Genomic DNA, 144,179 nt, shown 5'->3' on the forward strand with positions numbered 1-144,179 from the left:
GTTCATTCCCCACCATCCAGAGCTGAAGCAGCATCATGGATGAAAAGTAAAATGTCTTGAAACAAAAAGCAGAAAGTCCAGTTGCCTCTTGAAAAAGCATCTTTGAGATAACAATTACAGTGATTCATTTAACAGCTTAAGTGAAAGGCAAAACTCCGTTAACGAATGTATTGCTTAGCAAGACAAATTGTGGGTTCAATTTTGCTGGTAAGTCAAGGACTACATGTATGTATATCTGAAGCATAAATTTAGGAATATGTTTTCTTCTAAATGCATTTTACAAAATGTTAGATACTAGTTTCTCTCAAAAAAGCACGGGATTCAACTGCCTTGAATCACCTACGTGACTTGGACGGCCATATAAGTTTGTTTAATAAATATCTCATTATTTCTATATGCCTAGTTTTATTTTAAGATCACTCTCACAATACGAGCAGAGCAAGGTGAATTCTATACCGTAAAGTGCTTGGGTTTGGTCGCTTTAAAAGCCAAGGTGTGTTAAGCCGATTTGTTTTGCGCAGGATACGAACAAACAGCTGCTGCGTACATCTTACGAAAATCTGTAATTGCAACCTATGCACCGCCCCGGGAAGCTTACAACACTTACCCATAATGCCTCACTCCCCCCCCCCCTCCTCCACAGAAATTTTCAGCCTTGGCCCTCCCGCTCGGCCCAGCTACCATAGAGATTACTGAGCACAAGTTCGAGAGTAGGCGCTCTAGCTTCTTGACTCGGAAAAGCTCTACGTTTGTGTTTTGCCGGAAGAGTCCTGAAGGAAATTGGGAGCGGCGACTGTAATCGGTATGGAAAGGAGAAGCGGGTCGGTGGGGAGAAGGGAAACGGGAGGAATGAGGTGCTGGGTGACCTTTGTTATGTTGAGGGAAAACTTTAACCGCCCTTCTTTTTCCATCGAACTTTCAAGGCCAGAAAGCTCCAGAAAGAAAGAGGATTTGGTACTTGATTTAAAGCTCGGCATCTCCGCTTCTAAAGGGAGAGTGAAAAGCTTCCTCTTCTCCCTTTAAGAGTATTTTATCATATCTGATGTTAGCAGCAGAGAAGCAAAGGTGGAAACAATCCCCACCCCCGCCACTTCCCATGACCCTGAGTTTTTCTCTCCTAGAGGATCCTTTCTTAAATGCGACTGTGGCATATATCTGCCCGCATGTACATCCTGGGGATGCACGATGTATGCAGCCAGAGAATGTATTCCTTTATTATTCTAACGCTTCCAAAGGATTTTTTTGTGGTTGTAAAAATAATTTTATGAAGTGGTGCAAACTGTTTTCCCATGACCTGTTGGCAACTACTTGCCATCTTGTTGCTAGTTTGCGTCTTAAACATCTTGGTGACCCACAGCATGATATGCTGCAAATGACATAGGGATCTAGTACCGTTTGAGTTTGATATAGCTTTTTAACAGGCTTTATTATGCTAAGCACCTATTTCCCTAGACCAATGATGGTGAAGCTATGGCACGGGTGCCACAGGTGGCACGGGGAGTCATATCTGATGGCACATGAGCCATCGCCCTAGCTCAGCTCCAACATGCATGGGTATGCCGGCCAGCTGATTTTTGGCTTGCACAGAGGCTCTGGGAGGGCGTTTTTGGCTTCCAGAGAGTCTCCAGGGGGAATGGGGGAGGATGTTTTTACCCTGCCCCTGCTCCAGGGGAGGCCTTTGGAGCCTGGAGAGGGTGAAACACGAGTCTAATGGACCCACCAGAAGTTGAGAAACAGACCATTTCTGGCTTCTAGATGGCCTTCAGGGGGAGGGGGAAGCTGTTTTCGCTCTCCCCAGGCATTGAATTATGGGTGTGGGCACTCCTGCATATGCAATAGCGTGCCGCACGCTCTTTTGGCACCCGAGGATAAAAAGGTTCACCCTCACTGCCCTAGACATTTCCCAAAAGTAGAGATTGACTGCTGTGTGGAAGATGAATTATTTAAAAAGAATGATTTGTGCAAGAATAGGATGGAAAATCTCAGTATTGCAAGAAGAATTGACAAATTATTGGAAAGTTTTAGGGTGTTGTTAATATTTCTGAAATGACTCAGGCTAACTTGTTGAGTAATTTATGTTTATTTACTTTGAATTATTCTCAAATTCCTGCAGGCACGCGCCATGCATTATGAATTTATAATAATGTTTGCTAAATTTCTAAATTTATTGATGCATAGCCTCTGTATGAAAAGCTAAATCTGAGAATCTTTAGCACTTTCCTAGATAACTGATCCTGTGTTTCTGCTTATCTTTTTTCTTTATCCCTATATTTTTCAGAAGAACTTTATATCATGACACCCCGGGTATGAGCCGGGGTGGCGCAGCAGGTAGAATGCTGTACTGCAGGTCACTGAAGCTGACTGCTAGATCTGCAGGTCAGCAGTTCAAATCTCGTCACCGGCTCAAGGTTGACTCAGCCTTCCATCCTTCCAAGGTGGGTAAAATGAGGACACGGATTGTGGGGGCAATATGCTGGCTCTGTTAAAAAGTGCTGTCGCTAATATGTTGTAGGCCGCCCTGAGTCTAAGGAGAAGGGTGGCATAAAAATCGAATAAATAAAATAAATAAATAAATAAATAAATAAAATGACACAATTATTAATTTGATGAGCTTCATTACCAGATTTTTAATAGTGGTAGCATTTAGATTTATATACTATTTCACAGTGCTTTATAGTCCTCTTTAAGTGGTTTACTGAGTCAGCATGTTGTCCCCAACCATCTGGGTCTTCATTTTACCAAAAACTGAAGGATGGAAGGCTGAGTCAAACCTGAGCCAGTGAGCCTCGAGCTGCCCAACTTCTGGCAGACCACAGTCAGTAGAATTAGCTTGCAATACTGCATTCTAATTATTGCACCATCTCTTTTAGCTGGTATTCTCCATGTAGTGGAAATACAACTTGGCATTTGGTTGGAAAGATTTGGAATTTTGACAGTTGTGTCTCCATCATATTCTGTATGGTTGGAGAAGGCTTTTCTAGGAGAGGAACAAGTATATTTCTCTTTAAAATCTTTGTTTACATATGGAACCTAATGTACATAATAAAGTGATGCTCCTTCCTTCTTCTCTTCCAGGTAATATTATGAACTGTAATGTTTGTTTCTAAAATAAGATTTTTTGAGGGAAAGAATTTATGGACAATTTCTGTTTTTATAAGTAATGTCAATTCAGTTTCTTTTAGATAAATATGTGTACTTAGCATTTAGTACAAAAAGTCTTTGGAGTGGACAGAGAACTGGAAAACTACACTATCTTTATAGACCTGACCTTTTTTGGAGGATAAGCTATGCTTCTCCCTTTAGAGTGTTACACACAAACAACCAATACTATAAATGGACAAGAGTCAAGACAGAGTGGCAGAGGTACCTCTACTGCCATTACTATTTAGGTTACAGAATTTCTGAATTTAGTACTTCTAAGGAATTGGCCAAAAACAATCGCATGTCACGATTGAAGAACACTTTAGTATCTGTCTCTAAGGCTGTGTCTGGAACTCATAGTGAACTAGTTTCACGGCTAGCTCGTTTAAAACCTCAAACTGCTATACTGAAAAAATTGGTTGAAGCTGATGGGAAGGAGAATAGCTTTTTTTTCAGTTCAGAAAAATACAGAGAAGTCCCAAGTGAAATCTATCAGGAAGATTATGATGATAACCTACATGAGAAAAAGACTGTGTCTGCAGATGGAATTTTAGCATCGGTCAACACCAGTCAAAGTTCTTTGAAAGATCCCTCAGATATCAAAAATAGTCTTTTTCATGTTAGCAAATTTGCAACAAATTTTGGGGAAACATACAACTTTGTAGCCCATCACATCAACTGGTATTTTAGCACTATTGGAATGGATCAAGAGAAGAAAGGGAGTGTTCTTCCCCCTAACCCACCCAAACAAGGTAAAGAAACATTTAATTCCTCAGAAGATGACATTTTAAGTGATGAAAACAGGATGAGTGCAGTATCTGCCTTAGTACCTGCCTCACAGTCACCAAATGCTGAAAAAATCCCTTCTTCAACTTTCAGTAAAAAAGGTATTTCAAGTTTTCTTTCTTATCCTAGTAACAGTGTACAGGCCTTTGTGGATAGTTACATTGGAGGCCTGGTACCTAAGTTACGATCTGATACAAAATCTGCTGTGCAGGAAAAAACTAAAGAACAGGAACAAGAGGGCATGTTGAAAGATGACAAGGAGGCTAAACGTGCAGAAGACAAGGAAAAGAGGCTAAATCTTCAAAGAGAAAAGGTACATGTCTTTCTTGTAGATAAGAATTTATAAGGCACAAAAAAGTTTTATCAACAGCAGTAAATTGAAATCTCCCTCATTATTGTTATTTCAGAGGAAACTCTCAGTGCATAACTGGGGTAAGCAGCGAAGGTTGTTCCCTGTTCTATCAATTTCAGCCAGCATGGTAGATAGCAAGATAACATTTAGAGGACAGGAGGCTACTTATTCTTGGTATGCTGAGAACCATGCACCCTCGCTCAGAATTATATGAAAATATTCATGGTGAAATATATTTTGGCATGAATGTTTACAGTGGTATCTTAAATGAGGTAATTTTGTATTAAATAAAATATATGGGCAATCATCTTACTTTACAAAAGGTGCTACCCATGTGTATATAAACAGTTCATTGTTGCACATTACTGTATTGGGAACAGAAGAGGATCCATTGTAAATAAATTTATAAAACCAGTTTTACCTGCTTATTTCAAGGCAGCCATTAGTAATCATAAATAATTCACTGTTTTGGACTTGGGTAATTCTGTGTTACAGAACTGTTGTAGACTTACTAGAATTATTATGCAATATGAATATACATTCACATCCAAGAGGTCAGATGCACGTATAAAAATACATGTATTGAACACTTTAAGGTTTTATTGAACAATGTGCTACTGAAGACCTAATTTGTAAAAAAAAAAAAAAGAGCTAAACTTATGTTTCCTTTATGATTTGATTTGATTTGATTTTGATTTTATTGGATTTGTATGCCGCCTCTCTCCTTAGACTATGGGCGGCTAACAACAGTAGTAAAACAGCATATGACAATCCAATATTAAAACAGTTTAAAAACCTTATTGTAAAACCAAACATACATACAGACATACCATGCATAAAATTGTAAAGGCCTAGGGGGAAAGAGTATCTCAGTTCCCCCATGCCTGACGGTAGAGGTCGGTTTTAAGAAGCTTACGAAAGGCAAGGAGGGTGGGAGCAATTCTAATCTCTGGGGGGAGTTGGTTCCAGAGGGCTGGGGCCGCCACAGAGAAGGCTCTTCCCCTGGGTCCCGCCAAGCGACATTGTTTAGTTGACGGGACCCGGAGAAGACCCACTCTGTGGGACCTAACTGGTCGCTGGGACTCATGCAGCAGAAGGCGGTCCCTGAGATAGTCTGGTCCAGTGCCATGAAGGGCTTTATAGGTCATAACTAACACTTTGAATTGTGACCGGAAACCGAGCGGCAACCAATGTAGACTGTGGAGTGTTGGTGTAACATGGGCATATTTGGGAAAGCCCATGATTGCTCTCGCAGCTGCATTCTGCACGACCTGAAGTTTCCGAACACTTTTCAAAGGTAGCCCCATGTAGAGAGCATTACAGTAGTTGAACCTCGAGGTGATGAGGGCATCAGTGACTGTGAGCAGTGACTCTCTGTCCAAATAGGGCCGCAACTGGTGCACCAGGCCAATCTGGGCAAACGCCCCCCTCGCCACAGCCGAAAGATGTTTCTCTAATGTGTGGCTGTGGATTGAGGAGGACGCCCAGGTTGCGGACCCTCTCTGAGGTCAGTAATTCCCCCCCCCCAGGGTGATGGACGGATGGATGGAATTGTCCTTGGGAGGCAAAACCCACAGCCACTCCGTCTTATCAGGGTTGAGTTTGAGTCTGTTGACACCCATCCAGGCCCCAACAGCCTCCAGACACCGGCACATCACTTCCACTGCTTCGTTGACTGGAAATGGGGTGGAGATGTAAAGCTGGGTATCATCAGCGTACTGATGATACCTCACCCCATGCCCTTGGATGATCTCACCCAGCAGTTTCATGTAGATATTAAATAGCAGGGGGAGAGACCTCGGGGTCGACCTCTGACCCCCCACTAACACTGACTGCGACCGACTGGAGAGGTAGGAGGAGAACCACTGAAAAACAGTGCCTCCCACTCCCAACCCCTTCAGCCAGCGCAGAAGGATACCATGGTCGATGGTATCGAAAGCCGCTGAGAGGTCAAGGAGCACCAGGACAGAGGAAAAAACCCTGTCCCGGGCCCGCCAGAGATCATCCATCAACGCGACCAAAGCAGTTTCCGTGCTGTAACCAGGCCTGAAACCCGACTGTTGAGGACCTAGATAATTGGCTTCTTCCAAGGACCGCTGGAGCTGGAGCGCCACCACCTTTTCAACATCCTTCCCCATAAAGGGAAGGTTGGAGACTGGACAATAGTTATTAAGTACGGCTGTTGCTAAAAATGATGCCTATATTTTTGTCAATTCTCCCAAAGTTATAGCAAAACTGTAAAGGTTATTAGTGGCCAGAAATATGATTATTAAATCATCTTTCCTAAACATTTTTTTTGTGGACCTAAGAAGAAAAAAAATTGGTAAAAAATTGTCTGACAAAACTAACGATTGTGTTACCAGTCAGTTTCCAGTTGCCAGAAAAGAAATTAGGAGTACAAAATCTTCTCTCTGTTGTGAACTACAGTTCATATCACTTAGTGTGATTAGTAATGGGAATGCCAAAAGTTGTATTCAATGGTATCAGCACTGTTGTAAATGATTGGCTGTTTAAATATTTCATTTTATATAACTGCCAATCTTGTGAAAATGATTCTGGTAGGTAATAACAATTAAAACTAGCAATAACATAACATAAATATGTAACTAGCAGCTGAAATAAATCAACAGACAATAAACACATTCGCTTCACAGGCAAACAACTTTTCTTGAAAGATAAAGTTACAAAAATAATTTGGTTTAAATTGATGTATTTCATTAACAATCTTAATATATTTATAACCCTGGGAGATGAAGTGCCAGAAGAGATGTCTAGGGTGACGCTGGAGAATAAGTGAATCTGAATCTGACCGAACACTGTTAAGAGCCTTTATTAGGGCTTATCTAGTGGCGATATGGGCGGCAAAATGTTTGCATTTTTCCGCACTTATTATGTCTGTGGATTCGCACAAAGCCACCCTTTTTAGGGTGACTTGTTCCCTTCTCAATGTGGAGTGAATGGAGGAACCCTTGCAAGGTGGAGCTGAGGAATTTGTTCAGTTTCTGGCGGAAAAAGTTGGATGGACTCTGATTGGGCAATTCTGACCAAGATGACAGGGGACTGTCTTAGTCCTATTGTGTGGGATGAGTTTGATCCTGCAACTCCTGAGGAAGTGGACAAGGCTATGGAAGCGATGAGTTCCCCCACTTGTTTATTGGATCTGTATCTTGGTCAGCAGGGAGGTGACACGAGGCTAGTTCCAGGCTCTGGTCAATGCCTCCTTGAGTGAGGGTTTTTCCCCACAACTGTTAAAGAAAGCGGTGGTGAGACCCCTCCTAAAAACGCTTTCCCTGGATCCAGCTGAGTTAAATAACTTTTATCCAGTCTCCAACTTACCCTTTGTGGGAAAGGTTGTTGAGAAAGTGGTGGCACTCCAGCTCCTACGGTCATTGGATGAAACATTATCTAGATGCATTTCAATCAGGTTTCAGGCCCAGCTACAGCACAGAAACTGCTTTGATCACACTGATGGATGACCTCTGGCAAGCCCAGGATGGAGATTAGTCCTCTATCTTGGTGCTTCTTGACCTCATAGCGGCTTTCGATACCATTGAACAGAGGCGTTGGGAGTGGGAGGCACTCTATTGTGGTGGTTCTCCTATCGCAGTCGGTGTTGATAGGACAGAGGTCGACCCCTAGTCCCTGCTTTTGTGGGGTGCCGCAGGGTTCAATCCTCTCCCCTCTCCTATTTAACATCTACATGAAACCACTGGGTGAGATCATCTGATGGCATGAGGTGAGGTACCAGCAATATGCTGATGCTGTACATCTCCACACCTTGTAAGTTCAGTGAAGCAGTAGATGTGATGTGCTGGCTGAATAAACTTAACCCCGACAAGACTGAGTGGCTGTGGGTACTGCCTCCAAAGGACTTTACCAACTGTCCGTCCTTGGTTCTGGTAGAGGAAAAAATACTTCCCTCAGAACAGTGTCCTAGATTCTCAGCTGAGATTACATCAACATCTTTCAGCTCTAGCTAGGGGGACCTTTGCCCAGGTTCACCTGATCCACCAGTTGCAATCCTACTTGCATCAGGAGGCTCTTCGCACTGTCACTCATGCCATTATCACCTCACAGTTAGATTATTGCAACACACACTACACACCCCTGAAAAGCATTCATAGACTGCAACTGGTCCAGAATGCAGCCACACGAGCTGTGGGTGCACCTAGGTACACCCATATCACACCAATTGTCCCCAAGCTGCACCAGCTCCCAAACATTCTCCGGACGCAATTCAAGGTGTTGGTTATCACCTATAAAGCCCTACATGGCTTAGGGCCAAACTATCTTCAGGACCACCTTCTACCGCACAGCTCAGAGCGACCAATAAGGGTCCACAGAGTTGGCCTTCTCCAGGTCCCATCAGTTAAATAATGTCGGCTGGTGGGGCTGTGGGGAAGGGCCTTCTCTGTGGCAGCTCTGGCACTCTGGAATCAGCGATCTCCTGAAATCTGTACTGCGCCCAACCTACTGGCCTTCCAGAAAGCTGTAAAGACCTGGCTTTTCCGGTAGGCATTGGGCCGTTGATCAAATGAGGTATCATTTAGATCCGGCCATAAGAGATATGCATGGTTTTAATAGGGTTTTTAAATTATCTTTTTAAAATTGTTCTTTTAAATGTTGTTCCTTTTGTTGTAAGCTGCCCAGAGTCATTAGGGAATTGGACGGCGTATAAATTAAACAAAGAAATCAACAAACAAATAAAATATTTATTTTTAAGCAATGAAACCAGTCTAAGAGGTGAAAGCAGTAAATATTATATATTCACATATTTAATAAGGAGCAAACCATTATTAAACTCAATAGAACCTACATTTCTGAATCCATAATCCATTTATTATTATGAAAGGTTTATGAATTAGAATTTATATCAAGATGCACACAGTTACTGTTTTACTGATAACATATTTAAATATATGCTACATATTTGGAGAAGAGAATAAATTATGTGCCCATACCTTTTTCAAATAGATCAATGCCCTTAGTTATTTTGCAAACATTTCCTTGATATTTATACAGGTTTTCTTTATTATTTTCAGATTATTGCAAAGGTTAGTGTAGATAATAGAACTCGGGCTTTAACTCAAGCATTGCGAAGATCATCTACTAGAAGAGTCTGCATCAACAGAGTTGAAGAACTGACATACCATCTGTTGGAATTTCCAGATAGTAGAGGCATCGCCATTAAGGTAATATTTGACTTTAAGAGGGCGTGATGGCCCAGCGGTTAAAGATGCTGGGCTTGACAGCTGGAAAGTTGACAGCCCAGAATACAGCACAGTGTTACTTGCCCAGCTCCTAGCAGTTCAAAAGCAGGCAAATGTGAGTAGATAAATAGGTGCCACTTTGGTAGGAGGGTAGCAGCATTCTGTGTGCCTTGGCATACAGTAATGCTGACTACATGATCATGTAATTGTCTTCTGACAATGCTAAGAAACAGATGTCAGACACATCTGGATAGGGAAACTATCTTTACTTTATCTGATTTTAGGGACTGGTTCCTAATTGTGACAAAGAGGAAAAAGACTATTTGTTCTAGAAGTCAAAGTGAATGGAATATTTTATCCAGTAGCTTTTAGTTATAATGCTAAATTTGCGTACTACTTATACCTGAATAGGAATCAAGGATTTGAATATTTTGTATAATGGTGGGCAACCTATGAACTTTCAGTTGATTTATCTGGCCTGCTAGCAGTTAGTCTGTTCATTATTTAGTAATCTAAAAGGTGAGGAAAAAGAGAAAAGAATCAGAGTTAATAGTGTGGCTTTAATAACTTTTCATTTTAATGGCCTACCCTTTGCCAACCTGCAATTGTCTCCACTCCAGGTAAATTGATTTTAAAAAATAAAGTTCTTGACAAATTTTTGACCTCATATCTAGGTTTTTAAATTTTTTTTAAAAGATATAGGATTGTAGTATAAAGTGTTCTGAAGATAACTGGATTCATTTCTTTGTGATTATATCATGTTTCCCCCAAAATAAGACCTTGTGTTGTATTTTTTTTGAACCCTGAAATAAGCACTTGGCCTTATTGCCAGGCACTCAAAAGCCTAATTGGACTTATTATCTGGGAATGTTTCATTTAGGGGGAAACAGGGTCGAAACTGACTAACTTTATTTATTTATGATTTGATTTGATTTGATTTGTATGCCGCCCCAAAGATTTCAGCAATTGTCAATAGTGTATTTGTTCAGAAGCAATCTTGGCTATTTCACCAGTATTTATTTTCTCACAAATTATTCAACAGTTGAGTCAAGTGTTAAATTTCCAAAGTTTTCCTTACTTTCATTTTAATCTTAAGGAACTTGTATATATAATAGTTTCAGGTGTGTCAGCAAAAGTTTCAGGATTATCAGCAAAAAATTTTTTTTAACAGGAAAATATCATTCCATGCTTGCTGAAACTTAGACAGACAAAAGATGAAGCGCTACAGGCTGCTGTGAGAGAGGCCTTGGCTGTGATTGGCTATACAGACCCAGTAAAAGGGTGGGGCATTCGAATTCTTTCCATTGATGGTGGAGGAACAAGGTATTTATTTAATTCAGATGCTGTCATATAAACATTTTTCTCTTAACTCGATAGCAAAACAAATTCCCACAAACAATTTATGGCTTGAAAGGGATTATGACTAGAAAGAAGTTGAGGTTTTGGTGATTTATTCTTAAGGCTCCAATCCTCCCCCACAGGGAGGCGGAACTTATTAGGAGGTTCTGCCCCAGATGCCTGATGGATCCAGAGGGTTTTCAGAGGGGGCTTGGGGTTCTGCTTGTGCATAGTTCGGCAGAATCTCTTGCTGCAGTCTGGAATATGGCTGCGATGGAGGCTCTAGACTGAATTGCGCCTTTGCGGCCTCTCTGTGGCAGTAGACCCTGGATATCTCCTTGGTTCACTGAGGAATTCCGGGGGATTAAACGCCAGAAGAGATGTGTAGAGAAGCCAGGAACACTTGTAAAAGTTCATATGGAGATTTACAAAGAGGCGTTCAGGGCGACAAGATGCGCATATAATGTCACCCTAATTGCATCTGCGGAATCCCGCCCAGCCACCCTGTTTAGGGTGACTCACTCCCTCCTTAATCTGGGGGGGGGGGTTGATGAACCCTTGCAGGGTAGTGCTCAGGACTTTAACAAGTTTTTGCAGATAAAATCACTCAGATCCGGACAGACCTTGACTCCAATTGGAAGGCAGTGTTGGGTGACAACGAGTCAGTTGAGATGACAGAGGCCTGTACTAGTCCATCTGTTTGGGAGGAGTTTGATCTGGTGACACCTGATGAAGTGGACAAGGCCATTGGAGCTGTGAGTTCCGCCACCTGCTTATTGAACCTGTGTCCGTCCTGGCTCATCTCGGCCAGCAGAGAAGTGACACAGAGCTAGGTCCAGGAGATTACCAACACTTTGTTGAGGGAGTGGTCCTTTCCGGCTCCCTTCAATGAGGCGCTTCTGTGCCCCCTCCTCAAGAAACCTTCCCTGGATCCAGCTGTATTCAACAACTATTGTCCTGTCTCCAATCTTCCCTTTATGGGGAAGGTTGTTGAGAAAGTGGTGTCACTCCACTCCAGCGGTCCTTGGAAGAAGCCGATTATCTAGGCTCTCAGCAGTCAGGATTCAGACCCGGCTACAGCATGCAAACTGCTTTGGTCATGCTAATGGATGATCTCTGGCGGGCCCTGCATGATATCCAGGTAACATTATCAATGTTAGCAGACCACGGTTTTTCCATCAACGAGGACAAGTCACCTTGTTTCTACTTCTTCCATTGTTCATCTGGGGGCCATTATCGACTCCCTAGAGTGTAGGTGTTTCTTTCCCAGGAGTACCAGGCCAGTATTACGGATCTAAATTCCTCCATTCTGCGTCAGCGCAGGGTTCCACTACGCCTGCTTTCTACGCTTCTGGGAAAATTCATTTCGGCCATCAATATTGTTCCTTGGGCACGCCTACACTCTAGGGACTTGCAATGGTTTATTTATTTATTTATTATTTAGATTTGTATGCCGCCCCTCTCCGCAGACTCTTCTTCCCTTCCAAAAGCAGGGTCGGGATTCTTCTCCCTTAAGGGTTTCTCTACCCCAAAAGGTCCACAACTCTCTTCTATGGTGGTCTCCAGAGAACTTGAGCCTGGGCTCCTGCTTCTTCGAGCCATCCCGTCTGGTTCTCGTCACCAATGCCAGCCTTTCGGAATGGGGGTTGCACATTCACTCTTCAGTGGCCCAGGGACTTTGGTCGGAACAGGTGTCATCTCTGCCATCAACATCCTGGAGTTACGTGCAGTTTACCTGGCCCTCCAAGAGCTGAGCTGGCTGACAGTGGCTGCTCGAGGAGGTAGCCGGGTTGGCGGTGGAGTTCCCCGGACTTATTGTCTTGGGGGACTTCAACCTGCCGTCACTCAGCAAAGCCTCTGGACTGGCACAGGAGTTCATGGCCACCATGACGGCCATGGACCTGACTCAAGTAGTACAGGGTCCAACTCACGAGGGAGGGGACGCACCTGACATGGTATTCCTCTCTGAGCAATTGAGTAATGGTCTGAGACTAAGGGGCTTAGAAGCATTGCCTTTGTCATGGTTAGACCATTTCCTATTATGGCTTGACTTCCTGGCTCCAATTCTTCCCCGCAGAGAGGCGGAACCGATTAAGTCGTTCCGCCCCAGACGCCTGATGGACCCAGAGGGCTTTCAGACGGCGGTTGGGGTTATTCCAGATGCACTCATCCACAGTTCGGCGGAGTCTCTTGCGGAGGCCTGGAACAAGGCTGCAGCAGAGGCTCTTGATCGGATTGTGCCTTTGCGACCTCTCCGTGGCGCTAGACCCCGTAGAGCTCCATGGTTCAACGAGGAGCTCCGGGAGTTGAAACCCGCGATGGAGGAAGAGTAAGTCTGAATCCGATCGAACACTTGTAAGAGCTTTTATTAAGATTTACAAAGTGGCGCTCAAGGCGGCAAGATGCGCGTATCATGCTGCCTTGATTACATCAGCAGAATCCTGCCCGGCCGCTCTGTTTAGGGTGACCCGCTCCCTTCTTAATCATGGGGGAGTTGGGGAGCCCTTACAGAGTAGTGCCGAGGATTTTAACACGTTTTTCACTGATAAAATCGCTCGGATCCGGGCGGATCTCGACTCTAATTGTAAAACAGAGTCGACTGACTACAGGTCAGTTGAGGTGACTGGGGCCCGTACTTGTCCACCTGTCTGGGAAGAGTTTGATCTGGTGACACCTGATGAAGTGGACAAGGCCATTGGAGCTGTGAGTTCCGCCACCTGCTTACTGGATCCGTGTCCCTCCTGGCTGGTTTCGGCCAGCAGGGAGGTGACACGGAGCTGGGTCCAGGAGATTGTCAATGCTTCCATGGGGAGGGGGACTTTTCCAACAACCTATAAAGAGGTGCTTGTGCGCCCCCACCTCAAGAAGCTTTCCCTGGACCCAGCCGTACTTAATAACTATCGTCCAGTCTCCAACCTTCCCTTTATGGGGAAGGTTGTTGAGAAGGTGGTGGCGCTCCAGCTCCAGCGGTCCTTGGAAGAAGCCGATTATCTAGGTCCCCAGCAGTTAGGCCCGGTTACAGCACGGAAACTGCTTTGGTCGCGTTGATGGATGATCTCTGGCGGGCCCGGGACAGGGGTTTATCCTCTGTCCTGGTGCTTCTTGACCTCTCAGCAGCTTTCGATACCATCGACCATGGTATTCTTCTGCACCGGCTGGAGGGGTTGGGAGTGGGAGACACTGTTCTTCAGTGTTTCTCCTCCTACCTCTCCGGTCGGTCGCAGTCGGTGTTAGTGGGGGGTCAGAGGTCGATCCCGAGGTCTCTCCCTTGTGGGTCACTGCTTTTTTACTATTTTGGATATTGTTTTTTATAATTTTTCACTTAGATTAAATTTGTAGGGCAAAAGTTGAAAGTTATCTCACCCAGTTTCACTGCTCTGTCCATTCACCACTCCAGCACAAAATCTTAGTGTCCCAGTTGTCCCAGCATGTGACAGACCAAAATAGTCATTGTCCTTGCTGCTGTTTGGGAGAGCTTTCTTTGGCTCAGTGAGGAAATTGTGGTTTCCTCATGACCGATAAAGTGCTTCTCCTTTATTCATCACCCCTCTAAGGCGGCTTGACCCCATAAGGTCTTCTGACAAGCAGTGGCCAGTTGCATTTCACAGAGCCCAGCAGAACTCCACTATTTTCCAGCTGTTCCTGCTGCAAGCAGAACCGGGAGTCTTAATTATTTTAATTCTTGATTTAGACTTTAATTGCATTGGTTTTGCTATTATATTTTATATATTTAATTGTAATGATGATGTTTGTTTATTGTGTTTGGGAAATATTTTTTTTATTTTTTTCTCTCCAATCACATTACAGTAAAAATTATAACAACAACATCCACTTGCTTTACAATAAATCAATTTCAGGAAGTTATGTTATACAAGCCAAATACTACCACCTTCACTTTTGACATCTGGATAAAAAATAGCTGCCCTGTTTTTTTAATGCTATACAAATATACTATTAGCTGAAATCACATTTAAGCTGTTCCAAATTTTAATTTCTCCCATTAAGTTGGCTAAAATGTTTCAACTTTCTCCTAACCACTTCTATATCAATTTTCATGTACAGTAATCCCTCACCTATCGCGGGAGTTACGTTCCAGACCTTGCCGCGACAGGTGAAATCCACGATGGGGAATTTATCCTCCTTCCCACCAGCTCCGGATGCCTGGAGGCGAGCAACGGCCGGCTAACCTTCCCCCCCCCACTACTACTTACTCTGTTCTTTGCAGCAGTTCGGCCAAATGTTGTGTTTTTTGCCTTGTCCCGGCTGTAAAGTCCCTGGTGAGCTGCCCTGGCTGTTTCTTTTTTTCTCTCTCTCTCTTCCGCCCTCGAGCACTTCCTCTTCCGCCCTCGAGCCCAGTCTGGAAATCCCCGCCGCGTCGCGTTCCTTTCTTTTTTTTCCTTTCGGCACTGGCGAGGGGGATTGAACGAGGGGACGGGCCTCCGCCGGAGCTCAGTCCCCGCCCCGCTCATCATTTGGGTGTCCCGCTGGGGGATTCTAGCGCGTTTGTGTGGTAAAATCATTCAAATGAAGCTGACTTCAAAACCCGCGATGAAGTGAAGCCGCGGCAGGTGAAGCGCGATAGAGCGAGGGACTACTGTATAATCAATACCCTTTACAGATAATTAGCGCTTATTAAAAAAAATACCCCTAAAAAACCCATTTGAAAACATCTTGCGGTAGTATAATCAAAGGGGGAAAAACAAAACAAATAGTATCTCCATCATTATTCATTAAAAAAATCCCCCAATCATGGAAGGATAGCCTAATTACTTTAATACCTAAAGACCTAAATCAAAGACACTTGATAAAACAATATAAACCAATAGCATTATTGAACTCTGATTATAAAATTTTTGCAACGATTCTACCAGAAAGATTCAAAACAATTATAAATGAAATAATACATCCAGACCAAAATGGTTTTCTACCAAATAGAAATATTAAAGATATTTTAAGAAATATAATAAACATACTAGAGTATTATGAGATAAATCCTGGGAAAAACATGGCTTTGATATTTTTGGATGCAGAAAAAGCATTTGATAATTTAAATTGGATTTTTTAAATAAATCAATTAATAAAGATGAAATTTAAAGAAAAAATTATAAGGGCTATCCAGACAATATATACTCAACAACCAGCTAAAGTGATTATTAATTGTGAATTAACAGAAAAAAGGAAGTACACTCTGCTAGAGACAAATTCCCTGAAGATGGGCTCCAGCACGAGTCCGAATACTCAGAAGACTAAACCTCTGTTCCTGCTGACCAACCCAGATTGGATCAAAATTAAATGTTCATAGACAAATTGCACAGAATAAGGGAAAATGCATAAAATCCAAAGTAATACATGTTTGTCTTCAATATTGATCAAAACGTGTTTAATATTCTCCTTTTATCTATTCCCTGTTTATTAAATGTAGCCTGGTGCATAGCTCTAGAAAATTTTGCTTAATAAAAATGTAACCTTGTGGAATTTTTGCTTCATAATAAAGGTTTTAATTAATAAATTGTAAATCTGTGAAGCCTACATTTGTTAAACTAAGCTTTAGTAGGACTTACTTTTAAGAAAAAATATACAGTTTTGCAATGTTAGTTTCTTAGTCACTGATCTTGGACATAAACCACACTAACCTATTTGAATTTGCTTAGTTTTTGAAAGCCACAGTTGTGGATTATAAATCATATTAGTATCAAAGCTCTCCCAATCTGCACACACTCTATAGGAGTGAACTTCAACACCCAGAATTTCCTAATTAGGAGAGCCACTACTGAATTCAGCTGGTAGGTGAAATTTCCTGCCCTTGGAAGATGCCTGCGTTAGAGAAAGGCTGGGTTAACACATTATATAACCCAATTATTCAATCAACCATTCTTAACCAGGGCAAAGTACTTTGTGCAAATTGACACCATGTTATGCCAATAGACAGATGTCCAAGTTTATTTATTTATTTATTTATTTATTGGATTTGTATGCCGCCCCTCTCCGGAGACTCGGGGCGGCTAACAGTGACAATAAAACAGTATACAATAGTAATTTGGTATTAGAAATGATTAAAAATCCATTAATATAAAAACCAAACATACAAATTTGTAGATACATTAGTTGCTTCATCAATAGATTATTCATCATTGTCCTCCTATCCCATCCCATCATACATCCCCAAGCCTGTTCCAGTGAATTCCTAAACTGTCTTTTGGGATGGAGTCCATAGGACATATTGTGCAACAATACAGCAGAATATTACTGGTATAACCCTACATAATAGATTGTAAAGTTCCCCCTAATAGCTACTGTGTTTAATGCTTTTTGCTTATCAAATAATAACTTGCATAACAGCCCATTTCTCATGTTCTTTAGGGGCTTAGTGGCACTTCAGGCTCTTCATAAATTAGAAGAACTCACTGGAAAGCCCATTCATCAACTTTTTGACTACATTTGTGGAGTGAGTACAGGTAATTTTTCGCGAAATACTGTAATTATGGAAAAAGTCAATTATTTCTTTTGGAAATATTTATGTATTGAAAATTAAAGATGGTTTAATTTTATTTTTAGATTTGCATTTCTAATTTATAGGAAACCAAACAGAAAAACAGAAAAGTGGTAGTTTAATATGAGAAGAAAGGGTATCAAAGCAATCCCTTAGGAAAATATACATCAAATCGGTTGATGACCTGGAAACAGCAGAATATATTCATCTGGAACTCCACTGTGTCTTACCATATTTTTCAGACTATAAGATGCACTGGACTATACGATGCACCTAAATTTACAGGAGGAAAACAAGAAAAAAATAGTTTTTGGCCACGTTCTCACCCTCTCCAGCCTCTAGAAATACTCTGAATGTCCTGTGTTTGCGAAAAATGAGCCCGTTTTTGGACTTCGATTTTGGGCTCTCTGTGTCACATTTTTGCCCTCCTAGGTCCCCAGAAACACCCTTAAGTGCTCCTTGTGACCCGTTTTCTGCAAAAATGAACCCATTTTTGGCCTGCAGAGTGCTTCTGGGGGCCTGGGATAATGAAAACACAGTGCATGGAGGCTTGGGAGCCCCAAAATGGGCTCTTTTGGCAAAAACAAAACATGCAGAGCACTGGGGGGTGGGGAGGTTGAAAACAGACACATGGAGGGTTTGAGAGACCAAAAATGCCTGCATTCAATCTATAAGATGCGCCTAAATTTTCCCTACTTTTGGGGGAAGGGTACATCTTATACTCCAAAAATATGGTAACATTGTAGGTGATCCTTGTATAAAACACGAGCAGCTAATTTCTCACACCTGACAAAGTTCTGCTCCAAATTATATGCAAGAAGGCAGGATTAAGTGTTTGTCTACAGATATTATATTTCTGTCCTATTTTGTTGTTCAAGACAGCAAAATAGATTAGCTGATTGATTTAATATACTTTGTAGTAATAATGTATCACAGATAGTGCAGAATAGAGCTGGTATGTGCTGTTTCAGGTTTCACACTATGGCCTTAAAACACTAGGTGGAACTATACATGAACTTCAATTATCATTTGTTGGTTTTTCACAAAGATGCCTTCAGTGAGATCTGCAAATCTTCACAACAGATAATATTTATTCAGTTTCTATAGCCACCCCTCTCAATCAATGACTAGTTGACTTACAATTTAAAAAATATTGAAACAGTAGAAACATTTTAAGGATTAAAAATGCATGTCAACACCATTGACAAAGTCTAATGTTATTATAAGGACCCAGATTGTTTGGGGGCAATATGCTTACTCTCTGCAAACTGCTTAGAGAGGGCTGTAAACAGTGATGGGCTCCTACGAACGGTCAGGAACACAGTCCTGTAACAGCAAAATTTGGTGTTCCACCCCAGAGCACCCAATTTGCACTGAAAGATGTTGAAACAAAATGCATAAGCCACGCCCACAGTATGGTAGTAAAAATTTTGGTAACCCATCACTGGCTGTAAATCACTGTGAAGCGGTATATAAGTCTAAATGCTATTGCTATTCACAAATTGCTATACAGTGATCCCCCGCTCGTTGCGAGGGTTCCGTTCCAGGAACCCCCGCAACGAGCGGGTTTTCGCGAAGTAGCGCTGCGGAAGTACAAACACCATCTGCGCATGTGCAGATGGTGTTTTTACTTCCGCAGCGCTAGCGAGGAGCCAAAGATTGAGGACTCAGCTCGGAAGCTGCACGGGTGTTTTAAAAGGTCTCCGCCGGCATGGGGGGCTTCTTAGCACCCCCCCAAACCCGAGTTGGGGGTTCGGGAGGTGGTAGGAAGCCCCCCATGCCGGCGGAGACCTTTTAAAACACCCGTGCAGCTTCCGAGCTGAGTCCTCAAGCCAAGCGCAGAAGTTAGCCTTGAATCCCTTTGAATCCCGCCGCTTCTGCTGGATACGGGCGATGGGGGGGCGAGCTGCCACAGCCCCTGGCTTCCGCGCCGCTCGTCCCACCCACCGCCCGTATCCAGCAGAAGCTGCTGGATTCAAAGTGCTGCTGGGAGCCGCAGGCGAAAGGAGCTCGGGCATCGGAGCGTGGCGCCAGGCATTGTTCTCCGGACCCCGCCCGCTCAGCCCCGCGGCGGCCCTTTCCCTCTCCAGGCTGCGGGCGGGGTCCGGAGAACAATGCCCGAGCTCCTTTCGCCTGCGGCTCCCAGCCCACCGCCTGTCTCCTGCTGCCCGGTTTAGCCAGGACACGAGCGCCGAAATGACTTGGAGGAATGTGAAGCTGAAACCGGCCGGTTTCAGCTTCACATTCCTCCAAGTCATTTCGCCGCTCGTGTCCTGGCTAAACCGGGCAGCAGGAGACAGGCTTTGAGTTTTGGCTGCGGGGGGAGAAGTAGGACTTTCCTAACTCCCTCGCCCCGCAGCCAAAACTCAAAGTCTGTCTCCTGCTGCCCGGTTTAGCCAGGACATGAGCGGCGAAATGACTTGGAGGAATGTGAAGGCTCAGCGGATCAAGGCCGGCTCCTCTCGGCCCAAGCGGCTGCCTTGATCCGCTGAGCCTGGCTGGCCCAGAAGATCGTAGCACGCGTTGGCTGCACCGGCGGCGACATTGCTGCCGGCTTGGCTTCGCTCGCCGCTGCAGCCAACGCGCGCTACGATCTTCCGGGCGAGCCAGGCTCAGTGACGGAAGGCAGCCGCTTGGGCCGAGAGGAGCCGGCCTTGATCCGCTGAGCCTGGCTGGCCCGGAAGATCGTAGCGCGCATTGGCAGATCAAGGCCGGCTCCTCTCGGCCCAAGCGGCTGCCTTCCGTCACTGAGCCTGGCTCGCCCGGAAGATCGTAGCGCGCGTTGGCTGCACCGGCGGCGACATCGCTCGCCGCTGCAGCCAACGCGCGCTACGATCTTCCGGGCGAGCCAGGCTCAGTGACGGAAGGCAGCCGCTTGGGCCGAGAGGAGCCGGCCTTGATCCGCTGAGCCTGGCTGGCCCGGAAGATCGTAGCGCGCGTTGGCGGATCAAGGCCGGCTCCTCTCGGCCCAAGCGGCTGCCTTCCGTCACTGAGCCTGGCTCGCCCGGAAGATCGTAGCGTGCGTTGGCTGCACCGGCGGCGACATTGCTGCCGGCTTGGCTTCGCTCGCCGCTGCAGCCAACGCGCGCTACGATCTTCCGGGCCAGCCAGGCTCAGTCACGGAAGGCAGCTGCTTGGCCCGGGATGCTGGGCCGAAAGGAGCCGGGCTTGAAGATCGCAGCGCGCGTTGGCTGCGGTGGCGAGGGCTTGCAATGGAGGGTGGAGGAAGCGGCCATGGGAGGGCGAGCTGCCTCAGGGAGGAGGATCGGGCGGGACCAGGTGGGGGCTGGAATTTCTCCGCCAGGGCGAAGGGCGGGCGAGCGGCGAAGGGCGGGCGAGCGGGTGCTGGGGAGGGCTTCTCGCCCTCCCGCCAGCAAGAGGGGGGAGCGAACGGCGTGGGCAGGCGAAGGGCGGGCGAGCGGCAGCGAGGAGTTTGCGTGGGCGGTGGGGAAACTCCTCGCTGACGCCAGCAAGAGGGGGAAGACCCAGGGAAGCCGCTGCCATCTACGCATGCGTGCCTGGCACGCATGCGTAGATGGTATTTTGACTTCCGGGTTGAAAAATCGCGAATTACCCTGTTCGCAATGGTCGGGGACGCAATAACCGGGGGATCACTGTACTGTATAATGTTATCAAGCGTCATAAACTCTGATCTTTCATATGTCTTGGATTACAACTCTCAAGTACCAGAATATTGCTATAAAGAATAATTAGGATAACTTTGCTGGCTGAGAGTTATATCTAATATTTTTATTCAGAATAGCTACTGCAGTAGAAGCAACAATTATTGCATATTAGTTGGAGCCATGTCAAGCTTGTAGGCAGAATCAGGATTTTTCTGAGCTCTTCCTTTTGAAACTACATTATAGCATAATCCTCATTAATTTCCTATCTTAGACTCATGGGAATCCATGGTAGTATTTTTTTATTTTTTATTTTTTTTAGCAGTGGTAGATGGAAGAATCTGTAAAGGCCACAGAAAGGAGATTCGGGCATGCTTTATGTGGATTGGAATCTTAAGTTGCCAATCTTTGCATAAGATGATAGTCATTTCAATTGTTATTGAAATTTATAAATATTTATTTGCAGGTGCTATATTAGCATTTATGTTGGGATTATTCCATATACCTCTGGATGAATGTGAAGAACTTTACCGGAAATTAGGAACAGATGTCTTTAAGCAAAATGTCATTGTTGGAACAGTTAAAATGGGATGGAACCATGCATTTTATGACAGTGAAATATGGGAGAAAATGCTTAAGTAAGTTAATATGAAATTATTTGCCAATCATATTTCCTTCAGTATAATCCAAAACATAAAACATAACTCTTTCTCTGTTATATTAGAGCTAAAAGAACTAAAAGAAGATAGTTTTTTTTAATCAGATGTGGGCCTCTTTGTTATAACCCAAGCAACTGTATCATATACCTTTGGTGTGGAGGGCTTTTTCTTATGGTTTTCTTCTGTTATCACAAAATCCATTTTATGGTTTAGATTTTTTTTAGTATAAGTTGGCACAATGTAGAAATAATTATGACAGGCAGACACTTAATTAACATAGGAACAAAAGAATGCATTAGTCCTGTTTTTAAGCAGATTTGCTAACTTTACAAGTCTGCGGAGAGGGGCGGCATACAAATCTAAATAATAAATAAATAAAATAAATAAATAAATAAATTGAATTACATCAATACACTAATATGCTGTTACTAAACCTGTGTTCCGCACAGGCTAGAGAGAAAGTGGTCATGAGATCCAATGTTCCCTCTAATTTTTTTTCGGTGTGGGCGGAAAACTATAGTGTCTGAGCGGCAGTCCCTTTGGGACTGGGCAGCATAGAAGTCAAAATGAATGAATGAATGAATGAATGAATGAATGAATGAATGAATGAAGTGTGAGCGCGCCCTATCACGCATGTACGAGTTCTGACATCCATAATTCTATATTTTCAGTAGTATGTTTTCAAATACACAGTAATCATTCAACTTCCCAAACTTCCTAAGATTAGCCTCTTACAACATCCATTGCAAATTATAAATCTTTCCCTCTAGAAATACCAAGATGTATTTGAGAATTTTAAATTTAGTCTGTCAGTCTCAGATCAAAAACATTAATTATCAACATCCAAAATATTCATAAATGTATTTAATTATAAGTCAAAAAAGTCTGGCTTGCCTTTCTCACGTCTGTCTATCACATTGATGATGACCATTCCATCTTTGTCTTTGTCCACTCCATCTTTGCCAAGGTCAATCTATCTCTCCCCCTCTCTTTTCTTTCTCTTTCTCTTTCTCTACCTCCCTCTTGATCTCTTTCCTTTCTTACTCTCCCCCTCTCTTTCTCTCTCCCTCTCTTTCTCTCCCTCTCCCTCTTTCTTTCTTATCTTTCTCTCCCTTTTTCTCTCTCTTTCCTTTCTATCTCTTCCCCTATCTTTCTCTCTCTTCCTCTTTCTTTCTCTCCTCTCTCTTTTTCTCCCTCCCTCTTTCTCTTTCGTTTCTATCTCTTCCCCTCTCTTTTTCTCTCCCTCTCTTTCTCTCTCTCTCTCTTTCTCCCCCTCTCTCTTTCTCTTTCTTTCCTTTCTTTCTCTCCCCATCTCTCCCTATGGCAGAGGCAGAGGGAGAGATGGCAAGGGGCTGGGCCTGGGCGATGGGAGGGCCACAGCAGGCCAGCGGCTGGGCCTAGGTGGTCAAATTCGGTTTCCATGGCGCCCCCCCCCCCCCCCCACGATTATGGACCCGGCAGCAGCATGCAGTAAGGGGGTAGCGGGTGGGACAGCAGCTGGGCCTGGGTGGTGGGAGAGCCGCAGCAGGTTGGTGGCTGGGCCTGGGCGGCAGGCAGGCCGCAGCTAGGCAGCGGCTGGGCCTGGGCAGCAGCCTGGCAAAATAAGGGCTGTGGTGGCCCTGTGGCTGGGCCAGGGAGGTGATAGGGCCGCGGCAGGCCAGTAGCTGGGCCTAGGTGGTGGGCCGGCGACGGGAGAGCCACGGGTGAGTGGTGGCAGTGTGACAGGAGGCTGGCGGCTGGGCCTGGGTGGCGGCCCGGCAAGAGGAGGGCCACAGCGGCCTGGGAGCTGGGCCTGGGCGGCGATAGGGCCACGGCAGGTTGGTGGCTGGTCCTAGGCGATGGGAGGGCCATGGCAGGCCGGCAGCTGGGCCTGGGCAGCAGCCTGGCAGAATGAGGGTTGCGGCGGGCCCAGCGGCTGGGCCAGGGTGGCGGTAGGGCTGTGGCAGGCTGGCGGCTGGGCCTAGGTGGTGAGCTGGCGATGGGAGAGCCGCGGATGGCTGGTGGCTGGGCCTGGGCAGTGGCAGGGCCATGGCAGGCCAACAGCTGGACCTGGGTGGCGGGCAGGCCGCAGCAGACCGGCGGCTGGGCCTGAGCCATGGCAGGGCCACACCAGGCTAGCGGCTGGGCCTGGGCGGCGGTAGGACCACAGCAGGCCGGCGGCAGGGCCTAGGTGGCGGGCCAATGATGGGAGACCTGTGGCAGGCCGACGGCCGGACCTGGGTGGCGGGCAGACTGACAGTTGGGCCTGGGTGGCGGGCAAGCTGGTGGTTGGGCCTGGGCGGCAGAACGGCAGCAGGAGGGCCGTGATGGCCCGCGGCTAGGCCTGGGCGGCAGTAGGGCTATGGCAGGCCAGCAACTGGGCCTGGGTGGCGGGTCAATGGCGGGAGGGTCACGGCGGGGTGGCGGTGGGAGGGCTACGGTGGAGGCAGAGGGTAAGGGGCTTACTTACCTCCGCTGCCGCAGTTAAAGGGGCAGGAAGGAAAGCGGGCCTGCAATTGGCTCTCTTTTTTCCCGTTCCAATTGCCAATTGGTCAGAGCTCTGCACGGGAGTTGCAAACACCTGCCCGGAGCTTTGAAATCTCCTGCGCTATAGCGCATAGCGCAGGTTAGAGGGAACAATGGATTAGACCTCGTGAGCTTCATAGCTTTCTGCCTACAATTCCCAATTATCTTCTGCTAGAATATAATCTAAGAGGCAATGCTTTATACATCATCCTTTGTCCTTTCATCATTTAGTCCACATATAATATCTCCTTGATTTAAACACAGAAAACCTCTATCCAAGGTTAATATTATAGAGATTTAAATCAAATAGTTTTGTTGATTCAACTCTAGCAAACTATATGATTATTCATTTATTAAATTTATTTACTGCCCATGTTGCTATCCAGAGCAGTTTATGCAAATGAATTTGACAGCTCTGCTTTCTGAAGGTGAATTCTTCGTGCTTGTGGGTTGGTTTCCAAATGTTTCATTACTAAGCTAAGTAACATCTTCAACAGAAGATGCCAGTGTTGGTGTTCTTCTGTTTATAAGGGCTTTGTGTGGTTAGTAAGTCTTGTGATGGGTCAAGTGAATGTCCTGCGATTGGTCTTGTGATGAGAGAGGTATGAGTGTGTCATGTGAGAATCTTGTAATGGGTCTTGTGATGGCTCAGGTATGTGTCATCAGTTGGGAGACTTGTGATGGGGAGATTACATCAAGTGAGATCATTGGGAGGTGAAATGCTGGTTGAGGGCCTTTGCAGGGGTTGGTCTTTGGTTAGTTGTGGGGTTGATTTGGATTCTGAAGGACTCGTAGGCTGGTTATAGGTCAATATGTCTGTTGATGAAATTATTTATAGCATGTCAGGCTTCAGTGAACTCACAAGCATGGTGGGTGGTAGTGGGGCTGATGATTTTTGTGTTGCTCCAATTGAACTGGTGCTGTTTGTGCCAGCCAGTGTTTGTGGATTCTGTTTTCCCCCCTTAAATATATGTCTTAACTTCTATTTTTGAAAAGTTAAGATTGTCATTACTTTTAAATTTACTGTTTTTAAATAATCTGTCAAGAAAAGCTGGTAATATGGAAAATACTCTAATGGGTTATTATTTCTATTTAAAAAAGCAAGAATGGTAATATATAGTAATAAGAATACTTTTATTGAACTGATTCTAAATTCCAAAGGCACAAGTTCTTTTTAAAAAAAATCAAAATTCTGGTATTAAAATTAATAGAACTAGAGCAATAGAAATTATCCAATTATCAGTTAGAAAATTTATTTGAAAAGGGAATAAAAGCCAGAATTAAGTGTATACTTATGCAAGACGCAAAATGTCAGGGAGGTAGGGGCGTATCCAATTGGAAATTATATCACCAAGCTGCAACCTCTTCATGGTTAAAAGAATGGGTGTTATTATCAAACAAGAGACTAATTATTGAAGGTTATGATTTACAGTACAGGTGGCATAAATATCTAAGGAGCGATGAAGATAAAATACATAAATATTTTAGTAACCATTACATTATAGGAATTTTAATTAAAAACTGATTGGAAGTTAGGAAAAAAATTCTATGTTCAGATCCCTAAATGGCTTTCACCCTTGGAAGCAGTAATGCATCCCAATTTATTTTGTTTAAATAACACAATTACCTATTAAAAATTACTCAATGAACAAAATGAACTAAAATCAAGGGCAGGATTAGTGGAAGAGGGACTAAGTATTGATTGGTGGCCATATTTTCAACTGCAAAATAAGTATAAAACTGACTTGGCAAAATTTGATTTCCAATTGAAGGATCAAGAAATAGATAAAATCTTAACAGGCCCGGAGGAAAACTCAATTTTGTGATTGTATAACTATATGCTTAAAAATAAATTGGAGGAAGAGAGACAGGGGTGGGCTACTGCCCAGATGAGGGGGAGGAGGCAGTGGGGTAGCGAAAATGAAGCTCTATCCCAGAGCACCCAATTTGCACTGAAAGATGTTGAAAGAAAATGCAGGGTGTCCTGCATAAGCCACGCCCAAGTGTGGTAGTAAAACCTTTGGTAGCCCTTCACTGAAGAGAGGGTAAAGGAAGTTATGGTCGCTTGGGCTCAAAACATAGGTCACTCAATCAACTTGGATGATTGGGAAAACTTATGGAACCACAATCTAAAACTAACAATTTCCTCAGCCTACAAAGAAAGTCTACAAAATTTTCTACCGTTGGCACCTTACCCAAGTAAGATTAGCCAAAATCTACCCAGGGATTTCTCCTAAATGCTGGAAGTGTAAAAGTGAGCTAGGAACTTACTTCCACGTGTGGTGGACATGTGCAGAGGCCAGAATCTATTGGGGAAAAAATTGGACTTGGACAAAAGATATTACACAAATTGATATTGAGCCGAGGTGGCGCAGCAGGTAGAGTGCAGTACTGCAGGCCACTAAAGCTGTCTGTAGATCTGCAGGTCAGCGGTTCAAATCTCATCACCGGCTCAAGGTTGACTCAGCCTTCCATCCTTCCGAGGTGGGTAAAATGAGGACCCGGATTGTGGGGGCAATAGGCTGGCTCTGCTAAAAAGTGCTATTGCTAACAGGTTGTAAGCCGCCCTGAGTCTAAGGAGAAGGGCGGCATAAAAAATGTGAATAAATAAATAAAATAAATATAAAACTAGAACCAGAAATATTTTTATGGTCGACTCAAAAATTTAAAAAGATGATAGATATTTAATTATACATTTGATTACAGCTGCAAGAATTTGTTACGCCCAAAATTGGAAAAAAGATTCCATGCCCACTAATGTACAGCTTAAAAAACAATAATGGAATTGGCAGAAATGAATAGACTACTTATGCGTATAAAAGAAAGAATACTCGGTCTTCTACAAAATTTGAGATAAATGGTACAATTGGTTGTAAAAAAGAACAAGAAGGAAAATAACTACCTTAAACACATCACATTGAGGAGATCTTATGAGAATGAAGACAAAAAGCTTTTTTAGATATGCTAGAATATAGATAGGTAAGGCTAAGTCACTTATTAGATATTCCAAGGTTAGGTAAGATATATTTATCTGATTTAGAATGATTTTTATCTGCTACTAATAATTAAATCTTTATTATAAATTTAACCTATTATTACCACCACTATAAGAAATAGAATTAAATTGTATAAGCATGTATGATGCCGAAATGAAAATCTGCAAACAATTTAGAAATGTATAATTGAAAATATTTAAGGAAAGAGAGAGTAAGGTCACCTCTCTTGTTTTTAAAGATGTGTGTATATCTTTTGTGCTACTTATATTTGTATATAAAACTACTCTTTTCTAATATTTTTTTTAAAAGAGAAATTATCCATGAAAATTATTACAATCAGTGATGGAGATATTACAGATATACTGTATAAACAGATATACTGTATATCCAAGCTAATTTTCACTTTTAGCACATACTTTGATACATTGATTTTAATCAAACTAGAGAAATGAATGCAAAAACATGCTCCATATCTAATTGAGAGCTGTAGTTCCTAAGAGGAAGGACAGACAGCGCAAACTCTAAAATTGTAACCGTAGCAATTTATTTGTTTTTTGTAGGGAACGAATGGGATCCGATGTTATGTTTGAAACAGCAAGAAATCCTAAATGTCCTAAGGTAGCGTAAGTTTATTTTCCTAAGGTGTTAACTATTTTCCTTGAATTTGTTGTTACCCATGTTTCCCTGAAAATAAGACCAGCCCTTAATTTTTGCTCCAAAAGATGCATCAGGGCTTATTTTCTGGTTAGGTCTTATGGTTAGGGAAATACAATACTAAATATTTCCATCTGGCTGACAATCTTAACCGGGGCTTATTTTTGGGTAGGGCTTATACTACAAGCATCCTGAAAAATCATGCTAGAGCTTATTTTCAAGTTGGGTCTTATCTTCAGGGAAACAGGGTATTTATTTTTAATCATATCCTACAAAGTATTGATATCAATGCTGATTGAATTCTGTGAACATATATAACATAAAAATTTCATTTTTTTCCCAAATCTTTTTCCATTAAACCCAAAAGAAATGTTTCTGGTTTTATCTTTATATTCACTTTAAGAATTTTCTGTATTAGAATATGAATCCTACTCCAATATTTCTTTGTTTTATCACATGTCCACTATAGATATAAAGTCCCTGCTTCACATTTGAATTTTCATCATTCATTTGAAATACCATTATACAGGTACATTCTTGATAACTTGCATGGTATAAAATACCATATCTTATACAAATTTTCTTTTAAATTATAATTTATTGTAAATTTTAAACCTTTCGTACACATATTTTCCCATTGTTCAAGCATTACATTATATCCAAAATTCCTTGCCCTCTGAATCATGCAATGCTTTACATATTTATTATTCAAATTCAATAACAATTTACTCTAGCAATAATATATTCATCACTACCACCCAGTAGGATTTCCAATTCATTTTTAACAAAGTCAAACCCATAACTTTTAAAATCTCATTTAAATTTTTCTTTCAATTGTAAATATATAAACCAGAGGTCCCCAACCTTTTTTGCACCAGGGACCGGCTTTCAGCTAGACCAGTTTTCCATGGCCCGGTGGGGGGGGGGAGCTAGCTGTCAGCGGCGCGGTAAAAGGGGCGATCAAGAGAGGAATGGGTGAATGAATGGACGGAGGGTGGGAAGGAAGGAAGGAAAGAGGGAAGGTACAGGAACAGAAGAAGGGTGCAAAGAAGCAAAGAAAGGTGTGAAAGGGGAGAGTAAGAGAGGAAGGAGTGAAAGAAGGGAATGAGGGAGGAAAGAAGGGAGGAAGGAAAAGGAAAGCAAGAAATGGAGGGAGGAAAGGAAGGGAGGAAAGGAAGGAAGGAAGGAAGAAGGAAAGAGGGAAGGTACAGGAACAGAGGAAGGAAGCAAGGAAACTTATGAAAGGGGAGAGTAAGAGAGGAAGGACTGGAGGGAGGGAGGGAAGAAGGTAGGAAGGAGAAAGAAAAGAAATAGAGGAAGGAAAGGTAAAAGAGAGAAAGAAAAAGAGCAAGAAAGAAAGAAAGAGAAAGAAAGAAAGAAAGAAAGGCAACTTCAAAGAAAGGCTCACTGAGCATCTCTCACTCTCTCTCTCTTTCTATCCCTCTTTCTTTCTTTCTCTTCCTTTCTCTCTCTCCTCTTCCTTTATCTCCTCTTTCTCTCCCCCCTCTCTCCCCCTTTCCCTCTCTCTTTCTCTCTCCCTCTCTTGCTATCTCTCCCCCCTTTCCCTCTCTTTCTCCCTCTCTTTCTCTCTCTCCCCCCCTCTCTTTCTCTCTCTCTCCCCCTCTTTCTCTCTCTTCTTCTCACTTTCTCTCTCTTGTTTTCTTTCTGTCTCTTTTGCTTTCTCTCTCTCTCACTCTTTCTATCTTGTTTTGTTTCTCACGCTCTTTCTCTCTCTTGTTCTCTCTCTCTTGCTATCTCTTTCTCTCCCCCCCCCTTTCTCTCACTCTCTCTTTCTCACTTTCTCTCTATCTTGCTGTCTGTTGCTTTCACTCACTCTCGTTCTCTCTCCGTTCTTCTCAGCGGTGACGCGCGCACGCCCTGCCCGCCTCACATTTGCCGAGAGGACTTTCGCCCCGGGCTCTCAGCAAGGGGGTTTGCATGAGAGGCGGGGCCGGCGGAAGGTGATATTCAATGTCGGGGGCGCACGGGCGGTTTTGCGCGCGCTCCCTATCTCCCTGCTAGCCCACTCGGAATACGTATTCAAAATAAGAAAAGCCTTTGTCCGCGGAAAGGCCGAGGGGGCCCTGGCGCCGCGGACCGGCTGAAAACCCCCAACGGCCCGGTCCCGGTCCGCGGACCGGCAGTTGGAGACCCCTGATATAAACCAATGGCAGACATGTCCTTCTGATTCTAACTCTTCCTTAGACTTGAGGATAGGATCACCAATATTAAAATATATTATTTGACCATAAGTCCACCAGTCCACCAGGCTTCACCACTGTTTCTTTTCTGAAAAAAACTTCCTGGGGAATGTCCAAAGAGGAATCTTCATAAAAATACATTGTTTCATATTTATTCCAAACTTTTAGAATGGTGTCTAACAAAGTGATTACTAAAATCAATATTTACTTTAATCTTGTCATCCCATAAATGACTGTGCTTTCCAAATAATCATTTGACAACTTCCAGGGTGTGGAAGCAGCAGGAGGAGAGGAGAGCTCCGCTACCGAGAACTATGGTTTTTTCCATCAAACAGCAGAATTGACAACTTAATTAACGTAATTTAAGCCTGCTTTGTGTCCTTGGCATTACACCATTTTCTAATCTATTTCAAGACCTGAAAACAGGCGATGAGAGCTAAACGGGAGGACGGTGTTGGAGATCTGAGATCTGAGGGGGAGGAAAGATGGCGACCGGCATTTACGAGAGCTGAGGAGAGTGAGACCGGAGTTTCCAGAAACACCAGTTGTGAGAGAAGCTGTGAGAGAGTGAGAGCGAACGGGAGGTGGCAAATGTATAAAACTAACAGTAATTAACAGCACATTCGAATTAAGATCTGAACAGAGAGGGCGACCGGAGTTTAAATCCCATGGCCATGTGAAGTGTTTTTTGCTACAGAGAACAATCAGACTAGCAGCAACTGGCAGAAATTACTCTGGGAGCCTGGAGATGCCGGGGAATTTTTCTGGGCGTCGGGAACAGCGTGATTCTCATCAGAGAAGCGGCCGGAATGGTTGGAGATCTTGTTGGGACCGCTATAACACCAAGAAGCAGATCTGTCTGCACCTTGGCTCCTTGGACTTAAAACAATTTGTCATTTCTGGCAAGATCATACCAAGGAGAGAGACCAAGTGAGTGAGCCCTTCCACTATTCTCTAACTATTGCTCTCTTTTGGTTTGCGGAATCCCAATTGCTGTAGAGACCTTTCTATGTGGACTACCTTGCCTGGATGATGTTGTTTACATTTATTGCAGCCGGCACTTTAACTGGTGAGGGAGGACTTCTAGAAGTTTCCATAGACTCTATCATAAGAAGATCTGGGATAGAGACCCTTACTCATGCTTCATTAGAACTTATTCATATCATCCATGACCCCCCCCTCTATGGACTCCTATAAGGGTGGACTCTCTCTTCCTTACACCCCCAGAAGAATCTATTGCCCCCTTGTATGTGAACTGGCGATCCAGTTGTTCTTATGGACATTGTACTTTATTGTACTTACATTTAGTATTTTACATTTTATATTTACTCTATTTTAAGGAACTAAGGGTTTTTTTGATATTGTTAGTATTAATTATTAAGGGTTGCTATTAATTTTTCTAGAATTTAATTTTTTACTAATTTATGGGGTTTTTTAATGATGGATGATTGGAGTGGGTGGTGTAATTTTTATGATATGAATGAGTGGGCTGAGTGGGATGGTATGTATGGGAATAATGAAGATAGTATGAATGTAGAATTCAGCCTACCTGGCGGTAGAGAGAAAGAAGGGATGGGGATATCTATCTCCAGGGTGACAGAGGGCCAGAATATTCTGGTCGTGCTGGGGAGAGGTAGATATGACGGGAGTCACGGGGCGAGCCGTTCTGGAGGAAAAAGAGATCGCTGCCTAAAAGCGATCCCTTGTTCCGGCCCCATGAGCTCAACCCAGGGTCCTGGTGATGAGTGCAATCCGGGCCCTGGGCTCAAGCTGCTGCTGCTCAATGCCAGATCGGTGGTAAACAAAGCTCTCGTCATCCGGGATCTGATCCTGGATGAGGAGGCAGATTTGACATTCGTGATTGAAACCTGGCTGGGCCCAGAGGGAGGAGTTTCTCTCTCGGAAATATGCTCAGCCAGGTTTCAGATATGGCATCAGCCTCGACCCCAGGGAAGGGGGGGAGGAGTGGCTATTGTAGCCAAGGAGAACCTTCGCCTGCGTAGACTCGTTGCCCCTGAGATTGCGGGTTGTGAGTCACTCCTTGTGAAGTTGGACTTAGGGGTTCAGGTGAGCTTGTTACTCACGTACCTGCCTCCCAGCTGCGTGTCAACAGCCCTGCCTGTGCTGCTCGAAGAGGTGGCCGGGTTGGCGGTGGAGTTCCCCGGACTCATTGTCCGGGGGATTTCAATCTGCCATCACTCGGCGGTTCCTCTGGATTAGCACAGGAGTTATGGCCACCATGAAAGCCATGGACCTGACTCAAGTAGTTCAGGCTCTGACTCACGAGGGTGGACACCCCCCCAACATGGTATTCCTCTCGGAGCAATTGAGTAATGGTCTGAGACTAAGGGGCTTAGAAGCATTGCCTTTGTCATGGTCAGACCATTTTCTACTGCGGCTTGATTTCCTGGCTCCAATCCTCCCCCGCAGGCACCTGATGGACCCTGAGGGCTTTCAGAGGGCGGTTGGGGTTTTACCAGATTGACTCGTCCACAGCTCAGCAAGAGTCTCTTGCTGAGGGCTGGAACAAGACTGCAGCGGAGGCTCTTGACCGAATTGTGCCATTGTGACCTCTCTGTGGCACTAGACCCCGTAGAGCTCCATCGTTCAACGAGGAGCTCCAGGAGTTGAAATGCCAGAAGAGACGTCTAGAGAAGCGATGGAGGAAGAGTAAGTCCGAATCCGATCGAACACTTGTAAGAGCTTTTATTAAGACCTACAAAGTGGTGCTCAAGGCGGAATCCCGCCTGGCCGCTCTGTTTAGGGTGACCCGCTCCCTTCTAAATCGGGGGGAGTTGGGGAGCCCTTGCAGGGTAGTGCTGAGGAATTTAACTTGTTTTTCGCTGATAAAGTCGCTCGGATGCGAGCGGACCTCGACTCCAATTGCATAGCAGTATTGGCTGACAATGAGTCAGTCGAGGTGACTGGGGCTAAACGTCTTTGTCCATCTGTCTGGGAGGAGTTTGACTTGGTGACACCTGATGAAGTGGACAAGGCCAATGGAGCTCTGAGTTCCGCCACCTGTCTACTGGATCCATGTCCCTCTTAGTTGGTTCCGGCCAGCCGAGAGGTGACACGGAGCTGGGTCCAGGAGATTGTCAATGCCTCCTTGAGGAAGGGGTCCTTTCCGGTCCCTTATAAGGAGGCACTTGTGCGCCCCCTCCTCAAGAAGCCTTCCCTGGACCCAGCCGTGCTTAATAACTACCGTCCAATATCCAACCTTCACTTTATGGGAAAGGTTGTTGAGAAGGTGGTGGCGCTCCAACTCCAGCGGTCCTTGGAGCATGGAAACTGCTTTGGTCACGTTGATGGATGATCTCTAGCGGGCCCGGGACAGGGGCTTGTCCTCTGTCCTGGTGCTTCTTGACCTCTCAGCGGCTTTCGATACCATCGACCGTGGTATCCTTATGCAACGGCTGGAGGGCCTGGGAGTGGGAGGCATTGTTATCCAGTGGTTCTACTCCTACCTCTCCGGTCGGTCGCAGTCGATGTTAGTGGGGGGTCAGAGGTCGACCTCTAGGTCTCTCCCTTGTGGGGTGTCTCGGGTTGGTCCTCTCCCCCCTGCTATTCAATATCTACATGAAACCGCTGGGTGAGATCATCCAAGGGCATGGGGTGAGGTATCATCAATATGCCGATGATAGCCAGTTGTACATCTCCACCCCATGTCCAGTCAATGAAACAGTGGAAGTGATGTGCCGGTGCCTGGAGGCTGTTGGGGCCTGGATGGGAGTCAACAAACTCAAACTCAACCCAGACAAGATGGAGTGGCTGTGGGTCTTGCCTCCCAAGGACAATTCCATCTGTCCATCCATCACCCTGGGGGGGGAACTACTGACCCCCTCAGAGAGGGTTCGCAACTTGGGCGTCCTCCTCGACCCACAGCTGACATTGGAACATCATGTTTCGGCTGTGGCAAGGAGGGTGTTTGCCCAGGTTCGCCTGGTGCACCAGTTGCGGCCCTATTTGGACAGGGAGTCATTGCTCACAGTCGCTCATGCCCTCATCACCCTGAGGTTCGATTACTGCAATGTTCTCTACATGGGGCTTCCTTTGAAAAGTGTTTGGAAACTTCAGATCGTGCAGAACGCGGCCGCGAGAGCCATCGTAGGGCTTCCCAGATTCGCCCACGTTTCTACAGCACTCTGTGGCCTGCATTGGCTGCCGATCAGTTTCTGGTCACAATTCAAGGTGTTGGTTATGACCTTTAAAGCCCTACATGGAATTGGACCAAATACCTCCGGAACTGCCTGCTACCGCGCGAATCCCAGCGACCGATAAGGTCCCACAGAGTTGGCCTTCTCCAGGTCCCGTCGACTAAACAATGTCGTTTGGCGGGCCCCAGGGGAAGAGCCTTCTCTGTGGCGGCCCTGGCCCTCTGGAATCAACTCCCCCCGGAGATTAGAACTGCCCCCACCCTCCTTGTCTTTCGTAAATTTATTTATTTATTTATTTATTTATTTATTAGATTTGTTAAATTACTTAATTTATTAAATTACTCAAGACCTACCTATACCACCAGACATGGGGGAGTTGAGACACCTTTCCCCCAGGCTCTTTATATTTTATGTTTGGTATGTATGTGTTGTTTGCTTTTTAAATATGATAGGGTTTTATATGTTTCTTTTTTAATATGAGATTTGTTTCGCTATAATATTGTTTTTTATTATTGTTGTGTGCCGCCCCGAGTCTTCGGAGTGGGGTGGCATACAAATCTAATAAATAATAATAATAATAATAATAATTATTATTATTATTATTATTAGCGATCTTCTAGATCAAGTAGCTTCTTTTGGAAGTTAACTCACTCCTTTAGCCAGACCAAACAACAAGCATAAAAATGCAATCTCATAGAAACATAGAAGACTGACCGCAGAAAAAGACCTCATGATCCATCTAGTCTGCCCTTATACTATTTTTGTATTTTATCTTAGGATGTGTTCTGCTGGGCACTCTGGTAGAAGCCTCCTGAAAATTCACAGGTACAAATTTCAGACAAACACACGTTTGAAAATTCAAAACAATGTTCTTTATCACAAAATTCAAAAGAAACAAAGCACCCTTTTTGTATTGCAAAGAAAACTCTTCCCCAAAACAACGTTGTCGGCTGTACATGTCCCTTAATCAGTCCTTAAGTACTTAGCTAATAGCTGTGAAGAAACGTCACAGCCCTCCTTCTTCCCACAAAGTGAAACACACACACACTTTACTCTGCTTTGGTGTCAAAGGCGTGAAAAATCCACAAACAAAGTTCAGACACAGCGAGGCACGATCCTGAAGAATTGCGATCAGATAATCTTCCACAACAGCCAAACTAGCACGCTGCTATTTATAGTCCCACCCAAACACAGGTGGCCTCTCTTATCTCCTGTAATATTTCCTCAATTGGTCTCTTTGATACATAAGTCTGCGCCTGCGTGAGTCTAACACTTCGTCATCCGAATTGACCGAAGATAATGGTGATTGGCTTCCTGGGCTGAGTGCCAAGCCCCTCTCTTCCAAGTCAACCCGACCTTCTTCTTTGTCCGAGGAAACTGCACTCCCTGACTGTGTCGGCAACAAAACAGGCGTAGGACATGTTGACGTTTCCCCTGCCTCCACCTCCACATTCCCTGGGGCAGGAGCTGGGCCAGAGCCAACCACAACAGGATGGATATATGTTTATCCTAGGCATATTTAAATTCAGTTACTGTGGATTTACCAACCACGTCTGCTGCAAGTTTGTTCCAAGGATCTACTTCTCTTTCAGTAAAATAATATTTTCTCATGTTGCTTTTGATGTTTCCCCCAACTAACTTCAGATTGTGTCCCCTTGTTCTTGTGTTCACTTTCCTATTAAAAATACTTCCCTCCTGAACCTTATTTAACCCTTTGACATATTTAAATGTTTCAATCATGTCCCCCCTTTTCCTTCTGTCCTCCAGACTATACAGATTGAGTTTATTAAGTCTTTCCTGATATGTTTTATGCTTAAGACTTTCCACCATTTTTTTAGCCCATCTTTGGACCGGTTCAATTTTATCAATATCTTTTTGTAGGTGAGGTCTCCAGAACTGAACACAGTATTCCAAATGTGATCTCACCAGCGCTCTATACAGCGGGATCACAATCTCACTCTTCCTGCTTGTTATACCAAGCATTCTACTTGCTTTCCCTACCGCCTGACTGTACTGTTCACCCATTTTGAGACTGCCAGAAATCACTACCCCTAAATCCTTCTCTTCTGAAGTTTTTGCTAACACAGAACTGCCAATGCAATACTCCGATTGAGGATTCCTTTTCCCCAAGTGCATTATTTTACATTTGGAAATATTAAACTGCAGTTTCCATTGCTTTGATCATTTATCTAGTACTGTAAAGCTAAATCATTTACCATATTACAGACGCCTCCAGGAATATCAACCCTATTGCACACTTTAGAGTCATCGGCAAATAGGCAAACCTTCCCTACCAAACCTTCCCCTATGTCACTCACAAACATATTAAAAAGAATAGGACCCAGAACAGACCCTTGTGGCACACCACTTGTAATCAGCCTCTGCTCAGAATACTCGCCATTCACAATAACTCTCTGATGTCTAAGCTTCAGCCAGATGCAAATCCACTGAACTATCCAGGGATTAAGTCCAATCTTCACTAATTTATCCATCAGCTCTTTATGTGGAACCGTATCAAAGGCTTTGCTGAAGTCCAGATAGTCAATATCCACAGCACCACCTTCATCCAACATCTTTGTGACATTGTCAAAGAAATCAATGAGATTAGTCTGACATGATTTGCCTTCAGTAAAACCATACTGATTTGGGTCCAATAAGTTATTGTTTTTTAGGTGCTGATTTATCCTCTTTTTGAGTAGAGTCTCTGTCATTTTAACTATAACTGGTCAAGCTAACTGGCCTGTAGTTACCAGCTTCTTCTCTACTGCCTTTCTTGTGGATAGGCACAACACTGACCATTTCAAATCTGGAAAACTCCAGACCCCCTCTTTCCTTAGTATCTTACAGTAATTTATATCTAATTTTTGTTTTTTCCCCCTTGCCATATAAATTTAGAAATATCTATCTGCCATTGTTTAAATGGAGTATCAATTGCAAGTGTTTAATTAATTTGACTTCTATGCCATCTAATCCCCATGGGACTCAGGGCAGCTTACAAGTATTGATAATGTGTGAAACAAAAAAAAAGCATCTTTGGTAAGACATGGATCTTAATTACAGAAATTCTACCCAATAGTGTTATATGTAGTTCATTCCATCTTAATAAGTCCTTTTTGATATAATTCCAAGGAGGCACATAGTTTTACATTTGTGTTTCTCAATATCACTCCCAAATATTTCACCTTTTTCTCAATCCTAAAACCAGACTTTAGTGAATATATCATAATACTGTGAAGTTATATTCTTAATAAGCGTTGTTTTAGTTTAAAACCCACTAAAACCCCAAACTCATGTAATTTCATCAAATATTCTATATTGTTTTTTGGATCTTGCATGAATATAACCAAATCATCAGCAAATGCCCTCAACTACCTTCTTGATGCTTGTTATTTTCTAATCTTATCTAGTACAGTGGTACCTCTACCTAAGAATGCCTCTGCTTATGAACTTTTCTAGATAAGAACCGGGTGTTCAAGATTTTTTTGCCTCTTCTTAAGAACCATTTTCTATTTAAGAACCCAAGCCTGGAAAACTTTCCCAGGAAATTTGAGAGCAGCACGAAGGCCCAGTCAATTTCCTGCCATTCCCCACTTAATCCCAGCCATCTCGGGCTTTTTTGGGCTGCCAGAGGAACCTTTCGGTGGCACTTAAGGAGGCTTTGACAGCCCAGAGTGACCGGAGCGTTTTCCTTTCTCTGGGTGTTTGGAGAGGGAATAAGCCACTTCGCTGTGGTGACTCTCTCGTTCTGCCTCCCATATACCCGGTGTGAGATTGCCTCTCAAAGCGTCTGGGCGTGGAAAGGCAAAAGGGGACACTTCGCCCCAGCCAGATCATCTTGGCTTCAGCCAAACTGAGGAGTCACCAGAGTGAAGGAAAGGCACCGGCTACAAAGCAAATGAGTGAGAGGGGAGGGGAGCCCTTCAGCATGGGAAGGAAGAGGAAGCAGGTAGCAGCAGCAGTAGCCTTTCAGTCAAAGGAGCAGGAGTTTCTCTCTCTGGCACAATGTATGGGAGGCAGCCTTGTGCTGGATGTATGGGAGGCACGTGCTTCTCCTTACCGCCTCAGAGTCCCTCTTTTTTTTTAAGCCTTAAAGTTTTGGATTTCTTTGATTCCCCTCATCTCACCTTCTTCCTTCAGCAGGGACTGTCCTCCTCCTCTTCCTCCTCCCATCCAAATTCTAAGCGTTTATTTCTTTCCTAATGGGTTTGCACTCATTATTTGCTTTTACATTGATTCCTATAGGAAAAAAATGCTTCTACTTACAAATAGTGTTTGGCAAACCGAACCCGCACAATTCGGGTCCGTACCGAATTTTGTGGTGTTTCGGCCGAACCCGAACCCGAATTTTTTTAAAAAATTGTGCTTCGGTTCGGCGTTCATTCTGAACACCGCGAAACCCACCACCCAGCTGTCATCTGCTGAGAAGAGGAGCAGGAGCCGGGCGCCGGTGGTGGTGCAGGAAGGCGAACACCAGGGAGCTGTCATCCAGTCGGGAAGCTGGGAGGGAGGCACAAGAGGAGCTGGGGAATCCCATGAAGAGATTCCGGGGGCGGAGCTTTGACGTCACGTATACCAGCAGGTTGCTAAGGACGCCAAGGTAATCACTTCCTGGATTCCATGGAATCCAGGAAGTGATCAACTTGGTATCCTTAGCAACCTGCCGGTATACGTGGCGTCAAAGCTCCGCCCCCGGAATCTCTTCGTGGGATTCCCCAGCTCCTTCAAAGGGAGGTCTTTTCATGTAATTTTTTTTTTATTTTTACAAAAAAGGAGGCCACAGCAGCGCCGCAAGCAAAGGAAGGTCCTTTCACGTAAAAATAAAAAAATATATTTTTACGTGAAAGAATCTCCTTTTGCTTGCGGTGCTGCTGCGGCCTCCTTTTTTGTAAAAATAAAAAAAATAAAAATAAAAAATCCGTTAAAATAAAAAACGATTGGATTCTGGGAGCAGAGCTTTGGGGCCACGGACCGTTCGGGTTCGGGTTCGTCCGAACTTTGCTTGAAGTTCATCCGAACTTGCCGAACCCGAACACCATTGAGTTCGCCCATCACTACTTACAAACTTTTCTACATAAGAACCTGGTCACGGAACGAATTAAGTTCTTAAGTAGAGGTACCACTGTACCTCTGTTCAAAACTTCCAACAAAACATAAACAACAAGGGAGACAAGGAACAAAGTTGTTTCATACCCTTTTGAATTTCATATGAATTGGTTAGATCAGGGGTCCTCAATCTTTTGCACCTCAGGAACCACCAAGATCATAATTTTAAATCCCACAGACCACCAAATTCATAATTTTAAATCCTATGGACCCTAATAAAACTAATATTCTTTTTTTAAAAAAAGGATAGATATATAAATATACAGTGATCCCCCGATCATTGCGAGGGTTCCGTTCCAGGACCCCCCGCAACGAGCGGGTTTTCGCGAAGTAGCGCTGCGGAAGTAAAAACACCATCTGCGCATGCGCAGATGGTGTTTTTACTTCCCAGCAGCGAGGAGCCGAAGATTGGGGTTTCCCCGCCGCCCACGCCCACATTCGCCTTTGACTTCGGGACTCAGTTGGTAAACCGCGCGGCTGTTTTAAAACGTCGCTGCCGGCATGTCCCGAAGCCAAACGAACCCGGGTGGCCGGGCGAGCAGCGAGCAAACGGCGGGTGGCCGGGCGAAGGGCGGGCTCGCTGCTCGCCCGGCCACCCGGGTTCGTTTGGCTTCGGGACATGCCGGCGGCGACGTTTTAAAACAGCCGCGCGGCTTCCCAACTGAGTCCCGAAGTTCGCCTTTGACTTCGGGACTCAGTTGGTAAACCGCGCGGCTGTTTTAAAACGTCGCCGCCGGCATGTCCCGAAGCCAAACGAACCCGGGTGGCCGGGCGAGCAGCGAGCGAACAGCGGGTGGCCGGGCGAAGGGCGGGCTCGCTGCTCGCCCGGCCACCCGGGTTCGTTTGGCTTCGGGACATGCCGGCGGCGACGTTTTAAAACAGCCGCGCGGCTTCCCAACTGAGTCCCGAAGTTCGCCTTTGACTTCGGGACTCAGTTGGTCAACCGCGCGGCTGTTTTAAAACGTCGCCGCCGGCATGTCCCGAAGCCAAACAAACCCGGGTGGCCGGGCGAGCGGCGAACGGCGGGCGAGCCGGGCGAACGGCGGGCGAACGGCGGGTGGCCGGGCGAACGGGCGAAGGGCGGGTGGGCGGGCGAAGGGCGGGCGAGCGGCAAACGGGGGAAGACCCAGGGAAGCCGCCCAGCAGCTGATCTGCCCGGCGCCATCTACGCATGCGTGCCCATAGAAAAAAAGGGCGCGCATGCGCAGATGGTATTTTTACTTCCGGGTTCAAAAATCGCCATATAGCCGTTTCGCAATCATCAGGAGCGCAATACCCGGGGGATCACTGTATATATATTTAAGGACTTCAATGAATGGGAAATATCCCTACCAGGATATACATTGTATTTTTTTATTAATATTTGTATTGATTTTTATAAAATAAAACACACACACAACATATAACGTATAACATGTGCTCAGTGATCCCACCACCAGACAATCAATCATACTCCACCACCAGTTGGGGGTATTTCTTGTATAAATCATTTAAACCCAAGAGTGAAATATTTCTTTACATATTATAGAGTGATTCCAACTTGTTTCTTATAGCTTGGTCTCTGATCCTACTCGCCATATATCATCTTACCTTGTCCCATCGCCCAATCAGCTGTTGCAAATCAGTTTCATTCATCAAATTCATCCTTTTATCCATAATCTCCTATACCAATTTTGCATTGTCCATTTTGTCCCATCTTTCCACCCCAAGACTATTACGGCCTGAGCGCTTTCTATTGCTGCTTGTTTGATTTCTCTATATTCTCCCATCTCACTACTTTTTACTAATACTGCCATTTCCTTAGTAATCGTCCATCTTATATTTAATATTCTATTAATATCCTCTTGCAATTTTTGCCAAAAGTTCTGCATCACTGGGCATTTCCAGAGCATATGCATAAACACACCTTTATCTTGGCACCCATGCCAACAGATGCCTTTAACGTTCTGCTGAAAGTGTGCAAGTTGAACGGGTGTATAATACCACTTATGTAATATTTTCCTTCTCATTTCCCTAACTCTTGTATTCTTGATTTTCCTTATATTCTCTACTGTATTTTCCATCTCTTACACCTCTACTTGTATCTCATTTTGCCACCATTTAGTCAATCCTTGGATCACATCCCCGTCTGACTTCACTAACATCTTATATACAGTGATCCCCCGGTTATTGCGTCCCCGACCATTGCGAACAGGGTAATTTGCGATTTTTGAACCTGGAAGTCAGAACACCATCTGCGCATGCGTGCCCTTTTTTTCTATGGGCACGCATGCGTAGATGGCGCCGGGCAGATCAGCTGCTGGGCGGCTTCCCTAGGTCTTCCCCCTCTTGGCGGGCATCAGCGAGGAGTTTCCCCACCGCCCACGCAAACTCCTCGCTGCTGCCGCTTCGCTTGGGCCGCTTCCCAGCTGAGCCCTCAAGCCAAGCGCAGAAGTTCGCCTTTGGCGCTTGGCTTGAGGGCTCAGTTGGGAAGGCGCACGGGTGTTTTAAAACGTCCCTGCCGACATGGGGGGATCGCTAGTACCCCCCTAACCCGGGTTGGGGGTTAGGGGGGGTGCTAGCGAGCCCCCCATGTCGGCGGGGACGTTTTAAAACACCCGCGCGGCTTTCAAATGAGTCCCGAAGACAAACGTCAAACTTCCGCGTTTGTCTTCGGGACTCATTGGAAAGCCGCGCGGGTGTTTTAAAACGTCCCCGCCGACATGGGGGGCTCGCTAGCACCCCCCCTAACCCGGGTTGGGGGTTCGGGGGGGTGCTAGCGAGCCCCCCATGTCGGCGGGGACGTTTTAAAACACCCGCGCGCCTTCCCAACTGAGCCCTCAAGCCAAGCGCAGAAGTTCGCCTTTGGCGCTTGGCTTGAGGGCTCAGTTGGGAAGGCGCGCGGGTGTTTTAAAACGTCCCCGCCGACATGGGGGGCTTGCTAGCACCCCCCCTAACCCAGGTTGGGGGTTCGGGGGGGTGCTAGCGAGCTCCCCATGTCGGCGGGGACGTTTTAAAACACCCGCGGGGCTTTCAAATGAGTCCCGAAGACAAACGTCAAACTTCCGCGTTTGTCTTCGGGACTCATTGGAAAGCCGCGCGGGTGTTTTAAAACGTCCCCGCCGACATGGGGGGCTCGCTAGCACCCCCCCTAACCCGGGTTGGGGGTTCGGGGGGGTGCTAGCGAGCCCCCCATGTCGGCGGGGACGTTTTAAAACACCCACGCGCCTTCCCAACTGAGCCCTCAAGCCAAGCGCAGAAGTTCGCCTTTGGCGCTTGGCTTGAGGGCTCAGTTGGGAAGGCGCGCGGGTGTTTTAAAACGTCCCCGCCGACATGGGGGGCTTGCTAGCACCCCCCCTAACCCAGGTTGGGGGTTCGGGGGGGTGCTAGCGAGCTCCCCATGTCGGCGGGGACGTTTTAAAACACCCGCGGGGCTTTCAAATGAGTCCCGAAGACAAACGTCAAACTTCCGCGTTTGTCTTCGGGACTCATTGGAAAGCCGCGCGGGTGTTTTAAAACGTCCCCGCCGACATGGGGGGCTCGCTAGCACCCCCCCTAACCCGGGTTGGGGGTTCGGGGGGGTGCTAGCGAGCCCCCCATGTCGGCGGGGATGTTTTAAAACACCCGCGCGCCTTCCCAACTGAGCCCTCAAGCCAAGCGCAGAAGTTCGCCTTTGGCGCTTGGCTTGAAGGCTCAGTTGGGAAGGCGCGCGGGTGTTTTAAAACATCCCCGCCGACATGGGGGGCTCGCTAGCCCCCCCCCCGAACCCCCAACCCGGGTTAGGGGGGGTGCTAGCGAGCCCCCCATGTCGGCGGTGACGTTTTAAAACAGCCGCGCCGCCCCCAATCTTCGGCTCCTCGCTAGCGCTGCGGAAGTAAAAACACCATCTGCACATGCGCAGATGGTGTTTTTACTTCCACAGCGCTACTTCGCGAAAACCCGCTCGTTGCGGGGGGTCCTGGAACGGAACCCTCGCAACGAGCGGGGGATCACTGTATATTGCTTGCTTGCGCCTTAGTACCTTCAGTTTTTTCTCTTATTATTTTCTCTAGCTCTATCTCCTCCCTAAATAGTGCTTCTTTATTCTCCCTTTCATTCAGATATTTACATATTGCATTTATTTGTAGCCATCTTCCCTTACCCAGCCACCATTCTATACGATTTCTACTTGGCCTCCCATCCTTCTCATATAACTGTTTTATCTTAGTTATCCCTCTTGCCTTCAACTCTCCTATACCCCTATTTAAATTTATTTCATTATCTTTATTTATTACATAAATCGATGACAGTTTTGATTTATATAATCCTATTTTCCCCTGCCATTTTTTCAAAATTTCCATAGTCCCTTTCATGGGACCTATTGGTTTATTTAAGTCACTCCTATTCCACTTTATAAAGATTAATTCTCTATTCTTCATCTTGTTTATCTGCTTTTCCAGTTTCACCCATTTATTCTCGAATAATTGCAACTCCATTAATCTTTCAATTTGAAATGCTCCAAACAAGGATTTCCCCATCCACCCTTTTTTCGTTCACTATTAAACACTGTTTTCTTATTCTTGGTCTCTTATCTTCTTCAACCCAGTAATTAAGTTTTTTGTCCCACTCTCTAAACTTGGATGCTGATAGCCTCCCCGGCAGGACCTGAAACAAATACATCATTTGGGGAATTATCATCATTTTCAAGGCTCTTATTTTAGAGATTCTCCTTAGCTTTTTCTCTTTCCAGCTCTTCATCTGTTTCAATATTTCCCTCCATATTAATCTATAATTCACCTCCTCAGTTTTCGCTGGATTTCTCAATAACCAAATTCCCAGATATTTAATTTTCTTTAGTCCTAACTTCAACCCTGATTCTTTCCTGATTTCTACCTGTTCTCTCGGACCTGTATTTAAACATAATCTCTGATTTTTCCATATTGACCGACAATCCTGATTCCTGTTTTAAACTTTTGTAGAATATTTCTTATACCTTTAATCATCTCCATCGGGGTCTGGGTCAATATAATTGCATTGTCTGCAAATGGGTTTAATTTCATTTCCATTTCACCTATTTTGTATTCTGCCCAAGTGTTATCTTGTCTTATCTTATTAGCTAACATCTCTATTGCTATTACAAATAACATTGGAGATAAAGGACATCACTGCTTGGTGCCATTTAGTATTTTAATTTTCTGCGTTCTTTGTCCATTCACCCTTATATACGCTTCATTCCCTTAATAAATCTCTTTTATAATCTTGATTTGCCAAGCTGATAGGACGGTAGGACCCAGGCTCTCTTAGATCTCGATCCATCTTTGGAATAGTAACAATCTCTGAAAGCTTCCATGTCTGCGGGATATCATGAGTTAACAATATATTATTAAACAGTTTCCCCAAGTGCGGCAACAGTACATTCATATATGTTTTATAAAATTCCCCTGTAAACCCATCCGGGCCCGGTGCTTTGGCTTGTTTTAACCCTTTAATTACTCTAGCAATTTCTTCTTGTTTGATTTCTGCATTCAATATTTGTTTGTCTTCTTTGCTTACTATTTTCCCAACATTGAGGACTCCTTTATTAACCTGCTCCTCTTTATACAAATCCTCATAATATTTTCTCATTATCTTCTCTAGCTGCTCTTTACCATATCTAATCTCTCCACTAGGGTCTCTCAGTGCTAATATACATGATTTTTCTTTCTTCTTCTTCAAATATCTTGCCATTTGTTGCATTGGGTTTTTCCCCCAACTCAATGTTTTTTGTCTCACCACCACTCTCATATTATTCCATTGGATCTCATCATATACCACCAATTGTTTCCTTTTCAATTTCAATAAACTATTCCAATCCCTACTCTTAGTTAATCTTAGCTGCTCTTGTATCAAGTCTATTTCCCTTATCTTCATTTCCCTTTCTCTACCCCACCTCTTTCTAATATCTGCTTCGATACATATACATTGCCCTCTCATAAAAGCCTTACATGCATCCCACACAATTGATTGCTTAATATCACCTATATCGTTAATTCTAAAATATTCACATAACTCTGTCTGCAGTTTATCTTTATCTTGTTCACTAGCAGTTACAACTGCATTATATCTCCAAATTCTTTGGTTGCATTTCTGACCTATTTCCAATTTTGCCAATAGTGGGGCATGATCTGACAACCAAATACTTTTGATATCTACTTTTTTAACTTGTATATTTTCCACCCTATTCATTAATATATAGTCAATGCAACTAAATGTATGATATCTTGCTGAATAATAAGTACCTCTATTTGGGATATCTGCATGGAGATCCACCATATTAAGTCTATTTAAATGTAACATCCTACTATTTCCGATCCCATTTGTTAATTGCATATTAAAATCTCCTGCCAAAAACATTGTGCCCTCCATAAAGTTATCTAGCTTCCTTTTTGTATTTATTATAAATTGTTTTGTTTTCACATTCGGGGCATAAATTGCTGCCACCGGCTAGACTTGCAAAAATGTATCCAAATTTATCACCACTATGTTGGAAGTGCAGGGAAAAACCAGGTACATATTACCACATCTGGTGGACATGTGAAACTACCCAAAAATATTGGCATAAAATCAAAATTATACTAGAACAAATCACCTCCCAGACCATCCATGCAAAACCCGAACTATTTTTATTAGGAATTATAAGACAAATTTTTAATAAAGAAAACAGATATATTATAATTCACATTATTACAGCCGTAAGGATTCTATACACACAATACTGGAAACAGGAAAAAAAACCCAACCGTTTTATCTCTTTTGATTAAAATAATGGAATGTGCAGAAATGTCCAAGCTAACAATGGAACTGAAAAACAAGGATGAGACAGATTTCTGCAAAGCATGGGACAAATGGTACCATTGGTTAAAAAAAAGAAATTACTTAAAAATTATACATCAAGAAAAATTTCCAACTAAAACAACGTCTAAAACCAGTAAACAACGACATGAATCATAATACCAAACTGAAACGATAAAATATAAACATCGATCGACACAAATTTTGAACTACAAAGAAACTGAATTAATAAACTCATAAATAAATGATGGCACTAGCAACTACATCAAATACATATGGATAAAACTTCAGGAAAATCTATACCACCTATATGCTTAAACCACAGGCCGCAAAACATAGAAGCCCCAGCTCTAACACTGCCCCCCCATACTCTTCTTACTACTCTTTTCTTGCTCTATTTTTCTATTCGTCCTCTTCTTGTATTTCTTTCCCTTCTTTCTAAATCCTTTTCCCTTTCTTTCCCTCTCCTTCCCCAATTACGCATGTTATATAAGTAAACTATAATTGCTAGAATGTACATTATATATATTCCCTTTACTTTTCTGTACCCTGTTTTTAATGTATATAACCAATAAACATTTTTTTTAAAAAAAATTGCTGCCAATGTCAACTTCTTATGATTAATTTTCCCTTTAACAAACAACCACCTCCCTTCTCTATCTTTCTGAACTCCAACCTCATCAAATAAAACCCTCTGATGAATAAGAATAACCGTACCTCTACTATTTTGCATTCCTCAAGATTCATATACCCATTTCCAATTTCTATCATTAATCAATTTATCCCTTTCTCCCCATCTTTTATGTGTTTCTGTCAAAATCATAATATCCACCTTATTTTGCTTAGCCATTCTCAATATCCTGTAACGTTTTAAATCAAATTTCAAACCATTTACATTTAAAACCATTATAATACACTCATTTATAATATACAATAATATCCCTTTCTCCCTCTTGTTTCACTCTTGGTTTGCTTGTTTTCTCCTTCCTTACCCCAATTACCCACCCCCCTCAAATGCTTCCCCCACCAAAAGGGGAGAGGACAAGAAAAAGTCTTGTCGAATCATGAGGCACTACTCCGGATTGCGTTCCCACCTTACTGAGCTCCACTTTCAACTGCTTTTAAACACAGTATAATTAAAAAGAAAAAAATCATCTCCCATTCTCCCTTATCCATTTAAATGATTCCTTCTTTTACTTTTTTTTAAACTTCCTTTACCTTTTTTCCCTTCTCCCCTCAACAAAACTAATTCATACATATATACATTGTATAGGAAAATAGGATATACATTGTATAGGAAGGATAGAGTAGAGAGATGGGGTTTCCCATGGAGGGGAGCCTCAGGGGAATCCCAGCAGTGCAAAAACGGACACTTCGCTGGCAACGGAAGGTCCGGAGGTGGGGTTTCCCAATGAGGGGAGCCTTTGCCTGGCAATGGAAGTCAAGAGGCGGGGCATCCCAGCAGCGGCGACAGGTTCGTAAGGTGAAAATAGTTCAGAAGAAGAGGCAAAAAAATCTTAAACCCCAGGTTCGTATTCGAAAAGTTCGTAAGACGAGGCATCACTGTATACAAAAATAAATATTAATATGAATGATGTAATCCTAATTGATTTAACATGTTAATAGCTGATTGTTATAAGGTCGTAATTGAGTTGTAATTGGGTAAGTAGATATAATTGGATAAAATTTAGTATTTTGTTTTTATTTAGGTGGCTGCCATAAGCACTATTGTAAGCAGAGGAACACCACTGAAAGCCTTTGTATTTAGAAATTACAATCACTTCCCTGGACTAAAGTCTCACTATCTTGGGGGTTGTCATTATAAATTGTGGCAAGCTATCCGAGCATCATCTGCAGCACCAGGCTATTTCCAAGAATATGCACTGGGTAATGACCTTCATCAGGTTAGTTGTAATATTTTATTTTAAATGCTCAAAGTTTGTAGAAAGCTGAATAAAACTAATTATTTATGAATATATACCTAATGAACTGAAATCATACCTTTAAACAATACAGTTAAACAATAAGTTTAAATAGTATCTGTTATGATATTACCTCATGTGATTGTTATATTTCATTCTCCGTTACATGTACATAGATCTGGGCTGATTGTCTATGACTCCTTGTCAAAAGTTCACAAAACATAATCTGTAATTCAAGCACGCTCATGAATCTGAATGGCTTTATCCTGACAATGAAAGTATTAGTTGTACTGAGATCTGTGACAGTAATATGCATGTTTCAAGATATGGCAAGGAGTGGGAGAGTTGTACACTAATACTCATAAATGTTTCACTGAATACAAGAGCCCTTTTATATGTAACATTAAAAATAAATCGCCCTTTTATTCAGATGTTTACATATTGCATTTATTTATAGCCATCTTCCCTTACCCAACCACCATTCTATAGAATTTCTATTTGGCCTCCCATCCTTCTCATATAACTGTTCTATCTTAGTTATTCCTTTTCTCTTCAACTCTCCTATAACCCTATTTAGATTTGCTTCATTATCTCTATTTATTACATATAACGATGACAGTTTTAATTTATATACAGTGTTCCCTCGATTTTTGTGGGTTCAAATTTTGCGAAACGTCTATACCCCGGTTTTTCAAAAATATTAATTAAAAAATACTTCGCGGTTTTTTTTCCTATACCACGGTTTTTCCCGCCCGATGACGTCATATGTCATCGCCAAACTTTCATCCGCCTTTAAGAATTTTTTTTAAAATAAACTTTAATAAAGCAACATGGTGAGTAATAATCTAAATGGTTGCTAAGGGAATGGGAAATTGTAATTTAGGGGTTTAAAGTGTTAAGGGAAGGCTTGGGATACTGTTCATAGCCAAAAATGGGGTATTTACTTCCGCATCTCTACTTCGCGGAAATTCGACTTTTACGGGCGGTCTCGGAACGCATCCCCCGCGAAAGTCGAGGGAACACTGTAATCCTATTTTCCCCTGCCATTTTTTCCAGATTTCCATAGTCCCTTTCATGGGACCTATTAATTTATCTAGATTGCTCCTATACCACCTTATAAAAATTAATTATCTATTCTTCATCCCATTTATGTCTTTTTCCAATTTCACCCATTTATTTTAAAATAATTGCAACTCCATTAATCTTTCAATTTGAAATGCTTCTCTATACAACTCCAAAGAGGGACTTCCGCATCTAACCTCTTTTTCATTAGCTATTAACCATTTTTCCTTACTCTTGGTCCCTTAACTTCTTCAACCCAACTAGCACAAGAATATTACAAAGGAGAAAGATTTGTAATGGATATTTTCCCTTAGAGAATTCCCTTAAATTCAAAACAATAATGTTCTTATATTACACATCAAGTGGTTCTACATATAGCTAGTTTCCCAGAAATTGGATTTTTGCCTGCTAAGGTAAAGGAACAATTAAGGTAAGATGCCATTGTGAAAGCATGAATGCATAATGTTTTCATGTTATTAGCAAATTTCATGAAATTCAAAAGAAAATGCATTTGCATGTAAGAAATATTTTTAATATAATTTACACATTTCTATAAACATGGATTGAATCCTTAACTAAAAAGTAAAGACTGTAATAATATGTGATTTGCGATCGATCGATCCATCCATCCATCCATTCATACATATATTAATAGTATTTATAGGCTACCAATCCATACACACTCTGGCGGCTGAAGAACAATTTCAATTCATTATAAAACAACAGGGGGGGAAAAAGAGCAACAACATGGTGCAAAATTCCTTTGCAACTATGAATCAGCAAAATATTTCTTGTCTATTTTGATTTCAGTGTTGAAATTCAACAGCAAGGAATAGGATATACATTGGAGAAGTGCCTTGTCATATTCCAGAATTCATATCCAGGCTAAGTTCTGTAATTTAGGTTGAGGTGTATTAGCCCTTCAGTAGAAACAAAAAGTGTTTTTTCCTGCAAAACCCAGCTAATTCGTTTTAGCAATAGTTAATAGAATAAATGTATCAGTAGTTTTGTTAAAAGTATACAAATAATGACCCTTTTTCAATTTAGAATCTTTATGTATACACTAGGACAGTGATGGTGAACCTATGGCATGCACGCCACAGGTGGCATGGGACGCCATATCTGCTGGTGCACGAACCATTGTTATAGTTCAGTTCCAGCATGCATATGAGCTCTGGTCAGCTGATTTTCGGCTTGCGCTGAGGTTCTGGGAGGGTGTTTTCGGCTTCCAATGAGCCTGCAGGTGGTGGGGGAGGGCATTTTCGCTTTCCCCAGGCTCCAAGGAAGCCTCTAGACAGTGGTTCTCAACCTTTCCAATGCCGCAAACCCTTAATATAATTCCTTATGTTATGGTGACCCCCAACCATAAGTCTAGCACCAATTCTCCCAACAGAGCTTTAAGCTGATTGGCAGGAAACTCAAAGGGACACCCCTCTGTAAACGCCTGATTGATCAGACTGTATAAATATGTTCCAAGGCACCAGAATAGAAGCTTTGGTTCCTAACACCATGGGAAATTTGTCTTTTCTCATGGTCTTAGGCGACCCCTGTGAAACAGTTGTTCGACCCCCAAAGAGGTCCCGAACCCCAGGTTGAGAGCCACTGCTCTAGAGTCTGGGGAGGGTGAAAAATGGGCCTATTGGGCCCACTGGAAGTCAAGAAATCAGCCGTTTCTGGCCTACAGAGGTCCTCTGGGGACTGGGGAAGGCCATTTTTTCCAAACCCAGGCATTGAATTATGGCTGTTGGCACTCATACACGCACACATGTGCTTTTGGCACACAAGGAAAAAAAGGTTTGCCATCCCTGCACGAGGACGAGGACTTTACGTACTTTTCCCCCATACCCTTATAATGTACCATTATAAGAGAAGCAGGCTTCTCTGATAAATGGAGAGGTTGCAGTTACGGATTGTTTATACAGAAATTGCTTAAATACATTTTACACTGAGAACCTACTACTGTATTATAAGAAAATGAACTCCAGTTCTCCGAGCTCCATTTCAGAATTAATAAAAGATGACTTTATGACTATGACTGTATTTGTTATGAATATTAATCCATAGGCATTATTGACCCTCCTTTATTCTGTTTGTTATTTATTTCTGTCATATTTGTAATAAAACTCAATAAAGATTTTTTTTTAAAAAAGATGACTTTAAAGGATTCTACCCTTTTCTTTACATTTCCTTCATTTGTTCAAAAAGCAAGCCCATATTATGATAGAAATGATTACTTTATGCTCTTTTAGCCTCTATTGATATTTTAAGACATAATTCTACATATGCATTTTAATTGAAACATGGACATAAAACACAATGTTAAATAAAAAATCTTCTGTTAAAAATATTCTAGAAATATTTAATTCCTATAAACTCAAGAGAAGGAAAACAAAAAAATTATATTATTGACTATTTATTTATTTATTAGATTTGTATGCCTTCACATCCTTCTTGTGCTACTGTATAGTTCTAGTACAATTGGTGGTAATAATTAAAATAGGCTTGATGTGTAAAGAAATTTACCTTTCTACAAAACAAAAGCCAATTGCTATTTGACAAAGAGGGCTTACCATTTGCAAAATGAATATTTTATTAGCTAATGAAATTCAAGAAATATTTTGATATCTATTAATGCAAAGCAAACATACAAAAGGAAACAGTCTACTCATATTTGTTTCATGCTAGCAATAGATTATTATGGCACACATCAAAATAGTACTGACTGGAATCTCTCCACCATTTTTAGAAGCAGCAATTTTTCCATCATACTAACCATGGTTCTTGACTAAAATCTTCTGTTTAATGTTATGATCTACACTTGTCCTCTCTTTTTAAATATAAATATTTTGTTCAGCTGTGACCTTGGGAAAAAAATAGCTGGAATATGACCTGGAGAGGTCTGTAATATGGTAAATGATTTAGCTTTACTAGATAAATGGTCAAAGCAATAGAAACTGCAGTTTAATGTTTCCAAATGTAAAATAATGGACTTGGGGAAAAGGAATCCTCAATCTGAGTATTGCATTGGCAGTTCTGTGTTAGCAAAAACTTCAGAAGAGAAAGATTTAGGGGTAGTGATTTCTGACAGTCTCAAAATGGGTGAGCAGTGTGGTCGGGCGGTAGGAAAAACAAGTAGGATGCTTGGCTGCATAGCTAGAGGTATAACAAGCAGGAAGAGGGAGATTATGATCCCCTTATATAGAGCGCTGGTGAGACCACATTTGGAATACAGTGATCTCTCGATTAGCGCGGGGGTTACGTTCCAAGACCTCCCGCGCTAATCGATTTCCGCGTTATAGTGGTGCGGAAGTAAAAAACACCATCTACGCATGCGCGCCATTTTTTTTCACGGCCGCACATGCGCAGATGGTGGAGTTTGCGTGTGGGCAGCGGGGAAGACCAAGGGAAGGTTCCTTCAGCCACCCAACAGCTGATCTGCTCCGCAGCGCGGAAGCAGCGAGGAGCCGAAGATGGGGTAAAGGCAAAGGGGAAACCCCATCTTCGGCTCCTCGCTGCTGCCGCGCTGCGGAGCGGATCAGGTGTTGGGCGGCTGAAGGAACCTTCCCTTGGTCTTCCCGCCGCCCAGGCAAAGGGGAAACCCCAAGATCGCTTGCCGCTTGCCGTATTGCAGCTTGGAGCCTTGCTTCGCCTCCTTCGCTGCAATACGGCAAGCGGCAAGCGATCTTGGGGTTTCCCCTTTGCCTGGGCGGCGCTGGGGCCATGCGGAGCCGCTCATCTAGGGGGGCGTGGACCGGCAAGGTGCCCTCCGCTCTCTCTCTTTCTCCCCCTGTTACCGGTGTGGTATAAGAGAGAGAAAGAAAGAGAAAGGAGGGCGACTTGCCAGTCCACGCCCCCCTGGATGAGCGGCCCCGCATGGCCCCAGCACCGGACTCCGCCGTTGCCTCCGCCCTTGTTCGGCTCTGCAGCTCCACCCCCTCCTCGGTGTCCCCGGCACCCAGCGTCCCCACGCCGCCTCCACCTCCCGGTAATGCGCCCGACCTCTGCCTCTCTCTTTCTCTGCCTCTCTCTTTCTCTCTCATATACCACGCCGGCAACAGGGAGAGAAAGAGAGAGAGAACTTATTTTTTAATTAATATTTTTTGAAAAACCGCGTTGCAGCGTTTCGCGCTAATCGAGACCGTGCTAATCGAGGGATCACTGTACTGTGTTCAGTTCTGGAGACCTCACCTACAATTTTGCACCATGTTGCTGCTCTTTTTTTCCCCCTGTTGTTTTATAATGAATTGAAATTGTTCTTCAGCCGCCAGAGTGTGTATGGATTGGTAGCCTATAAATACTATTAATATATGGATGAATGGATGGATCAATCGATCGATCGCAAACCACATATTATTACAGTCCTTACTTTTTAGTTAAGGATTCAATCCATGTTTATAGATATGTGTAAATTATATTAAAAATATTTCTTACATGCAAATGCATTTTCTTTTGAATTTCATGAAATTTGCTAATAACATGAAAACATTATGCATTCATGCTTTCACAATGGCATCTTGTTTCTTTACCTTATTAGGCAAAAATCCAATTTCTGGGAAACTAGCTATATGTAGAACCACTTGATGTGTAATATAAGAACATTATTGTTTTGAATTTAAGGGAATTCTCTAAGGGAAAATATCCATTACAAATCTTTCTCCTTTGTAATATTCTTGTGCTAGTTTAGAGTTTGCACAAATACAGGAAAGATAAACAACAGAGCAAATCTGTGAAAATGAACTAACAATGCAAAGCATGTCTGCACAGGAATTGGGGTGAAATGGTTGCTATGGAGCCAGCAAGCTCCAAGTATCAGAATTCATTTTGCTAAATCACATCTTTCAATGCCATGGTATTTAGTTCACATAAGTTCACTTTTTAAAAAAGTTGTGCTTGGGAAGAAAATAGGAGAAATGCCACAAAAATATGACCACTGATATTTTAGATTTTTGTTGGTAAAATATTTTATTATTCGGCATTTAGAAGATTTTAATTAATAATGAACTTTAATGAGAATATCTACTTCTTGGTACTAGTGGCCACATGTCATTTATGAACAAAAGTCTTTTTTGCAATCATTTTAAAGTATAGAATGTAGAGATTATTTTAAAAGATGGCATGCAGAAGCCAAATCTGGGGAGAGAGATGTGTGTGGGAATGAATCCCTCTATACTAGGTCATTCCAAAGGTACTTCCATATAGTATATCTATACAGTGTTCCCTCGCTTTTGGCGGGGGATGTGTTCCAAGACCGCCCGCGAAAGTTGAATTTCCGCGAAGTAGTGATGCGGCAGTAAATACACTATTTTTGGCTATGAACAGTATCACAAGCCTTCCCTTAACACTTTAAACCCCTAAATTGCAATTTTCCATTCCCTTAGCAACCATTCACCATGTTTATTTATTAAAGTTTATTAAAAAAAAATGTTAAATGCAGACGAAAGTTTGGCGATGAATATGACGTCATCGGGTGGGAAAAACTGTGGTATAGGGAAAAAACCCACAAAGTATTTTTTTAATTAATATTTTTGAAAAACCGTGGTATAGACTTTCCGCGAATTTCGAACCCGCGAAAATCGAGGGAACACTGTATATCATATATCATATCTCCAGCTGCAAAGCTCTCTTCTCCAATAATGTAGGAGATGATAAAAATACAATCCCTTGTAAAGTGAATAAGATGCAATGTGTTGCTGTAGCCTGGCAATAAATTTCTTGGCAATGGGAGCATGTCATTTTTCATAGAAATTGATGCATGATTGAAATGAGTCAATTATCTTTTATAAATATTTATTTGTCTCAATCTATCAATCTTTTTTTTTTTTTAAATAATTTATTGGTTTATTTACTAAATTAACAACAAACAAAAAATACTTAAAAGGGAACGTGCCCAACACCAATAAAAACCCCACAACCATTTAGGGGGTTAAATTATTTACAATAAGTTTCAATTTCTTCCTTAGCTCCAGTTTACATTTCTTTACATACAAAAAGTGATTGGAATTTATTTTTCACATTGTCATCATAAATTCTACTTAAGATATAATCTTTCACCTTATTCCATCGTGCTATCAGCTTCTCCAATTTATTTTCATCAAAGTTATTTAATCTTATAATTTTGAAGTGGATGTGGTCCACCATGTACCAGTACCAATTCTGGATTGTCCATTTATTGCTATCCTTCCACCCTAATACCACTACTGCTTAAGCGCTTTCCAAAGCTGCTGTTTTGATTTCTGTAAATTCTCGTAATTCCCCATATTTAACTAGTATTGCCAATTCTTTTGTAATTATCCAATTAATGTTTAGCATATTATTTATTTCATTCTGTACTTCCTTCCAAAATTTTTGAACTTCAACACATTCCCAGAGCATATGCATAAAAACTTTTATTTGGCAGCCATGCCAGCAATTTCCTTTCCCTTTCCTCTGGAAGTCTGCTAGTTTTACTGGCGTGAAATACCATTTATGGTATTCCTTCTCATCTTTCTTATTCTTGTATTCTTTATCTTATGTATATTTTCTACTACTTCTTCCATCTTGCTTTCATTAATCCGTAATTCATTTTGCCAATATCTTGTTAATCACTTCCTCTTCCACTTGTAATAACATGCTATAAATATTACTAGCCTGTCCTTTTGAATCATTAATCTTTTCTTTCAATATTTTCTCTAGACAGTTTTCTTCTCTCAAAAATGCTTCTTTATTCTCACTTTTATTCAAATATTTACATATTGCATTAATCTGCAACCATTTTTGTCGGTCCAACCACCATTCGAAACGAGTTCTATTAACTCTTCCGTCTGTCTCATATAATTGTTCTATTCTCATTATACCTTTATCATTTAATTCCTTTATAACTGTACCTAGGTTAACATCATTATTTATATTCAAAACATGCAACGTTGATAATTTTGAATTCCTATTTGCTAATTTCCCTTGCCATTTTGACCAAATATCAATCTAAGGTTTGCATTTATGTACTAGAGAACATTATACCAAATTTCAGAAACATAAGAGTATTTTTAAATGTAAAAAGAAAAGGTGATGATAAGGAACAAAGATGGCAGAGAGAATAGGCATGGCCAACACTGTGGTGCTATTGAGTTCCCCGTGCTCTGCTAGGGAACCCTGATATCCATGCTGCCAGGAGACCCGGTTCAGTCAGTACCAGGTCAGAACCACCCTGTAGGGGTAGGGGAAAAGAGAGGCACATGCTGGTAACCTGGGAGGTTGGCAGCCCCCTCCCCCAGACCTAGCTTTGTCCTCTTGGCCTGCAGCAAACAGAAGACAATTTTAGGTATTGTCCTAGCTGCAGCAGTCACAAACAACAGGATTAAATTAGAAAGATCGGAGTAAACTGGGAAGAGGATTCTAAAGCTAAGTGCTGAATAGTGTTAAAAAAAAACAGAAGCTGGTGAGTGATTTTGCCAAAAGAAAACAATAGAAAAGTATTTTAACAGTTAAAGGGGTGGGAAAGAGACCGGAAATTAAGGAGCAGCTATGTAGCAAATGGAGGCCATCAAGTAAAAAACCTTACAAAGAACTGTAACTAATGCCTAAGGACTGAGGAGCTTTGCTTTAAAAGATCTGGTGGAGATATGAAAAATAGAGAAGATAAGTTGAGGAGAATATTTTGATTTGATTGATTTGATCTGATTTGATTTGATTGATTGGATTTATATGCCGCCCCTCTCCGCAAACTCGGGGCGGCTCACAACAAGGTAAAAACAATACATAATAACAAATCCAATACCCACCAATCCAATTTAAGCTAAAAAATTCATAAAAAACAACCCCAGAATATTAAAAAACAAGCACACAATCAATCTAACACCAAAACAACATGGGCAAGGGGGAGATGTTTCAGTGCCCCCATGCCTGACGGCAGAGGTGGGTTTTAAGGAGTTTGCGAAAGGCAAGGAGGGTGGGGGCAATCCTAATCTCAGGTGGGAGCTGGTTCCAGAGGGTCGGGGCCACCACAGAGAAGGCTCTTCCCCTGGGTCCCGCCAGACGGCATTGTTTAGTCGACGGGACCCGGAGAAGGCCAACTCTGTGGGACCGAACCGGTTGCTGGGATTCGTGCAGCAGAAGGCGGTCCCGGAGATATTCTGGTCCGGTGCCATGAAGGGCTTTATAGGTCATAACCAACACTTTGAATTGTGACCGGAAACTGATCGGCAACCAATGCAGACTGCGGAGTGTTGCAGTGATATGGGCATACTTAGAGAAGCCCATAATTGCTCTCGCAGCTGCATTCTGCACAATCTGAAGTTTCCAAACACTTTTCAAAGGTAGCCCCATGTAGAGAGCATTACATTAGTCGAGCCTCGAGGTGATGAGGGCATGAGTGACTGTGAGCAATGACTCCCGGTCCAAATAGGGCCGCAACTGGTGCACCAGGCGAACCTGGGCAAACGCCCCCCTCGCCACAGCTGAAAGATGTTTCTCTAATGTGAGCTGTGGGTCGAGGAGGACGCCCAAGTTGCGGACCCTCTCTGAGGGGGTCAATAATTCCCCCCCCCAGGGTAATGGATGGACAGATAGAATTGTCCTTGGGAGGCAAGACTCACAGCCACTCCGTCTTGTCTGGATTGAGTTTGAGTTTGTTGACACCCATCCAGGCCCCAACAGCCTCCAGGCACTGGCACATCACTTCCACTGCTTCGTTGACTGGACATGGGGTGGAGATGTAAAGCTGGGTGTCATCAGCGTACTGATGATACCTCACCCCATGCCCTTGGATGATCTCACCCAGCGGTTTCATGTAGATATTAAATAGCAGGGGGAGAGGACCAACCCCTGAGGCACCCCACAAGGGAGAGACCTCGAGGTCGACCTCTGACCCCCCACTAACACCGACTGTGACAGACCGGAGAGGTAGGAGGAGAACCACTGGAGAACAGTGCCTCCCACTCCCAACCGCTCCAGCCGGTGCAGAAGGATACCATGGTCGATGGTATTGAAAGCCGCTGAGAGGTCAAGGAGCACCAGGACAAAGGACAAGCCCCTGTCCCGGGCCCGCCAGAGATCATCCATCAACGCAACCAAAGCAGTTTCCACGCTGTAGCTGGGCCTGAATCCAGACTGTTGAGGACCTAGATAATCGGCTTCTTCCAAGGACCGCTGGAGTTGAAGAGCCACCACCTTCTCAACAACCTTCCCCATAAAGGGAAGGTTGGAGACTGGACGGTAGTTATTAAGCACGGCTGGGTCCAGGGAAGGCTTCTTCAGGAGGGGGCGCACAAGTGCCTCCTTATAAAGGGTGGGAAAGGACCCCCTCCCCAAAGAGGCATTGACAATCTCCTGGACCCAGCTCCGTGTCACTTCCCGACTGGCCGAAACCAGCCAAGAGGGACACGGATCCAGTAAACAGGTGGCAGAACTCAGAGCTCCAATGGCCTTGTCCACTTCATCAGGTGACACCAAGTCAAACTCCACCTAGACAGATGGACAAAGACGTTTAGCCCCAGTCACCTCGACTGACTCGTTGTCAGTCGACTCTGTTTTATAATTGGAGTCGAGGTCCGCCCGGATCCGAGCGGTTTTATTGGCGAAAAACGTGTTAAAATCCTCAGCACTGCTCTGCAAGGGCTCCCCAACTCCCCCCTGATTAAGAAGGGAGCGGGTTACCTTAAACAGAGTGGCCGGGCGGGATTCCGCTGATGCAATCAAAGCGGCATGATACGCGCATCTTGCCGCCTTGAGCGCCACTTTGTAAGTCTTAATATGAGCTCTTACAAGTGTTCCATCAGATTCAGACTTACTCTTCCTCCATCGCTTCTCTAGATGTCTCTTCTGGCGCTTCAACTCCTGGAGCTCCTTGTTGTACCATGGAGCTCTACGGGGTCTTGTGCCGCGGAAAGGTCGCAACGGCGCAATCCGGTCAAGAGCCCCTACTGCAGCCTTGTTCCAGGCCTCAGCAAGAGACTGCCGAACTGTGAACGAGTGTATCTGGAATAACCCCAAGCACCCTCTGAAAACCTTCTGGATCCATCAGGTGTCTGGGGCGGAACAACTTAATCGGTTCCGCCTCCCTGCAGGGAAGGATTGGAGCCAGGAAGTTAAGCCGCAGTAGGAAATGATCTGACCATGACAAAGGCAACACTTCTAAGCCCCTTAGTCTCAGACCATTACTCAATTGCTCAGAGAGGAATATCATATCGGGCGCGTGCCCACCCTCGTGAGTTGGACCCTTTTGGAAAGTAGAATTGAATCAAAAAACAGAAGATCACATGCAGAACGCCATATGTTGGGCGGACAATTAGGAAAGGCTGTGAAATATGCTTGTGTTAGCAGCTGGACAGTTTTTAAAATGGATGATTCGTGATCTTGAGAAATGGAGGTAAACGATTTTTAAGGACTGGCGGCATACACAGAAAGGCTTTTGAACTTGATGGAGGCAGACTTTTTATTATAATTGAAATTTGTTGAACTTTTGGATTGGAGGATTGTGATCTCATAGACATGGAGGAAATTATGCGGAACTGGTTGGCTTTTTTAAAGATTTGCTTGATTAGAGTAGAAGCTGGAGAATCGAAGTAAAGGAAGAAGATAAGAATGAACTACAAAAGGGACAAAAAGTAGAGAAAGAAACAGTAGAGGAAAAGACAATTAATGAAAACACAGATATACAGCAATGAAGATGAAAAGAATACCAGAAATGAAATAAAGGTCAATGACTATTTTTCATGTATATATTGAAAATTATCATAATTATTATTATGATTGTTATTATGATAATTGTGACTACACTGATAGCTACAGCGATAAAAGAGAAAAAGATATCAAAAATGAATAGGTTGATGACTACATTGAGATTAATAATGATTAAACAAGCATATTTAAGAAGGAGAAAAAGAGTTGGGGGAAAGAGCAGATATTGGTATGAAAGTAAAAGAAAAAAGAAATTAAGGAAATGGTGATGGAGAATATATATATTGTGTGTGTGTGTGTGTGTGTGTGTGTGTGTGTGTGTGTGCGTGCGTGTATGAACGTCTTGGCATATTCGAGTTTCTTCCCGTGTAGGATTCAGAGATTTCTGTTGATGTTTCGATGAAGTCCCACTCATCATCTTCAGGCTGGTGCTTCTGTCCTTGTTCTAGGGCAAACACAGTGAGACCTGAGCTGCCTTCCCTCTATAAATACGGGTGGGTGTGGCGTGCTAGCTCAGCAGCTGCAAGCTGTATTGAAACTTTCTGGAGAGTCAGTGGGGTAACACCTGGGGTCGTTGATGTAATTGATGTATGCTGATTAGTTGATGTTTGTGGATTGGGGGTGATATCCTGAGTAATTGCAGCTTGCAGGCTACTTGACTGTTGTTCTGGGTCTGGTTTCAGTTTGTATGGCTGGGATATGTTTGTTAATGAGGGCTGGTTTCCAAATGTCTGGTAGGTGGGAAGTATCATCACGCTTGTTCATATATATATATATTTGTTTTCGTAGATTTTCACGGGTACAGGTATAAAGGTCTTGTCATATTCTGGTGACGTTTCGACAAGGTCCCACTCATCATCTTCAGGCTGGTGCTTCTGTCCTTGTTCTAGGGCAAACACAGCAAGACTTGAGCTGCCTTCCCTCTATAAATACTAGTGGGTGGGTGGGTGTGGTTTGATGGCTCAGTAGCTGCAAGCTGTGTTGAAGCTTCCTGGTGAGTCAGTGGGGTAACACCTGGGGTCGTTGATGTAATTGATGATTGCTGATTCGTTGATGTTTGTGGATTGGATTTGATATCCTGAGTAGTTGGAGCTTGCAGGCTACTTAGCTGTTTTGTAATGTGTGTCTGGGGTGTAACAATTTTTGTTTGGCTGCGGGTTTGTGGTCTGGTCATGTGTTTATGGTGTTTGTTGGTTTGTTTTGTGTGCAAGTCAGAGGGGGCTGCAACAGTTGGGAGCACTGCTGTAGTATGGCTTCTGGGTGGTGGTTGTATTTTGTCTGTAGGGTGGGTGTGGGTTTGGGTCTAATGGAGGTGATTGGTTGTAGTGTCCTGTGTTGTTCTGAGTCTGGTTTCAGTTTGTATCGCTGGGATACTTTTGTTAATGAGGGCTGGTTTCCAGATGTCTGGTAGGCGGGAGGTATCATTCTGTTTGTTCATATTGTGGGGATGTTTTTCTATCTCAATGGCTTCCATGATTATTCTTTTGTTGTAGTGTTCTATTTTAGAAATTAATTTAGTTCTGTCAAAATCAGTTTCATGTCCTGTAGTTTTGAAGTGTTGGAAAACAGAGGAAGTTTTTTCTTCTTAATGCATTCTTATTGTTCTGCAACACGTGCATTTACTCTCCTATTAGTTCCTCCAATATATGCATCTGGACAGATTTTACATGGTATTTGATAAACTCCTTGGTTTTCTTGATGGATCTGGTCTTTGGGGTTTCGTAGGAAGTTGCCTATATTTTGATCTGTGCCAAAGGCTGTCTTGATGTTGTGCCCCGACCCTCTGGAATCAACTCCCCCTGGAGATCAGGATTGCCTCCACCCTCCTTGCCTTTCGCAAACTCCTTAAAACCCACCTCTGTCGTCAGGCATGGGGAAATTGATTCCCCGGAGCGCTTTTGTTTTATGTATGGTTTGTATGAGATGTCTGATTGCTGTTTATATTAAGGGTTTTAAATTGTTTTAACCATTGGATTTGTACTGTTTTTTTGTTGTGATCCGCTCCGAGTCTCTGGAGAGGTGCGGCATACAAATCTAATAAATAAATAAAAAATAAACAAATAATACATTTGTGAGACTGTAATTCAGTTTCCAGGTGGTCTTTGTTGGCTAGGTGTTTGGTTCTGGAGATGAAGGTCTTGGCTACGGAATTGATCTGTGGTGGTGGGATTTAGTGTTCAAGTAGCAGTTGGTGTGTGTCTTCTTCTGGTAGACGGTGTGTCCTAGGGAGCCATTGGATTTTTTGTAGATTAGGACATCCAGAAAGGGAAGTTGGTTGTTGATTTCTGTTTCCATGGTGAATTGTATTTTGGGGTGTAGGCTGTTGTGATGTGTGAGGAAGCTGTCCAGTTTTTCTTTCCCATGTGGCCAAATTATGAAGGTATCACCTACATATCTAAGCCTGGCAGTGGTTGGTCAGATTTAAGATGTGCTTCAGGGGGGTTGTATTTGTTTTGGATGGCTGTCAGGGCTTCTTTAATAGACACTTGGGTGAAGAGAGATATGACATTGAAACTTACAAGAAGGTCACTGAGTTGTAGGTTTTGTTCTTTTATGATTTCTATGAAATGGAATGAGTTTTGTACATGAAACATGATTCTGCGTAGGGCTGGAGTTGTTTGGCAAGAAATTTGGCAAGATTCTGTAGGGGTGAGCCTATGGAGCTGACTATGGGTCTGAGTGGTGTTCCTTCTTTGTGTATCTTGGGGAGTCCATAGAGCTTGGGGCAACTGGATGATTTTTCTCTGGGGATGATTCTTTGCTGGATTTCTTCACTGATGGGAGAAACTTTTATTTTGGATTTGATGTTTTTTTCCAGGTAGGTAGTAGGATTTGTGCTTAGAGGTTTGTAAGCGGGGTCTTGGAGTAGGTTGGATAGTTTGTCTTGGTAGTCAGATGTGTTCATCACCACAGTGGCATTGCCTTTGTCTGCTGGGAGGATGATTATGTTATTGTCTTTCCTCAAGTTGGTGAGTGCTTTATGTTCATCTTTATGTAAGTTGCTTCTGGGTGGAATGCTGGAGCAGAGGACATTGGTGACTTCAAGTCTGATTTTGTTGGCTTCATCTAGATTGATTTTGGTTAGGGTGGCTTCAACGCTGCATATGATGTTTTCAGTGGGGATGCATTTGGGGGTGACTGCAATGTTGAATCCTTTGGAGAGGACGTTGGTTTCTGCTGTGGTGAGGGTCCTGTCTGATATATTATGTACTGTATGCTTCATGAGTAGTGTTGGGCGAACGAAACTTGCATAGTTCGGGTCCGTGCCGAACTTTGCATTGTTCGGCATGCCGAACCCAAATTTTTTTAAAAGTCCGTGTTCAGGTTCGGTGTTTGAACGAACTCCACGATACCCTAATCAACAGCCTTGTTGTAAGCTGAAGCCATGCTGTATCCGGGCAGAAAATGCAAGGACCGGCTGTGATTGGCCATGCATCCTGCTGACCAGTGATTGGCCAGCCGAACGCATGGCTGTGATTGTCAGGAGGGAAACCTGGCCCTGCCTGTATAAAAGGCAGGACCATGCAGTCCATTGCCATTAAAAGAGCTATTTGTTAGTTAGGGACAGTGCTGTTGCTGCTGCTGACAGGGAGAGATAGGTTGGGGAGATTTCTGAGATCACCTAGGCTGCATCTGGTGGCTACTGCCACTGAAAGAGATTTCTCAACTGTGCCATTGTCTTCAAAAGGTCAGATCACCTAGGCAGCCAAGAAAAAAGGATGGGAGATTTTTTTTGAGAGCAGTTTCCCTGAATCTTGAGGTTTCTGCCACTGAAAGGGGCATTTCTCAACTGTTTTATTTTGTTGCTCAAGGCAGATACACCTATCCATCCAAGGCAAAGAAAGTAAAAGACTTTTTTTTTGCAGTTCCCCTGAATCTTGGGGTTTCTGCATTTCTCAACTGTTTTATTTTGTTGCTGAGGGCAGATACACCCATCCATCCAAGGCGAAGAAAGTAAAAGACTTGTGTTGGCAGGGGGCAGTTCTTCTGTCCCAAAAGGGCAGTTCTCAATTGTGCCATTTTGTTCCTGCGGGCAGAGCCACCTACCCATCCAAGACAAAGAAAGTGAAAGACTTGTGTTGGCAGTTTACCTGAGTCCTAGGGTTTCTGCCACTGAAAGGGGCACTTCCCAACTGTGCCATTTTGTTGCTCAGTGCACATGCAGCTGCCCATCCAACAGAAAACAAGGGGGAGGCTTTTTGGGGTGCCACTTTCCCTGCATCTTAGGCTGCCACTGAAAGGGTTCTGGTACGTGCCTAATTTTGTTGGGAAAAAACTTTTTTTGTGGAAAAGGTTCATGTAGCAGTTATAGATATAGGCATTCCAGTAATTAAAATGGGGGGGAGGGGGGTCAGTCATACATTGCCACTACTGATCTCCGCCCATTTTATTTTGGGTCAAACACTGGGCCACTTGCTTTCTCTGCATTTCCTTTTTCTGTCTAATACAAGGCGTCTACTGCTCTCTGTCAATTTAATTTTGGGTCAAACACGGGGCCACTTCCTGTATCTGTGAATTTACTGTTTTTCTGCCTAATACAAGGGCTCTACTGCTGTCTGGGCATTTAATTTTTACAGGGCATTTATTTTTCCAATTCTGGGTCCACCTGAACGCCGCACCTTCTGTTCCCAGTTTTCTGGGGCCAGTGTCACTGCAGGGCTTCAACCATGAAGAAAGCCGTGAAAAAGGGACGTGGCCGTGGTGCTACTGATGCTGATGGTGATAGAGCTGGTGCTGCAGGGGCAAGGAGAGGTCGTGTAACATCTGCGCCTCATACAACTTCCTGTGCTGCAATCAGGCGCCTGGGTTTGGGGCCTATATTGGCAAGCCCCAAAACTGCTTCCAGAGTGGTGATGCAAGAAGAGGTCGAGGCAGTTGGAGATAACATGGCACGCAGCGCTGTCAGTTCCATGGTATTGCCTTCCACACACTCCAGCTCAGCCGCGAGTTCAGAGCCCTCATTATCACCCCCCCCTTCAAAGCAGCAAGGCTGTCTCAGCCACAAGCAGTGGAGTCTTTAATGCTCTTTGATGACACTTCTAACTGGGATGTCATGGGCCGTCCACCTGCCCCATCCCCAGTTGCAGACCTTGGGCTTCCGGATGCCCAAGAGCTTCTGCTGGAGAACGAGGAGGTGTCCAGGGCATCATCAGGGAAGACCATGATGGAGGATGATGAGACCCAGATCCCTGCTTCTGCAGCTTACTGCAATGTTGAGGCTGAGAGGGAGGCTAGCGGGGAGGAGTGGGTGGAAGAAGATGCCAGGGGTGATGACGAGGTGCTAGATCCTACATGGACTGAAGGCCGGCAGAGTTCAGAGAAGGAAGAGGCTGTGGTGGTCCCACAGCCCCAGGCAGCCAGCAGAAGAGGGAGAAGGCTGCAAACCTTCAGCGCTCAGTCTGCTGGTACTACTGCCCACCGTGGCCAGGGACCGAGCATGCCACATGTGCCACAAAGACTCTCACGAGCATGGCATTTTTTCAAGCAGTTTACAGATGACAAGACAAAGGTCATTTGCATGCTCTGCCACCAGTCCCTGAAGCGAGGGAGAGGTGTTAATAATCTCAGCACCACCTGCATGACCAGGCACCTGAATACAAAACATGAGCTTTGCTGGCAACAATACCTTCAAAGTATTTCAAATGCCTGGGTCTTCCACTTCTGCTATGGCTGCCTCGGCCCCTGCCACCGCCTCCCCAACAACAAGGCCACCTGTCTCTCCCCAAAGGAACAATGTAGGATCACCACCAACACCAACACCACCTCCACCACCACCAGCAGCAGCAGCACCACCACCACCAGCAGCACCACCACCACCACCATTGCCAAGCTTGTCTATACCGACCCAGGGAAGCTTTCAGCTGTCCATCCCTCAAACTTTGGAGAGAAAGCGGATGTTCGGCCCATCTTACCCACGAGCCCAGACCCTGAATGCCAGCATTTCAAAGCCGCTGGCATTTGAAATGCTCCCCTACCATCTGGTGGAGACAGAAAGTTTCAAAAATTTTATGGAAGTGGCTGCCCCACAATACATCGTTCCCAGCCACTACTACTTTTCACGCCAAGCCATCCTTGCCCCGGCCTAACATGTAGTGGAGAAAGTTAGGTGTGCACTGCGCAATGCTCTCAGTTCCCGCATCCACATCAACACCAACACGTGGACCAGTAAAATGAGGGTATACAAGTGTGCGCTCGTGGACGCACTAGTGGCAGAGTTCACACAGGAATTGGAGGGCTCGGTGGCACGCGGAGGAGGAGGAGGACGCAGTCATCAATGCAGCAGGGGCACTGGCAGCACCTCACAGGGGAGGATGAACATGGCCACAATGTGGGAAAACCTATTCCATCATCCCCCACCATCGGATGTGATGGCCCATAATACCAGAAGGCCGAATGTGACATACATGGTGGACGACTACCTGTCCACGCGTCTCATGGTACTTAGTGATGCCTCCACCCCCTTCAATTTTTGGGTGGGTAAATTGGACACGTGGCCAGAGCTTGCCCTCTATGTCCTGGAGGTTCTGGCCTGCCCTGCAGCAAGTGTCCTGTCCGACCGTGTGTTCAGCATCGCAGGAGGGGTCATCACTGACAAAAGGATCTGCCTATCCACAGACAATGTGGACATACTTACATTCCTTAAAATGAACCAGGCGTGGATCCCACGGGACTTGGCTGTGCCACCACCTGAGTGAGTGATTAGAGTGTTTGCTACCACCACCACCACCACCTCCTCCTCTGCCACTTCCACCTACATCACCTCCCCCCCCGACAGCTGTAAAATTCGTGTATGTATGTATATATTCAGGTTTATTTTTATGTGAAAATTTGTGTATTGATTTATTTATTTTATTTATTAGATTTGTACGCCGCCCCCTTCCACAGTTTGTGTTTGAATCCTGTCAATGCTATAACTGCAGCTGCCCATCAATAAAATTATTTTTGGCACAAATGGTTTCTGAGAGCCTAAATGCATGTTCCTTCCCAGTGGGGGTCACCTTGGGAAAAGCTGAAATATTCAGGTTTATTTTTATGGAAATATTTGTGTGTGGTCTGGGTTCGAATCCTGTCAATGGTATAACTGCAGCTGCCCATGAAAATAATTATTTTTGGCTCAGATGGTTTCTGAGAGCCTAAATGCATGTTCCTTCCCAGGTGGGTCACCTTGGGAAAAGCTGAAATATTCAGGTTTATTTTTATGGAAATATTTGTGTGTGGTCTGGGTTTGAATCCTGTCAATGGTATAACTGCAGCTGCCCATGAAAATAATTATTTTTGGCACAGATGGTTTCTGAGAGCCTAAATGCATGTTCCTTCCCAGGTGGGTCACCTTGGGAAAAGCTGAAATATTCAGGTTTATTTTTATGGAAATATTTGTATGTGGTCTGGGTTCGAATCCTGTCAATGGTATAACTGCAGCTGCCTATCAATAAAATTATTTTTTGGCACAGATTGTTTCTGAGAGCCTAAATGCATGTTCCTTCCCAGTGGGGTCACTTTGGGAAAAGCTGAAATACTTTGCACCAGGCAAATCGGGTTCGGGTTCAGCGAACTTACCTGAACTCCGCTGCCAAATTCAGCCGAACCCGCCAAACCCGAAATTTGTTGGGTTCGCACAACACTATTCATGAGTTGCTGTGAAAAGGGTTTGGGCTCCTGGTGTTTTTCCAAATTGTGGAAATTCTTGGTGTGTATGTCTGTATTGAGGGAGGTTTCTGTTTCAGCTCTCCAGAGGGCTAGTTGTTTGGATTTGTCCCAGAGTATTGGGTGAATTCTATTGCTAAGTTTGAGGTGAAGAGTGAGTATGTCTTTGTTGGTTTGGTCTAGGAGGAATCATTTCCTGTGGAGTTCATTTCTGATTAAGGCTAATTCAGTTCTTTTCAGGATGTGTTCAGTGGATGGGGTTTTAGAATGGAATTTTAGTTGGCAGCATTTGGGGATCAAGTTTCTGTCTCGGCAGTTACATAGGAATTTGAGGTCACACATGATGGTAGCTCTTTGAACTTCGAGTTTCTCGTAGATCCTGGTCAGCAAGAAGGTATCCTCCCCGTAGAGGTAAGATATTTGTTTTCATAGATTTTCACGGGTACAGGTATGAAGGTCTTGGCATATTCGGGTTTCTTCTCGTGTAGGATTCAGAGATTTGAATCCTACACAGGAAGAAACCCGAATATCAAGTCAGAGATTTGAATATACCCAATACTCTGGAACAAATCCAAACAACTAGCCCTCTGGAGAGCTGAAACAGAAACCTCCCTCAATACAGACATACATACCAAGAAACTCCACAATTTGGAAAAACACTAGAAGCCCAAACCCTTTCCACAGCAACTCATGAAGCATACAGTACATAATATATCGGACAGGACCCTCACCACAGCAGAAACCAACTTCCTCTACAAAGGATTCAACTTTGCAGTCGCCCCCAAACACATCCCCACTGAAAACATCATATGTGGAATTGAAGCCATCCTAACCAAAATCAATCCAGATGAAGCCAACAAAATCAGAATTGAAGTCACCAATATCAGCATTTCACCCAGAAGCAACTTACATAAAGATGAACAAAAAGCACTCACCGACTTGAGGAAAGACAATAACATAATCATCCTCCCAGCAGACAAAGGCAATGCCACTCTGGTGATGAACACATCTGACTACCAAGACAAACTATCCAACCTACTTCAAGACCCCGCTTACAAACCTCTAAGCACAGATCCTACTACCTACCTGGAAAAAACCACCAAATCCAAAATAAAAGCTTCTCCCATCAGTGAAGAAATCCAGCAAAGAATCATCCCCAGAGAAAAATCATCCAGATGCCCCAAGCTCTATGGCAGCGGTCCCCAAACTAAGGCCTGCGGGATGGATGTGGCCCGCTGAGGCCATTTATCCGGCCCGTGGCAGCGTACAAGATTTTATCGATCTATATAATAAGCTCCTGAACCTCCTGTCCACTTTGCTGCTGAGCGTCTGGCGGTGGCAAGGAGGAGGAGGAGAGCCAGGGAGCGGGGAGAAAAGTGGGCCTGCAATTGGCCCCTTTCTTTGCCGCCTTTAGGGAGAGAAACTGTTGCTGCCCTATTGCAGGCCCACTTTCCTCCATGCCCCCTGGCTTTCCTCCTCCTCCAGATGCTCAGCTGCAGACCGTCTTGGTCCCTCCAGTGCTGCTTTTTTGCTTTTTTTTCTTGAGGGATTTTGCACCAATGATGTTTGCGCGCGTTTGGGCACTTTTTCCGTTGGGGGGGTCTGCTGCGGAGAGGGAGAGAGAGAGAGAAAGAGGGAGAGATAGAAAGGGAGTTAGAGAGAGAGAGAGAAATAAAGCAAGAAAAAGAGGGGGAGAGAGTGTGGAAGAGTGCTACTTTTTTGCTTCTTTGCCGCCCCGTCGGTAGGGCGCTGGTCTCTGCCCTCAGCCTGGAAGCCCTGCAAGAGCGGCTGGAGGTGCTGAAGGCGCTGCAGGGCCAGTACCTCTGGGGCCGTAAGCAAGCCCTCAGGACCCCCCCCGCGCACTAACTTGTTAATGGCCATGTCGTCTTGGATCGCGGGGACGAGAGCTCTTCCCCAGCCAGGCGATGGTGAGACCCTCCTAATGCTCGCACATCGCCCAGGCCCCACGCTTGGAGCCAGGGGCGACAGGCCTAGCCTCAGCTAACTTGGCCCGGGGGCGGCTGAAGCGCGGGGCGGAGTAGGCGGCAGCGTCTGCTGCTCCATGCCCACCCCCGAGCTGAGCTTCCTTTGGCTTCCTTCGAGGCAGCAGGTGAGCTTTGCAGCTTTGCAAAGAGCTTTCTTCGGCTTCCTTGGAGGCAAAGCTGCAAAGTTCACCTGCTGCCTCGAAGGAAGCCAAAGGAAGCTCAGCTCGGGGGAAGGCCTGGAGTAGCCACCGCTGCCACCGCCTACTCCGCCCCGTGCTTCGGCTGCACCAGGGCCAAGCCGAGGCTAGGCCCATCGCCCCCGGCTCCAAGCGCCTCGCTGTCGCCTGGCTGGAGAAGAGCTCCCCTCCCCGCGATCCGGGATGCCGTGGCCGTCAGCAAGTTAGTACGCGGGGGGGTCCTGATGGTGCCTACTCCCCCCCCGTGCTTCAGCCGCACTGGGCAGTTCTGGCGGGTGTGGGGCAGCAGGGCAAGCAGCGAAGGTGGCAGCACCAGCAGCGGCACTGAGCAGTAGCCGTGGGGCGGCAGCGGGGCGGTTGGCTGCAAGGCACCGGCGGCGGATGGATGTGTTGCAGGACGCCATACATGCTGGCCCTGCGCTGGTCATGGGGATGGCACCTCCGTTCCGGCCCAGCCAGCGAGCCAGTGCCAGTCTCGCGCCCATGCCCAGTGCAGTGCCAGCAATGTACGGTGACCCGATGCTGGTGCCACCGTCTTGGAGCTCCTGCTTGCAGCCGACCGCCCCGCGGCACACAAAACATATTTGTGCGCGTGAGTGGTGTTGCAGGGCAGGAAAAAAAAGAAGAAAGAAAAAAGAGAAAGTAAGAGAGAAGAAAAGGAGAGAGAGAGAGAGAAAGCAAGAGAAAGAAAGGGAGAGAAAAAAGAAGTGAGAGGGGGAGGGAATGTGAGAGAGAAAAAGAGAAAAATGAGAAAATGATGGAGGGAAAGAATGAGGGAGAGGGAAAGGAAACAAATGAGAGAGAAGGAAAAAAGGGAGAGAGAAGAGAGAAGTGGAAAGGAGGGAGGGAGGGAAGGAGAAATGGAGGGAAAAGGAAGGAAGGAAGGAAGGAAGGAAGGAAGGGGGCGGAGGACGGAAGGACTTTTGGGGGGGGTGTAAATTTTTTAAAATTTTTCTCTCAACATACATTCAAACAATACAATGTACCATCTAATTTTCCCTGAATAAAATGCGGTATTTTGTCAGTAACTAATATCAATCATCCAAAAAGTTGCAAAAGTTTTTTTTCTAATGTTGTCATCCAGGTACATACATTTCTTTTAATTAAATTCCCCCCTTAATGTTCCTTCAAAAAGTACAACACCAATTATATTTCTAACTTATTAATCATTATGCCAAAGTGCTTTCTTCTTTCTTTATATATTTTTCTATAAACATTTTATACATTTTTCTATAAACCAAGAAAACCTTGTATAGCCAATCAGATGTTAACAAAAGAAAATTAAAAACAAAACATAAACATATATGAATTTCAGACTTCTTCCCCCACTCTAAATAGTACATTCCTGTTTTTTTTACTTTAAAATAAAGTATGTGCAGTGTGCATAGGGATTTGTTCATAGTTTTTTTTTATAGTCTGGCCCTCCAACAGTCTGAGGGATAGTGAACTGGCCCCCTGTGTAAAAAGTTGGGGGACCCCTGCTCTATGGCCTCCCCAAAATACACAAAGAAGGAACACCACTCAGACCTATAGTCAGCTCCATAGGCTCACCCCTACAGAATCTTGCCAAATCTTGCCAAACAATCCAGCCCTACGCAGAATCCATCACGTCTCATGTACAAAACTCATTCCACTTCATAGAAATCATAAAGGAACAAAACCTACAACCCAGTGACCTTCTTGTAAGTTTCGATGTCATATCTCTCTTTACTATTCTTAAGCAAAGAAAAAAAGAAAAGAGATTACAATAAAAAAGAGAAGAAAGAAATAGAACCAAATACACTTAAACTGTATTTTTTTGTCCAATTCTTCTTAAGTTCAGAGAATTCTGTTCAGTCTTTTTCTGTTCAGTCTTTTTAGTCCATAAATTTCAAACTTGTTTTGAATAAACAAAGAGTTAATTAATCTTGAAAAGTCCAACTGAAACTCCACAAGCAAAAAAAAGTCCTCAATTTATAGTCCAATATAAAAGTTCAGTCCAATTTTTACAAAGGTATTCCAAAAATCATATTTTAGTCCAGACCAGAATGCGTTTCAAATTCACACTAATTAATCCTCTTCAGTCCAATTTTCACCAATTAGTCCAAAATCGCAAATCCAATCACATTATCCAGTTAGTATCTTAGGAAAAAAGAAAAAATATTCTCTAAGTCAGATGTTTTGTTCCACTATATTTATTTTAACCCTTTGTTCTCAGTGTTCTTCCATGTTACAAACATATTTCGTACTGTCTCTTTAAGCCCAAAGTAACATCAGCTTCATATATCCAGTAAAAAAAACCCAATCCAATCCACAGATTTCTTCAGCCTTCTAATATCAGATCTTATTCCCTCAGGTATTATATAAAATAATGTTCTTTCCAGGAATAGGATCACACACCCAATAAAAAATTAGGGCAATTAGGTAGTTTCTTTGTTCTTGTTCTTATAATCCCCCCCAAAAAGCGAGTTCCGGTTTGTAACTTTCCACTCGCTCCAGCAATTGAATCTGTCAACTTTCTCTCATTCGCCTTACCTTCATTTTCTTTTGCTAAACTTATCTCGTAGAACCTTTAGCTTTATGTATTTTTTTCTTTTACCTTCTCTTCCTCCAGTGATCTATTTTCTCAGATGGACTTCTTTTAAAAAATTTTCTTGGTGGTGATCGTGCTGCTATGGCCGGACGCCCTCCATGGCTGGGGTACAGTTCTTCTTCCCTGTAGCTGCGTGGTGATCCCTTCCGTTCGGGGCAGTGGCGATCTGCTCCTTGGGTTCCGAGAGACCCCCTGTTCTCAGATCAGACCCTCCGAGTCTGATCCGACCGCTAAAATCCAACCTCCAGGTAGAAAAAGAAGGTGTGGGGACAGAGCTCCATCCCCTGCCTCCCGTTGCAGCTGCCGCCACCCAGAAGCCTCTCTGAAGTATATCTTTTAGGACAGTTGATCCTTCAGTGAATGCTGCTTTCTGCATTTGTCTTACAATTTCATGAATTGTACCTTGTCAAAAGTTATAGACCCTGTTGGTATTCAGCTTTAAAAATTAGGGTTGTACTCAAAATTAAAGGACATACAGTATTCATAAAGTAACACAATGTTTACAGATAAATCTTATTTTTGCCAAAATTAAAAGAAAGTGGACCAAAAAGCTACTGTTATGCTTAACTACAGCTGAAGGCAGAATACACTAATTGGTCCAGAAAAAGGTCAAAAAGTTTTTGTAGATTTATTGAAAGCTTAATCAAAGGACTTTCTGAATAAGCTAGTATTTGTATATTTGTAGCTGTAGTAAAAAGAAATGTTGTTTTTAATAAAGAATTAATTTCAGTGTTTGTAACAATAGATTAGATACTGCTTTTTTACATCTGTTAGAGCAGCGTTTCCCAACCGGTGTGCCGCGGCACACTGGTGTGCCGCGACACACCGTCAGGTGTGCCGCGGCGAGAGGCGGCGGAGGAGAGTGGGCGGATCGGGCGGGCAACGGGGCAGGGGGGAGAAGCCAGGGGCGCGTTTGGCCGGGAGTCCGGGACTGTGTGGCTTTGCGCCATGAAGAGAAAACGGCCGACTTTTCCCTGCTGCCGTTTTCTCTTCATGGCGCAAAGCCACACAGTCCCGGACTCCTCGCCCCAAGGCAGGAGGCGGCGGCGGAGGAGAGTGGGCGGGCAATGGGGCAGGGCGGAGAAGCCAGAGGCGCGTTTGGCCGGAGGCACCGTGGGGAGGCAGGGGCAGGGAGGTGCGGCAGTAGGAGTAAAGGGAGCCGCGGCTGCCCCTGCCTCCCCACGGTGGCAATGGCATCGGGAGTGCTAATAGCGGCGGCGGCGGGAATAGGGGGGGGGCTGCAAGTGGAAGCCTCAGCCCTGGAGCCCCCTCGCACCCATGGCTTCTCATCGATGCCTCTGCCTGCCCGATCCGCGGGAGTGCTAATAGCGGTGGCGGCGGCGGGAATAGCGGGGGGGGGCTCCTGCCCGCCGCTGCTATTAGCACTCCAGCGGATCGGGCAGGCAGAGACATCGACGAGAAGCCATGGGCGCGAGGGGGCTCCAGGGCTGAGGCTTCCACTTGTGGCTGTCCCCGCCAGCCCGATCCTTCCTTCTCTCAAGCTTTTTTGGGGTGCGGCTTCTTCCACAGCGGTGGCTGCAGCGGCGCTGGCGATCCGGCCGCTAGCCGCTCCAAGCACTGTGGGAACGCCTACCCCTCTTACAGTCCTGTCCCGGGCTGTCAGTAAAGGGGCTGCTTGCTCGGAACATTCAAACTAAGGGAAACCTTCGCTGGCCTCCACAGAGAAGAAAGGAAGAGAGAGAACGAGAGAGAGCAACAGAGAGAGAGAGAGAGAGTGATAAAGAACAAGAGAGAGAAAGCATGAAAGAGAGAGAAAGAAAATAAGAGAGAACAAGAGAGAGAGAGACTAAGAGAGAGAGAAAGAAAAGAGAGAGAAAGAAAAGAGAGAGAGAGAGAAAATAAGAGAATGAGAGAGAGCAACAGAGAGAGAGAAAGAACAAGAAAAAGCACGAGAGAAGAAAAGCAAGAGAGAAAAAGAGATAGCAAGAGATACTGAAAGAAAGCAAGAGAGAGAGAGAAAAAAAGATAGCAAGAGAGACAGGAAGAGGAAAGGAGAGAGAGAGAGAGAAATGAGAACAAAAAGGGGAGGAGAAATGAGAAAATGATTGAGGCAGAGAATGAGAGGAGAGAGAAACAAGAGAGAGAGAGAGGTGATTCTTGAAGCATATGGTAAAAAGCACCCAAATAATAAGAAAAAACCCCCAGCCCTCACCTGTTTTTGAAAAGAATAAAAGAGAATTAAACCCCAGCCCTCACCTGGTTTTGGAAATGGTTGGAGTGTGTATACATACACACACATAAGGGGGGGAAAGAGACAGGGATGGAAAAAGAGGAGAAGTGAAAGGGAGAAGGAATGAGGGAAAAAGGGAGGAAGAGAGAGAAATGAGAAACATGAGAGAGAAAAGGGGGAAAGACAGGAGAAGTACCCAGAAATGAGACAGCGGTATAAATTTCAGGAGGGATGATTGATGATTGACTGTATTTATAAGGGGATGTTACATGGGATTATATATATGAGGGGGTTATTTATGTATGTATGTATGTATGTATGTATGTATGTATTTATTTATTTATTTATTTATTTATTTATTTATTAGATTTGTGTCATTTTGGTTGGTGGTGTGCCCCAGGATTTTGTAAATGTAAAAAGTGTGCCGCGGCTCAAAAAAGGTTGAAAATCACTGTGTTAGAGAATGTCTGCAAGTGATAGAGTTCAACATATGGAAAAATGTGACATTTATTTTCTTCTCTTTAATTTACTTTACTCGTAACATAAAAGATAAGTGGTATGTTGTAATAGTATTGTGATATTACTATATCTAGTTTATTATTTCCTTTTTTATATATACATACATACACACAAAGACATTGCAAACAAAATAAGTACAAGTAAATAAAAACAAACAAACAGAAAAATAAACATAACAGTAAACAAAACAAAACATATAAACAAAACATTTGGGAAAAGTAATTTCCCCACTCTTTTAAAATGTTCAATCGGAGATTTTTTTCCCCATAACTTGTTATTCTTTTGTTAACATATTGCTTTGTGTTACTTTTGCCTTTAAAAAAAAAAATCTGTCTTATGAAATTTGATAATTTATTTTATCATTGTCCTTTCCTCTAGCCAGTCATAAAATTTTCCCCATATCTAATAATATTCTGAATCGTTTTTCCCTTCTAATTTTTTCAACATCCTGTCCATCTCTGCACAATCTAACACCTTGTTAATTATCATACCTTCTTCCGGTATTTTATCAGATTTCCATTGTTGAGCATAAGCTATCCTTGCAGCTGTCAAAATATGAATGACCAAATATCTCACTTCTTTTTAAATTTTTTTGTTAAAAATACCCAATAAATATAATTCTCAGTTTTTTTCCAGTTCTTCCTTTGTTATTTCTTTCAATCAGTCAGCCACCTTGTTCCAGTAGTTTTTAGCCTCTAGACAAGTCCACTATTGGTGGTAGAATGTACCTTTTTCTTTTTTGCATTTCCAGCATATCGGAGAGACTTTCGGGAACATTTTGGATAGTCTTTCCGGCGACAGGTGCCACCTATAAAACATCTTATACTGGTTTTCCTTGAATGTAATTGATTTTCTCATCTGCTTTATTATTTCCAACAACTCTAACATCTTGCATTATTATTACTGCTATTATTTTATTCACAGGATGGAGGGCTTCTTATAAATAATCCTACAGCATTAGCAGTGCATGAATGCAGATGTCTTTGGCCAAATGTCCCTCTTCAGTGTGTGGTATCCCTAGGAACCGGTCGGTATCAAAACCATGGGAAAACCAATGTCACCTATACAAGTTTAAAAGCTAAATTGTCTAATGTCATCAGCAGTGCTACAGATACTGAAGGTTAGTATCAGGTGATCATAGCTGTCTTGTTTTTGTAGTATAATTTTAACTGCTTACTTTGACTAAAAATAATGTGAAAAGACATTTTGGTTAAGTTTTATTCAGTTGTTTTATTAACCTCATCTCTCAACATCCATAGAAGTGTTTAATGTTTAAGTCATATACAAAGCTAAAGCTCTTTGAAAGTAGTGAATATTAATTTTTTAATAAAAAAATCATTTGCAGATTTGGCCTTTTTGCTTTTGTCCAATTGTTATCTTGTTTTAGCTACTTAGCAAATTGAGACTGAATTGGCAGTTGATGACAGTGATTGCCAGATTATCAGTTAAATTAGCTATTTGAGATTGCCTATACCTCAAGGTTGCCATTTTTAAACCTCTGTTGATAAATGTAGGTCTTTGTTAATGGTAGGCATAATGTTCGGATAGAAAGTTCCATCTTCATATGAACAATGGTAGAAAAAGCATCTTAGTAATTAAGGGGAAAATTGTTAATAGTGAAATCAGTTCATAATAAAAATGCAAAATATAGAACAACCATTTTACCATGTTTCACATGAGTGTTTCAATAATGTAGAAATAAGCAGTCAATCCAAATTTGAATTATTCTATAAATTCTGCATAATTATTTATTTATCTTCTTCGATTGATTCTAACCAGGGGTTAGATTTATCCAAAAATTCTTGAACTGGTTGACATAAGAATTTGCTTTTGTGTAGATCACAGCATCTTGCTTGAAAGAAAACCTGTTTCATGCCAGCTTCAACACAGCACTGGAAGGGTGGGTTATAATGGTCCTCTCAAATCACGTTGTTGCTTTTTACTTTAAAAAACCCTGACATTTTATAGAGATTGACTGATTGATTGATTGTTAGAGTTGAAAAGGACCATGCAGGTCATCAAGTCCAACAGGAAACCCTATAGCACCCCAGCCAAATGGCAGTCCAATTTCCTCTAAAAAGTGTCCAGAGTTGGGGAGTTCACAACCTCCACAGGCAGGCTGTTCCACTGGTTGATTGCTCCAACCATCAGGAAGTTCTTCCTTATTTCCAGGTTGAATCCCTCCTTGGTCAGCTTCCAGCCGTTGTTCCTTGTCCGGCCCTCCGGTGCCCTGGAGAATAGAGTGACCCCTCCTCTCTGTGGCAACCCCTCATATCATGTCCCCTCTGGCCCTCCTTTTCTCTAGGCTATCCATGCCCAGTTCATGCAATCTCACTTCGTAAGTCTTGGTTTCCAGTCCACTAATCATTTTGGTTGCTCTTTTCTGCACCTTCTCCAGAGTTTCAATGTCTCTTTTGAAGTGTGGTGACCAGAACTGGATGCAGTACTCCAGATGTGATCTGACCAGGGCGTAGTAAAGTAGTATTATTACTTCCCTGGTTTTGGAGTGTATTCCCCTGTTGATGCAATTTAGGATTGCGTTGGCTTTTTTGGCCGCTGCTGCACATTGCTGGCTCATGTTTAGTTGATTATCCACCAAGACTCCGAGATCTCTTTCACAGTCGCTACTGTGGGGGTTTCTCCTAGGCTGTATGTGTGTCTAGGGTTTTTTTTGCCTAGGTGAAGGACTTTGCTCTTGTCGACGTTGAACATCATTTGGTTAGTGCGGGCCCATAGTGTTAATCTGTCTAGGTCTTTCTGTATTTTGAGCCTGCCCTCCAGGGTGTTGGCTACCCCCGCCAGCTTGGTGTCATCTGCAAATTTGATTAGTTCCCCTTCTATTCCCTCGTCAAGGCTGACCACATGGCCCAGGACAGAACCCTGTGGTACCCCACTGCCTACCTTCTTCCATGTGGATTTGGAGCCATTTAGGACAACTCGTTGGGTGCGGTTGGTCAGCCAACTGTTTATCCATCTGCATGTGTTGTAGTCTACCCCAATTTGTGGATTGTGATCTATTTTATCAAAAACTTTGCTGAAGTCCAAGTATATGAGGTCAACCATGTTGCACTGATTTGATCATGGTGTTGAAAAATGATATGAGATTGGTTTGACATGATTTTCTTCTGACAAAACCAGGTTGGCTGTTTGATATTATCGTGTTTGTTTCTAGGTAGTGGCAAAGTTGTTTTTTGATTATTTTCTCCAGTATTTCTCCAGGTATAGAAGTCAGACTGATTGGTCGGTAGTTACCTCAGTCAGTCTTTTTACCTTTTTTGTGGATGGGGGGGGAGTACATCAGCTTGTTTCCAGTCTTCCGGTAGATTTCCTGTGGTCCAGGATTTTTGATAGCTGAGGAGAAATGGTTCCACGATGGTGTCTGCCAGTTCTTTTAGGACTCTGGGGTGTAGTCCATCTGATCCTGGCGAGTGGTACTTGTTTCTTTGTTTTTTAATAATTTTTTATTGATTTTTAAAAGTTTACATAAAACAAACATATAACAGTGCACAGTGCATGTGCCCATCACCTAACAACAACACACACCCCATCACCCCCACCACCCATACAAGAGGATTCAAAGAAATTTAATTGTTTATCTATTATTCCTTGGCTCTATCTTGATCAAGTATTATTAAAAGAGTGATTGCAATTTATTTTTCATATTTACATCACAGATTCTACTTAACATATAATCTTTTACCTTGTTCCATCGCACCATCAGCTTCTCCAATTTATTCTTATCAAAATTATTTAATCTTATTTCCATAATTTCAAAATGTATGTGATCCACCATATACCAGTACCAATTTTGTAGTGTCCATTTTGTAGAATCTTTCCATCCTAATACCATCACCGCTTGAGCACTTTCCAATGCTGCGGTTTTAATTTCCTTAAATTCTCCTAGTTCTCTATATTTGATTAAAATTGCTATTTCTTTTGTAATAATCCAATTAATGTTTAACATTTTATTAATTTCATTCTGGACTACATTCCAGAATTTCTGAATTTCTGCACACTCCCAAGTCATATGCATAAAAATCCCTTTTTTCTGGCATCCGTGCCAACATATGCCCTTCTCTTTCCCCTGGAAGTGTGCAATTTGTACAGGTGTATAGTACCATTTATGTAAGATTTTTCTTCTCATCTCTCTAACTCTCGTATTTTTAATCTTGTATATATTTTCTATTATTTCTTTCATTTCTCTTTCATCTATTTGTAAATCATCCTGCCAACATCTTGTTAAACTTTTTGTTACTTCTTCTTCCATTTGCAATAGCATTCTATATATACTACCGGCTTGTGCTTTACTTTCATTTGTCTTTTCACTTATTATTTTTTCTACACTATTTTCTTCCCGTAAGAAGGCTTCTTTATTCTCACTTTTGTTTAAGTATGTACATATTGCATTAATCTGCAACCATTTCTGTTTGCCAATCCACCATTCCAATCTAGTTCTACTAACTCTTCCATCTTTCTCATATAATTGCTCAATTCTCGTTATTCCTTTACTATTTAATATTTTAATAATTCTACTTAGATTAACGTCATCCCCTATATTCAATACATGTAACGTTGATAGCCTGGATACCTTTATTCCACTTGTCCTCTGCCATTTAAGCCATATTTCTAAACATGCTTTAAAAGGATCACTTAAGGTACTGGTTTCAATTCTACTCCAATTTTTAAATAATAGTTCTTTATTATTTATATTATTAATTTCTTTTTCTATTCGTATCCATTTATTTTCCCCCCATAACTGTAGCTCCATTAACCTTTCCATTTGAAATGCATTTCTATATAATACTAGACATGGGCTGCCCCACCCCCCCTCTTTCTCTTGTGCATTCTGCCAATGTTTCCTTATTCTGGGTTTTTTATCTCCTTCAATCCAAAAATTTAGTCTGTTATTCCATTCTCTTAATTTTGCCTCTGGAAAACTACCAGGTAGAACCTGAAACAAATACATTATTTTTGGTATTATCATCCTGTTAAGAGCCCTAATCTTAGCCATTCTTCCTAACTTTTTACCCTTCCAATTTTTAATCTGCTTCTGGATTTTTTTCCATATTAGGTTATAATTGGCCGTTGCTATTTTTATTGGATTCTTGAATAACCAAATTCCCAAATATTTCATTTTTTTACAACCTAGTTTCAGTCCTGAAGTTTTTTGAATCTCGATTTGCTCTTTAGGGCCTGTATTTAAACATATTATCTCTGATTTGTCTATATTAACCTTCAGTCCAGATTGATCTTTAAATTCCTGAAGTAGTATCATTATTCTTTTCATCATTTCAATTGGGGTTTCAGACATCACTATAGCATCATCTGCAAATAAGTTTAATTTCAATTCCAATTCCCCTATTTGATAGCCTCTCCATTCCTTATCATTTCTAATTTTGTTTGCTAGGGTCTCAATTGCTAATGCAAATAACATTGGGGATAGTGGGCAACCCTGCTTAGTTCCATTTTGAATTTTAACTATTTCTGTTCTATTGCCATTTACTCTAATTTGAGCCACATTATCCTTATATATTGTTTCTATAACTCTACAAAATATGTTTCCCATATTTAAATCTTTACATAATTGAAATAGGTAGTCATGGTTAACTTTGTCAAAAGCCTTATAGACATCTAATTTTAAAATGCATAATTTTCTTTTGGTACTGGTAGCATGGTGTAAAACATTGGCCACATTTCTTATTGGTTCATAAATTTTCCTTCCTTTCACAAATCCATATTGATCTTCTCCAATTATTTTTGGTAATATATTCTCCACCCTATTTGCCAATATTTTCATAAATATCTTATAATCTTGATTTAATAGGCTGATGGGGCAATAAGAACTCGGATCCATTAAATCACGATCTGGCTTTGGGACCATTATAATTTCTGTCATTTTCCACGTCTTTGGAGTTTCAAAAGTCTCCAATACATTATTGAACAATTTCTCCATATGCGGTAATAATTCATTCATATACACTTTATAATATTCAGCAGTAAAACCATCTGGACCAGGAGCTTTGGCCGGTTTCAATCCCTTAATAACTCTAGATATCTCCTCACTTGTAATTTTTGCATTTAACATTTGGGCATCTTCTTCCTCTAATTTCTTTTTAACCTCTGAGGTTTGCGAAACAACATACTCTTTTTTATATAATTCCCCATAGAATTCTCTCATTATTTTTTCCATTTCTACATTACTACGTTTTATTACACCATCCTTATCTTTTAAAGCAGAGATGTAAGATTTCTCTTTTCTTTTTTTCAAATAATGTACCATTTGCTTCATTGATTTGTGACTCCACCCTCTAATTCTATGTTTCATAATCATATTCATTTTATTCCATCTTTCTTCATCAAGTAATTGCAATTTCTTTTTCTTAAATGATAATAATAAATTCCATTCTCTATTTCTTGTAATTTTTAAAGTTTCTTGGATTAAATCTATTTCTTTTAATAAATTATTCCTCTTAACATCCCAGGATTTCCTAATAAAAGCTTCAGTACTAATGCAGTTGCCCCTCATTACTGCTTTATGTGTATCCCAAACTATTGTTTGTTTAACCTCACCTGTTGCATTAATACAAAAGAATCCATTAAGTTCCCTTTGTAATTTAATTCTACTCTCCTCATTTGCTGAGACAATGGGGTTATACCTCCAAATTCTTTGTTTACTACAAACCTCTATCTCTATCACAGCTAACAGAGGAGATTTTTTGCCCTCAAGTTTCTAGTTCTGAGTGAGAACACCTCCCCCACTTCTGATATTCAAGTCCAATTAGACGCTGGATGTTTTGCCCTCATGTTTCTAGTTCTGAGTGAGAACACCTCCCCCACTTCTGATTTTCAAGTCCAATTAGAACCTGGATGTTTTGCCCTCTCAAGTTGCTAGTTCTGAGTGAGAACACTTCTGTCACTTCTGATTTTCAAGTCCAATTAGAACCTGGATGTTTTGCCCTCTCAAGTTGCTAGTTCTGAATGAGAACACTTCCCCTCCTTCTGATTTTCAAATCCAATTAGAACCTGGATGTTTTGCCCTCTCAAGTTGCTAGTTCTGAGTGAGAACACCTCCCCCAGTTCTGATTTTCAAGGCGAATTAGAACCTGGATGTTTTGTCCTCTCAAGTTGCTAGTTCTGAATGAGAACACTTCCCCTACTTCTGATTTTCAAGGCCAATTAGAACCTGGATGTTTTGTCCTCTCATGTTGCTAGTTCTGAATGAGAACACTTCTGTCACTTCTGATTTTCAAGGCCAATTTGAACCTGGATGTTTTCCCCTCTCAAGTTGCTAGTTCTGAGTGAGAAAATGTCTCCCACTTCTGATATTCAAGTACAATTAGAACGTGGATGTTTTGCCCTCAAGTTTCTAGTTCTGAGTGAGAACACCTCCCCCACTTCTAATATTCAAGTCCAATTAGACGCTGGATGATTTGCCCTCATGTTTCTAGTTCTGAGTGAGAACACCTCCCCTACTTCTGATTTTCAAGTCCAATTAGACGCTGGATGGTTTGCCCTCATGTCCTCCTTCCATCCCTCCCTCCTTCCATCCCTCCCTCCTTCCTTCCTTCCATCCCTCCCTCCTTCCATCCCTCCCTCCCTCCCTCCCTCCTTCCCTCCCTTCTCTCCCTCCCTCCTTCCATCCCTCCTTCCTTCCATCCCTCCTTCCTTCCCTTCTCTCCCTCCCTCCTTCCTTCCCTCCTTCCTTCCTTTCGTAAAAAGCACTTAAACAATGACAGAATAAAAAAACCCAGCCCTCACCTGTGTTTGAATTTCATTCACTCAGTCATTCATTCATTCTTCTGTATGCCACTCAGTCCCAACACTTTCAACCCACAAATTACCATTTCCCATCCCCTTAATGTACTGTACTCTACCTGTACCTGTACTGTACACATTGAATAACACACTTAGTCATCCTGATAGAAATAATAACAATATTTATTTACATTTTTACATTTTTGGGGGGGGTTAGCATAACTAGGATAAATTGGGATCTTCTTCTATCACCATGTCTACAATGGACGCTGCAGGTGATGGCGTGACAGACCTCGTGGTTTTTGTGACAAACATAGTTATGGGCAGTTGTTGGCACATTTTCTTTTTCTTGGCTAACATGGCTCTGTATGGTGCAAAGGTGTTGTCAAGGGAGGCCTTAAATTGTATAGAGCGAGTCATGTTGGGATCCCAAAGTTCCACCATGCGTTGTACATTTGCAGCAGCTCTGTTCAGTTCTGCAAGCCGCTCAAGCGTTAGGCCAACATCTTCTTCTTCCTCAGCTTCTTCAGCTTCCTCTTCCTCATCTTCTTCACTCGCTGACCTGGTCAGCTCCTCCAGATCTCTGTCTGTCAGCGGTAGGCCATGCTCATCAAGCAAACCATTGACTTCCTCTGGTGTCATGTCAACGAAGCCTTCTCCACCCAGTGCCTGTGCCAGCTTCACAGAGTTCTGGACTGCAGCATCTTGAATTTCTTCGGGAGCAAATCCCCTGTAATCATGCACCACTTCTGGCCACAATTTCCTCCAGCAGGCATTCATTGTCTGTGACTTCATATCCATTAAGGCATCCTGAATGTTCTTCAGACAAGATGCAATTGTGTACTGACGCCAGTAGGCCTTTAATGTGAAGTTTTCATCAGCATCCATTGCTTCCACGATGCTTCCAAGAGAATTGTGCGTGTATAGTGCCTTAAATGCGCGGATAACACTTTGATCCATCGGCTGGATAAGCGATGTGGTGTTTGGTGGCAAGAATTCGACTTGCACCCCATCATGTTCATGTGCCAGGTCATCATGGCCTCCAGCATTGTCCATTAGGAGAAGCACTTTGAAATTGAGTCCTTTGGCAGCCAAATAATCCTTCACCTGTGGGATGAAGCACTGATGAAACCAGTCCCGCGTGAGGGGTTTTGTAATCCATGCTTTAGGATTATGCATCCAGTACACTGGCAATGCATTCTTATTTCTGTTCTTGAGGGCTCTTGGATTTCGTGACTTATAAATTAGCCCTGGCTTCATCAAAAAGCCTGCTGCATTCCCACACATGATCAAAGTCACACTATCTTTCATGGGCTTAAAGCCAGGGGCTTTGGCTTCATCTTGCATCAAGAAAGTCCATGAAGGCATCCTCTTCCAGAACAGGCCTGTTTCGTCCATGCTGAACACCTGTTCTGGAAGGTAGCCCCCTTCTGCAATTAGATCTTTAAACGTGCGCTGGACAAAGTTTTCGGCTGCACCTGTATCTGCTGAGGCAGCTTCTCCATGCAATGACACACTCTTCAGGCCATAGCGCCATTGAAATTTCTCAAACCACCCTTTGCTTGCTGTGAATGTGGCTGGGGCTGAAGAAGCAGAAGATGTTGATGGCTGGGGGTCTTCAGAGTCACCAGCACCTTCATCTACAGAGAATGACAGGAAAGGGAGAGAGAAGTGACTTGAATGAAAGCATACAGTCCTTCCATCCCTCCCTCCTTCCATCCCTCCCTCCTTCCTTCCTTCCCTTCTCTCCCTCCTTCCATCCCTCCTTCCATCCCTCCTTCCTTCCTTCCTTCCTTCCATCCCTCCTTCCTTCCATCCCTCCCTCCTTCCCTCCCTCCCTCCTTCCATCCCTCCCTCCTTCCCTCCCTCCTTCCATCCCTCCCTCCTTCCATCCCTCCTTCCTTCCATCCCTCCTTCCCTCCCTCCCTCCCTCCTTCCTTAAAAAACACTTAAATACAGTAATGACAGAATAAAAAACCCCAGCCCTCACCTGGGTTTCCCTCATCTGCATCGCCTCCTTCTGTGTCTTCAAGACGGTTGTACAATTGCTGCGCCTTGGTTCGTATAGTGTTCGTATCCAAAGCAATGCTCTTTTTGCGGCAGTCTTGTACCCACACAGACAAAGCAGCTTCCATCTTCATAAGGCGTTTGTTTCTAGGCGTCACCATTCTTTTTGCAGCCTTGTTGAATGTTATCTGAGAAGTTTGCCTTATCTTCTTTTTGTCTTTCCGAATGTATCGCACAGTCGATTCGTTGATCCCATAATGCCGACCAACATCTACATTAGAACGTCCCGCTTTCAGCATGTCCAAAAGTTCAATTTTCTCCTTGATTGTCAACATCTTCCTGCTCTTTTTAGCGTCGCCGCCTCCACTCCGCATGCAACGTTTAGGTGCCATCTTCCAAGAAGTCTTCACAAACAGCTCCAAGAAACAGATCCAAGAAACAGCTCCGACAAACAGCTCCGACAAACAGCTCCAAAAGTTCCAAAAGTTTCAAAGCAAAGCACGCTGAGCAAACAACACTGATTGGCCGAGATTTCTGTCCATCAGCATTGTCGGGCGAAATGTTTGCAATGACAACGCTGATTGGCTGAAATTTTGCTGTATCACCATTGCCAGGCAAACTTATTGCAATGGCAAAGCTGATTGGCCGAGATTTCGGCCAACCAGCAATGGTAGACGTCAGTTTGGTGATGACGCGTGACGTCATCGGGTGGGAAAAACCGTGCACGTATTTTTAATTTATTGTTTTTTGAAAAATCGCGATATAGCGTTTCGCGAAGATCGAGAAGGTATTATTTGTTGAAAAATCGCGATATAGCGTTTCGCGAAACTCGAGATCGCGAAAATCGAGGGATCACTGTATTAGGTCTAGTATTACAGTCCCTCTGGTTCCTGGTTCCACTTTTTGGGTTAGAAAGTTATCAGCGAGACTGGTGAGAAATCTGTCAGACTTTCCACTTGGTGCCGAGTTTGTTTTCCTGTTAACGTCGGGTTAGTTAAAGTCACCCATTATTGTTGTGCTGTGCTTATTGCATATTTCTGTTAGTTGGCTTGCAAAGAGGTTATCCATTGCATCAGTTTGGTTTGGTGGCCTGTAGTATACTCCTATAGTAGTGTTGCACTTCTTTTCTTTTATGTTGACCCATATACTTTCTAGGGGGTTATCTTCTTTAGTTGGATGTAGCTCTGTTTCAGTGTAGTGGTATTTTATGTATAGTGCAACTCCACCTTCTTTCTTGTTTGATCTGTTTTTCTTGAAGAGGTTGTAACCCTTTATCTGCGTGTTCCAGTCAAGTATTTCTCTCCCACCAAGTTTCTGTTATTCCAATTAGATTGTATTTACCCTCGTGCATTAGTAATTCCAGTTCATCCTGTTTGTTCCCCAGGCTCTGTGCGTTTGTGTACAGGCATTTTAGTTGTTTGTGTCTGATTCTGGGTGGACATTTTTTATCCTCTGATTGATTTGTAGGTTTCACTTGTTCCCCTTCCTTATTTTGTTTCTTGTTCAGTCTCTTTGTTTGGTCACCCGCCCCTCTTGGATCTAGTTTAAAGCCCTCCTGATAAGTTGAGCTAGTCGATTTCCTAGGAGGTTCTTCCCAGCTCTGGAGAGATGTAGCCCGTCTCTTGCTAGAAGCCCTATTGTAGGCCATGGTCAAGGAAACCAAAGTTGTTTTAGCGACACCATCTCCCTAGCCAGTAGTTTATTTGTGGGATTTTTTTAGAGGCTTGCTAACTTTGATATATCAACTTATATGTATCAAGGGTATTATTCCTGAGATTTAATTTAATAGAAAAGATGTTATACTTAAAGAAAATTAAGGTGTCATATTAAAAATTGCATATATAACAAATGTCATTGATTCCAAAATGACACCATTCACACAATGCCATCAACACATACTGTATATGCTATTATTCCTTATTTCTCTTAGCTTGTTCAGTAAGATAACAAGTTTATGCAATGACACCCTCACACATTACCATTTTGCTAAATCTTGATTGTTCCTGCAGACATTTGTATATGCTTACTAAATATTAGAATCTTAATGTCTGAATTCATACAAATTAATTTGAAACTTTATTTTTAAAACTTAATTTTAAACCAAATTCTTTCCCATTTCTCTTTTAAAAATAGAAGTTCATATTATGTTGGATGCCCTTTTACCTCCAGACACCTACTTTAGATTTAATCCACTGATGAATGAAGATATTCCTCTGGATGAAAATCGTAAAGAAAAACTGAATAAATTGCAGACAGATGGCACCCAATATTTAGAAAGAAATGATGACAAGTTGAAAAAAGCTGGCAAAATATTATCACAGGAAAAAAATATTTTACAGAAACTGAGTAACTGGATGCGATTAAAAGCTGATATGTATGATGGCCTTCCAATTCTGTCAAAATTGTGAATGTGTAAAATGTTATGCATCATAGGTGCAAAGTTGTTTATGAAAAGGGGTCAACATTTGTTAGTCATTATGTAATCATTTTTTTAATTCAATGAGTAACAAGCTATATAAAATGCATTCTTTGATTGGATCTGAAGGTCCTGTAAACAAACAGAAGAAAAATCTTCCAGTCTATTTCTTCCTTGTCTCCCAGTCTGTCACACTCACATTCAGTATTTCTCAGGGTCCTTCAAGCCAATATTCAGCAGGACATGAATATGCAGATCAGTAATTCATGAATATGCAGATCAGTAATTATGATCACTGCCGATACTTTTTTTCTATAAACAGCACACTTATGAAATTTGGGATTTTATGATTTATTAAAGTATATGAGTATTAGTTTTCAGAACCCTACATCACTACCACTTATATTCAAATGCTGGTATATTTTTTTCAAAAATGATGTCTAAATTTGTGACAATTATGGCAAAAAACTTTCAATGTATTATCAATGCGCATTAAAAAATCATGCAGCTTACAAAATCATACTGTGCTTGTGTGTTAGTAGAAAATTACAGCATGAGAAGAACCATAGCAAATATGTTGCTCTATAAATAATTGAGCCAGAATAAATCAAAGAGTTTAATTCCCATTGTGATTAATGATAATAAACAATTTTAAATCCATTGGGAGTAGTTCAGCTAGTTTACTGATTAAATAACTGTATATTATAGACTTTCAGGATATTATACTGTCATGAAAATTGTCTGATGATAAGATTTGTGCATGTAAATTGTTTTGTTTTAAAATGTTACCAGTGTTTTGTAGTATGAATTGTTTTAGCTATTTTACTTTATCCAATTCAGTATTTGACATCTTGCAATAAAATCCATCACACTTAATATCTATTTTTTAAAAATTCGAAGATTTTAGTTCAGAACAATTAATTTGCTGTTTGAAAAGCAAATAAAATAAAATGAAATGAAATGAAATAAATATTGAAGGTCCTCATCCTCATTGTGTGATTTTATTTATTTAGTGATGTGAAATCATCAAGCCAAATTATTTTTTCATTTTTAATGAAAACATAATTTCATATACATATTTAAGTCAGTAGAAAAGTATTGCTAGTATTATCAATTATATTGTTTCTATTCTATTACTAGTATTATTACTATTAATTACTAATTGTTCTTATAAACATTATTGATAAAGATCAAAGTATAAAGTAGAGGCAACAATTTATAGATAAGATATAAAACATAAGACATAAGATATAGAGAAGACAAATTATAGAAAGATAGAATTGCTACTAGAACTAGAAGAAAAGCAGGGTATAAAACTGAAAATTGACTACTGAGTAAACATATTTGTGGATACAGTGGTTAACGCTCTTCGCCTAAAGGAACAAAGGGAAAGAAGTCTAAAGTAAACTAATTAATTCTGTATATTAGATTTATACTGGAATAGATATTGAAATACCCAATAAGTAGTAAAACATAAAGAATTAACATATACTTTCACTTGAAGAATTCGGAATATACTGAATAGGTAAAAAATAAAACAGATACCTCCTAAAACACAATACTATATCTGTACAATTGCTGAAGAAATAAACGAAATTAAGAGGAAAATATAAGATAAAGATTTTTTTAGGAAGTTTAGGAAATTATTGATAGTGAGTGGTAGAGATGAGTGAAATTATTATTTTAGTAAAAATGTCAACTTTAACAACTGTTGTGGTTGGCTCTGGGCCAGCTTCTGCAACAGGGAATTTGGAGGAGGCTTTAGGGGAATCCTCGGGATCACAGAGACTTGTTTTATTGCCAGCAGACTCTGATAGTGAACTTGATTCACAGCCAAGGACAGACAGTGGGAGAGAGGAATCAGACAGAGAGATGGGTGCAGCCAGCCCATCAGTCAGCGCTCCAATTAGTGAGACGTCAGAGTCAGAGGAAGATCCACTTGTGGATGCCCAAGAAGGGACCAGCGGCGCAGGCGTCACCGAAGATAAGGGAGAACACCTGTTTCAGAGACAATTAGGTTAATATGTTTGGGGATAAATGACGGGCATTGGAGAGTGTGCGTGTGGGCATTTATCTGTTGGAGAAAGACCATTGCTACTGTTTGGATTGGACTTTTGGACACTTTGCATGTAAACTCTTGTGGACTCATTGACGTGGGTGGCTGTGAAGTTTTCACAGTTGCCTTATCTGCTTGTTTGTTTTGCCTTTTGCTGCATTCCAGGATTCTTTCCGGGTGAGAGAAATTTGGCTCTTTTCAGAGTATGTGCTCACAAAAACTGTTTGGATAAACTTTTACTCTCTTTTCCTCTGTGATGGTGTGTGTGTGTTTGAATTGCATTCCAAACTCACTGGGGGGGCTACTAGTGAAGGGCCCAGCATAACAACAACAATACAGAAATTGGCTAAAAAAACACTCTCCAACCCATAGAAAGTAACCCATAGAAGACAAGTAGTACAACACAAACAATGCAAACAATTATCCTAACAATACAGCAAACTAAATGCAGGAGAAGATGGACAAAACCCACAAAGCAATGAGGGAGGACATACAAAAAGTTGACAACAAAATAGGCATAGTTCACCAGATGCTGGGGGGAAATGAGCCATCAATAGTACAAATTGAAAAAAGAATAGACCAAACTGAAAAAAAAGTGGAAATAGTAGACCAGAATTTGATGATTATCGTATTTTTCAGTGTATAAGATACACTGGTGTATAAGACGCACCTAGCTTTTAGAGGAGGAAAACAAGGAAAAAAGTATTCTGAACCAAATGATGTAGTATTAAATAGTAATAGTAACCTCTCCGCGACTTCCAGGGGCGGGGCGAAGCCGTTGCGATGTGCAGATTAGGGGCTCCTGATCTGTACCCGAAATTCTTCATTTGTAGCCGTTTAAACGGTGACAGTTCTCCATGGAGGGAGAACTAACTTAAGGGGAAGTCTTGAGCAGTGGGTGGAGGTGCAAACCCCCACTGTGAGAAGCATTATCCCTGTGATCAGGCGAGGAAAAGAGCTGAGGTTTACTCTCAGCCCATAGGCCCAGCAGGCCAAGTGAGACAACTGGGAAGCAAAGGAGGGTAAACGGTAGCAACAGTGAACTCTATTAAAACAGCTGAAATCCACTTACCCGAAACGAACAAACGTGTGATCATTGGTGACATCTAAAAAAATCGTGAGTCTCCTGATTGTGAAAAGTAGCGATCGTTGTGTGTGTAGCAAGTGCATGAGAGAAAAAGGGGGAAGTTTATGTTGGTGAACAGATGTAAATGATGGAAAGAAGACGCGAGAGGAGTGGAGAACAGAGAGCGGAAGGCTGAGACGAGCCATAGAAAATCGGGGCGACAATTTCTTGCAATTCCCCGTGTTTCCTGTGATTCCTGTGAAGTGAACCTAAGGAGCGCCAACCGGTATGAAACAGTGAGACGGAGTGACGGTGAATGGTGCGACGATTGCAGGTAGCAGGAGAACCGGAGAAAGAACAACACAGCGTTGTGGTAAATCGGGGTGCTGGAGAACACCAACGCAAGGGAATTTGCCATTTGAAAGTGAGGTTACGTCTGAGAAATTGGAGAATGAGGTTGGTGAGTGAAGCGACAGGGTGATAGAAGGTTTGAGAACGTGAGGAGACAATGCGAGGGAACAATGAGCAGATGGAACGGAGACAGAACGGAGACGAACGGCGACGAGAGGGTAGAGGTGATAAAGAAACAGTGATCGGAGACACCATTGACACGTGGAAAGTGGAAGATCCTTCTTTTTGTAAATTTAAATCAATTTAATTTTATCCGCTGCTAAAGACCTGATCTAAATGAACTTATAACTCATTAATTCTTTATCTATCCTTACTCATTAATTACCAATGAATTATTTGATGATTTGACTATTCTATTTACTTTACTTACTCTACTTAAATTGACAATTTACAATTCCCATTCCCTAACTCCAAGATAAAACAGACATCTTCTCCACTGCATCTGGAAGGAGAGTCCAACATGGGTATTTCACCAATCCTATTGGTAGAGACTGAGTTAAAATTTACATATCAATTGAGCACCGCCCCCTCTGCTCTCCCCACGAGCTAGTTTTAAAAACTCAGTCCCAGAGTAGAGACTACTGAGTTTTGCTTTAAGAATAATAAAGATTGTAATTACCTGTTTAATCCTTTTTTCTTGTGTTTTTCAGAAACGACCAGAGGAAAGAAGACAGGAAACAGACGGGATGGGGTTGCTGCCCTCCGCGGGCACTGCCCCCGACAATTCTCCTCAGGGGTCTTGCTTTCCTCCGCGGTAACACCCTGCAGAGGAGCACCTCAGCCTGGGGTCCCTGGCCTCCGTGGCCATACTAGGGCTGCGAGCCGAAGGTGGGGGGGGGTCCGCCCCCCCCACTGGGAAGCTCGATGACAGCGCCGAGCGAGCCAAGCACTCCGGGGAGCGCCTCACAGCTGATCGGGCGGCCAGCGCCGCCGCTGCCAAAGCCACTGCCGAAGCCGCCACCGAAACCGCCGCAGCCGCCGCAGCTGGAGAGCCCTGAAAGAGGCCATGGCAGGGAGTGGAGGAGCAACCTCCAGACTCGGCGGGACACAAGCGGTGGGCCCGAGGGACGCGTGCATGGACGCCGTCATATTGGATGACGCGGTGAGCCGTGTCTTGGCGCGAAAGCGGCCCTTTCAAAGGGAACAGAGCGCGAAAGGGCCGGATGGTCCTAGTGAGCAGGCGCGGAGTGCCAGCAAGGCGGCAGCGCCATTTTGAGACCCTGATAAGGCAATTTGGAGGATTCCAGCGACCAGGGTCAGCAAAGTAACTTTGAGTCACTATTCTGCTACCGTGAGTAATATGGAGGCCCACCAGGGACGTGACAAACCTGGCTCCCCTGTGCCACCAAAGGACAAGGCCAAGGGGAAAGGCAAAGAGAAAGCCAAAGCCTCCCACTCTTCTGCCTCCTCCTCTTCCATTAAAGAGGCTGAAAAGCGCATTAAGGCGCTTGAGAAAAAGCTGGAAGCAGCCCTACAAGCATCTCCAGCGGGGTTACCTCTAACCCAGAGACAACCCTCAGATCCCATGACACCCCCATCCACCTTTGGACCTATTGGGGTCATTGCTGAAGGGGACTGGTCACCGGACAGGCAGTTCCTGCCCCTTCCTCAGGTCATGCCCTCGCCCAGCACCTCCTGGGCCAGACCAGGGTCAGCAGGACACTCAGGGAGAAATTCCCAGGGGCCATCAGCCACCTTTACCCCCAGAGCGGCTGGCCTGAGATCACAGCCTGGTGCGTGGCAAAACATGCCCCCAGACCTGCAAGACATTATAGCTAATGCATATTCGCAGGGCATTGCAACGGGGGCTCAGCAGTATGGCAGGCATCCACAACAAATGAAAGGCTCATGGTCGGCACCGCCCCCCTCGGGTTTGGGGTCCTTGTCAGAGGAGCCGGCTCAGTTTGAAGACAGTGACCGGGAATATGACCTCTCAGAGGATGAGACAGCACCAGAACAGACACCCACGGTTGGACTGTTTAAGCCGGCACTCTTTAGAACCTTATTATACAAGGCCAAACAGGTGATGAATCTACCTGGCTCAGCGAAGGCAACGGAGGCCACTGATACAGGCAAAACTTCGGCCACCCTACTCAAGGAGCCTCAGCCCGAATCCGACCATTTCCGTGCCTCACAAATTTTCGTGGAAGGGGTGAAGAGGCCCTGGCAGCACCCAGCGGCAGCTCAGGGACCTTCCAACCTCGAGAGGAAATTTTATACTTTCGATGAGAGGTGGAAAAACTTCTCGAATTTCCCCCCATCGATCAGCCAGTTGTGATGCTTGTCTCCAGCGCATTGGTGCCTTCAGAGACCGGTGACAGACTGAAGCCGGAGGATAGGAAGGCGGAGACATTGCTGCGCAAAGCACACCAGATGTCCGGCTGGGGATTCAGGGCAGCCGCCGCAGCGTCGTTCCTTAACAGGGCATCGATGCTGTGGATTCAAGAGATGCAATCCCGCCTTGGACCCAAGGATGGCCGCCTTCGCCAAGATCTGAGTAAGCTGTTGGCAGCGGCGGAATTCTCCACGGACGCCACTCTTCACGCGGCCAAGTTCTCCACCAGAAGCATGGCAACCATGCTATCATCTCGCCACCTCCTGTGGCTAAGGAACTGGCAGGCAGATCTTAAATCTAAGTGGCGACTGGCCTCCGGTCCCTTCCAAGGCTCAACGCTTTTCGGGGACTTGTTAGAGAAAGTCCTCGTTGAGGACAAGGATAAGAGGAAGGTACTTCCCAGGGCCAATAGACGACAGAACCGACGGTCCACTCCATATTCAAGACGCCAATCCTTTCGTTGGGAACCATCTTCCGGATCCACCCAGAACCAGCGACCCTTTTCCCAGGGTCAATACAACCAACAGCCCTATAGGAGTGATCAAGGCTCCTTCCACCATACAGAATTTCTAAAATGTTTCCATCTGTATCGCCTATCTGTTGGAAATGCAAAAAAGAAGTCAGTACATATTATCATACATGGTGGACTTGTTCTGAGACCAAAATATTTTGGAATAAAGTAGAGAATTGGATAAATGAAATAACAAAGGAGAGGATTAAAAAATCTCCTGAATTTTTTTTACTGGGTATTTCAAATATAAAGTATAAAAAAGAAATTTTTTATTTAATAATACATATATTGGTAGCGGCACGAATAGTATTTGCACAGAAATTGAAAGAAAAGACGATACCGAAAGATATTGAGGTATTTCAAAAAATTATAGAATGTGCAGAATTAGACATGATGACTAAACGTCTGAATAATCAAACTGAAACAGAATTTTATAAAATATGGGATAAAGTATATGATTGGTGGAATTTTAAAAATAGCATTAAAAACTAAATATATAAGAATAAATGACTATTTGAAGAATTATAAGATAGAATGAAATAGTTTATGTTATAATTAGAAGTGTTTATTTCTTTTCTCTGTATTACTAATAATTTGTTTATTTCCTTTATATATATATATATATATATATATATATATATATATATATATATATACATACACACACACACATACATACATATACATATACAAGTATATAACTTTTTAAAATATAAAGAAATTCAATTAACAAGTTTAATATTAAAAACATAGAATTAAATTCAACAAGAATGTAATTCACAAGTGTGGTACTTCTGCATAGATCTGGTAACAGTTAGGGTTTTTTATATTCTGTATTAGTTAGACTTCTACGACAAGCGGAGCAATGGCAGCTCCTTAAATATTCAATGTTGTATGTCTTGTTTGTCCTTTTTTGAAAATAATAAAAATATTTTTTTTTTTAAAAGGAGCTATCGAAGCTCCTTCCAGGACAGACCAAGGGGCTACCAACAATCCAGAAGGCCCTATCGTGGAAACAACCAAAGGGGTTTTAAACGCACAAAATTACTCGGTCGCCCCACAGCCCATAGGAGGGAAGCTACAGGGCTTCAGCACCACCTGGCATACGACCTCCTCCGACAAATGGGCTCTGGCTACTGTTACACGATGACTCAGGTTGGAATTCATTCAGCCGCCTCCCAACCGTTTCTTACACTGTCCAAGAATAAGGGACTATCAAAAGAAACTGCAATTGCACAGGGAAATTACGCACCTATTAGACATCCAAGCCATAGAACAGGTCCCCCAACAGGAGGAAGGCAAGGGGTTCTATTCGATGATCTTCATCGTCCCCAAGGCCTCCGGGGGATGCAGGTTGATCCTCAACCTGAAGCAACTGAACCTCTTCATAAGATACCGGAGGTTCAGGATGCATTCCCTGCAAACCATTCTGGCTTCCATCCGAGCTCAGGACTTTTTAACATCCATAGACCTAAAGGAAGCATACTTGCATGTTCCCATTCATCCAGAACATCGCAGGTTTCTCCGATTCTGTACCGAAGGGAGGCATTACCAGTACAGGGCCATGCCATTCGGCCTCTCATCAGCCCCACGGACGTTTACAAAGCTCCTGGACGTGCTAACAGCCAGCTTACAAGCACGATCCATCAGGCTGATGGCTTACCTGGACGACATAGTCATATTGTCCAGGTCCCCGTCAGCAGCAAGGAGAGACTTAAACAAGACCATTCACACGTTAGAAATCCACGGCTTCACCATCAATGTGGAGAAAAGCCAGCTTTCACCCACCACCAAACTACTGCACCTAGGAGCCATTATAGACACCCAGGCGGGCACGGTGTCACTTTCTTCAGAAAGAGGACAACATACACCGCTTGGTATCCAACATACAACACAACAAACCGGTTCCATTATCACTGTTATCAAAGATACTGGGAACCCTGGTGTCGGCCATTGGCATCGTTCCCTGGGCCAGATACCATAGGACACTACAGTGGTTCTTACTTCCAGCACAGAGAACCAAGGTGAGCCATTCCCACAAGCAGGTGCGCTTACCCCATGGGGTCAGAGACTCATTGAGGTGGTGGACATCTCCCGCAATAAGCAAAGGTTCTCCCTTCCAAATACAGAACCAGACCATCCTGACCACCGACGCCAGCCTTACTGGATGGGGCGCCCACATTGGGGCCCACATGGCTCAAGGTCTGTGGACGGCAGAAGACCTATCGTCGGTCAACATAAACTTTCTAGAACTAAGGGCAGTTTTCCTGGCCCTACAGACATTTACACCACTAGTTCAAGGGAGGCACGTGTTGGTGCTCATGGACAATGTCGCGACCAGAGCTCACTTGAACCATCAAGGGGGCACGAGGTCGCAACGCCTCATGGAAGAGACGGACAACCTCTTCAAATGGGCCGAACAACATATGAAGTCCTTGTCAGCGGAGCACATTGCAGGAGTCAGCAATACGCAGGCGGACTGGTTGAGTCGGTCCACTCTAGACCCATCAGAATGGAGATTGGACCCGGACCTATTCCAGCAGATGGTAACCAGGTTTGGGTCCCCATTAGTGGATTTCTTTGCGAGCTCCCAGAACGCTCAACTCCCGAGATTCTACACACGCTTTCTGGAGCCAGGAGCAGAAAAGGTCAACGTTCTTCTAGCCTCCTGGCCCCGGGACTACTCTATGCGTTCCCACCAATGAACCTTATACCGAGAATGGTGGAGAAACTCCTGAGGGAAAGGGCGGAAGTGTTGCTGGTGGCCCCACACTGGCCATGCCGCCCGTGGTTCTCCGACCTGGTGGCATTATCGGTTTCCCCTCCATGGAGAATTCCAGACCGGATGATATCCCTCAGCCAGGGGAACCTGCAACACCCAGATCCCCAGTGGCTTCAACTAACCGTCTGGCACTTGAACGGCTCAGACTACGACAACTGAATTTACCGGAGAAGGTCATCGACACTATGCAGGCAGCAAGGCGTCCATCTACATCTCGGATCTACCAGACAACATGGGCAGCCTTTTGCAGTTTCTGCGACAAACAGCAAATAAACCCTAGAAAGGCATCGGTAATTACCATCCTAGAATTCCTGCAAGCAGGAATTGAATATGGGTTGGTGCCTAATACTCTAAAACAGCATGTGGCGGCTCTTTCAATCATGATACAAGTAGCCGAAGTACGCTCCTTGGCTTACCATCCTTGGGTGAAGGACTTTATGCGGGAAGCATCGAACCAACATTCTCCACCAGTTCGGAGGTTTCCGTAATGGGACCTCGCACTGGTACTCAGAGTGTTAACAAAGCCGCCATTTGAGCCTTTGAGATCCATACCATTGCGACTACTTTCCATCAAAACAGCCTTCCTGGTGGCTATTACGTCGGCACGGAGAGTGTCAGAATTATCTGCCTTGTCGGTAAGACCTGACCTTTGCATCTTCTATCCAGATAGGGTGGTACTGAGATTACACCCTTCCTTCATACCGAAGGTACACAGAGTTTCACAGGAAACAGGAACTGATTCTTCCTGATTTTTGTACACACGGCAGTTATCCGTCGGAATTATGCTGGCATAAGATCAATGTACACCGAGCGATTAAGATCTACATCAGAAGGACAGAGGCTTTTCGGAAAACAGAAAGGTTGTTTATTTCCTTTTCGTAGGATAAAAAGGGACTTGGACTTTCATCTACCTCCATTAGTCGTTGGATCAGAGACTGTATTGCGGAGGCATACAAGGCTCGTAACCAACCCATACCAGCAGGAGTGACAGCTCACTCGACTAGGAGTGCGGCCACCTCAGCGGCCTGGGTCACCCAGGCGTCCATAGATGACATTTGCAGGGCTGCAATGTGGTCAGCACCTTCGACTTTCATACGTCATTACAAGTTGGACTCCTTCGCTTCAGCAGAGGCAGCATTTGGGAGACGTGTTTTACAACGAGTTTGTTCCCCTCCAACGTCCTTGACAAGACCTTCTCCCTCCCATGGGCCTTAAATCTCTGGTATATCCCATGTTGGACTCTCCTTCCAGATGCAGTGGAGAAGAACCGTTGTATCTACCTGAACGGTCTTCTCAGTGCACTGGAAGGAGAGTCCAAACCCACCCGGCATTGTTATAAGTTCAGGGACGTCGGAGTGGGGCAGTTCAGTCAGTTATTGGTTGTTGACAATAAAACTTGGTTATCCTCTTACTATGGTTTTTCGTTTTTAAAACTGGCTCATGGGGAGAGCAGAGGGGGCGGTGCTCAATTGATATGTAAATTTTAACTCAGTCTCTACCAATAGGATTGGTGAAATACCCATGTTGGACTCTCCTTCCAGTGCACTGAGAAGACCGTTCAGGTAGGTACAACGGTTCTTTCATTTCATTCATTAATATTAGTTTGATTATTGCTGGTTTTTATATTATATACCTATACAATTGATAAGCTGATAAATTAACTAATTGATAAATCAACTAATTGATAAATTGACTAAGTGATATACTGATAAATAGATATTTGGAATGTGATAACTCTTAATTATTATTTCTTAAACTAGATTGATATCTCTTTATACTTTGATATTTTTATTATGTGGGAATAGAAGATATAAACTGGTCTGGGATAGTACTGAGTAACTGCTTTCCTTTTTTGAGTAATTAAACAGAGTTAAATATAATTAAATAGATCTAGAAACATATTTAGTATTAAGCATATTTATAAGTACAGTGATACCTCGTCTTACGAATTTAATTGGTTCCGGGATGAGGTTTGTAAGGTGAAAAGTTTGTAAGATGAAACAATGTTTTCCATAGGAATCAATGGAAAAGCGATTAATGCATGCAAGCCCAAAACTCACCCCTTTTGCCAGCTGAAGCATCCGTTTTTGCGCTGCTGGGATTCCCCTGAGGCTCCCCTCCATGGAAACCCCACCTCCGGATTTCCGTGTTTTTGTGATGCTGCAGGGGAATCCCAGCAGGGAAATCTTAGCAGCACAAAAATGGGTGCTTCGCTGGCAACGGAAGTCCGGAGGTGGGGTTTCCCAGTGAGGGGAGCCTCAGTGAAATTGCAGCATCGCAAAAACACGGAAGTCCTCGAAACCCTACCTCCAGACTTCCGTGTTTTTGTGATGCTGCGATTTTTCTGAGGCTCCCCTTGCTAGGAAACCCCACCTCCGGACTTCCGTTGCCAGCGAAGTGCTCGTTTTTGCGCTACTGGGACTCCCTGCAGCATCGCAAAAACATGGAAGTCCAGAGGTGGTGTTTCCCATGGAGGGGAGCCTCAGGGGAATCCCCTCAGCACAAAAATGGGCGCTTCACTGGCAACAGAAGTTCGGAGGTGGGGCATCCCAGTGGTGGCAGCTTGGGTTTGTAAGGTGAAAATAGTTTGGAAGAAGAGGCAAAAAAAATCTTAAACCCCAGGTTTGTATCTCGAAAAGTTTGTATGACAAGGGGTTTGTAAGACGAGGTATCACTGTATATCTATAAACATATTTAAATGTATATTTTAATATTAAGTGATACTAGAATTTACACTAATTTACATTAATAATTTTACCATATACTTATTTATTGTACATCTATATACCATCTATATTTATACTACTATTTTGATGATAGAGCGTATTTATTCTGATAAGATAAGAACAGCATAGAAGAATTTGTTTGGAGTATTTATACCTAATTGATTTATATTTAATTAACTTATATCTAATCGATATTTATTACTTAGCTATTGCTATAATAACAAACGTAGATATTAAGAAATTGTGGAATATTTTCTTAATTATGTCAAGAACTTTTTCTAAAACACTAAAAAAACCAACTCCATCTGGAATCCCGAACATCTCAACCACCAAATTAAACACCGAAATGGCAACCACAGATAAACAGGGTCAGTTACCTACCCTGCACTCGATACAGGCCTCATTAGAACTCATACAAGAATTTATGGCAAGAAGTCAAGAATCAGCAGCCATGACACAAGAAACTATGAAAAAAAATCAGGAAGAAACCAACAAAAATTTTGAAAAAATGGCTGGGAAGATTGAGGGACTTGAGGCCAGAATGGAAGGTGTTCAAGAAGCTATTAACAACTATGAACAAAGGATTAAAAATATGGAAATTAATACAGTCAAAATAGATAATAAGATCGAACATACAGAAGGAAGACTTAAAGCGGCAAACAAAGAGTTAGAGGGCGCAATTGTGGTTTTAGAAATGGAGAAATCTTCATATTTTCTCCACTTTCAAAATGTTCCAGAACAACCAGAAGACGACCTACCAAGCAAAATGGTGAAGCTACTAAAAGAAAATTTACAATTAGATGAAGAAGAGGTCAGAAACCACATAGACGAGGTATACAGAATCCAGACCAATGACACGAAAAAAAATAGAGTGCTGAGGGAAGTACACATCCGCTTTACTAAAAAGGCAGTTAGGGATGAGATCTGCAGATGTACAAGAAATGAACAGATAATGTTTAATGACAAAGAAATAATTATGCTAAAACAAATATCAAAACGAATCAGAGAAAGACATAGAGATTTCCACTACCTGACTGCAAAGCTGCTGAGAAGGGAAATTCCATTTAGGTGGTTAATACCAGAGGGCCTTCTGATAACCTGGAAAGGGAAAAAAATTAAAGTAGACTCATTTGAGAAAGCTGATAACTTTATATCTCAACGCTTAGAAGGAGAAAATGAAGGCAGCTCTGAAGTCATACCTCAGACCAGACAAGAAGAGAGAGAAGAAAGGGAATCAGAGGACGAAAAGGAGAAAAACAGATTAAGGAAAGAGGAAAAAGCAATAACGAGCGGCAGCAAAAAGACAGTAATAATAAAAAGAAAAAATAATAATAATTAAATAAATGTTAAAAAATGAAAACCCTCAAAATCTTTTCAGTTAATATTAATGGCTTAAACTCTATTATCAAAAGAATGCAGACAATGACTAAACTACAGAAAGAAGATGCGGATATAATATGCCTACAAGAAGTCCACATTAGGAAACAAGATCAAAATTTATTACAAAATAAAAAATTGGGTCAATTATTTACTGCTTTAGCAGATACAAAAAATAGGTATAGCAATATATATTAAAGAAAGACTACAACCTGAAATATTATACACAGACTCTGAAGGAAGAATTCTCAATATGAAAATTAAAATTGGCTATAAAGAAATAGTCTTGATGGTGATATATGCCCCAAACACAAACCAGACAGAATTTTCTCAAAAAATAGAAGATCAAATGACACAGACAGGAGGAAGAAACATATGCATTATAGGAGACTTTAATGCAGTACATAATATACAAAAAGACTACAAAGCAGCTAAGAAAAAGACCCAAGAAAGGAAAACTTTGCCAAGTAAGTTTTTTGAGATGGTGACGGAATACAAACTTTTAGACCTATGGAGAGAAAGACACATAAAAGAAGCAGACTATACTTTTTTCTCATTATCTCAGAATCTTGGTCAAGAATTGACATGGCAAGGGGAGATAACGTTTTTGATAATATCATAGAAGAAGTCGAGATTGGACCAAATATATGGGCAGACCATCACCCGATAATAATAAAAATTAAAGAACCTAAAAGAGAATTTTTCAAATGGACCTTAAACCAGACATTGATTAAAGAAAAAGAATGCATTGAACATATAAAAAACGAACTAAATTTCTTTTTTCAAAACAACTGGAATGAGGAAATAACTATACAAAACTTATGGGACACTACGAAGGCGTATGTCCGGGGATTGACAATATCCCATTCGGCTAAAATAAAGAAAATCAAAACTCCACAATTAAAAGAATACCAAACTAAAATTAAACAAATAGAATTAGATATGCAAAAATTTATGGGACACCATGAAGGCGTATGTAAGGGGATTGACAATATCACATTTGGCGAAAATAAAGAAAATCAAATCTCATCAACTAAAAGAGTATCAAACTAAAATAAAACAAATAGAATTAGATATGCAGAAAGATATATTAAACAAAGAACTAAAAGAAGAAAGAGATAAGATTAAACACAAAATTAATCTAGCAACACAAGATGAAATAGCATTTAAATTGAGAATGGCTAAACAAAATTACTTTGAAAACGCAAACAAAACTGGTAGATGGCTAGCCTCTAAACTAAAAGAAGAAGAATGATACATACAATTTTTAGAAGACGATAAAGGAAATAAACAATCTACAATAGAAGCAAAAAAGCAAATTGTTATTAATTACTTTAAGGAACTATCTAAAAAAGAAGATAAGGTAGAACACCTAAAAACATATATAACTAAAGCAGATATAGGAGAACTAGCAGACATGGATAGAAGAATATTAAATAAGGAAATAACTCTGATGGAATTAGAAGACACAATAATAAATCAGAAAAATAACAAATCACCAGGACCTGACGGCATCCCTAGCGAATTTTACAAAGAATTTAACACGCTCTTAGGAGAACTGTTACTGATTGTATACAATGAAGTATTAGAAAAAGGATTAATTCCTAAATCTTGGACAGAAGCAACAGTGAGTTTAATACCAAAAGGTGATTCAGAAAAACAAAATACAGAACTATAGACCCATATCCCTACTGAATGTAGATTATAAAATATTTATGACTATTATGGCAAATAGACTAAAATCAATTTTAAATAATAGAATACACATAGACCAAAATGGCTTCCTTCCTGGCAGATTTATTAGAAACAACACAAGGACAATTTTAGATGTATTAGAATTTTATGAAACGCATCCGGAAAAACAAATGGCTCTCATTTGTTTAGACACACAAAAAGCGTTTGATAATTTGAGCTGGGGATTTATGAAAGAACTGATAAAACAAATGAAATTTGGCCCTAACCTTATTACAATGATTGAATCTATTTACCAAAAACAATACGCAAGAATTATGATTAATGGGGATATAACCGAATAATTTCAAATTGAAAAAGGGGTACGATAAGGATGTCCATTATCACCATTATTATACACTTTATCAATTGAGACAATGTTAAATCAGATCAGGACAAATTCAAAAATTCAAGGTTTGAAAATTAAAAAACAAAGAATTTAAACTGCAAGCATATGCAGACGACCTAGTTTTTATCTTAGAAAATCCGATGGAAACTGGGAAACATCTAACGAATGAGATAAAGGAATATGGTAATGTAGCAGGATTAAGGATAAATAAACAAAAAACCAAAATTATAACCAAAAATATGAATCACGAACAAGACAATAAGTTAGAAGAAATTTTGCAAATTAAAATTGCTAAAAAGGTTACATATTTAGGTATTATATTAACAAAGAAATGTAGTATAATAAAAAAAAAGATAGAAAAACAATTAACTGATTGGAATAAACTTCAGATTTCTTTATTAGGAAGAATATCAACAGTAAAAATGACAATCCTATCAAAATTCCTTTATCTCTTTCAAACGATACCTATAAAATTAGAAAATCAATTCTTTCCTAAATTAAACAGAACAATTTCTAAATTTGTATGGAATGGCAAAAAACCAAGAATAAGAATGAAGTGGCTAAAAGACAAAACTAAACAAGGAGGATTGGGATTACCAGATTTTAAAATTTATTACCAAACAGCCACTCTTCTTTGGACCAAAAATTGGATTGAGCTCAAACAAGAAAGACTATTAACACTGGAAGGTCACGACATGTTAACCGGATGGCATAGTATGCTCTGGAATGAAAACAAGAAAATCCCTACATACTTTAAAAATCATTTTATCAGAGACGCCTTATTAACAACATGGTTAAAAATAAAAAAAGAACACTATATAAAAATCCCCAGATGGTATTCCAGTATGGAAGCCCTGACAAACCCTAATACAACACAACTTTAAAAAATGGTAAATTACAACCAAATATTAGATTTAGAAGGGAATATTAAATCAAGAGAATGCTTACTAGAGCAAAACATCAAGGTACAATGGTGGTCTTATACACAAATTTACTCAAAATGGCAAAAAGATTAAAAAAAAGTAGGGATACAAGAGAAAGATACAGATCTTGATAAATTAATATTAGGAGGAGGAAAAAATTATAACAAAAATATATAACTTCTTGATACACTATGAAACGGAAGTACAATTGGTTAAAGGAAACATGATCAGTTGGGCAAAAAATATTGGACATAATATATACATTGACCAATGAGAGATAATATGGAAAAAAACCTACAAAATAACTAAATCAACTGCGTACAAAGAAAACCTCCTAAAGATGTTTTACAGGTGGCATATATCACCATCAAGACTAGCCCAAATTTACCCCAAATTAAAACCAAATTGCTGGAGATGTACAAATAACAACAGAACTTTCTTTCACATGTGGTGGACTTGTCCTAAAATTTAAAAAATCTGGAATAAAATTAAAATGTGGATATACGAAATAATCAAAGTCAAATTGCAACTCAAACCAGAAGTCTTTCTTTTAGGCATAATAGATGCAAAAATTTCAAAAGAACACTATTATGTTATACAACATATAATTACTGCAGTCAGGATTGCCATAGCACAAAACTGGAAGAAGGAAGATACACCAACGGAAAGAGATATAATCAAAAAAATGCTTGACTGTGCAGAATCCGATACATTGACACAAAAACTCAAAAACAATAAACTATCACGTTACAATGATATATGGAAAGATTTTTATAGCTGGGTTGAAAACAGGAAAAAGAATAGCTGTAAATAATATGAAAAAGAAACAGTTAGATATAAGTATAAGTAAAAATAAAGATATAAATGATTAAGATTGTAATTAATATTTTATTTTATTATTATTATTAATGTTACATTGATAAATACGCTGTTGCTATAGACCGTGGAATTACAAAAAATATAAACTGTCGAAGATACAGTTTGGGAGGGGGGAGGGTTAGGGATATGTGTTGTGTTGTCCTAAGACAGACATGCTACAATTGTAACTACAAGCTGAAACATACAATGTCTTGTTCTCTTTGTTTTTAATATGTATATATTTAATAATTTTTTTCTAAAAAAAATAAATAGTAACCTCTCCAGCCATGAGTGGGTGGGTTTGTGGCTCCCGGTGTTTTCTGTGGGAAATGTCTCCCTTCTTTCCTTCCTTCCTCTCCACTTCTCTCTTTCCCTCCCTCTTTCCCTTTCTCTCCACTTCTCTCTCTCTTTTCCCTCTCTCATTCTCTCCCTCCCGGTCTCTCTCATTTCTGTGTACCTCTTCCTCTCCCCCTTTTCGCTCTCATTTCTCTCACTTTCATTTGTTTTTATCTCTCTTTGCTTTCCCTCTCCCTTTTTCTTTCCCCGTCTCTCTTTTGTTTCCCTCTTCTCCCTCTCTCATTCTCTCTCTCTCTCAATCTTTCTCTCATTTCTCTCTCCCTTCTCTCTCATTTGCCTCTATTTCCTCTACCTCATTCTTTCCCTTCGTCATTTGCTCATTTCTCTGTTTCTCCCTTTTTTGCTCTCATTCCCTCCGCCTCTCAATTCCCCCTCTCTTTTTCCATCCCTGTCTCCTCCCCCCCCCGTGTGTGTATACCCTTGAACCATTTCCAAAAACAGGTGAGGGCTGGGGGGGCGTTTCTCTTCTTCTTTGGGTGCTTTTTACCATGTGATTTAAATCAATAGTCACTTCTCTCTCCCTCTTGTTTCTCTCTCATCTGCCTCCATCATTTTTCATTTCTCTCTTTTTCTCCCCTTTTTACTCTCATTTCTCTCACTCTCTTCCTTTCATTTCTGTTTTTCTCTTCCCTTTCCCTCTCTTTTTCCTTCTTTCCCCTTCTCTCATTTGTTTGTTCTTTCTCTCCCTCATTCTTTCCCTCTATCAGTTTCTCCTTTTTCTCTTCTTTTCTCTCACATTCCCTGTCCCTCTCACTTCCCCCCCTTTCCCTCTCGTCTCTGCCTCCATCTCTGTCTCTCTGGGGACCAGCTAGCAGCCTATCCCACTTCTTCTGAGCTTATCCTCCAGTTTCATGCAGAACTGCACTGCTTCCAGGTTTTACAGTCAGCCAAACAGGATCGTCTACTCTCCTGCGCTCAGCACTGCAATCTCTCTCTAGCCAGGCTCTGCTCCCCAAGATACACTGAGGGGATGCCCTGCCCGGTTCTCTGCAGCTGAGGAATGTTGCCAAGGCTGCCCAGCAGCCCTCGGTGGGAGGCCAGCAACTCAGGCCTGGGGATGCCCCCGAAGGCGGGAGAGTGGGGGCTGATGGAGTCAAGCCCCCTCCTGCCAGATGATCAGGGCCGCACCACGGGCTTCTTCCGCCAGCTGGATGCACTGAGGGGACCCCCTGCCCACTTTTCCATAGCTGCATGAGGGGAATCCTCGCGAGCAGCTTCTGAGGCTCTGCTCCACACCCAGCAACAAGCGGCGCATTCCAGGCAGCTGCTGGGGCCTCCAGGTGGCAGGAACAAGGCGAATGCACCGCTGAGTTAGCTGGTCCCGGTGGAGGTAAGTGGCGGAGGTGGGGGCCTGGGGCATGGACATGACGTTCCCGGCGTTACTGCTCCTCAAAGGGAAGCTGCCTCCACCACCTCCACTGCCTCCACTGCTTCCGCCACTGTCTCCGCTGGGACCAGCTAACTCAGCAGCGCACCCGCCTTGTTCCTGCCACCCGGAGGCTCTGGAAGCCGCCTGGCATGCAACACTTTGCTGCTGGGTGTGGAGTGGAGGCTCTGGAAGCTGCTGGCAAGGAGAATTCCCCTCATGCAGCTACAGAAAAGCAGGCAGGGCATCCCCTTGGCGCATCCAACCAGCAGAGGAAACCTACAATGTGGCCCTGATCATCCAGAGGGAGGGGGCTCAGCTCAATCAGCCCCCACTCCAATCATCCACATTCAGGGGCATCACTGAGGTTGAGTTTCTGGCCTCCCGCTGAGGGCTGCTGGGCAGCCTCGGCAACATTCGGTGTATAAGACGCACCCAGTTTTTGATGCACTGTTTTGAAGTAAAAAGGTGTGTCTTGTACACCAAAAAATATGGTATAAATAGAGATCTGGAAGAATCAATAATATACCTCGAAGTAGACAGAGCAGCCTTTTACCTTAGATTCCAAAATATAATAGAAAACAAAGATGAGAATCTGGAGATCATAATGACAGAAATAATAGCAGATATATTACAAAAGGGCAAACATGAAATAAATGGTCTGAATGAAATTTATAAAGTGAACATGAATTATGCTCACAGATATAAATTACCAATGGAAGTTCACATTAGATGTATGAAAAAAGAATTCAGGAATTCTAATACTTAAAGCCACAAAAGAATAAACAATAATCCATAAAGGCAAAGAAATAAAAATACAGTGGTACCTCTACTTAAGAACACCTCTACTTAAGAAATTTTGTAGATAAGACCCGGGTGTTTTTTTGCCTCTACTTTAGAACCATTTTCTACTTAAGAACCTGAGCCCAGAAAAATTTCCCAGGAAATTTGAGAGTGGTATGAAGGCCCGGCCAGTTTCCTGCCATTCCCCATTTAATCCCAGCCACCTGGGCTGCCAGAGGAGCCGTTTGGTGGCGCTTAAGGAGGCTTTGGCTGTCTAGAGCGAACAAAGCATTTTCCTTTCTCTGGGCGCTTGGACAGGGAATAAACCTCTGCCAGCACCCAGAGAAAAGAAATGCTCCCTTCACTCTGAGCAGCCGAGGAGTCATCACAGCAATGGAAAGGCGCCGGCTACAAAGCGAACAAGCGAGAGAAGAGGGGAGCCCTTCAGCATGGGAAGGAAGAGACAGCAGGTAGCAACAGCAGCAGCCAGTGTATGGAAGACAGCCTTGTGCTGGGTGTATGGGAAGGGTGTGCTCTCCTCGCTGCCTCAGAGTCCCTCTTTTTTTTTTAAGCCTTAAAAGTTTTGGATTTTTTTGATTCCCACCACCTTACCTTTTTCCTTTGGCATCGACTCCTCTTCTTCCTCCTAATCCCATCAGATTCCGAACTTTTATTTCTTAACTTTTATCAGAACTTTTGTTCTGATTTCACGCTCATACAGATAATACTTGGAATAAATGATTTCTCAATGTCTCATTGTAAACATCCGCTTTATTTCTCCTTTTAATACATCAACTTTGCATGCAGTTTTCTTCTCTCTTCATCTCTATCTCAGCAATTAAGTAGATAAGCTTGGCAGTAACATAAAAAACATTCCACAAGGCATTCTAAAATGTATGGGCTAATCAGGGCTAGCCAGGAGTCATAAAAAAGCAAGTAATAAATCATGTCTATGTCATTAGCTCTGTGGTCTTCACTAACATTGCTAACTGTTGGTAGAACATGGAAATTTATGATCTCTAAATCCCACTCATCTTCCGAATCTGAAAATTCCTCAAGCTGTAAGGGAGTATACACAACAGGTTTGCACACATTAGTTGCTTTTACATTGATTCCTATGGGAAAAATTAAGAATGTACTTAACCATGCTGTACTGGTTGGGTCATATGTGACCCGAAGCGAAGTTTGGAACCCTGAAAATATATTATCTCTGTATATCTGAAACTTGAAATTTCATAACTTTGTATCATTTGAGGGGTTCTTTCTATGCATATTTGGGGGGGGGGCTTAGTTTTTGCTGGCCAAAAAAAGTCACACGTACTATTCGGGTCATATATGACCTGGACTAAAAATGGTTTATTTTAGGTGCTTAAATTTGGTCTTTTTGAAAACCTTTTTCACTGGGATACTAACTTGAGCTTTTCTGAACACAATGAAATCAAAATTGAAATGAAAAAATTAATGCTTATTTGTTTATTTTGCTCAGAAAAGACCCACGACCAAAAAACTGACTGTGTGCAATTATTTTAACTTTTTAAAAATATTTGGGATTTGGTGCCTAAAAAAATATAAAGTGCAAATGATTGAAAAAAATGGGGGGGGGGGTGGCCCTTTTCTGAGCAAAATAAACAAATAAGCCTCATTTTTTTCATTTCATTATGTTTATGTATGACCCGAACAGTACAATGTGACTATTTCACAAACAGAACAGCAGGGTTAGGAATGTTTCTAATTAAGAACCTGGTCACAGAATGAATTAAGTTCTTAAGTACCACTGTATTAAAAAAAAGTACCTAAAAGATTAAGAGATAATAGAAGAGGTTATCATGCACTGGCAGAACAACTTAACAAAAGAATACTCTTCAGATGGCTGATCCTGGAAGGGATGCTCATTACTTGGAGAAGGGAAAACAATTAAAATTGACAATGAGGCCATGGCACAGGAATTTTATGAAGAATTCATGGCAGAAGAAGGAGAGGAACCAGAAAGCAGAAGTCAAGAGGAACGACTCCCAGAAGACAATGAAATAGAAAAAGAAGAAATCTCAGCAGAAAAAGAACAGGAATCTGAAGGAATCCGAACCAGGGCACTGAAATAAAATAGAATTAACAGAAGACAGGTACATAAGTAAACAAAAATGGAGAAAACAACAAAACTACTTTCAATTAACATCAACAGGCTTAATTCATAAGCCAAATGAAAACTAATCTTCATGAAGTTACAAAATAAAACATCAATATTATATGTCTACAAGAAGTGCACATACCCCAACAAAATGAAAAACAGATAGATTAGATTATTCACAGCATTATCAAATTTAAAAAAGAGTCATAGCCATATATGTGAAAAAAGAAATAGAAGCAAAAAATATATATGTGGACAGGAAATGAAGAATATTAATACTATCTGTTGAAATTTATAATACACAGGTGTCACTAGTGGTACTATATGCACCAAGCAAGGATCAAAAATATTTTTTTACAAATTACACCAAAAATTGGTTGAAATAGGTGCAGAAAATTTATGTTTAATAGGTGATTTTAATGGCATAATAGATAACAAAGAGTATAAGAATGTAAATATAAATCTACAAAAAAGAAGGAAAACACTCCCCAAAACAAATCAAACACGTGATGAACTAAATTTAAGGGACTGTTGGAGAGCTGCAAATGGTGAAGCCAAAGAACTTACATTTTATTCAGATCCCCATAAGAGTTGGTCTAGAATAGACATGGCTTGGGCATGTGGGGTGCCTCAGGGGTCACTCCTCTCCCCCCTGCAATTTAATATCTACATGAAACCATTGGGAAAGATCACCCAAGGGCATGGGGTGAGGTATCATCAGTATGTGGATGATACCCAGTTGTACATCTCCACCCCATGTCCAGTCAACGAAGCAGTGGGTGTGATGTGCTGGTGCCTGGAGGCTGTTGGGGTCTGGATGGGTGTCAACAGACTCAAACTCAACCCTGATAAGACAGAGTTGCTCTGGGTTTTGCCTCCCAGGGACAATTCTATCTGTCCGTCCAAAACCCTGGGGGGGGGGAATCATTAACCCCCCTCAGAGAGGGTCCGCAACTTGGGTGTCCTCCTTGATCCACAGTTCACATTAGAGAAACATCTTTCAGCTGTGACAAGGGAGGCATTTGTCCAGGTTTGCCTGGTGCATCAGTTGTGGCCCTATTTGGACAGGGAATCACTGCTCACAGTCACTCATGCCCTCGTTACCTCGAGTCTCGACTATTGTAATGCTCTGTACATGGGGCTATCTTTGAAGAGTGTTCAGAAACTTCAGATCGTGCAGAATGCAGTTGCGAGAGCAATCATGGGCTTCCCTAGGTATGCCCATGTCACACCAACACTCCGCAGTCTGCATTGGTTGCTGATCAGTTTCCGATCACAATTCAAAGTGTTGGTTATGACCTATAAAGCCCTTCATGGCATCAGACCAGAATATCTACGGGACCGCCTTCTGCTGCACGAATCCCAGCGACCAGTTAGGTCCCACAGAGTTGGCCTTCTCTGGGTCCTGTCAACTAAACAATTTTGTTTGGTGGGACCCAGGGGAAGAGCCTTTTCTGTGGCGGCCCTCTGGAATCAGCTCCCCCCAGAGATCAGAATTGCCCCCACCCTCCTTGCCTTTTGTAAGCTCCTTAAAACCCACCTCTGTCGTCAGGCATGGGGGAATTGAGATATTCATTCCCCCCAGGTCTATACAATTTATGCATGGTATATTTGTGTGTATGTTTGGTTTTTAATAAGGGTTTTAGTTATTTTAAATATTAGATTTGTTACATGTTGTTTTATTACTGTTGTTAGCTGCCCTGAGTCTACGGAGAGGGGCAGCATACAAACAAACAAATAAATAAACAACCAACAAACCAACAAACAAACAAAAGGGTAGATAATTTAATGAATCATATAAAATAGAAACAAATGAATGGGCAGACCACAACCCTTTAAAATAATATGGAAAGGAGAAGGACAAAAAAAATAAAAGTTGGATGTTAAACATACAAATATTAAAAGAAAAGGAATATATAGACTGGATTTGGGGGGGTTATAAATTTTTTATTGTTTTTCACACCTTGCAGAGATTCCAATTTACATACCTCAAATTAAAATATAATACAATACAATATCAAATGCCAATTTCTTAGTCAAATTAATCAAAATTTTCAAATTATTCATCCAATTATTTTCTGGTACATATCACTCATCCTGTGCTACCTCCTTTCCAAATGCCATAATCCGGATTTTAGATAATGTTCTTCACTTTCATTTATATCTAAAGTGATATAGCTATCTAAATTTCTCTTGGCTATTTTCTGTTTGTCTTAACTATGCCATCGTCTTTCAGTCCATTCTTAGAAAACACATTCCTACTTTCATTTTTAAAAAAATACACAAAAACCTCATTTTATCATAACTGCCCTTAACAATAGAAAATATCCAAATTTATGACTCTTTAAAAGACCAGGAAGGAAAGAGAAAAAGATAAAAATAAAGAAAGAATAAAAGAAAAGAAAAGAAAAAAGAAGAGCAGAAAAGAATAGGAAAAGAAAAAATTCTATTCATATCATATCTTAATCCATACATAGGAGGAAGGGTTGTTATTAGAAATTTTAAAATACATTCCCTACTCAGTTCATTTATTCCACTTCTTTCATTATATCAGTATGTCATTTCTACTTTAACAAATCAAAATAAATATAAATCGTTATTGCTCCATTATTTTATGCAAAAAGTATCCTCCATTCAAAACAAAACAAAACTAAAAAACCCAAAAAAGAACCAAAGTATTAATATTCTGCCGCACGAATCCCAGCGACCAATTAGGTCCCACAGAGTGGGCCTTCTCCGGGTCCCGTCAACTAAGCAATGTCGGTTGGCGGGCCCCAGGGGAAGAGCCTTCTCTGTGGCGGCACCGGCCCTCTGGAACCAACTCCCCCCGGAGATTAGAACTGCCCCTACTCTTCCTGCCTTCCGCAAACTTCTTAAAACCCACCTTTGCCGTCAGGCATGGGGGAATTGAAACATCCCCCCCCCTGGGCACGTTGAATTTATATATGGTATGCTTGTGTGTGAGTCTGTTAGTTTGTGGGTTTTTTTAAATCTTTAAAATTTTAAATTGTTGATTACTTACGATTTGTCTTTTTACATGTTGTGAGCCGCCCCGAGTCTTCGGAGAGGGGCGGCATACAAATCCAAGTAATAAATAAATAATAATAAATAAATTCTTCCCTAATCTAGATATTTTCCACTGCCGTTCTTAGTATGATAATCGTCCCTAATCTATAAACCCCGCTGCCAATCCCAGCATAATAATCTTCCCTAATCTATGTGTCACTGTCATATCAGTGCAATAATCTTCCCTATTCTAATTATTTTCACTGTTAAATGTAATGCCATAATCTTCCCTAATCTATATATTTCCCTAATCAATATATTATCCCTAATTCTAAATGTCTTCCACTAATGAACTCAGTGATAATCTTCCCTAATCTATTGATTTTCTGTCTTTCCTGTATAATGCCTAACATGATTAGTGCTAGTTAGTATCCCATATTAATCATACTCCTGTTATTGTAATTCTCCTCCTTTTTCTTTTCCCCTTCCTCCCACTTTATTTATTACCATAAATTAAATAAAATTAAAAAGAGAGAAAGAAAAGCAAAGAAGATTTTTTTAAAAAGCCATCCAAAGATAATCATAATCATTATCAAATATCTATGTTATGCACAGTAATCAAAGCTATTTTCAATTTTTTTCATTTATAAGCCATTAAATTTTTTCCTCTTATATAATTCTTCCATTTTACACTTTATCACTTGCTTGTATATATATATGTCACATGTTTTTTTGCTGAATTTGAAAATTAAGGGAGACTAGGATAGATTTATTTCGGCCTTATTTTGGCTTCATCAGCTAGCCATACCCACTGGGACTTGAACCTGCAACCTTTGCCTTGTAAGGCAGAGAATTATCCTCTAGGCTACAGTATCCAATCCCTTCAGCTCTGCACCAGGGGAGGGTTACATATTTTTGTGTCGAACCATATATGTGTGTGTGTGTGTGTGTGTCGCATATTTTTTTTGCTGATTTTGAAAATTAAGGGAGACTAGGATATATCTATTTCAGCCTTATTTTGGCCTCCTTAGCTAGCCATACCATACATATAAGCTCCTATAAGATTAAAATATTGAAAAATCTAATTAATTAAGTATACTCAATTTTTTTGGTAATTTATAACTATAAGAGTAAAGAAAAGAAAAAAGAAAGTACTAATATCTTATAGTAATTTTTAAATATTCTTACACGTATTTTAATTTTAATTTTCTTAAAAACATTTTAATTCTTAAAAGTATTTAATTTCAATTTATACTATTCAATGTAATTTCAGTCAGATCAGATGGTCCAAATGTAATTTAAGCCAAATCAATCAGTCCAGTTAGGTCCAGAGTTTGCGGAGAAGGGCGGCATATAAATCCAATAAATCTAATCTAATCTAATCTATTCAAATCAGTTTAATTCAGTCCAATTAAATCGAATCAATTTCTTAATGCATTGGCTGGTCATTCTTCTCTAGAGTTCTGTATTTGGTTTGGTAGCATGTAGACCTGCTGGGTCCACAACTGTCAGAAAGGCTGTGGTTGCGCTAGTTGAGAATTCTGGAGGGAGAAACCCATAATAATATAACAAAGCTTGGAAAGCAACGGAGCCCCGAATAGCTGCAGTCATCAGACCCGGTGAGTTTTCTATCGTGCTACAAATATAGCAACGTGTAGCCTTTTCCATTCACCTTCTTCCAGCTGCTCCATAACAAAACAAAGAATCTCAGCAGCCAGAATCTGAGTTATAGAATCCAGATACTTTTCTCTCCTTAACTCCAGAAAATCTCTTTCCCTCTTCCAAAGCTAAAACTCAAACTGTAAGCTCAGGGGCTTAAAATTAACCTCAAGAAGAAATCTTTAAAGAGGAAAAGTTTTTCTCCCCCCCCCCCCCCAGCCCATCTCAATCTGCATCTCAAGGCCCTGAAGAAAGGAAGTGCTGGCTGGGACTGAATCACAGCAAATTGTTTAGAATTTGGAGTTCAGTCTTACTCCTGTAAATAAAGTGGCCACCATTACCACTTGGCTCATTAATTCAACAAACCTGCAGCCCGTTAGCAACAGCAACAACAAGTTAAAAAGAAAAAAGTTTTTTTTTTTAAAGTGCAACCTTTTAACAGAGCCAGGAGTTCCGATACCTGAGCAAGGACCCCATAAGCACTTTGACACAGGGGAAGGCAGAAGCAGACACAAACCGTGACTGTTCTGAAGCCCTGTTTGCTCCCTGATATACACAAAGTAAGAATTAACAGCGAAAGGAAAGCTTTCATTCTGCAAACACCCAGACGGTACTAGGAGCCGGTAGGAACTAAAATACTCTAACAAAAGGAATAAACAAACCAACTTTATTAACAAAGAATCGCTTTCAACCCAACAGTAAGTTCTCTGATTTTCCACCATTATATAGTTCCTCCAAACATCTTGCCACAGATCCATAAGCATCTCAAAGGGGTTGCAAGGCTTTCAAAGCATCCTCTAGTAGTAAACAGCCATTTCCTGCTCTCCTGCCCTAAAATTCCATTGCCTCCCTCTCAACTCATCACACCATAAAACAACAAAGCTCCAAATCCCCGAGAACAGTCATGCCAGGGGGGAAAATCTTCAATTAAAATCTTCAAAATCTCAAAATCTTCAGTCAAAAGATCCAAGCAACAATCTATAAATGATTTTGATAAATACACCAAATGTCAAACCTGCAAAAATTCTGCACACCACCCTTGCCTAAACATAACTGACCATATAGCCACCTTTCTCCATGAAAAGTCCTCATTCTTCTACCTCTATTCTATCTGTGCCCCAAAATTAGAGCCCCTCAATAGCATTTCTGAAGATATCAATACATTGAAAACAACCTCCAAAACGCATCAAACATTCATTGAAAACACAGAACCATGCCTACTATCCATGGAAAAAGATATCCAGGCACTGTTAAACGCTAAACCTCCAAACCCAATTTCCTCTACCACTCCACCTCCACCTGTCTACACCTCAACAAGTCTACCTCAACCACTACCCATAACACAAGGACAGTCCAATTCTTCTCCAGACATCTCTACTCTTCTCAAAGATGCAATGGAGAGAGAACAAAAACGCCAAAATGCCATCCTCTTTGGCCTTGAAGAAAATGATGAACCTGATATAATAAAAATATAGAACATTATCCGTCAACAACAATCAATCTTTCAGTCATTCACCCCAGAAGATATATTAGAAGTTTCCAGAAATGGACCAGAGCACAAGTTCAGTGATGGCACAGTGGCACCACGATTCTGCAGAGCTGTCTGCAAAACAGCTTTTTATCAAAACCATTAACCACATAGCCAGAAACAACATCAGTTTCAACAAACTCAAATCCAGACCAGACCTTTCGCTACTTCAACACATCCGCTCCCGTGAACTAAGGGCGGAATTAAAGAGACACCTTGACCTGTGTGAAACTAACTTATACATCAACTATCACACAGAATGCATCAAATCCAGGACCCACAATCCTCCCTACATCTTCCAGCCTAACAGCTCTCATCAACCACCCTACTTCTTCCAACCAACCATCTCACAACAACAAATTGACACCTACCAACCAGAACTACAACAACAAAAACAAAATGTCATCCCTAACACCATAAACAAAGACTAGGAAAGTGCCCCCCTTACTACCTCTAAACAACCCAAAACCTACTCCCAACACAAAACCAATCTCAAATGCAAATTATTAAATGGTAGAAGTATAGTCAATAAGATGTCATAATTCCTCCTCCTTCTTGACTCCTTAGTCTTTGATATTAGTTTGTCTGTGAAACATGGCTTAATGCATCCTACCCAGACTCCATTATTACAACAAGGAACTATCTTGTCTCTCGTTATGACCGTGAATCCCACAGAGGAGGCAAAGTAGCTATATTTTACAAAAAATCTCTAAACCTAAAAAACATCAAAGTTGCACAGGATCTATTACTCCCTGAAACTATTGTCTGTGATCTATCCCTAAATACCACAATTCGCTTCTTACTCTGCTACAGAACTCCTGACTATGACATCGCATATGCAAACAAATTATCAGCACTACTAATGTGGGCTACCCACTGCCCACACCCCATCATCTTCCTTGGTGACCTCAACCTACCACACATCAACTGGACATTAAATGAATGTAGCATGGAACCTATCCACTCTACTATATATAACACAGTCACCAGTCTGGGACTTGACCAACTAGTAAACATCTCAATAAGAAAATTACAATTAAAAAAATCTCTCTGGCGTAAAAACAAAAAAGGACAAGTACTGTTCTGCCGGCGTGTCCCAACAGCCCATATTTACAGGTAATTAGTCCAAAAAGACACACACCACACGATAGAAGGAAAACCAAAAGTCTTTATAAATAGAAAAGCAGAAAAAACTCCATTTTCAAATGTCAAAGGGATTTTCTGGTACACACAAGGCACAGGTTAAATGCAATCCAATTTCTCACCCAGTAACTGGAAAATTGAGTCCAATTCCAAAGTCCAGAAAGTCCACACACAGTCTTGAAAAGGGAAACAGCAAAACCATGATCTTGATGAAACTATGAATCAGATAAACTTCCACAAGGCTAAACCAGCACGCTGCTCTTTTTATCTGTAGCACTAATTACAGCAGCCCCACCCAACTACAAATAAAAGCAGAATGTCTCAACTAACACAGCATAAAAGAGGAAAACCTATGCACCAAATCCAATAGTGCCTTCTACAACTTTGTCAACAACTAACTCAAGGACTCTAGACCTATCCCACCTCTCAAAGGACCCAACAACAAAGAATACCATGATGATTCTTTTTTTATAAAGTATCTTTATTGTTTTCCAGAAGAAGAAAAGAAAAAAGAAAGAAAGAAAAAAGGAAAAGAATAAGGAGTAAAAGCAGTATTTCTCACATGTTTTGTTCTAGTTTAACAGATCTTAATCCATTTCTATTACCTTTCTGATGCATTTCTTTATATTTTGTATATTTACATTTAATTATCATAAATAAATTTTACTAATTGATATAGAAAGAGATACATTGAGAAGCAAAAGAGTAATAAAAGTCATACTTCCTAAGGTAATTATTATCCTGCTTTTGTATACTGGTACTTTGTATTGTTACATTTTCAGCCTTTGTTTTGAATCCATTCGTGCCATTTCCCCCAAATTCGTTTAGATTTTTTACTTTCAATCCCCTTAATTGAATTTGTCATTTTATCCATCTCAATACATTTATATATTTTATCAATAATTAAGCTCTCTGATGGAGTTTGTTCATTTTTCCATGTTTGTGCCAATGAGATTCTGACTGCAGTGCTTATATGTGTTATGAGGAAGAGTGTTTGTTTGGTATAAGATCTTTTCCAAATTCCTAAGAGTAAACCTTCTGGTGTATATTCTATCTTCTCTTTTATAATTTCGGTGAGCCAATTATGAGTTGTTTTCCATATTCTTTGAATTTTGGGGCAGGACAACCACATATGAAAAAAGGAACCTTTTTGTTTTTTTACATTTCCAACAGGTGTCTTGTAATGTCAGATATATTTTCGCTAATCTTAATGGTGGCATATACCATCTGTAGAAGAGTTTGTAATAATTTTCTTTATATGCAGCTGACAGTGTTATTTTAGATATTGTATTCCATGATTTTTCCCAATCTGCTAGATGAATATCATGTTGAACATTTTTAGCCCATGCTACCATAGGATTTTTAATTGTATCCTTTATTTTTTCATGTTCTAAAAGTAGTTGATAAATTTTAGTAATCTGTTTGTCCTCATACCCTGTCAATATTTTGTCTAGAGGTTTTGTGGTGATTTTAATACCGGGTGTATGTTTATCTTTGTTGTATCTAGATTTTATTTGTGTATAGGTCCACCATTCTATTTTATGATTTTGTAGTTCTAGTTCTTGTCTGGTTTTTAGGTTCCCATTTGGATAAAGAATATCTGCGTATTTTAATGTTTTTGTTGGGTCTATCAAATTTGGATAGCAGATAGCTTCCATGGTAGATAACCATCTAGGGATTTTAGAGTAATATTTCCTTTTAATTTCATTCCAGGTTTTTAATAATGATTTTCAAATCAAGTGATTATTGAAAGTGGTTTGTGTTTTCTTTTCCTCTTCCCAAAGGTGGGCGTGCCAGCCCATTTGTAAGTCATGACCCTCCAGTATTAAAATTCTTTTATTGGAAAGATTAATCCATTCTTTTATCCACACTAGACTGGCTGCATTGTAATATAATTTTAAATCTGCAAGTCCCATGCCCCCCCTAATTTTACTGTCCTGAAGGTATGAAAATTTAATTCTAGGTTTTTTATTTTGCCAAATGAATCTTGAAAAGTTTCTATTTATTTCTCTAAAAAAAAATTGATCTAAATTGATAGGGACAGTTTGAAAAAGATAGAGAAATTTTGGGAGGATGTTCAATTTTATTATCGCAATTCTGCCTAATATTGATATTTGTAAGTCCTTCCACTTTTCCAGATTTATTTTAGTTTCCTGTGCTAATTTCTCATAGGTCCACCGTAGGTCCATCTTTTTTGAGTGATATTATCTTGTTGGATGTTATTATTCCCAAATATTTAACCTTTTTTGTAGTTTTGAGGTTTGTGATCTCTTCTAAGTTTTTAATTTGTTTCTTTGTCATGTTTTTTGTCATAAGCATTGTTTTTTGTTTGTTAATTTTTAGTCCTGAGAATTCACCAAATCTTTCTATTTCTTTGAGTAATTCTGGGCCTGATTTTATGGGATCCTCCAAAAAAAACACTATATCGTCCGCATATGCTTTTAGTTTATATTCTTCATTTTTTATTTTAATTCCTTCTATTTCTTTATTCTTTCGTATTTTATTTAACAATATTTCTTGTGTTAGTATGAATAGAAGGGGTGACATTGGGCAACCCTGATGCACCCCTTTTTCTATGGGAATTAGATTTGTCATGTCACTATTTATTATTTCTCTGGCTGTCTGAATAGTGTATATATTCCGAATGATATTTTCAAATTTATTGCCAAATTTTAATTCTCTAATTGATTCTTGTAAGTATTGCCAATTAACATTGTCAAACGCTTTTTGCGCATCCAGGAAGACAAGGGCTACTTGCCTCCCTGGATGTGCTTCACAGTACTCCAAAATATCAATCACCGTCCTTGTGCAACTTGAAATTTGTCTGGATGGTAGAAAACCACTTTGATCTGTATTAATAATTTTATTTAGAATTCTTTTAGTTCTCTCTGCTAGTATAGACATGAAGATCTTATAGTCCGTGTTCAACAATGATATTGGTCTGTAATTCTGTATTTTTTCTTTATCTAGTCCTTCTTTCCAAATTATTGTTATATATGATTCTCTCCATGATTCCGGTATTTTTGCCTGATCTAGTATTCTATTGTATGTCTCTAATAGAATAGGTTCAAATATTTCTTTGTTCTTTTTGTAAAATTCCCCGGGGAAACCATCCGGGCCTGGGGATTTGTTACTTTTTTCTTTTTTCAGGGCTTTGTATTTCCTGTATGGTTATTTCATCATTTAACATTTCTTTATCAGTTTCCTCGATTTGCAATATATTATTCTCTGTTATATATTTTATTATTTTTGGTTTTTTCTATTAATTCTTGTTTATATAGATTTTTATAATATTCGTGTATTATTTCTTTTTTCTGTTGTTCTGAGTGTTGAACTATTCCATTTTTGTCTTGTAGTTGGTAGATCAATTTATCACTTTTTTCTTTTTTAATCTTTTGGGAAAGCCATCTACCTGGTTTGTTGGCTGTTTCAAAATAAATTTGTTTTGTTTGTTTTATATTTCTAATTAGCTCTTGTTGCTCGATAGCATTGACTTCCGGTTTCGCTGCATGTGGTGAAGCAGCTGCAGGAGAGATTTCTCCCCCCTGTGATGGCTTTTTCTTTTGTTTCCTGAGGCCCTTCGAGGCACAGATCGTTTAGAGGATGACGTGGACAAAGAGGGACAATCCAGGCACTGATTGGCAAAGGCATTTTAAAATCGGTGTGAAGGATAAACTCCCTATCAGGGATCAAAAGTGCTCATCTCAGCTGTCACCAGTATGGCGGGCCCAAAATCACAGGGAGCCATGGCAGAGGGAAGCAAGTGAGACACACAGATCTTTCCACCCCACGGTAACTTGATATCGTATGCTGTATACAGTACTGTGATTTTTCAATAGAACATTTTCCAGCACTGTAAAATATAAACTTTGAAGAAAAAAAAGGAAGAGATAGCTTCATAAGGAAATTGTGGGAAATTGCCTTACAAGTTATGAAAAGCGGCAATGGTGAGGGGGAGAAAAGGCACTGACTTTTTACTGTATTTAGAACTCTGATTTCTCAGGAATAAAAATACAGATCTCCAAGTGGAGCTGAAAACTCTCCCCAGGGGCTTTTCATATCATCACACTGTACTATATAAACTATATAAATCTGAAACATTTGAACTACTTGATTTGTTTGAACTATCAGATCGGGTTTGCTCTTTTCTCTTAGCCATGCAGTTTGACAGGCAGCTGTGAACGGAAGTGGCCAGGAACGGAAAGCAAACTGGAGGCTTTAAACTGCCGATATAAGAAACATTAAGATTTTGAGTTTGTCGTGTTGCATAAGGACTAGGAGGAGATGGTAAGGACTTTAAGAAATTAGAAGAAAATATCCTAAACAATTAAAAAAGGAAAGAACTTGACAGGAGAATTATACTGGAAACTAGGTGGCGGGGATTGTCGAGAGGCACCATACTAACATAGATCACTCCGTGGAAGAGATCCAAAACTGAGACATTAGAGTAACGGAAGAAACATCTAAGCAACGCTTCGAACTATAAAACTAGCAGAAGGAGAATCTACAAATTGGAACTTTGTTACTGCCCTGAGAAAGGAATTTGGAACTTTGGAACTTTGAACTCTGAAACTTAGAGACCCTGAAACATTGAAAAATTTGAAACATTGAAACATTGAAATTCTGAACTTTGAAACTTTGAAACGTCACTGGTACTAAAGAAGAAGTAATTACTCCTTTTCACGTTTGATTTCTTCTCTTTTTCTTTCTTTGTCTTATTATATAGAATAAGTTTATACACTAACATTTACATTGTTATTATTATAGTATATATTTATCTACCTTTATTAAGTTGTGTTTAAGATTTACTCTCATTTTGAATTTATCACTGAACCCCTCCTTTGTCATTTCTTTTATTCAAAATTAGATATTAATAGATTTATTTAGAAATAAGTAAGATATACATAATAATTAGAATAACTTAGTCTTATATAGTCTTACATATTATAGCAACTTTATAAAGTATAGCAATTTTGGTAGACACAATTAATTATAATATAATATAATTATAATATTGAAAAACTGTATTTACATTGTTATATATTGTTTATAGTATTTGATTGGTATTAGTAATTTTTCTAAACTTTAATCTTTATATATTATTGTATGAATTGCAAACCTAACTTTAATAAGTATTTCTTATGATTATATGGAACAGAATCTATAGTATTTTAGAAAAACAAAACCAAATCATAAGGGAAATGGCCAACTACCAACCGAGAGGGAGCAAAAAACCAACCTCAACAACATCAGGGAATACAGCGTCTCCAGCCTCACAGAGGCAAATAGATGAGATGTTAAATGCAGAAAAAGAAAAGGAGGGAACCCTATTAATGCAGAATATGAACAGTACTTTAAACATAATGCAGGAGACAATGATGAAACTGCAAGAACTTATTACAAATAACCACAAGGAGTTGAAAACTGATATATTAAGATTGGAAAATAGACTGGAATCAACCCAAATGGCAACACAAAAAAAATAAACAAAAAATAGTAGTGGTGGGAAAAAAATTGAACAAAATGAAAAAAATATATATTGATCAAAAAAGAAAAGACTCCCACAGAGAATTGGAAAACTCCTTGATCAACTGGAATTAGACAGATCCTCATATTATCTGAGGTTCCAAAATGTAATTGAAATAGAAAATGAAAATCTAGGGGAAATAATGACAACTATTGTGGCGGGGATGTTACAACTTAGTAAGGAAGAGGTAGTAAACGAGATGGATGAAATTTACAGAACTTATACAAACTACGCACGTAGACACCAATTGCCAAGAGAAATTCACCTAAGATTTGCCAGAAAGAGTATAAGAGTATATGCAGTATCAAGAGAGAGAAAATTGACATACAAAGGCAGAGAATTAAATGTCCTAAAGCAAATCCCTAGAAGGATAAGGGAACGAAGAAGAGACTATAAGGCTGTTGCCTCATTGTTAAATTAAAAGGAAATTACGTTTAGGTGGATAACCCCGGAAGGAATTATGATAAATCTAGAAGGTAGAAAAGCTAAAGTTGACACTCTGGAAAGAGCGCAAGAAATGTTTGAACAAATAGTTGGGCTGGACTTAGAAACAGAAAGTGGAGACAGGTTAGACTCAGGCAAAGAAGAAGAAACAGAGACAGGTAGACAAACTGAATATAGACAAGGAGAAATAAATTCAGAAGAGAAGGGGAGGGAGAGAGACAGAGAGGAAGGAACCAAGACTAGATCACAAGCAGCAGCAGCAGGGAATAAATAAACAAAGAAAAACAACAAAACTAAACTAAACGAACAAATAAATAAATAACAAAAACACAGCATTAAAGAGAAAAATACATTGAATTAAATGGCATAGGAAATCAAGCTTATTTCAATAAACATTAATGGCCTTAACAATAGTTACAAAAGAAGAAAGGTCTTTTCCAAACTTCTGAGCCAAAAAGCCCAAATAATATGTCTGCAGGAAGTACACATAAAAACATCACATAAAAAGTATTTGGAATATCCCAAACTGGGAGAACATCATACATCACTAGACGAAAAATTTTTAAAAAGAGGGGTGGCCACCTATGTGAAAAAGGAACTAAAACCGAAAGAAATAAGAGCAGATCCAAAAGGAAGATATATAATAACCGAAATTGAAATCAAAGGAGAGAAATTAATAATAGTTAACATTTATGCCCCAATGAGAAATTGAAACAATTCTATAAAAATATACATGAAATCTTACTTCAAATCAACTCAGAAAATATATGTATTATAGGAGACTACAATGGAATTGTGGACTCAAATGTGGACCATAAGACAGGAAATAAAAATAAACTTAAAAGATCCACCCTACCCACCACATTTAACAAAAATGACAGAAGAATTAGACCTTATAGACATCTGGAGATTAAGACATCCAAAAGAGAAACAATTTACCTTTTTTTCAGCACCACACAACTCCTTTTCCAGAATAGATATGGCATGGCTAAACAAAGGAATGCACAATAAAATAAAATTGGTCGCGATAGAGCCAAATACGTGGGCAGACCCCAATCCACTAAAAATTATATGGCAGGGCGAAAAGAAAGAATACAGAAGATGGTCACTGAATACAAATTTGCTCCAGGATGAAAATTATATGAAGATGATCAACAAGGAAATAAAATTATTCCTTATAGAAAATAAAAAACATCCTACTTCAGCACAAATACTCTGGGATACATTAAAAGCATACACCAGAGGATTAACGATAGCATATACAACAAAAAAACAAAAAGAAGAGAAGGAAGAATACAATTATTATAAAAATAAAATCATAAATTTAGAAAAGAATCTCCAACAAGACCCAACAAATAATAAGACCTTGAAATTACTAAGGGAAGCCAAATATAAGAATACCATGATGATTCATCCAAAGCTAACCTTCTCAATTAATTCTTTGGCTCTGTCTTTGTCAACAGCAACGGCTCATCCCCCAAATTCAACACTCGTACCTCAAAGTCTCTCAATGACCTAACCCAAATAGACTTCACTCAAGACCAAGTTGAAAAAGCATTATGTGACCTTAAACCTTCCCTATAAGTCAGACCAGATGGTCTCTGTGCATACTTCCTAAAAAAGCTCTCTTCTGCTATAGCTGGACCACTAAGTATAATTTTTGAAAAATCCTTCCGTACCAGCACACTTCCTAAGATATGGTCGAAAGCAATGGTCATCCCGATCTTCAAAAAAGGAGACCCCTCTCTTGTCGATAACTACAGACCAATATCACTATGCTGTGTCCCATGTAAAATTATGGAATTAATTATAAACCAATCAATTACTCTCCACCTAGAAACTAATAATCTGCTCTCTAACAAACAATTTGGATTCAGAAAAAAACTATCCTGCAATCTACAGCTCCTTCACTGCAAAAACATATGGACAACTCATCTTGATCAAGAAAAATCTATAGATGCAATTTATATTGACATCTCCAAAGCCTTTGATTCAGTGGTCCATGACAAACTACTTCAAAAACTCAAATCCTATGGCATTTCAGGATTCCTCCATAGCTGGATTACTGCATTCCTGTCTAACAGGCAACAAGTGGTCAAAATAGGAAGCTCCATATCCACACCCATCCCTGTTAAAAGTGGAATCCCCCAAGGCTCTTCATTCTCTACATCAACGACCTTTGCAATCTCATCACAAGCAATTGTGTTCTTTTTGCAGACGATGTAAAACTCTTCAACACCACTGATAACACAACTACTCTACAAAAAGACCTAGACTCAGTTTCTGACTGGTCCAACACATGGCAACTCTAAATCTCAACCAGCAAATGCTGTCCTACACATCGGCAAAAAGAATCAGAACTTCAAATACAAACTTAATAAACAAATTATCACAGATAATCCCCACTCAGTTAAGGACCTCAGAATACTAATAACTAAAGATCTAAGTGCCAAAGCCCACTGCAACAACATTGCTAAGAAGGCCTCAAGAGTTGTTAATCTGATCCTACATAGCTTCTGCTCTGGAAATCTCACACTACTTACCAGACCTTACAAAACTTTCGCCAGACCCATCCTAGAATACCCATCTGTTTGGAACCCATATCGTATCTCAGACATTAACACTCTTGAAAATGTTCAAAGATACTTCACAAGAAGAGCCCTTCACTCCTCCACTCGAAACAGAATACCCTACGAAACTAGACTTACAATCCTGGGTCTTGAAAGCTTAGAACTACGACGCTTTAAACATGATCTAAGTATTGCCCACAAGATCATATGCTGCAATGTCCTGCCTGTCAAAGATTACTTCAGCTTCAACCACAGCAACACAAGAGCACACAAAAGATTCAAGCTTAATATTAACCGCTCCAAACTTGACTGTAAAAAATATGACTTTAGTAATCAGGTTGTCGAAGCGTGGAACTCATTACCGGACTCTGTAGTATCATCCCCTAACCCCCAACCTACCCTTAGACTATCCATGGTTGACCTCTCCAGATTCCTAAGAGGGGCGTACATAAGCGCACTAGAGTGCCTTCCATCCCCTGTGATATAGTCTCTCCTATATCTTGTATTTCTTCTCTACTATATCCCCTATAACCTTCATTGTGTATTATTGCATATTGGACAAAATAAATAAATAAATAAATAAAATAAAATTTAAACCAGTAGCAAACTGTTATATTTCCTCCGGCCACACGATGTCACTAGGTGATCAATTCTATATAGCTGTTCTGTGAAGAGCATTAAATGACTCTTTGGCTGTTACTTCCTGTTGCTGTCATTTCCTGTTTTATTCTGCCATTGTTCTTTGTTCTAATTCCAAAACAAAAGTTAAAAATTCCGAATTCCAAAAGGCGAATTTCAAAGAGAACCAATTAGGTAGTTGAAAATAATCGAAATGATGGGCAATTTCGCTATTTTAGAAGCTTTCTCTGAAATGCCACATTGCACAGTTAGCTGCCTTCGTCAGTCTCAGGCCATTTTAACTCCATCCAGCAACTAAACGAGAAACAAAGGTCTAGAATCCCAATCAGGCACTCTCTGCTTACCATCATAGACAGAAAATTTCTCCTTCCTCTCTGCAAGTAAGTACTGTACCTCCAATTCTCTTCCAGATGGAATCATTCGGCTATCCTCCCCGGCAATGGATAGTCTCTGCAACTGTGTCGGAACAGGCATGGCTGCCTGTCCGGCTTCACTACAGCTGTTGCAAGACAAACCAGTTCACCCAGTGGGGCATGCCGGCCCCTGCCAGGCCCCTGGCAGTATCCCCAGTGTCACTCTCCCTGCAGGAGAGATCCGGTCTGGTCCAGAAGGACCAGAACCCCCGGAAAATGGGACTTGGGGACATTTCCCAGGAGAGAGGGAAATATCCCAGTGCTGCAGTCACGAGACTCCGTCCCCTTCTTGGATTAAAAAGGAAATGAAAGTATTTCTCAAAATAAATAATAACCAGGAAACAACGTTGCCAAATTTATGAGACATAGCAAAGGCAGATCAAAGAGGATTAGTGATATCATGCATAGCAAGAAAGAACAAAGAGAAAAGACTAATACAAAATCAACTGATTGCTAAATGAAATTACTAGAAAAAGATTCACAGGGAAGTCCTGAAAACCAAATAATTAGAAAACTAATTAATTTAACTAAACACAAATAAGAACTATTTGAGCAAGAGGAAATAATAAGGAAGATAAAACTATAAAAACAGGAAAATGCCAATAAACCGGGAAGATGGTTATTATACAAACTGAGGAAAGAAAGTGGGGGAAATGATACAGCAATTAATAGACAAGGATAAGAAAATAAAATACCAATTGGGGGAAAAAGAAAGAGATAGCAGTAGATTACTTTAAAGAATTATATGCAAAAGAATTAGAGAGGAAGGCATATTAATCTACTTTGAAAAAATTAAAATAAAACCAATAGGAAAGGAAGATAGAGAAATGTTGAATAAGGAAATAATCAAAGAAGAATTAGAACAGGCAATTAAAAAAATAAAAAACAAACACCTGGTCCAGATGGGCTTCCAAGTTAATATTACAAAGTAATGTATGAGATAATAGGAGACTTAGACATTTACAACAACACACTAAAATGCTGAATGTCTACTATCATAGCAAAAAGCATATATTACATTGATTTATGAAGAGGGAAGAGACCTGGACCAAATTCAAAACTACAGGCCAATATCATTATTAAATGTTGATTTTAAAATTTATATGACAATAATAGCGGAAAGGACAAAAAGAATTTAAAATAAAATAACTCACCCAGATCAAAATGGATTCCTCCCGTCTAGACAAATAAGATATAACAGCAGAATAACTTTAAATATACCAGAATATTACAAAAACCATAAGGAAAAAGAGTTACCCGTGATATTCTTAGATGCCAAAAAGGCATTTGACAACTGGGTTTTTTAAAAAAATGTTATAAAAAGTATGGAATTTGGTTCAGGTGGCCTCATTTTCTCTTGTAATAATCCTTCAGTTGTTGTCTCCTAGGCATCGCTCTATCCATGCATGGATATCTCATTAATTCTTGTTCAGAATCCAGGGATGATACAGATGACTGATCTCCTCCTGGGCTGTCTGCCAAACTCCCCTCTTCCCTGTCATTCACGCTTCCTTGGTCAGAGGAGACTTTGTCGGCAGATTCTACTGGGAGCAAAACAGGCTCCCCCACCTCCACCTCCGCATTCCTTTAATGGAACGTTTACAAGCTGCCACTGATTTTTCCAAGATAGACCTATGCAGCGCTTACAATTTGGTTCATATAAGGCCAGGGGATGAGTGGAAAACAGCATTTGGCACCCAATATGGGCATTTTGAGTATACAGTGATGCCTTTCAGCCTAACAAATGCCCCGGCTGTTTTCCAGCATTTGATGAATGATGTATTCCGGGACATGTTAGACTATTTTGTGGTCATATATCTGGATGACATTTTAGTGTACTCCCCCTCCAAGTCTAGTCATTTGGGACATTTGCGTCGGGTTCTGCAAAACAGGCCTGCGACATGTGGATGTCTGCCCCACATCCACCTCCACATTCCTTGGGGCAGGAGCTGGGCCAGAGCTAACCACAACACCATCCCCTCCCGGAAGGCCCCTCCCCTGGCAAGGGATGAGGTTTCTGTGACAATTGTGCATGAAACGCCCGGACAAGGATGGGAGCATCAACCAGGGCAGCCTCCACCCATGAACAATCGTCAGGCTCACCCTCCACCCATTGCACAAGATATTTAAAACTACTGTCCACCCAACGGGAGTCTCAGATGGCATGGATCATGACCTCGGCCTGATGATCCCGAACACAGGGGGCAGGCAACAAAGGGACACTGGGACGAAGTGGGCACTCAGGAGAAACAGGTACCAAAAGGGAACGGTGAAAAACAGAGTGAACACACAGGTTGGCAGGCAGTGTAAGCTGATAGGCCACCGGATTGATGACCTTCTCAATCGGGAAAGGGCCCATGAAGCGTGGATCCAGTTTCCGTCAAGGTAATTCCGAAGCGATGTGTTTGGTGGATAACCACACCTGGTCACCAACAGTCAACAGGGGGACGTCTCGCCGGGACTGGTCTGCCACCCGTTTGTAGTCCTCTTTGGCCTTCATCAAATACCACTCACCATCTCATGACCCGCTTGCAGTTCCGATAAGAAGTCCTCTGCTGCGGGGATCGGGGAATCTAACAGGGTTAATGGGAAAAACCAGGGATGGAAGCCATAGTTTGCTGGGAGTTATTAAATGCAAACTCCGCTACCGGGAGGAAACGTGACCAATCAGCCTGCCGGTCTGACACAAAGCACCGCAGGTATTGTTCCAAAATTCCAATGGATTTTTCTGTTCCCCCATCAGTCTGAGGGTGCTGGGTCGAAGCAAGACACACTTGGACCTGTAAAGCAGATATAAGCTCTTTCCAGAACTGTGCCGTGAACTGAGTTCCTCGGTCCGACATAACTCAATCTGGAAGTCCATGGATCCGGAAGACATGTTGCAAAAACATTTTAGTGGTGTCATGGGATGTGGGTACCTGGCAACAGGGGATGAAATGGACCATTTTTGTCAACATGTCCATCACCACCATGACTGTGGTGAACCACGCCGAGGGGGGCAAGTGTGTGACAAAGTCCATGGTCACAGCTCCCCATGGCCTTGTGGGCATTGGCAATGGCTGTAATAATCCTGGCGGGGCTCCTGTGGTTGACTTGGCTGCACGACACCGTTCACATGTGGCAACATACGAGTTGATGTCATCTTGGATTCGCAGCCACCAAAATGTTTGAGTCATTAAGTCCAAGGTTTTAAACAAACCAAAATGACCCGCCGCAGGATTATCATGGCATTGGGACAGAATCAATCCGTGAAGCGGCCCTGCTGGGACATACCACTGGCCCCAGTACTGGAGCAGTCCCTTAGCATATGTCCAGGGAGAATTGGGCACCATCTCCCTCACCCGCTGTGCCACAAACCCATCCCCCCGCTGCATCTCACGGATACGCCTCCACAAGTCGACGGGGTCCTGGGTAGCAGCCAGCGCTTCTGCTGGCAAGATTGTCTGTAACAGGGCTAGCTCTTTCGGATGCAGAAACTCTGGTTTCCTAGACAAAGCATCCGCTCTGGGATTCTGGAAGCTGGGTGTATACTGGATCCGAAAGTTGAACCTTGCGAAAAATAATGACCAACGTATCTGTCGTTGGTTAAACTTTCGGGCCGTTTGCAGATACTCCAAATTTTTATGGTCGGTCCTGACCTCTACCTGATGCCGGGCGACCTTGAAATGACGTCTCCACATCTCGAACGCCGACTTGACTGCCAAAAGTTCCTTTTCCCAGATCGTGTAGTTTCTTTCCGAAGGCGTGAGTTTTCTGGAGTGGTAGGCACACGGAAACAAGGTGCCACCTTCGGGACGGGCCTGTAGAAGTACAGCACCGACGGCAACATCAGAGGCGTGGTCTCAACGACAAACGGCCAACACGGATCTGGATGCTGCAACAAGGTCTCTTTAATGAAAGCGTCCTTAAGAGCTGCAAAAGCCCGCTGCTCCTCCTCACCCCACTGAAACGAGACCCATTTTTGCAACAACCGGGTGAGAGGCACGGTCAACTGGGCAAACCCTGGTATGAATGTGCGATAGTAGTTTGCAAACCCCATCAACCTCTGCACATCCTTGACTCTCCTTGGGGGTTGCCAGTTTTTTAGTCCTGACACCTTGCCCGGGTCCATGGCTATGCCCCCTGGAGAAATGAAATGACCTAAAAATTCTGTGGTGGTCTGCAAAAACTGACATTTCTCCAGCTTAGCATATAAAGGATGCTCTCTCAACTGGAGCAGAACCCGACGCAAATGTCCCAAATAACTAGACTTGGAGGGGGAGTACACTAAAATGTCATCCAGATATATGACCACAAAATTTATTTATTTATTTATTATTTAGATTTGTATGCCGCCCCTCTCCACGAACTCGGGGCGGCTCACAACAAGGCATAAACAAATCGTACAAATCCAAATAGATTCAAATAAATTTAAATATTTAAAAAAGTTTTAAAAAAGAACCCCAATATTCCTTTATATATATATATATATATATATATATATATAATTATTATTATTTTCAAAAAAGGACAAACAAAGACATATAACATTGAACATTTAAGGAGCTACCATTGCTCCGCTTATCGTAGAAGTCTAACTAATACAGAATATAAAAAAACTCTAACTATTACCAGATCTATGCAGAAATACCATACTTGTGAATTACATTGTTATTAAAATTTAATTCTATGTTTTCAAGATTAAAATTATTGATTAAATTTCTTTGTTTTAAAAAATGATATACTTGTATATATATACATATCTAAAGAGCAATAAACAAATTATTAGTAATACAAAAAGAAAATAACATAAGCACTTCTAAATTAGTTATAATATAAACTATTTAATTCTATCTTATGATTTTTTGAATAATCATTTATTCTTGTATATTTCATTTTTAATACTATTTTAACATTCCACCAATCATATACTTTATCCCAAATTTTGTAAAATTCTGTTTCGGTTTGATTGTTCAAACGTTTAGTCATCATGTCTAATTCTGCACATTCTATAATTTTTTTGAATACCTCAGTGTCTTTCGGTATCGTCTTTTCTTTCCATTTTTGTGCGAATACTATTTGTGCCGCCACCAATATATGTATTATTAAATAATAAATTTCTTTTTTATACTTTATATTTGAAATACCCAATAAAAAGAATTCAGGAGATTTTTTAATCTTCTCCTTTGTTATTTCATTTATCCAATTCTCTACTTTATTCCAAAATATTTTTGTCTCAGAACAGGTCCACCATGCATGGTAATATGTACCAACTTCTTTTTTGCATTTCCAACAAATAGGCGATACAGATGGAAACATTTTAGAAATTCTATATGGTGGGAGGTGCCATCTATAAAACATCTTAATTTGGTTTTCTTTAAAAGAGATTGATTTTGTTATTTTCCAATTATACATCCATATCTTTTCCCAAGTATCTAAATTGATCTCTTTACCAAAATTTTTGCACCAACTGATCATATTATCTTTCAATATCCAACCAATCGTTCTATGGTTTAATAAATATTTATAAACATTTCCAATTATCTTTGTTTGGTTTTGGAATAATAATTTGCTCAATACATTGTTTTCTTTTTTAAAAATGTAAGTCTTTACGTCTATTTGATATGTAGAACCAATCTGCATATAATGCCACCAATCTAAATCTATACCTAACTTGTATAACTCTTGTTTTGTTCTTAATTTTACTTGATTATCTAACAAGTCACTATATTTCCAAATCTTACCTTTTCCTTTAAGATTCGGGTGTACAATGGCTTCAAAGGGTGAAACCCATTCTGGCATTACTAAAAAGTGATTTTTCTTTATTTCATTCCACACTTCTATCAATGCTTTTCTAATAACATTATTTTTAAAATATGAGTGAGTTTTTAATTTATCATACCATACAAATGCGTGCCAACCGACCATCAAGTCTTGCCCTTCTAAATTAAGCAATCTTTGATTTTCTAATGTCAGCCATTCTTTTATCCATGTCAGAGCCGTGGCATGATAATATTCTTCAATCACCTTTATTAAATTTAAAATAGATTCTATTAGGTCATCCAAAACAAACACTACGTCGTCGGCAAATGCTTGTATTTTATAAGTTTCTTTTCTAATCTTCAATCCTTTTATTTCCTTATCTGCTCTTATTTTTATCAACAATGCTTCTAAAGTTAAAATAAATAACAATGGTGATATTGGGCAACCTTGTCTTACTCCTTTTTGTATAACTACTTTTTCTGTCTGTTCACTGTTTATTATAATTTTAGCAGTTTGTTCAGAATATATAGCGTCTATTATATTTAAAAAAATTGTTCCTACTTCCATCTTATTTAATTGTATTTTCATAAAATTCCAATCCACATTATCAAATGCTTTTTTGGCATCCAGAAATATGAGTGCCATTTGGTTTTTCAGGATGCTGCTCATAATATTCCAAAGTATTAACTATTATTCTTAAATTATTTTTAATTTGTCTTCCTGGTAAAAATCCATTTTGATCACTATGTATCATATTATTTATAATACTTTTAAATCTATTGGCGAATATTGATATAAAAATTTTATAATCGACATTCAACAATGAAATAGGTCTATAATTTTCCATTTTTTCCTTCTTGGTATCAGCCTTGTGTATTAGGGTTATTAAAGTTTCTGACCAGGTTTTTGGTAATTTACCTATTGTCCATATTTGATTATATATCTCAAGCATGTTTGAAAAAAAAAATTTCTAGTTCTAATTTATAGAATTCAGCTGGTATTGCGTCTGGACCAGTCGCTTTATTATTTTTTTGATTCTTTATAGATTGTTTTAATTCCATATCTGTGATAGGTCTATTTAATCTTTGCTGTTGTGTTTCGGTTAGAACTGGAAGTTCTATTTTTTCCAGATATTTAAAAATTAAATCCTCACTTATCTCTTCTTTCTTATATAATTGTTTATACAATTCCAGTACTATTTCCTTTTTATCTTCCATTCTATGTTTTATTGTACCTTTTGAATCTGTCAAATTTTTTATAATTTTATTTTCTCTCCCTTTTCTTAGTTTATATGCCAGCCATCTTCCAGGTTTATTCGCGTGTTCAAAATGATCTTGTTTTGCTCTCTTTATCTTTTCTACAATTGGTTCTTGTTCTATTAATCTCAGTTTATGTCTTATTAGTTCTCTCTGATTTTTTAATTTGTCATCCTTGTCCTCTTTTTGCATTAAAATTTCTAATTTTCTTAATTCTTCTACTAATGTTTCTTGATATTTTTTCTTTTCTTTATTTTTTTTTGCTATAAATGATATTGTTAGTCCGTGTATATATGCTTTAGTTGTATCCCATAAATTTTGAGGAGTGGTATCGGTATTTTTATTTATTTTTAAAAAAATCTCTAGTTCCTTCTCTATCCATTTCTTATATTCTGGATCTTTTATTATAGTTCTATTCATTGACCAATTCTTTATTTTCCTTTTACCTTTCCAATATATGGATAGAGGGTTATGATCCGCCCAAGTATTTGTCTCTATTTCTATTTCACTTATTTGTTCCATTATATGAATAGGGGCCCAAGCCATATCAATTCTAGACCATGTCTTATGCGGATTGGAATAAAAAGTATACTGTTTGTCTTTTAAATGCTGTTCTCGCCATACGTCTTTTAATGATAATTCTGAACTCATTTTCCAAAATGACGCCGGTAAAATTACCTTTTTTTTCCTTTTCTTTTCTTTTCCCATTATAATCCATTTGGTCATCTGAGATTGCATTAAAGTCTCCTATTATTATCATATTTTCAATTGATAACTCATTGATTTTTTCATGTAAATCTTTATAAAATTGTTTTTGATTATCATTTGGTGCATAAATTGAGACAATTGTTAGTGGTCTTGTTTCTAAATCTAATTGTACTATCAAAGTCCTTCCATCCCCATCATTATATATTTCTTTTGATTCAATTAGTTCATCAATATACATTGCTACACCTCTTTTCTTTTGATTGGCCAAACTAGTGTATAATTTTCCCAGTTTTGAGTTTTTAAGGAGACTTCTTTTTGATTTTTTAATATGGACTTCTTGTAGAATGTTTATCTGGGCTTTTTGTTTCGTAAGTTTAGTTAATACTTGGTTTCTCTTCCTTGGGTTATTCAATCCATTTACATTGACTGAAAATATTTTCAGATCATGTGTCATCTTTATTTATAGTACCTTTTAGCTTCTTTTGGTTCTCGGAGTCGGGTATCCAAAATTAAATCCTGTGAGATCTGTAGTTGTTTCTGCTTCACCACCAGTGCTTCCTCCCCTCCACCACCTGTGGCCCCCATCATATCGTCGCTACGCTTTGGTTGAATCTGAATTTGTGCCGTGCTGTCCAGTCCACTGCGTGCTAGGAAAGATCTTGCTTGTTCTACACTTTCTATTTTCACTCTCGTTGATTGCCATGTTAGGGTCAGACCTTCTGGTATCAGCCATCTGAAAACAATGTTCTTTCTAATTAGAATGCTTGTAAGAAAATAATATTGTCTTCTACCCTCTCGGACTCTCCTCGGAACTTGTTTGAGAATCGTGATTTCTTTCCCATTGCGTTGAAAGGACTCGTTTTTTGTGAATCTCAGTATCTCGTCTTTGATGATTCTTCTTGTAAACCTAATGTGGACTTCTCTGGGTAAGTTATGGCGCCTTACATACCCGGTAGACTTCATCAATTTCTTTTACCAGTTCTGTTGGGCCTAACTGCAAAATGGCTCCCATAACTTCTGCCATTTTTGAAGGTAAATCTTCATCTTTTTCTTCTTCAATGTTTTGGAACCTCAAACCATGTAGTGCGGAATGGAGTTCTAAATTGGTTATTGCTATATCAAAGTCTCTGCGGGCTACATAGTTACGGTCTTCATATTCTTCTACTCTCTGTCCCACATCTTGGATTTTTTCTTCTGTCACTTGTATTCTCTTTTCGCTGTCTTCTAACTTTTGTTGCATGACTTTTATATTTCTGTCCATTTCGACAACATTCCCTTTTACTTCAGTTAATTCAGTTTTAAGTTCCGCAATTTCTTTTTTAATTTCGTCTTTCATCTCCTTCATCTCTTGCCTCAGTTCTTGTAGATAAGTTTTCATTTCTTCTTTGTTTGTTTTGCTTTGAGTTTTTGCCTGGGTTTGTAATGCCTTGATGTCTGCTAGTGCTTCTTGGATAATCTGAAAACTAGGGTCCATCGTAGGCTTGTCTTTTTCTTTCTCTTTGGCCAACATTGTGGGTATGGTCCTTTGTTGTAACGGTGATGAAGTTGGGGAGACCATGGGTGTAGAAGTTGGGGCAGGAGTAGTTGGTTGTTTTCGCGTTGTTATTGTAGTCACTGAAGTCACACTCTGTGCCCTGTGGGAACTGTTATTATTTTATTTTAAAATTTATTTTAATCTAAATCTTATATATTCTTAATAGGAAAATGAAACAGAAAAAGGGAAAAAAGAGGAATTAAATGTATCAATTCAATTCAATTAGTGCTATAATTAATTGTTTGGTTTAATTAGAAAAGAAAATGGAAAGGAAAAAGAAAAAGAAAGGAAAGGGGGAAAGGTAAAGAAATATTTCAGTGAGTTCCTAGACTCCTTAAAAAGGGGATCAGGTGGGGGAAGGGAAGAAACCAATGTTCTAGCACATAGCTATTTAATAATGAAAGAGAGAAAAGATATAAATGTGATTTTGAAAGGGGAAAAAATAATAATTGAAGATAAAAGGTAGAAAGAGGAGAGAGAGAAAAAAGAAAAGAAGAAAGGAAGCAAGTGAAAAGGAAGAAAGATAAAAAGGGTTTCTTTAAAAAAGGAAAACAATAAAAAAACAACTGGAAAGAGTTTCTTTGAAAAGGAAACAAAAAGAAAAAGGGGAAAGAAAATATTTTATATATTTAAAAAATATGAAAGAATATATATAAGAAAAATGATGACAGTACAGTAATAATAATCAATTAACTAAAAGAAGGAGGTAGAAAGAAAAAATCTAATAAATCTAAATCTAAACGAAAAATCCAAAAAAAGGAAACTATTGAGTCCAAAAATGCCAGATATAAGTTATACTTTAGTAAAAATCTCTCAAAAAGAAATGCTCCAAGCCAATGTCCAATATAATGTCCAATTTAGTGTCCAATTAAAACGGATGTCTTCTTATTGTATATAAAAAAAAGAAGAGAAAAAATAAGAACAAAAAAAATATCCTTACGCCTCGAAATTCATATTAAAAGAAAAGAAAATAGTCCCACTTAGTCCATAGAAAGGAGGGGGGGGAAAGAAAAATCGAATCGAAAAAATTATAAAAATAGAAAAATAAGATATGCCATCAAAAATTTACTCCAGGTAGTTATGATTCCAATAATCTCAGTAAAATTCCATTATGATAGGGTAATTTCAGTTTAATCCATATAGTCGTATTTCCAATTCATTTAGACATTTTTACTTCATCTAATCAGATAGTTGTCAAATCAGTCTTTAATTATCAGGAAAAATATAATTTTGAAGGAAAAACAATAATAAAGGAGAGAAAAAAGAAAACGGGCACCACACTATCTTAAAATTGTAAAAAAAAAAAAAGGATTATACTATTGAGTTTGACAAAGTCAAGTAGTTCCGGCAAGGTTTCTCCTCCGCGTATGGATATCACTTACAGTTTGTTTATTTTCCTCTGGAGCTCGATCGCGCCGGAGGTGCTGAAGCCAAGCTCCGGCTCCGTGCCCTTCTTTCCACCCTGTAGGACGCCGCGTTGCGTTGTGCCGACACCCGGAGGGGTCGGCCCCGGACAGGGGGTCTCCTGGACCCCCCGGGATGGATCGCCGCGACCCCGGGGGTTAGGGACAGCCCCGCAGCTACAGGAATGGAGAGCTGCAACCGAACGGCCGTCTGGGCGCAGCCATAGCGATCGCCGATAGCGGAAGTTTAAAGAAAGAACAGAAGTCTACAGACCAGCAGATCGGCAGATAAGGGAGACTCACAGCACTACACGGAATCTTTCGGATCGGATGAACTTTTTTCAAGAAAAAGAGGGGACTTTGAAGGCGAACACAAAGAACCCCAATATTCCTAACAAGCACACACACAAACATACCAAACATAAATTGTACATGCCCGGGGGAGATGTTTCAGTTCCCCCATGCCTGATGGCAAAGGTGGGTTTTAAGAACTTTACGGAAGGCAGGGAGAGTAGGGGCAGTTCTAATCTCCAGGGGGAGTTGGTTCCAGAGAGTCGGGGCCGCCACAGAGAAGGCTCTTCCCCTGGGGCCCGCCAACCGACATTGTTTAGTGGACGGGACCCAGAGAAGGCTGGGATTCGTGCGGCAGGAGGCGGTCTTGGAGGTATTCTGGTCCAATGCCATGAAGGGCTTTAAAGGTCATAACCAACACTTTGAATTGTGACCGGAAATTGATCGGCAACCAATGCAGACTGCGGAGTGATGGCGAAACATGGGCATACCTAGGTAAGCCCATGACTGCTCTCGCAGCTGCATTCTGCACGATCTGAAGTTTCCGAACACTTTTCAAAGGTAGCCCCATGTAGAGAGCATTACAGTAGTCGAACCTCGAGGTGATGAGGGCATGAGTGACTGTGAACAATGAGTCCCAGTCCAGATAGGGCCGCAACTGGTGCACCAGGCGAACCTGGGCAAACGCCCCCCTCGCCACAGCTGAATGATGGTTTTCTAATGTGAGCTGTGGATCAAGGAGGACGTCCAAGTTGCGGACCCTCTCCGAGGGGGTCAATAATCCCCCCCAGGGTAATGGACGGACAGATGGAATTGTCCTTGGGAGGCAGGACCCACAGCCACTCCGTCTTATCCGGGTAGAGCTTGAGTCTGTTGACACCCATCCAGGCCCCAACAGCCTCCAGACACCGGCACATCACTTCCACTGCTTCATTGACTGGACATGGGGTGAAGATGTAAAGCTGGGTATCATCAGCGTACTGATGATACCTCACCCCATGCCCTCGGATGATCTCACCCAGCGGTTTCATGTAGATGTTAAATAGCAGGGGGGAGAGGACCGACCCCTGAGGCACCCCACAAGGGAGAGACCTCAGAGTCGACCTCTGACCCCCCACTAACACCGACTGCGACCGGCCGGAGAGGTAGGAGGAGAACCACGGAAGAACAGTGCCCCCCACTCCCAACCCCTCCAGCCGGTGCAGAAGGATACCATGGTCGATGGTATCGAAAGCCTCTGAGAGGTCAAGGAGCACCAGGACAGAGGATAAACCCCTGTCCCGGGCCCGCCAGAGATCATCCACCAACGCGACCAAAGCAGTTTCCGTGCTGTACCCGGGTCTGAAGCCCGACTGCTGGGGACCTAGATAATTGGCTTCTTCCAAGGACCGTTGGAGCTGGAGTGCCACCACCTTCTCAACAACCTTCCCCATAAAGGGAAGGTTGGAGACTGGGCGATAGTTATTAAGTACGGCTGGGTCCAGGGAGGGCTTCTTGAGGAGGGGGCGCACGAGCGCTTCTTTATAGAGAGTTGGAAAAACTCCCCTCACCAAGGAAGCGTTGGTAATCTCCTGGACCCAGCTCCGTGTCACCTCCCTGCTGGCCGAGACCAGCCAGGAGGGACACGGATCCAGTAAACAGGTGGCGGAACTCACAGATACAATGGCCTTGTCCACTTCATCAGGTGTCACCAGATCAAACTCTTCCCAGACAGGTGGAAAAGTACGTGCCCCAGTCACCTCGACTGACTCGTTGTCAGTCAACTCTGTTTCCCAATTGGAGTCGAGGTCGGCCCAGATCTGAGCGATTTTATCAGCGAAAAACGTGTTAAAATCCTCGGCACTGCTCTGCAAGGGCTCCCCAACTCCCCCGATTAAGAAGGGAGCAGGTCACCCTAAACAGAGCGGCCGGGCAGGATTCCGCTGATGCAATCAAGGCGGCATGGTACGCGCATCTTGCCGCCTTGAGCGCCACTTTGTAAGTCTTAATAAAAGCTCTTACAAGTGTTCAAGCAGATTCAGACCTACTCTTCCTCCATCGCTTCTCTACACGTCTCTTCTGGCGTTTCAACTCCCGGAGCTCCTCGTTGAACCATGGAGCTCTACGGGGTCTAGCACCACGGAGAGGTCGCAAAGGCGCAATCCGGTCAAGAGCCTCCGCTGCGGCCTTGTTCCAGGCTTTCGCAAGAGACTCTGCCGAACTGTGGACAAGTGCCTCTGGTATAACCCCAAGCGCCGTCTGAAAGCCCTCTGGGTCCATCAGGCATCTGGGGCGGAACATCTTAATTGGGAAGGATTGGAGCCAGGAAGTCAAGCCATAGTAGAAAATGGTCTGACCATGACAAAGGCAATGCTTCTAAGCCCCTTATTCTGAGACCATTACTCAGTTGCTCGGAAAGGAATACCATGTCAGGTGCGTGCCCTCCCTCGTGAGTTGGACCCCGTACTACTTGAGTCAGGTCCATGGCTGTCATGGTGGCCATGAACTCCTGTGCCAACCCAGAGGTTTCACCGAGTGACGGCAGGTTGAAGTCCTCCAAGACAATAAGTCTGGGGAACTCCACTGCCAACCCGGCTACCTCCTCGAGTAGCACAGGCAGGGTTTTTGACATGCAGCTGGGAGGCAGGTACGTGAGAAATAAGCCCACCTGAACCACTAAGTCCAACTTCATCAAGAGTGACTCGCAACCCGCAATTTCCGGAGCAATGAGTCCATGTAGGCAAAGGCTCTCCCTGGCTATAATAGCCACTCCTCCCCCCCTTCCCTGGGGTCGAGGTTGATGCCATATCTGAAACCCGGCTGGGCAAATTTCAGAGAGAGGAACACCTCCCTCTGGGCCCAGCCAGGTTTCAGCAATACATGCCAGGTCGGCCTCCTCATCCAGGATCAAATCCTGGATGAGGAGAGCTTTATTTACCACCGACCTGGCATTAAGCAGCAGCAACCTGAGCCCAGGGCCAGAGTTACACTCATCACCAGTACCCAAGATTGGGCTCATGGAGCCAGAACAAGGGATCGTTATTAAGCAACGGTCCCTCATTCCCATGGAACGGCTAACTCCGTGGCCCCCGCCATAATAGTTTAACATGTCCCGGAATACGTCGTTCATCAAATGCTGGAAAACAGCCGGGGCATTTGTGAGGCTGAAAGGCATCACTGTATACTCAAAATGCCCATATCAGGTCCCAAATGCTGTTTTCCACTCATCCCCTGGCCTTATACGAACCAAATTGTAAGTGCTGCGTAGGTCTATCTTGGAAAAAACAGTGGCAGCTCATAAACGTTCCATTAAAAGAATGTGGAGGTGGATGTGGGGGAGCCTGTTTTGCTCCCAGTAGAATCTGCCGACAAAGTCTCCTCTGACCAAGGAAGCGTGAGTGACAGGGAAGAGGGGAGTTTGGCAGACAGCCCAGGAGGAGATCAGTCATTTGTATTATCCCTGGATTCTGAACAAGAATTAATGACACATCTACACATGCGTAGAGTGATGCACAGGAGACAACAACTGAAGGATTATTACAAGAGAAAATGAGGCCACCTGTGGTTGGGTGGGGCTGCTGTAATTAGTGGTACAGATAAAAGTGCAGCCTGGTGTTTTAGCCTCATGGCAGTTTATCTGATTCATTGTTTCGTCAAGATCGTGGTTTTTGCTGTTCAGGAATGTGTGTGGACTCTCTGGACTTTAGAATTGGACTCTATTTCCCAGTTATTGGGTGAGCAATTGGACTGCATTTAACCTGTGCCTTGTGTGTACCAGAAAATCCCTTTGACATTTAAAAAGGGAGCTGTTTCTATTTTTCTGTTTATAAAAACTTTTGGGTTTTCCTTTTATCGTGTGGTGTGTGTCTTCCTGGACTAATTACCCTGTAATAACGGGCGGTTGAGACACACCGGCAGAACGCTATCTAGAGGCTTGCCTGAGAAGAGAAGGGAAACAGATGCCAGTCCTGGATATGTAAAGAAAGGTTGGGGGGGCGGGACTTTCCCCTGGGATAGGGACGAAGTAGCCAGGCAGCTTCAGGTATCTTTGCAAAGGAGAGGCAGTCAGCCTCTCTCTCTCTCTCTCTCTCTCTCACACACACACACACACACACACTTTTCTCTTTCCCTTCCTCTCTTTCTCCTTTCCTTTCTCTTTCTGTTGGGTACGAGGGGTAAGGACACCCACCCTACCCCAGCGCTTTGCCTCCCGCCGCCGGGCAAGAGTGCTCAGGAGGCCACGGGCGAGGGGCGGGAAGGATCGGGAGGCTTAAGCCTCCTTCTACGGCGAATTCCCGGCTTCCGAGTTTCTGAGTTTTGGGCTTGCATGCCTTATTCACTTTTACATTGATTCCTATGGGAAACATTGTTTTGTCTTACGAACTTTTCACCTTACGAACCTCATCCTGGAACCAATTAAGTTCATAAGACAAGGTATCACTGTACATGATTCAAATTTAAATGAAGTAAGAAAACTATAGGACCCAGAAAAGTAGCTGTCAGGTGCTGCCAGTCAGAATTCAGACAAATAAAACTCAGAGTCCTTTCATTTAAAGTTCAAAGTGAATTTATCAAAATCAGAACTTGAAGCATCAAAAGCAAAGCAAAGTCTGAAGGAAATGGCGCGTAACCCACATACTCAAACCCCCTTTTCCACCCCCGTTGGGCATCCACCCAATCTCCATTGTCCAGATGCATCAGGTGGTCCAAGATGCTCCTCCTGGGCTTCTCAGGAATTTGCCCGTCTAACAGTCTCGCCGACCCCTGGGAAATCGAAACTTAACAAAACTTTTCTCCTCCTGCACACTTCCCAAGCCCCCTTATTTTCTACCCCTCCCCTTTTCTATGACAACCAAGCAAAGAATGCAGCAGCAGGCAGCGCAGGTTGACATTCGGCCCCCCTGGAAATGGGATTTTAGTCCTAAAAGACAAAAACAAAAAAAAAGAAAAAAACACAAATATATACAATACGGTTTATCAGGATATCTCAATCGAAAACGGTCAATTTCCCTCTGATCATTCATATGTTTCTCATCCACCCATTCTGCATGTGAAGCTGGGAAATGTTTCCAAGCTACCAGATACTGAGTTTCCCCCCTGGTTTTCCGAGAGTCCAACACCTCTTTTACCTCAAAATGTTGCTCACCCTCAATGAGTAATTGGGCTGGGGGATCTGGCTGCGGAGGTCTTAATTCACTTATGCGTTCTGGTTTCAGCAAGCTTACATGGAACACCGGGTGGACTTTCCTCATCTCTTTTGGCAATTCCAACTTCATTGCCACCGAATTTACAACTTGTATGATAGGGAAAGGACCTACGTACTTAGCTCCCAGTTTCTTAGATTTCTGCGTTGTCCTCAAGAATTTTGTTGAAAGGTAAACCCTATCTCCCACCTTGTACTCTGCAGCTATCCTTTTCTTATCCACTTGGGCCTTATGAGAAACAGAAGCCTGACCCTCATCAGGCGCCTTTCTTGCTATGGGCCAAGTCGCCTTGAGTTGCGACACCCAATCTTTTAAGGATGGGTGCTGAGGCTCGTCCTGGGATAGTTCTAGAATTGGTACAAAATCTTGTCCACTTACTAACTTAAAAAGTGTGAACTGTGTAATGAGTTATTATAGGCCACTTCCGCAAAGGGCAAGAGCTCACTCCAATTATCCTGCTGATAGTTCAAATAGCACCTCAGGTACTGTTCTAGGATGGAGTTTGTCCTCTCGCACTCCCCATTGGTTTGAGGATGATGGCTCAAGCTGAGCTCCTGTTTGGTACTCAATAACCCCATAAACTCTTTCCAGAAGTTAGAGGTAAATTGCACCCCACGGTCCAATATGATCCACTCAGGAACTCCATGTAGCCAATACACATGTTGTATGAACAGTCTCGCTAGTGTTTTGGCAGTGGGGATTTTTGAACACACCACAAAATGCACCTGTTTGGAGAAAAGGTCAGTAACAACAAATGTTTCCTCTAATTTTTTTTCGGTGTGGGCGGAAAAGTATAGTGTCTGAGCGGCAGTCCCTTCGGGACTGAGCGGCATAGAAGTCTAAATAAATAAATAAATAATAAATTTTCATGCCTGGGCACCTGATTTTTTTTCCACAGATGTCACCCAAGACACCTTATTGTGTAATTATTTGGGGCTCAGTCCTGGGGCACAATAAGGTCCCTTCCCACTATGTTATTCTGTTATTTTATATTTCAATTAATATCATTATCCTCTTTTAAATCCAGATAGGCCATCATGCCTACTCCTCCTTTTTATACATTCTTCTTAAAAGAAACAAAAAACCCTCATACAACTTTTTCCTAATTAGGGAAAAAAAATCCCTTCTTTTTTATTAAAAGAAATTAATAATAAAACAAAACCAAAATCTATTACTATTAAAACTAAAACAACCAAAAAAACCAAAAACACAACTATTAATAAATCCACGCTTTAAAATCTTCATTTATTAAATATTTATCATAGTATTATAGTAATCTAATAATACTATGAAAATCTATCTGAACACCAATGCATCAATTAATATATTTCCTTATTTACTTTTCTATAATTTCATTCAATATTTCCAAGCTCAATTACTTTTCAGGCACTTAGCATTTACTATTATTAACTTTCATCAATCCTCTACATTTCCAAGTATATTTTAAATTCATAATGCAATCTCATAAAACCATACAGTACATATCATAAACCCCTTATTTATCCTATGTATCTTCCATTAATTTTACCTATGTAATTCTATATACAGTAGTTCTAAAATTTGAATCCAATTTTACAAATTAATACATCCTAATATTAAACAACAAAATTAAATTAAAAACAAAACATAAACATATATGAATTTCAGACTTCTTCCCCCCTCTAAATAGTACATTCCCATTTTGTTTTTTACTTTAAAATAAGGTATGTGCAGTGTGCATAGGGATTTGTTCATAGTTTTTTTTTATAGTCCGGCCCTCCAGCAGTCTGAGGGACAGTGAACTGGCCCCTGTGTAAAAGGTTTGGGGACCACTGCCTAAATATATCTTTTACCATCAAGAAACCATGTTGACCATGATAAAACCTTGTTTTTATCTTCTTTGTTAATCAAACTAATTTATAAGTGGAAATACAAAGGTATATTTGTACCCAACTAGTGTTCTGTCGAGCTCTCTGATAGAATCCTCCCAAAAATGCCCAGATACAATTTCAGACACACACATTTGAAAATTCAAAACAGTGTTCTTTATACCGAAAAATGCAAATAAACGAAGCACTCTTTTTGTATAGCAAAGAGCACTTGTCTCCAAACAAATTGGTAATTTGTACAAGTCCCTTATCAGTTCTGTGATACTTAGCTTGCAGCTGTGAGGCAATTCACAGTCCTTATTCTTTCACAAAGTGAAACACACTTTGCTCTGGTTTAGTTTCAAAGTGGGGGAAAATCAGCACACAAAGATCAAAGTCAGCAAAGCAGGCATGAAACACAATGATCAGATAATCCTCCACAATGGCCAAACCCAAAGGCTGCTATTTATAGCAACCTCACTAATTACCACAGCCCCACCCAACCACAGGTGGCCTCATTTTCTTTGATAATAATCTCTCAGTTGTTGTTGCCTATGCATCACTCTCCGCATGCGTGGCTGTATCATTAACTCTTGTTCTGAA

General features: G+C 41.7%; 1 protein-coding gene across 9 annotated transcripts; it reads left to right on the forward strand.

Moving 5' to 3' along the window:
* Positions 1-582: 582 nt before the first annotated feature.
* Positions 583-87,912, forward strand: PNPLA8 (patatin like phospholipase domain containing 8). 9 transcript variants are annotated; one of them, XM_070755523.1, is made up of 11 exons: positions 685-802; positions 3,076-4,240; positions 9,322-9,471; positions 10,661-10,812; positions 17,188-17,282; positions 21,407-21,578; positions 27,661-27,718; positions 47,714-47,908; positions 75,674-75,869; positions 76,588-76,649; positions 86,645-87,912. In XM_070755523.1, exons 2-11 carry the CDS (start codon positions 3,161-3,163, stop codon positions 86,705-86,707), a joined length of 2,223 nt encoding a protein of 740 aa, XP_070611624.1. In that variant the 5' UTR covers positions 685-802; positions 3,076-3,160; the 3' UTR covers positions 86,708-87,912. The 9 variants fall into 9 exon arrangements, with proteins under 9 accessions (XP_070611631.1, XP_070611625.1, XP_070611624.1 ...); XM_070755528.1 differs by lacking the exon at positions 76,588-76,649 and having other exon boundaries at positions 743-802; positions 3,076-4,028; positions 4,139-4,240; XM_070755530.1 differs by lacking the exon at positions 76,588-76,649 and having other exon boundaries at positions 583-802; positions 4,139-4,240.
* The last annotated feature ends 56,267 nt before the right edge of the window (positions 87,913-144,179 follow it).

Source organism: Erythrolamprus reginae, chromosome 6 (genome assembly GCF_031021105.1).
Source record: "Erythrolamprus reginae isolate rEryReg1 chromosome 6, rEryReg1.hap1, whole genome shotgun sequence".
NCBI classification, from domain to species: Eukaryota; Metazoa; Chordata; class Lepidosauria; order Squamata; family Dipsadidae; genus Erythrolamprus; species Erythrolamprus reginae.

Bases quoted from the DNA above. Each gene is read 5' to 3' on its own strand.
- PNPLA8 (XM_070755524.1), top strand. From the start codon at position 3,161: ATGTCAATTCAGTTTCTTTTAGATAAATATGTGTACTTAGCATTTAGT. The intron at 10,813-17,187 runs GTATTTATTTAA...CATGTTCTTTAG, and splicing joins ATTGATGGTGGAGGAACAAG to GGGCTTAGTGGCACTTCAGG. The intron at 47,909-75,673 runs GTTAGTTGTAAT...TTTTATTCACAG, and splicing joins TGGGTAATGACCTTCATCAG to GATGGAGGGCTTCTTATAAA.